Below are 144,179 nucleotides of genomic sequence, written 5' to 3'. Positions count from 1 at the left end.
TGAGGATTTTAGTAGGTCTAGCTCGGGCAGTCCGAAGGCAGATAGGTAACACAGTACTCGGTGGGTGCAATAGACGCCCACTTGAGAAAATTACTGCCTTCAAAGTTTTGTCTGTTTGGTGCAGCACCAAGCAGGGAAAGCTTTTTCTTTAAAAGACAGGTTCGACTATTGTACTGCGACCGACTAAGAGTACAAGACACATACGTTTTTTTATATATACATTCATATTGTGTCAATATATATATTTTTTTGTTTTTGATTTTAAATCAACCTAAACTGTGCTTGATTGGGTAGTGACTACACTATCTTTTAAATTGACTGATAACATCATATTGTGCTAGTTTCCAGATCTTTGGACCGATAATCGGCTAGTGTGAATAAATTTTATACAAACTGTACTCTGACAACATACAGGGATTCGTGGTCACTATTTAATAGATTCTGGTGAAATTTATTGTGTTGTGTCATTATTTTTGTTAATAAAACTATAAGGTCTCTAGCAATTGAGTCAAGAGTAGGCATAGGAAAGTGACAAATAAAGAATGAGTTTAGACAAGTCGAGGATACCAAAACGAGGTAATAGCTCTAGGAAATTCATACCTGAAAAGCAAAGAAAAACGATGACCGATCCTTTTGTGGATTGGATCAAGCGATCCCGGTCTGACAAAAGGGGGACGGTTTCAGGCAGAATGGTTGAAACGAGAAGTCAGAAGACCTCAGAAGAGCGAAGAGAACTATTAGAAGTGGAGGTCAATACGGACCATACCATGAACGACAACCAGGGAGTAAATGGACTGGAAGGGAGAGGCAGAAGGCTGGCGAGTGAATCTACTCCGGTAGAACAAGGCCATGATTTTGCCACTTCCACCGGGACGTTGGATCGAGAGGAGATGTCGGAACTGTCCGACATCTCAACTGAAGTAACGGCAACTAGAAGATCTCCGACAGACAACACTATGATGGCAAGCGGAACTGGAAAACAAACAACCTCATCATCGTTCTCAGAAAGAATGAAGAACACCTTCGGAAACATCTTTCCATTCAGCATGGGAGGAGGAGCAGGAAACGATGGGGAGTCCCAGGATGAAGAGGATGAAGAGGAGCAAGGGGACTTTGGATCTCAAGTCAGTCTCAATAGTTCGATCCAGGAGAGTGAGGCACACGTCGGAAGAGAGACTGGAACCATGGATAAATTTGGTGTAGTGACAACGATAAGCAAAGAGGCAAACACGCCGGGCCAGTCGAAGGACTTCACGATTAGGACAAGTTCGGAGCCACAACCTGAAGAGAGTAGAACCAGAGGGCTTGGCAACGCGTTAGCGGATCCTGAAATAGATAATGATAAAACGTCAAGACAGAGAGTCAAGGCCCGGATCTCTACCAGCACGAAGCTACCTGGGACCGACAGAGTTACACCACCACTAGTAACGCCACTGGTGGATAACGGGGCAGCACTAGAGGAAGCTTTAAACAACATAGTGGACAGTTTAGGAGAACAAAACGAGCAAATGTCAATAAGGATGAGTGAACTAGAAAGAGCAGTTCACATTGAGAGAGAAAGGCTGCGGGAAGAAATAAACCGCAACAGACAAGAAGTTGACAGGAGCGAAAAACGCTTGAAAGAGAGAACGGATGAACATATGACGAGGAACTTGTCGCGAATGACAAGAGAGGCGGAACAGAGGGAGTTACGCTTAAGAGCCGACATGGAGAAGTTAAGAATACAGCAAGAGCAGTCTCTTGGGTCTCTTGACATAAAGATAGACGCGATGATGGAGAGGCGAACGCAGGCTATCATGGATAGGTTGGACGGGCTACTAAGCAGCAAGAGTGGACCAAAAGAAGGAGAGCCGAACTCGGGAGGTCCCAGCAGGGAACCGAGGGTGAACTTCAATGAACATCAAAGGAGGAAGACAAATGGATCCACTAGAGGCAGGGGCAGTTCATCAGGCTATGCCAAAAGGGGTAATACAGCATGGGGCCCGAACAGTAGAGCGAGTTCAGCGGGGAACAGACAAACCTCGAACGAACGACCAACGCAAAGCACACATGCGACTGGGAGAAGCGATTCTGGCAACATGGGGCATACAAGCCCGAGGAGGAGTCACATGGGCCAAGCGGGAAACGCTCAAGGTGATTCGGATTGCAGGGATGCACCGCACACAGAGCCTTCGACAAGGTGTGAGGACACTCAAGCGGGACTCTCAAGGGATGCTACGGCAATTGCCACAGCATTTGAACCCCTGAACAGGTCTTTGGAGACATTCCTGACGCGGTTATCTAGAACCAATGAACGCAGTGAAAAGTCCAGAAGAGTCTTTAAGAAACCAAGATGCTACAAAGACGAATCTGATGGCTGTATTGATACCTGGATAGAGGTAATGAAGCTGAATTTCGAGGAAGAAGACTTGTCTGAGAGACAGGAATGCAGCGCGCTCACCAGCAACTTAGAAGGGACAGCCCTGAACTGTGTCATGGCCAAGAAACAGTATCAACGTGACACTGCTGAGAAAATCTTCGAAATCTTATTAAACCGTTTCGGATCAGGGGTGCAGGGGCACCAGGCTATGATGCGCTTCGAGAAACGGAGGCAACGAGAAGATGAAACAATAGACAAGTTTCTCGATGATTTGGAAATGCTGAGAAGACGCAGCCAACCGGATGAGTCAAACCGAAGGATGAACCTGGCCGTAGCCTCAAAATTCATCGATGGTGTGAAAAATGATGAACTTCGTACGATGCTAGCAACGCATTACACACCACTATCAACTAATGCGCCAACACCGGAGGAGTTGAGGCTCAAATCAAAAGAGTATCTTTTGTTGAAACCTCCTTCGAGATCTGGATATTACAAGAACAATTATGGCAATTTTAACAACGGACCAGCTAACCAAGGGAACAATTGGTACAAACCGAGGGATGATATGGACAAGAGACGTTCTTGTGCTAATTGCAGTTCAACAGACCATCATGTGTCAGCATGCCCAGCTTACAAACAAGGCATGAAAGCAATAGGCTTTAGCCTCGAGGACGAAGATGCGTCAGAGTTGGATCATGAGGATTTCATGAGAGGAGTAATTGCGAAATTTGGCCCGAGGTGTTTCTTTTGCAACTTGGAAGGTCATTTTAAATCAGATTGTCCGCAATTCTGGGATGCAGTGGCAGACATCAAGCATCCAAGGCATGAAGAAGCTTTGTCAGGAGTGAAAGCAAGCAAGGCTCGACTCTTGAGCGAAGCAGAGGCACGCAGGAAGGACGAACCTCAAATGCTGGCGGCAAAGAAAATGCAAGCGGTAACAGAAGAAGCACGTGAACCGGAACCAGCAACTGCGGCCGATGACTTCAAGATCGATTATAAGGCAGCCGCAAAGGATGCTCTAAATAGAGTACAGCAGGAATTGGTGACGAAAGAGATCGAACAAAAAGTGAAACTTGAACTGGAAAATGAAAAGCTTCAGGAGCAACTGAATACCTTCGAGGCAACGGAGTTCGAGGAGACGAAAACACCAAGCAGTTTAGATATGAAACTTAAAGTGATCTCCGGTAAGAGGTTCGGCATGGCGCCGCAAGGAAAGAAGATACAGTCGATAATCTCAGTGGCTGGACACCAGGTAATAAGAAATTTGAGTGAACCATCAGAGTTCACTTTAATGCATTTGGACACATATGCAGATTATCTGAGGCAGGTGGAGCCACGCACTGAGTCGAGAGCTGTGCGAGCACTACTAACGACGGGTGGCCCTCGCATGAAGAAACTTCATGGACGCTACTTGGAGGTCTATGGGCCGTATCAAATAATGCTGAACGTGGATGGAATCAGCATCTACACCAGGACTTACATAACAACAGATGATGACCAAATGGGGCAGATCTATTTGGGTGAAGAGGAACTCAAAGTCCGCAGGATAGGCCATGACGCCATGATGGAACAAGACGCGGTACATATTGGATATGAAGCAGATGTGACAGCACACCTGCTTGACACCAACGGAACAAAAATCGGAGTCACAGGGCTTCTGGACACAGGCGCGGTGGTGAGTGTGATGCCGATAAAAACCTGGGAGAGAGTGGGCTTCACGCGGGAAGACTTGATTCCTACGAATCTCCGACTAGCCGCTGCAAATCGAGGAGCTATCTACGTAGCCGGAAGAACACCGGTGACGGTCCTTCACATGGGAGGACGGAACCTTTGGATGAGCTTCTTGGTGGTAGAGAATCTGGACGACGCCGACCAATTCATCTTGGGCAGAGATTTTGTCAGGAACTTTGACGTGATGATTGACTTGAACAACGGTCTAATACGGATTAGAAACCCGGACCGAAAGTATGTTAAGAGACCAATTAATAGGATAATAACAGATGAAAATAAGGTACCAGTTTTTTTGGATAGAAAAGTAAAGTTACAACCAGGACAAGCTGTAGTAGCAATTTTTAGAATGAGAAATTTAAATTCGTTAAGTGATAGCAAACAGGTTTGCTTAGTACCGAATCCAAATAGTCAGAGTTCGGTGATTTTAGGCCGGAGCTTCTCGGTAACGCGAAACGGACTGTGTGTCAGTGTGTTGTTGAACACACTGGACACCACGGTTTCAATCCAGCGTGGAAAGAAGCTTGGTTACGCATTGCCGATGAGGACCGACTATGAAGAGACACAAAACTTGAAGAAATATAGTGTGAAAGACTGTCCTTATCATGCAAATAAAGATAAAATCTTAAAGAGAATTAATGAATTAAAATCTATTCGTAAATTGTTTTCAATGAAATCCGAAACGGACGACGGCTTATCAAGCTGCTCGAATTTTCCGGAACGCCCCTCGTCATATGAACTAGATTCTGACAAACCGGTTTTGCCAGAAATAGAACATTTAAAAGGAAAAATAGGTGAGGGAGATTTTGAAAAATTGCGGGACCTCCTAGATCGGAACGCCGAAGTATTTTCAAAACATAAGGCGGACATCGGTTGCTGTAATTTCGTCGAACACGAAATCGAACTAGAAGAGGGCGCCGTTCCCCATAAGGAAGGCGCAAGGCGAATGACGCCACATAAATCGGAAGCGTGCCGAGCGGAAATAGAAATGTTGCTTGAATACGACATGATAGAACCCTCGAAATCACCATGGGCTTGCGGAGTAGTAATGGCGAAAAAGAAAGGGGGGCAGCTTAGATTTTGTTGCGACTTTCGTTACTTGAACGCGGTAACGATTAAAGATGCGTACCCGATACCACGAATAGACGAGAGCCTATCCAAACTTGGTGATGCAAAGTTCTTCACCACATTGGACTTGGGTTCTGCCTTCTGGCAGGTTCCTCTGCGAAAGAAGGACAGGGAGAAAACCGGATTCGCGTGCGAATTGGGGTTGTACCAGTGGAAGAGGATGCCCTTCGGCTTGTGCAATGCAACAGCAACCTTTCAAAGGCTGATGGCTCAGGCTTTGACAGGAGTGACCAAAAAGTACGGGAATCTCTTGATGTGCTACGTGGATGACGTAGTCATAGCGACACCAACCCTGGAGGATCACATTGATCGACTCGATGAGGTCTTCGGATGTATGAAAAGAGCAGGCTTGAAATGCAAACCATCGAAATGTGAAATCCTTAGGGATTCGATCAAGTACCTGGGAAGAATGGTGGACCGGCATGGTGTGAGGCCAGATCCAGAAGCAGTAGAGGCTGTGCTGACATGGAAAGCTCCTAGAACGGACACACAGCTCATGAGCTTCCTAGGGTTTGCCAATTACTACCGAGAATTCATAAAAGGATACGCGGACAAGGTGTACCCGATGCAGAAGCTGATGCGCAACAAAGGGAAAAAGTTCGAATGGAACGATGAGGCACAAGTTGCTTTCGAGAACATAAAGCGGGAACTGTGCGAAGCGCCAGTGCTGGGCATGCCTACAGAAAAGGGCATGTATGTTCTTGACACAGACGCATCGGTGGTGGCCATCTCAGGAATATTGCATCAAGAGCAAGAATGGAACGGAAGAACAGTCCTCCGTCCCATTGCATACGGCAGCAAGGTCTTGAGTGACACAGAGATGAAATATGGCGCACCGAAAGCAGAAATGTTTGCAGTAGTCACCTTCGTGGAAAAGTACCGTGCATACTTGGGGAGCGCTCCCTTCAAGTTACGCGTGGACAACAGAGCGTTATCCTGGTTGAAGACCTACTCGATGGATCAGAGTTATATTGGTAGATGGATAGTCAGATTAGATGGCTACCATATGATAATCGAACATAGGATGCGTGATAAACATCAGAATGCTGACAGTCTCAGCAAGAAAACTGAGTTCTATGAAAGATTGGAGCAGAAGCAGGCCAATCAGGCGGAAGTAAAGGAGGGATTCTCGTTTCTGGACAAAGAAACTTATGAAGCGCTTCCCTTAACGAGATGGTTGGATAAGTCTGGACATCCAATTCCAGGGCATCCTGAGTTACCTGTAGAGAAAGCAGCTGAGATAAAGATCCTGTCCAAGGAGGATCCAGTCCCCTTAGATTTGTTGCTGCGCTCGAACCTGGTCCAGCAAGAACTCTCTCGCATGAATATAAACAGCCTCTCATTATTGGATAAAACGGTGCAAGTCACACCACAAGTAATGCGGATGCTGGGTGGATTGTTAGAAAGAGAAGTGACCAGAGATGACCCCGAGTGGACAGCAGCAGTGGCATCGCTAACAGTCAGTGAGAAAGTGAAGATCATGCCGTCCAGACAACAGCACGAAGAGAACAAGAGGGATTGTAGGACAATAGTTCAGCAACTAGTATCCTCAATACCCCAAGAGATTTTAACCAGTACTTCTTACGGACAGAAAGGACGGGAGAGCGGCAAGCGAAAGAAAACCGTCACCTTTGTAGACCGGGATAAAGAGGGTGGAGTTGTAAAACAAAATCTGCTGCAAGACTATTTGTCCGGGGAGAAGGATAAGGAGAAAAACCAGCGATCACAAGATCAACACCCGGGACAAGGAAATTTGTCCGGGGAGTCCGAGATAGACGAGAAAATTCCTGATGAGAAACAGGACCTAGAGAACAAAGTTTTGTCTGGGGAGTTCAGATGGATGCGAAGGAAATACGGACATGATCTGGAGGAGCGTGCAGTCTCCAGCACAACACCTTCGACGGATGATAAGTCAGAAAGCTCGAGAATGAACACCTATTCAGACAGGGATTCGACCTCGGGATCAGAACTGTCAGAACTGGCGATACACACGCTACTAGTGGAAACTCGGGCGAGAAACCTGGACAGAGAGGTGTACCAGGATCCTGACAGTGATCGCTACCTAATACCAAGCGAAAGAGTCTTTGACAACGCAGCGGATGACTTAGAAACGATAGCGGTATCGAAACGTTCGATAAGCCTGTTGCCGCAGAAAGAGGTAGTCAGGACTGATCTTCAGCCGTTTCAACAAGAAACACAACCGTTGGCGAAGATTTGGTGCGTTAAGATGGAAGAAGACACACATCAGCCCAACGAGCTGAACAGTCAGATGAGAGTCATGAAGACGTACTTGAAGGCGAGATACAGACTCTCGGACCTTCTAAGGGCGCAGAGAAATGATCGCATGACAAGCAACCTAAAAAGGTGGATAGAAAACGGTGCACCTGACAAAGGTGACCTGGAAGAAGACATCTATAGGATCCTGAGACAATACTTCATGCAGAAGGAGGGGAGATTATATCTGAACAAGGACGGGATCGTGGCTTGCAGGAGAAGAGAAGAAGACAAGGTCTTATACAAATATAACGCGATAGTGTTGCCGCAACTCTATCAGACAGAACTATTATTCAGGTCGCATGATCAGATGGGCCATCAAGGGATCGACAAAGTGTATCAGAGGATCCTGAAGCGCTTTGAGTGGCCTGGGATGAAAAAGGCATGCGAGAAATGGGTGACAGCATGTCTGTCATGCCAACAGGTCAAGGATCCTAGGAAGTTGCGATTTCCTTTACAATCAATTGAGTCGTCTGAATTCAACGAGGTGGTGCAGATAGATCACCAGAAGATATGCATGACAGACAGCGGTTACAACCAAGTCTTGGTCATGATAGATCACTTCACGAAGTATGCAGAGGCCGTGCCCTGCATAACTGCCTCGGCGGAAGAGACATGCGACCACCTGATCAATACGTGGATAGCAAGACACGGATGTCCAATGACGTTTCAATCGGACAATGGAACGGCTTTCGTAGGCGAGCTTACGAAAGAGCTTATGAGACGGTCACAAGTCGCTCAGGCTCACTCCACGACATACCACCCTCAGACGAATGGCTTAGTAGAAAGACAGAATAGGACGTTAGTGTCGATGCTGAGGGTATATTGTTCCAGGTACATGACCGATTGGGACAGATACCTTCCACAGGTGATGGGAGCTTATAATAGCACGCAACACTCCACCACTGGAGTCAGTCCACACATGATGCTGACGGGACACGAGAAGTCTTTACCTTTGACATTCTTCTACCCAGAGTATGAGGGAAAGAAAACATCCCCACAGGTCTACGTGAGGGATGTGATCAGACGCCAACAGGAGTTGAACGACTTGTGTAGACGAAACACTCAGCAGGCACAGGCAAGGCAGAGAAAAAGATTCGACAAGAAAGCAGCTGGTGCAAAGGCTTACTCGGTGGGAGACTACGTATGGGTATTTCAGAACGTTATACCACCGAAAGGGACAAAAAAGCTTCTGAAGAAGTGGAGGGGACCCTTCATGATTACAGAGGTGCACCAAGAGGGACGCTTTTATAGACTGAGTACTGGCCGAGCCGCCCACTACGAGAACATCAAGCCACACAATCCATCGACAGAAGACTGGTGTATACCTGCAGACATGGAAGAAGGGGATTATCTAATGATGGATCCTGCTTGTGAGGTCAATGAAAAAGGCACCAGGGAGAAGAACGATGGAAACGAAGTCGTAGAGGAAGGTACGGATACACCATTGGACCTGGATCCAAACGAACAGATCGAAGCGGACGATGAAACCTTGCCCTACGCAGAGGAAGATTGGCAGGATTCCGAACAGACAGAGGTTCCCAAGAACATGGAACCAGATCTTCCGTTCACGATGCAGACTCGTCAGAAAGACGGGACGAGACTAAGAAAGAAATACAATCCTTACGGTGACGACTTTGTAGTGGATAGGATAGATCTAAAGAAAATAGTGGAGGAAGTAGTGGGTTTAGAGGAAATAACAGTGTCACAGGACATTGACATAGTCGATGATCACAACGATGAGTGGGTTGACGACTGGTCGAAACCCGAGGTGGAGTTCGACGATGAGCAACAGCAGTCAAATGAACAAGACCTGACGAACCTGCGTGTCTTAGAGTGGCTGAACGAAATGACATCAGACCCTGAAAAGACCAGCGTTACGATTCAAGACGTAGATCGCGAAAGCGCGAAATACATTAAGACCGAACGAGATGATCCTTCCTGGGCTGCCCAGGAAGGACAACTTCTCATTCCAGCTTCTAATCTTGACTTAATACCCGGTATGCGATCGACGGGGACGCCGATGGATATTTTTGTCCGGGGAGTGGGGGTAGGACTTACCCACACTGAAAACTTGATAATAAAAAAATTGAGAATAGCAAGAGAAACAGGAAACTTAGAAGCAGAAACAGGTGAAGAACCTAAGAAACCTGACATAGGCAGGGTAGTTGAGTCATATTTTAATTTACCAAATGAATATTCTAGTAACATAATACTAACAGACAGTGATTTCATACTCACAAACAGAACATGTGCGGTAGCTATCACCGCAGACATGAGTTTTAGGACGGCGCTAGCGGCAGATTTTAAGAGGGAATATAAAAACGTGGAATTCCTTTGGAAGCAAAGACCAGGGATAGGGGGCGTAGCAGCCTTACCCCCGGCGGTGTCGCAGATACCGGGAAAGTACTTATGCTTCTTGGTAACGAGGGCGACAGAGAAGCAGCACGTGGACCCAGAAAACCTAGTCTTGTCTTTGACGAGGCTGAGGGACTTCCTTGTGGAAATGGACGTGAAGGAGCTTTCGCTTCCAGTGTACGATCCAAATAGAGGAAGACTGCATCCTCGGGAATTGTACGCGCTTGTACACGTGATATTCTCTGATACGAGCATACAAGTGTATCTACATAAGAAATATTACTTAAGTATAGGCTGAGTGATGTGCGAGAGGGTGTTAGGCCAAAGACCAAGCTGCATGTAATATGTGATATGTGTGTTATGTTACGTTATGTTATGTTATGTGTTAGGTTATTAAGATCATGGGCAAGTAGGGGTTAGTGACCATGAAAAACTAAAAGACGATCTTGGGAATAGATCCAAAGTTTGGACTGTCCAATCTTAGGTCGAATTCCAAAATTTTAGAGACCAATTGATTTTAATAAATTTTAGGATAAATATCTTTTTATCTGAACTGTCTTTAAGCAAATTTTAACGATGTATGTTAAGGTGAAATTGACAAGTGTGACATTCGTGATTTCTTTTCTAGATCCTGATTGATCATTTAATTGCTCACTTGAGTCAAAACTTGAAATCGAAATCAAATCAAACTTGGAAAGAACAGTATGGACAATTTCAACCTGGATGAATTGATGGACCTGGCAGAGGCATATGTAGGACCGATGGTAGATGCGATCTATCGTCGGCTGATCGAACGAGACTTCGCTCTGGAGGACCCAGAGGTGGTCATGTTGCTGACCGCCCTGATTAACATCTTGGGGCACGACAACCGTGGGGACCGCCCCACGGAAGTCCTGTTGATGGCAGCATATGGAGAAAGAGGAGTACTAGACCGCCCGAACATGAGAGTGATGAGGTGGAGAAACGGGGCTCTCTCAGGGAGTGACTTGGCGAATGAGCCTGGGTTGGGAAGTTCTAGGACTTACCAACCAGGTGAGATGCCAATGCCCTCCAAGCCCAAACCTGGGCTGACGAGGATGCATCGGGAGATGAACAGCGAGGCGACCTCGTCTGGTTCACCACTGAGAGCAGCTGTGCCACCAAAAGGGGCGAAAGTAACACAGAAGGTTCAGACGAACCAAACCATACAAGATCTGGACGAGATGAACGATCAGTTGAGAAGTACGAAGAAGGAGTTAAACGATATGACGAAGACCATGCTGGCGATGGAGGAAGACCGGGACATGTGGAGAAAGTTGTTTGAAGACTGCAACAAAAAGCAGGGTCAAGAGATCGAACGCTTAAGGCAGGAATACAAAGAGCGATCGGAGCAGGTGGCGTTGACGACGTCCATTGAGAAAGTGATACCTGCAAGGGATATTCCTCGTGGGCAGTCCCCGATGGAGCTCTTGACACCTCGAGAAATGAGTCAAACAACGGAGACACGGCTTCCAGCAGAGACGAACCGAGTAACAATCCCGGATCCTAGTGACACCTTGGGTGATCCCGTCGTAGAACAGACAGTGAGAAAACTGATAGAGACCGCTGGACGATTGGTCGCTAACAAGAATGCACCAGGTTCCGGGGTGACTGCACCCTATGGAACGATTGACGATACGGGCAGAGTACAACTCTCCCAGACAATAATCAGACAAGGGATAAGTGACGTGACGCCACTCAGGGGGAGTTCGAAGATCACAGAGAGAAAAGTAAGGAAGATGCCAGCGAAGAAAGTGTCTCGTGTAATGGACGTGCAGAAGAATAATCAATTAAAGTATAATTTCACGGGAGTTCCGGAGACAGATCCGAGAGCCTGCTTCAATCGAGCTACCTGGAGCCCGGCTGTGAACCTGCAGCAACCACCACTCGGGACATCTCACCTGATATTGGGAGACAGCTTAGTCAGAGTGCTGTCGAATTTGAGGACCTCGTGGGTCACCACGGTGATGGCCTTTGGAGGCGCGACGATTGCCCAATTATATCGCATGGTGGAGCTGATGAATCCAGGGAAGATACCCAATGTGATGATCTTAGTTGGGACGAATGACATCTCCAGAGGATCAGATGAGCAGGAAGCACTGTGGGAAGCAATGATGGTGTGTTTGTTTACTACTCTCTGGCAGAAGTTCAGTTGCGCGGTACTGACCGTTTGCACTGTGCCAATGAACACAAGAAGCCTGACAGTATCAGGAAGAAGGCACAACGAGGGAGTCATGAGATGGAACAACATCTTGAGAAACCTAGCAAATAGAAATGCCGGAAGAATGATCCTCATGGACATTGAACATGAATTGAGAGCCATGGATCAAGCCAGACTGACCACAGATGGCATCCACTTCGACAGTGTCGAAGGACAAGCTTGGTTGAATCGAGTCTTCCAAGAACGGTTGGATGAGCTGGAAGCAGAACTCTTTGACACAGGAGTGCTGAAGGAAGAGGGAACGGTGAGTGATACGGTGATCACCACCTTTGTGCCTCCTAACCTGGAAACACGCTTGGGTACGGTCCCAGCCGCCATAAATTACCGGCAACAAAGCTCCAGTGAACCAGGTCGAAGAACAGATGTACAGGATCGGTTGGGAGAGGCACCGATGAGGAGAACAATTCATCCTAGGAGAAGGATAGGACCTGTCAATCAACCAATCGAAGAAGTAGCCGGCACATCTAGATCGGACACTAGATCGGAGACGACGAGTACCAGTCGAGAGGAAAGACCGAGCAGAGGCTCATTGATGTGGTCGCGATCCATACCGTCTCCTTGGCATATATACAAAGAAGAACTAATGAAGCTGGACCTACAGAGAGTGAGCTTCATCGAAGATGCAAGGAGGATGCTGAATGGAGCGACGCTATCCGTCAGCAGATTGTACTCGATAACCGGCGTAGACTGGTTGATAGCCGCTAGCATAAATTTCAGCTCCACGACGGCCTTGAGATTTGCCGACTTGGAGGGACTGCCCTCCAACAACACAATAGGACCTGTGAATGCAAGACCGTTGCAAGATGTGAGATTGAACCATGATGAGAGGAATCGTGAAGAAAGGCCAGGAAGATTCCTGACGGCGAGAGCGCCGATTGGACAACACGTAAAGATATTTAGGCAATTGACGACACCACCTGGTCATGTGAAGGAGAGAGTGTACCCAAAACTAGTGAACCAAGAGGGTGATGCCCAGAGATATGGCGGATTGACAGCGATAAAGAAAGATGAGACCATCTTCGCCGCCTACGACAAAGCAGAGATGAGAAAGGCCAAAATCATGGTAGTAGCGAATTCAGAGTTCGTGTACACCTCCAAGTCTTTGTTTTGGCCGGACGTCATAATGCTGGCCGCAGTTGACCTAGACCTATTGCAATCAGTGTCATTGGCTATAGGGGTACAGAGGCAGACAGAGATGAACCCGATAACGATTGTGTTTGCTGGCATCAATGACCATCTACACAGTAGAGGTTTTCTGAGCAGGCTCAGAGATCCTGCAACAGCAGAAAACGCAGTATGGCCCGCGATAAAAGACATCCTGGAGTCAATGGGTGAAGTGGTAGACGCGACAAAGGAGGGATCATTCAACAAAGTGACATTGAGAGTAGTATTTGCGTTGTCTCCGGGATATGCATATCTCCCGGATGGACTGAAATTTGTGTATGCAATGGTAGCCTTACTTTCGGAGGGAAAATATGATGTGATCATATCAGCCCCGAATCGCATGATAGAAATGGAGAACCTGAGGCCACTTAAGGCTGAACTGCCGGCAGTATGGTCAGATATCTCAAACGCGATGAGAGGGTTCAAGGACCACGCGTTACACATGTTGGTGTTGGACGGAGTGCTGGGGTTGGAACTGTCCAACTTCAGTCGGCAACTCAAACTGAAACCAGGAATAGATGACGACCATCGAGTGATCACGGCGATGTCCAACGACTTGTGGTTCCGAGCAATGGAAGTGGCGAGTGAAGACACGAGAAGAAAGAATTCACTGGAGACGAGAGCTCATCTGGAAGCGATGGTGCTGAGAACCAAGCCGGAAGCAAACCAGTGGCTACACCTGAATCCGAGAGTAGCGGCATTGGGTGCAGATGCTTTTCAACAGGGCCCAGTAATGATCACTAAGATATACGCCTACTTGTTGAAGGAGGTGAACCTGGCGGAAAATGCCGGAGAAAAGACAGCTGAGTTCGTGAACAGAATGTGTCAGATTACTCTGGAAACCTTCTGGACCCAGGAAGTGAAAGGACAGGAGGGATTTGAAAGGACAGACAGCATGCTAGAAGGGTTGGGAGCCGGATGGACCGCGTCCTTCTTGGCAAAAGTCTACCCGAAAGTCTCGCACTACTTGATAAAGGAATTCCTCCAAGCGGTAGTGAAAGTATCGATAGTGGAATTAATAGCCCTGTTTGTGACATTTGGAGCGGAGAATTTCGTGAAAGGACCGGTGATACTGCTTACGGATGGAATACAGAACCTGCGACTAGATGGACTTCTGACATTGATCGCAATAACCCACGGAAACTTGGGAGGACTGATGAAACTGGCACGTTGTCCAGAGCAGATGAAAGAGAGAGTGAGGAATCTGGATATGAAGAAATCCACAGACTCGTGGAACAAAATAAGAGACCTGAGACACACTCTTATCCAGTATCTCTTGCAGCAAAATCGCTTTGGAACCGGAGAAGACGAGACAATTGAAAGAGAGGAAGATGTTAGACGACATGTTGGAGGCATGCCGCTGTTAACAGATTTGAGCTTAGCTATGAGAATCGATCCCTTGGCGCTGATCAGAGGAGTCACGGAGTTCGTGACGGTGATCTATGGACCCGCAGTCACCTTTGCGTTCCCTGACGTTAAAGTGGAAGCATATAGGAGGTCGGTGTTGCACCTGAACCTCATATCGGCAGTGGACGGTAGTACACTGAACTGGTGTGAGCAGCACGCATTGCGAGAGCTCATGAGTGAAGATCTGTTATTTGCGAAAATATCGGAGCCAGAGATGACAGTCATCAATTTTGACGATCACTTCTGTGACCGCATGGGAGAAGTAGAAAGAGGGCACATCGAGGTGTTTCCAAAGCTTTGGAATCTGAGGCCCTATGACAAAACGAATGGCGAAATGACCAGAGTGCCTCGTCTCACAGCAGCGTATCACAAGGTGAGAGAAGAGACGAAGGACTGGGGCGATTACAAGAAGCTACCCGAAGCAATCCCTGAATTCCCTCTGATAAGAAGGATGTTGCTCGGAGCAGTCTCCGTAGTACAAACTCCTAGGTTGAGAGCATTCGAAACCAATGAAAGGAGAGTAGGGAATTTCTCGGCGACGATGGATCCATACTTCGTGGGGAGAAATGCCGCCGTGTTACAGTACACACGATTTGCGTACACGGATCAAGCGACGAGAAGGCGAATAAGCAACGCTGCTACTCCCAAGCCTGAAGGATTTGATGAGGAATGGAGGGGACTAGGCTTAACTCCAATGAGGATGAGAGGCAGGACTGAATTGCCTGAAGCCTCAGTAATCCTGACCAGTGTGAGAAAAGAGATGAAAGCTGCGGGAGTATTGCAGACGAGAATTTTCCTAGCACCCTTCGGCTGCGAAGAAATCAAAGTGGTCCATGGAGAAGAGGAAGATAAATCAGCCGGTACATTGCTCATACCGAGATTCCAGGAAGAAGCTGACAATGACAAACAAGGACCATCGAACTCGAATAGGGACAAGTCAGAAGGAGATGACGGACAGGGTGGAAACCGTCAGACTGAAGAACCTATGCAACAAGATCAAGCTGGTGGGGAGGACGACAGGGCATCGACAGGAGGAACATCCAGCCTGGATTTCAATATCTTCAGTGATCTTGAGAATAATGCAGACACGTTGGAAACGACTGAGCCAGCGGATGAAGGCATCTCGACACTGGAACCTCCGTCAGCCTTTGAGGAGATGAAACGGAATTTGCCGGAGAGCAGCTCTCCTGGCAATACAAGAAATAACGATCAGAGAATCCTCATGGAATCACCTCGGAGGAGAAGAATAGAGGCGTCAGCCAGAGTACCTTTCTTGGGAACGCTACCCGAAGAAGAATGGGAAGTACATCACCGAGACCACGAGAGTAGGACGGGATGTAAGCTGGACAGAGTGGCGTTCATGGAAGAAGTCTGGACTGTGATTCAGAGCTATGGGACCCAGTCCATTCTCAAAACAGGTCTCAATCAACCCTTGATGAGAGAAGTACTTGACAAGCTTGATGAGTGTGAAGGGAGACTGAGTGAGTTATTGATCGGCTCAGCCACTGATGAGAGTGAAGCGAATTCTCCCATCAAGATGACACCGCAGGACAATGAAGGAGAGGTGGTGTACCTGTCAAGGACCAGGAGAGGAACGATGCGATCGAAAATGGTGATTGATAAAATCAATGCGATGAAAATGAAGTTAGGCAGCAGAGTGATGCCGAGGAGGATTGGAAAGACGAAAGTGGATTCGGAAATATCGATGAAAGCTGGTAACTCAGCGAAAAGAAAACGAGTCGAGGAAGTCATGGATTTGGGGCAAGGTGATTATCAATTGTCTGGCACAGATAGAATATTAACTGATATAGCGATGGTGCCACCCATTCTCATGGCGGGGATAAAGTCAACCGGTTATAAATCCAAAAGGAGTGACCGCACTCTGACTGGAGCAACTTTAGAAATGGAAATACTCAGTCAATGTGGAGAGAGTAAAATGAGGGACTTCAAACCATCTCCCATGAATCATGGAAAAGGGAGTGTTGCAGGACAACTGACACCAGTGGAATACAACCGACTAACAGTGTCGGAGACAGTGTCGATAGATGAACCCACCGGTGGATACATGGAGATGTTGGAATACCGGAACTCGGCTAGAGGGTATGTAGTGGCCCTGGAAGACGAAAAAGCCATGGAGGGTTATCTGGAAATGATGTTGCAAGGCACCACCCTCAAGCAGAAGGCGTATGGAACTTTGGCGTCGTCTGACGTAGAGGCGGAGACGATCGAGCAGTTAGTGAGCCTTCCATGGAAAGCAGTAGTATTGAGGTATTTCGAAGAAGAAATGAGGACTACGCCAAGAATACATGCTCTCGTGGCAGTACCTTACGTAAGGACGGAATTACAACTCAGGCTCGCCTGGTGCATGATGGGACTGACTCGCGAAGAATATGATTCAGAAGAAAGGAAGAGATCAAAGGAGGAAAAAGTTTTCCTTATGACGAATCTGAGGGATCTGATAGTCCAGGAGGGAGCAGCAGTAGCGTGTGCAAAGCTGAGAGACGCTCTCTGTTTCATTCGATTCCTGATAGAGCAGATCTCAGTACCTGCATTAAGCACTTGTGTTAAAATGTTGAAGGAAGGCGATGAGCGAACGAAAGCCATGTTCTTACTAGCAATGCTGGATATGCAGCAAAGTAAACCGATGAGGGTGAACATGAAAGAACCTGAAGAATTGGAACCCATGAAAAAGATAGACGAGATCAGGAGATTCTCAAACAAGGAGTTGAGGCTCACTAAAGAATCTATGGGAGCATTGCCGAAATCCAGTGAATACTGTGGACCGATCAAGAAGAAGTCATATAGCTATGTATCCGGGATCATAGGGATAGCGTACAATTCTTTCCTGAGTGAAGACATACGCGATTGCTTCTTTGATTATGAGCAGGCGGTGTTACTAAGATTCTGGACGTCCAGGATTGTAACGATTAAAAGCGTTAACAATCCACAGGCCAAATTGGGATTGGTCTTGGAAGAAGAGGTGACTGCACCTTCAGTACCAAAATCCGACAAGAGAGTGGAATTTGGTTTGGGATTCTCAGATGAATTACTGAGAACGAGCTTGATGGCAGTGTGGGAATTGATGAAGCCATCGTGGTGTCCTAGTCCCAACGCTGACTCAATATTACGGGCGACACAGGACATACAGAGGGAACTGAATGCGGACTGTAACCTGCGTGACCTCAACATCATATATAATGTGATGATAACAGCCTCTAAGAGCAACGGAGAAGATAGAGTGGAGTTGCCTGGCTGGGGACCAGAAGACTGGGTCAAACCTGGTAGCTGTCTGGCGGAAGTCTGTGGACTAGAGGGTCACGTTTGTGGAAGTCTAGACTGTGTGAAAACCCTGGAGAAACAACACAAGCAGTTGACGGTATTGTTTGGAAATGTAGTGATGAAGGCAAGAACGGAAACGGAACTGATAGCAGATTGCCATGGAGGAACCGATGTGAATCTGGTGACAGCACTAGGATTCTACAGCATGTTTGGTTCTTTAGAGTCACTATTGAATCTAGAACAGAAACATGAGATGGTCACAGCCATCAGCGTAGAAGTATTCCCAGGAGTTCTGCAGACTGAGCAGAAGTATATAGGAAAATGGAGGGAAGCAATCGAAACGGAGATGAACATCAGACACAGCGAAACTTATTGTAGACCATCAGGAGCACGATATTTGGTGGGTTCAATGTTGGCTCCAATGTGCAAGAGCAAGTATCCTGTACATTTCGTAGCTGTGGATGTGAAGAGTACAAGAACGATTGTGGATCAAGCCTTTTCAGTGCCGAAGTGCGTGAGGTTGGCAAGAATGTCTGAAAAGTCTTACGAGTTACTGTGTAAGATTTTCTCAGCAGTTCCAGAAAGAACCAAAGAGGAGTTGGAGTCAATACTAGGAAAGAAGTTCATGGGATATGTGAGCGGGAACTTCAGTGACTTTGAAAAACAGAAACAGAGAGGATCAACTGTCACAGATTACAATGCAGTAGATGAGAATGATGAGATCCACCGAGTGATGATGGAAGTGGAGCCATTGCTGGAAGCTTCGGGAAAACGGAATTGGAGGAGCATCATGTTGACACATGACGAGTTTCCTTGCCACTGCTTGCTGCAGACCTGGTGGTATCCCAAGCGTAGTAATCTGGTGTTGATCTGGGACTCTGGAGAGCTGCTCTCCATGGGTTTACCAGATTCATCACAGCCCATAACAATAGTGATAGTGGGAGTTATGATGGCGATACGATGGCTGGAAGCTCATGTGAGAGAAAATAATAGACAGGAGGCACCGACGAGAGAACAATTGCAGAAATTAGATTGTCTAAAAGATTTAGATCTTTTTGAGACAATGTGCAAAGTTCTAAACATTCCGATGGAAGTGAAGAAGATATGGGCAAGAAAACGATTGATGCCATGGTTCAGAGCTAACATGACTGCATGGTTGTACGAGTATGCGAAAAAGCATATGTCGAAACATGGCAGAGTGTACAGTGAATATCAGCTGGACATTGGGGCAGGAGCTTTCAAGCGAGCTTTCGTGACCCATCGGAATGCAGTGACCACCGCTGTGAAAAGAATTTCCAGGACGAGCGAGCGTAGTGGAAATGAGAAGGCAGAGATGCTGAAAGAAGATTTGGAGAGAAACGTGACGTTGTGTCTCCACAACAGCTTCTGTAGAAACAGAGAATCAAACGTGGATCCCCTACCTTGCTGTAAACAGAGGGTGGAAGAGCAGAAGTGTTGGAGGACGGCTTCCAACAGCGTCAGGATAGTCAATGACGTGCTACAAGACACGGAAACCGAGAGTGCGGAGTCAGTGTCACAGGAGGAGGAAATGGAGCATTGACGAATGGTCGAGAAAACAAGAGGCAGCAAGAAAGAAAATTAGAAGAATTTAGAAGTTTTAGAACTTCTAAACGACGAAAAAAGAAGAGAACAAAGGGATGATGAAGAAAAGTTAAAACTCAGAATTGTTTTATGTGTGTGAAAAACTCAAGTGAGAAACCAAGCAACCAAGTTGTAATTGAAAACTGAAACATTTAAGTTGAGTTTGGAAATTGTTGCATTTATAAATTTGCATTTTGGTTTTAGTTGAAGTGGCTTTAGAGACACTCACTTATTATTTATTTAGAAAGGCTTGAGGGAAGAGTAAATTTAAATATTCCAGCCTGCATGATTGTTTTTAATCACTTAGGAAGACTGATAACTTTGTGGTGACATGAAAAACTTGAGTAACTTCTTGAGGAGGGAGGTTGTTGCATTGCTCTTTCTAACCACGAGGTCTCTTGGTTTTAATATTCAGGACAATAAACAAGCAAGATTTCCGAAGGGAAGGAGCATAGTAGGATAATTTTAGCTTGTTGGTTGGCAGGACTGTCCTGCAAGCCAACACCTTTTAAATCTAGGAGAAAAAGTTTCAATCGGGATATTGACACTGGAAGTCAGAAAATATGTTTTATCTTAAGTCATATCCTCAATGTGCAGATTAATGAAAGAATTTGAAGGCTATAGTGATGTAGTATGATGCCATTTATATTCTGCAGTGAGTCGATGTGACGTAGCTAAAAGTAATTTCGTGCATTTTGTAAATTCTGTTCGATGACACTGTAACCATTTAGAACATTGCGCGATTCAATGAGGACATTGACCGGACTGTCCGGGGAGTATGTGACATTCGACCAGAATGGCCAAAATGCAGTCTCTGCAGAATTCAGGATTTTAGCAGTGAACCTTCCGAATTGGCGATTTAGAACGGATAAGGACGTTATTTGAATGATTGGCCAAACGGTGAAGGCTAGAAGATTCTGGAATTCTAAATTTTAAATTTTCGAAGTGATGACGTAACATTTCTGAGAAATGTTAAAACGGCCATTTTGGCTAAAATAGCAGAAAGAAACAGAACAACTTTATCTGCGATTACGAACAGTACGAAAATCGAGACTAAAAAACAACAACGAACTACCGAACAGCAGAGGACGTTCCGAGTTGCAACTATTGTGCTGTTACAATAGTTGCAAGGCCGTTGCGAACAGCGGTGAAGGGTAAAAACCAGCCCTCCGAGTTAGCGTGAACCTGAGGTTAAGGAGCTTGATTCGCCGGATTCAAGAATCCGGAAGGGTCTCGGGACGGGAACTTTTATGAACTTGTATTGAATTTTAGCATCCTGTCATGTCCTGACTTGAATTTAACTGATATTTTGATTAGTTTTGACAAGGATGAGGTGCTAGGAGTTGGGGGGAAAGGGTTGATCCATCTTCGATGGAGATGATGATTTTTATCTACTGAACAAAAACAATAGTAATATGATAAGTAGCAGCCCTGTTTTTAGGAGTGACCTCGTGGTCTGGGGATACAGAGACCCAGCCATGAGCTCACTAATTTTGCATGTAATTCAGTTAATTTGAGCGTTCTGGTCGAAGCCGGAGAACAGTAACGTTTTTGTCAGCCTGATGTAAGAAAGACCACCGAAAAGTACTGGCTTGGTAGAGACGGTGAAAAACATGCAAAGCTCTGTTTAGACGCTAGCCAGTCGTCTTAAGACTTAGTTTTGTTATCCGTCGATATGTATCTTCCGGGCGAATGTTACAGACCTTCTGATTACTTTTTGTAAAAAAAAATTTAAATCTACCCTCCTCGAATACAGCACAGATAGAATTGTCTATGTTGTATGTATTTTTAAGTTTTTTGCACCACCTAAAGCAGAGGATTGCACTCCTCAAAAGTACAAAACTTATTTTTGTTCTTATAGTTAATTGTGTCCGAGTATGATTCGTTCTGTTTTTCGCTTAGTTTCTCTGCTAGTTTCTGGACGGTTTTTGTAGAGCCCGGTGCTGCTCCTCCGGTACACGCAAAAATTAGTGGAACAAAGCTGCTGTGTTCCACATCCGGAATTCTTTGTTGGTATTTTAATGTTTTGATACTCTCATTGTTTTATTATATTGTGAATAAACATATAATCATGAAAAGTTGTGTAACTTACACTTGCTTAATATTATTATTTATCATTTTGCTTATTAAAGTTTTCCTTTTTTTTCAGATTTTAAGCGTTATTGTCTATACAGAAAAGTTCAATCCACTCTAATCTTGTTTGAAAACCTCGACTCGGGTTATATACTTAATCGGAAACGAGTCAAAATCCCCCAAAATTTGAGAATTATCAGAAGTTTAAACTGAATCAGGCTATACTAAATGGGTTATCTATTTCAGAGATGCGATTTCTGTTGGAAGCGATGCCTCATAAACACAACTTGCCTCAGGAAGATTGAATCGAAGTTAACATATGGTGCATCGATTGCTGCGGATTGCGATCAAAGCCTCCACCTGTTTGTAAAGAAACAGTATAATTGGAACAATTTGATATTGGTCTAGTGATTGAAAATGAATTGAAACAATGAGTTACTACAACCCATATAGATCATGATGAATTCTTAGAATCCGGTTTGTGTTCAATTTTGTTGATTTTAAAAATGGAATCTGATGTACCGTTGAAGCACATAAACCATTTAGCTTTAACAACTATGCTCCTTAATTGAATACGGTGTGACAGTCAGTCAAATTGAATTATCCCTGAGTTAACTGACAGGAACAGGTCTGTCTCAATTTAGCCCTCCAAGTAACTTAGTTCATTACAAACAAAATAGATTGCTCATTATTTTGAGTGCACATATGAATGTAAGCTCATCAATTGATTCAAAGTCAATAGAAAATTGACAAACTGGGGGCATATTTTTTTGCTGTTAGGCTGGGGAGACTATAATGGGAAAGACCTAAAAACCTTATGTTTGATTGATTTTGCAGAAATTAACCAATCCAATTGATGAAGCTTTTATAGTTAGTTTGCATTAAAGTTTGTTTTAAGTTACTTTGAGTTTCTTATTAGTTTTAATATGTTTAAATGAAATTGAAGTTTTGTTTTATTTTCAGATGTTCAATTGAAAGTGAAGTTTTGTTTTATTTTGATATGTTCAATTGAAATTGAAGTTTTGTTTTTTTCATCAAAATTAACAGATCAAGCTCAACATGTGGTTACTTCTATAGGTCTCTAAAAGTCAATAGATATTCTCAGTATATACGGAATTTTCAACCAAAAAGACCTGGCGTTCTCAGATCTGTCCAGCATCCAGCATTAGTCACAATTTATCGTTCGATTTTAAAGCTCTGTCAGAACAGAATACATCCTTGTAAAGCCCAAATTCTTTCACACTATTTTAAACAGTCAATAAAGAGGGACGTTCCTTGCTCTTTTTTTTGTTTGTTTTCCACGGAAAATCAGCTATTACAAAGAATCATCGGAAAGTGTCTAGTGATAGATCATTTTAAAGCCGTCTCAGTCTTTATTCGAACGACATTAATTATTTTGAAAAAATTTCCGTGTCGAAAAAACCCCTTTTGAAATTTTTGATTTTTGGTCCGGTTTCGAGCAAATAAGGTGAATGAGGAGGCTTAAACTAGCTTATTTATGCTTGATTTAAGCCTCGAAATTTTGAATTTACTCAGTTATAGTTAGTTTTTGATTTTTTTTGAATATGTTCTAGAACAAAATCTTTTTTTTTGTATTTTCTGAAACGATTCTCAGGGAAAGCCCCCCTGCAATCTAAACTTACCTGGGAAACTAAATTCGCAACCGATGACCGGAACAAAGCCGATCTTTTCAATGGATTTTTTGCTTCCGTGTTTAATCCAATTACAACAGAAAATCCTGAACCACCTGGTGACCAACAACCCAGTATATTTCTGAATGATTTGAACTTTGATGTAAAAAAAGTTGAAACACTTTTGTCGAAATGCCCTGATTCACATTCTCAGTCTTCCGATGGCCTTCCATCCTGCCTGTATCACAACGCCTCAGCAGTATTAGCCCCTTTTGCTTACATTCTTTTCTCCTTTGTTCTATCCTCTTGTGTGTGGCCCACTACATGGAAATGCAGTTACATAACACCTATCTTCAAAGATGGCTCTCGGTCTCTTATTTCCAATTATCGCCCCATTAGCATTCTACCTCGGCTCTCTCTCATTCTGGAGCGACTAATTTTCAACTTTCTTTATCCTAGAATAAAGTCGCAGTTGGCCAAGCAACAACACGGCTTCCGAAAACATCGATCCACGGTTACTCAACTACTAGCCTATCTTGACAATATCTGCAATCAACTTGAGAACAATAAGAAGCCCTCCGCGGTATACTTCGATTTTCAAAAAGCATTCGACAAAGTGCCTCATGTCGTTTTATTGCACAAACTGAAAAAATGGGCCTCGACCCAAGTTTCATTGAACTCATCCGGAGTTACCTCGCTGACAGAACTCAATGTGTGAACATTAACGGGATTCTCTCTTACATTGCTTCGGTTACTAGTGGTGTTCCTCAAGAGAGCGTCCTAGGTCCGTTGTTATTCATTATATTCATTAATGACCTCCCATACTACTGTAAATACTCCGACTGTTTTCTGTTTGCCGATGATAGCAAAATGATTTCGACAGAATCACCCATAGCAAAGAATCTACAACACGATATTGATAATTTCCTCGCTTGGTCTATCGAGAACTCAATGACTTTTCACCCAGACAAGTGTAAAACGATGTTATTCGGAAAAACTGACGACACATATCAACTCACAATTGGAAATCATCAGATATCGACCGTCTCCTGCATCAAAGACATTGGTGTATGGGTGGCCGATGACCTGTCGTGGAGACCGCATATTGAAAAAAGCGCTTCTCAAACCTGGTTCCCAGACTTTACCAGTATCCGCAAGCTAGAAGCGCTCCAATGTAGAGCGCTCAGATGGAGTACACGCAACTACACAGCTCCTTACAACATTCTACTCCGTGTGACAAATATGTTGCCTATTTCTCTCATCCACCAACTCAATGATCTCACCCTTTTCAACAAACTTCTCAACGACAAATTAGATATTGATTTGTTCCACTTTGTCTCTTATGCACCGGAAATGACCGGTCACCGATCCTCCGATACAGTTATGTTTGAGATCCGACGCAATAGGAAACGACGAACTGGGGAGTCCTTCTTTAATCGTGTGGGGAAACTTGCAAATCATTTTCTCGCCCATCCTAGCCTTGGAATCGACATTTATGATAGTCCCGCTACCCTCAGGAGAAACATTAAAACATTTCTATTCAATATCACAGCGAATGCATACTCAATGCAAAAATCGTGCTCTTGGTTTATTAAATGTAATTGTTCTACTTGTACGTCTTGATTTTGTTATTACATTTCTTTATACCTTCATGGAAGGAATTTAAGTCTTTCTGTTGTTGTTGCAAGACATGGTCGGAACATTCTCTGCAGTAATTGGCTTCCCTTGTTTTCTTAGTAATTTAGTCACGGTAAGAATCATCTAAAGATTTGTCATATACAATTTACCTTTTTGACACTTGCTAGCTAAACTAACACGCAAATAAATGTCTTGCTGAGGTCTTGCTGATTTATTTTTTTTTTAGGAAAAAAGGTCTTGCTGATTTTTTTTGTTTTTTTTAGGAAAAACTTCTACAATTTTGATGCACTTTGGTATAATGTACTTTTTGAGTTCAATTGAAATTCATCTGCTGCGGTTGATCCAGCTTTTTTTTCTAGTTTTCTCTTCTGAACCAGAATGAATTTGTGAATAAAAAGGATGTTTTAATAAATGAACTGTTTTCAATTTCTCTGTAATAAATTTAAGGTTTTCTGTTTGTTGTATAACTTTGAACAAAATCGTTGAATATATTACATTGTTCCGTTTGCAAAAAGGTTCCGATAGTAAATTGGAACTGCATCTTCTTGTGGGTTTTCTAACAGTTTCAAAGCTAAACATATCGCTTAAAAAAGGTTCTGAATATGATTTGTTCACAGATTCAAGTGAACATTTGCTCACATACAATATTTGATATGAACAGTTAATATTTTTTGTTTTCCTTAAATGTCTTGACAGTGATCCAGCCTTTTTCTGAAATATTTAAAATCTGAATTTTTTTTAAAATAAAAATTGAGTTCAATGAGTAAGTACAGAATCCATAAATAAAATTCCCATTTTTTTTATTTGGTCTAACGTTGTTGAAGTAGAAGTCTAATAGTTTCAGTCTCGGAACACAATGTCTTTGTTTCGATACAAGACCACATTTGTTTCTAATTGTTAACAATTAATTGTTAATTGAATTGTCACATGTTAACATACTCAATGTGACTAACAAACGAAAACTAATAATCAACAAAGAACTTGCAAACAGGTTTAGTATTCATTTTGAAAGCTTTTAATCAAAAATTACTGAGAATGCACAATATTTTACCCTCATTTGGTCATGAATATAAAGCCAATTTGTTTGCTTATAACACATTGTTCAATTTCTCTGAGTCTGATTATAAATCGTCGAGTGCAACCTATGATTGTTAAATTTGCATCATTAGTAGTGAGGATTGTCTCTGCCGACTTGCATGAAAAAGGAAGATCATTGCTCTAATTGAGAACTAAAAAATGGCCAAGGATTGACCCTTGCGGAAATCACATGCTATTTGATTCCAATCAAACTAACTCCATTAATTTCTACCCGCTGTAAGCGGCTGCCAAGGTAAGTTTTAAACCAAATCAGCAAGTACTGTGAAGCCCAATTTTCTCCAATTTGTGTTTTAAATATCGTAATTAACTGGTATCAAAAGCTTTTTAAATCCAAGAAAAAGTTGTTATTTTCATATGAAGGTGATAAATGTATTCGTTCAGTTCTCTCTGTCAAAGCAACAAATTTACTATGTTTATTGCAGCGAACAAAAGATTTTGAATGTAAAAGCGAGAACTTCAAGATAAGAATACATGCGGTTTATGTTGGTCGTACATATATTTAACTCCACAAACAATAAGAGATATGTTTGTAATTTTTTTCATCCGTTTGAGCTTTCTCTATGGAGAGTGAAGATTTTTGCTCCACGGAGCGCCTTAGGAAAGACGCCCTTAAAGATACGTTGATGGTGAAACACAGATTCAGGGCAAGAGTTGTTGAAGTCTTAACAATTATGTTACTTATGTAGTCGTCGTTGCATGCCGAATACCCCTTGTCCAAACTGTTAATAATTTTGAAAATTTTCTGTAGTTTTTGTTTCCCTGAGATACATTGAGACTGGAACTTTTCGCTATATCTATATCAGTGGGTTTTTTACATTCATTGACGCACGACTGTAAGTTTGGCGTTTTGATGGTTTTTGATAATTCTGCCTGTAATGCCTTTCATCAGCTTATTAGTTTGTCTTGAGTCTCCGGTGTAGTTTCGAAATTTAATCTAGTAGTACTGTCTCTTAGATTGTTTAACTTCTTCTCCAAACTGTGCTCAAACTCTTGGACTGATTTGTTTGAAAAAGTAATTTATGCTGTGAGGTGTTCCATTTATCCGCTGCATTCATTTTATATTTTAATGAGTCTTGGTCAGTCAAAATGGCCAGGTTTTTACATGGGTTGTTGTGTATCTAGGCTGTTCAAATTCGTTAGGAAAACTTTCAATTGATCTCTTGAAAAAACAGAACGCAGCATCTGAGTCTTGCATTTTAAACAGTTATTTTTCTTTTACTAGTTTCAAAACATCATCAACGTTTTCAAGAAACTGGATTTTTTTGGGATTTCTGAAAAAAGAGTGTATCCCGAATTGTGAGCTTATTTTTGCAGTCATAGCTTCCTATTTTCCATTCTAAAGTGATAGGAAATTGATCAGATCTGTTTTCATAGTTCAGTACTTTGAAATAGGCGATGGTAAGTTTTGATTGAATTGATCCAAACAAGTTGCGTGCGTGTGTTCTGTAATACGAGTTGTTTCAGTACTAAAAAAAATCAAAATCTTTGATGATTACTGATATGCTGTTCAAGTATTTATGAACAAGTAGATTGTCCTTTGTAGTATCTATGTCAAAATCGCCACTTAGGGTGAATTGCCGGTTCAGAGCCTTATTGTCATCCAAAAGTATTTCCAATTTTTTTGACAATAAATTTGTTAGCTTTGGGTGTATTGTATATAACTCCAACTGGGAAATTGATTTCATGTCTTTTTTTATTTCACAGCCAGCATACCTTCCTCCAAAGGCATTTCGATGTGGTTAAGTACACAGCAGGTTTTTATTGTTTGGAGCATTGCACCTCCATCATGAGGGTTTATATTTTTGACGTGAAATTGGCTTTAACTACTGATTAACCAACTATCAGTTTTGTCTTTTTCTGTTAAAGTAAGACATTATATCGGGCAGAGACTCAACACTAAGTTCAAGTGCTTACAATTGTTTGTTTGAATAATCTACTGCTATCATGAAAAATAATTGTTTTAGATGATTTAGTGGAAGTTAAGCACAACGGAAGTAGCACCACTTCAGCAGCTAAATTTAGGTGTCTTTGTTTTCGCTGAAATTAGGAAGATAAGGATTGATGTTTGAACTGTTTGCTACTTTTTCAAGTTGTTGTGTGTCAGTCCAAACACTTTTTGGCCCAGTTGATTCGTAGGTCGTTTTGTTGTAAGCTCTTTCACAACTACGTGTAGAAGCGCTTTTTACTTCCCATTATTTTCAGTTAACTGGTTAAAAGGATAAACTTCCTGGACTGGAGATAAAATAAGCTTTCGTGTTTTCATAGTATGCAATTTAGTTGTATCGGATTGCGAGTCAAGAGAGGAGGGCCAATTGGGGTTTCCCGTGTATTGAGTTCCGAGGAGGTAATATTAAGTTGCATTTGGACGGAACTTTTTTCCAGCAAAATCTTCAAGTTCCTCGACTGAATATACTGTAATAGCTTCTTGTTCCACTAGGTTCTGGTTAAACCAATGCACGTCTTGCTCTCGTGTGAAAGTTATGACGTCTATTTGTAAAGTTCGTCAAAACATCAGAGGAAATACGTTCAATTACAAACCCCACCAGTCATTCATCTGAAGTATAAACACAGACAATAACATATTCCCCATATTTAAATACATCACCAAAAGAACTAAAAGCATGGCAACGGTAACGGCTTGCGAAGTAAATACATTATCAGCATCATTATGGCAACCATGGCGTGTAATAATTCGCTTCAGAGGGGAGGCGTAGGCGTGCGTTTGCTTCTTCCGTAAATGCTTCTTGTAGGACCGCTGGCTTGTATGTACGCTGGCTTCTCATGCAAGTAGCGAATAAGATCATCAGCAGCGTGGTTCGATATCTTGGTAAGGCAATCTGCTAGCTGTTCGTTAGTGGGAACCCATTGTAGTCGGGAAATAACGCCAGACTCCACCATGGTGCGTAAATATGCAATTTCTACACGCAGACGTTTGTCGTGTTGAACTTTGGTGGAAAATACGTTGTCAACCAATGAACGATTATCAGTTGAACAGACTATTGGGACCGAAATTCCCATTACTTCTTTCAGAATTTGTTGACACAGATAAGCAGCATCATCAGCGTCAACGCAGGCAATGGTCTCTCCACAAATTGTGCTTCTGACAATACGTCTGAGCTTCTGAGACTGCCAATTCAGAAGACACGGTCTTGAACCAGGGGTTTCAAGCAACACTAAATGCCCAGACTGTGTTCCACCACAAGGCAAATTATTGAGCGACGCATCACTATACACTCGAATAGACCAATGAGCAACATCAGCGGGCTTCTCGAAGATTAGACGGCCTTTATCAAGAGAAAAACGCAGTTTCCGAATAAGCTTATTGATAAGCATAAAGTGACCCCTGATGCGTTCCTTATCTTGGGCAAGAAGGCGGCTTAAAGAAAAGGCAATATCAGGTCGCGCTTGACTTGCCACCCATATTAACTTTCCTAATGCCGATCGGAGATTACTGCGGTCCTTCTGGTCAATTGTGTCATCGGATTTAGGAACGGTAACTTCCTCAAGTTGTAAGACATACTCAGCAAGATCCAAAATAATGCGATTATCATCTTGTGTGACTTTGAATCCTAGATGCTGGAACGGTGCCGATTCTTGGCTGCGGATCTCAAAAACCCTCTCCAAGTAGCAAATCACTTTCTCCTTAAATGCTCGAGTACCGGCCCACCATATGTCGTCAACATGGGTAGCTAGATAGAATAAGCAGGAATCCATACTAGAACTGAAGCAGCCAGTGGCTAAAATTGCAGATTTCATTTTCTCAAACCAATGTCTAGCAGCATCCTTCAGTCCATACGCGCACTTTAACAGCTTCCACAGCACACCATGCTGTTTTTCGGCTTCAGGGGGCGGTTTGACAAAAACATCCCGTCTCAGCGCTTCACCCTGTAGAAATGCAGTTCGAATATCCATCGAATGGCACATCCAGGACTTTGCAGCGCATATTGACACGGCAATACGAAATGTATCACGTGACACTGTTGGCGAATCCTTAATCAGGGTTTCGAAATCGGGATCCTCAAAACCTCGTACAACCAGTCTGGCCTTTTTTCGATCAGGCTTTACTGTCAGTACCCACCTACAAGTGATATACGCCTGCCCGACATCTTGGACTTCTGTGTAAACCTCGTTTTTCACCCAACTTCGCAATTCGTCAACTTTTGCGCCCTGGAACTCATCTGGAACGGACAGTAAAACAGTCTCTCGATCACTTTGAATAGAAACATCATCCAACTTAGATATATCCACACAATCTTCATTACCGACACAGCTGTCTGGACTCTCGTAAACAATGTTCCACCAATTCTTGTGGATTCCAGATGCTTTTCCGCCTCGTCCCTTTATGACCGCGGTTACTTTTTCTCCTTCGTAGCCATGTTGCCGACTCGTAAAATGAAGAATTCTTCCTGTTGCCGCTTTAGTAACACCTGTGGCCGATTTGGCGATATCAAGAACACCTTCATGGGCGTTGTCAGTCAATTCAGCAGCAGTTTCCTTTTTCGAATCCTGTATACCTGCCACTTCATGAGGACCATCATCTTCGTCTTCTGAACATGATGCACCTGGAGTCAACGCCTCGTCGGCTGATTGTGGTGTCTCGTGTGCTACCTTAACTTTAACGTGTTCTATTGTAGTCCTGTGGTCTTCTGACAAGTCAGAGGGTCTCACTACTACTCGATCGTTCTGTACATGACGAAGCCTTGTTCTGTGGACTTTAACCACAGCTCCCCCATGTCTGACAAAAACAACGGCGCCATCTTGACCAATGATAACCCCAGGAGCCTTCCATTTATCACTCTCCCGCTTGTAGAAAACCTTCTCGCCAGTAGAAAACGGTCCCACGTCGTGCCGCAACTGCTTCTGTAAAGCCAGTTTGATCCTTGTACTACAATCTGCTTCTGTAAACAACTTCCTTGCTTCGTGTAGTGTCTTGAGGTCGATCCGAGCAACCATGTAAAGTTCACACAGACAATAACACTATTTGCCTCGTGTCAACTCTTAGCACTGACTGTCTCACGGAGCCAAATCTTCCGTTGTCAATATAGGATGATCGGCACGATTAACAATCCTTTAAGCCAACTGCGTCGGCGCCAGATATCACGATCTGCGTTCATGGGTAAAAAAATGATTTATATGGTGCGTGAAGGCGTGGTCGTAGTGGGTGGCAAGCTGCATCATTTGACGGATTGGTCATAAGCAGACGCTGGGATAGAAGGTCTTTAATACTCATCTGTGGCTCGCCATTCATTTCAAAGATAATTTTAACGAGTACTTTCGAGTTTGATAACTCTTTCTCCCATCTCGTATTCAACTCGTGTTGTAAATTGTTTGATTTTCCGTTCTTGTAAGAATTTGATTTTCCGTTAATGTTTTAATTTTTATTTTTCGTTTTATCATAATTGTATCGATTATGGATAGCATCAGTTTCTTCATTGTTCCAGATCTTCATCTCTAATATACTATTTTTGTGAGCAACGTTTCTCAATACTATCCTTCAGATTAACGTCAAAGTCAAAGTTCGCTACTTGCATTTCAATTTTCCGAAATTCTTTAATAAGCTTATCACAACAATTAGGCTAATTCGACTGAAATTATGTCTCCTTAGTAGCTTTTTTTGTTTTTAAGAAAGCGCTAAAAACCCCAGCGTTTTGTTTTTGCTAGTAATACTAAGGTTTTACGGCTAAATATATATGTATCCCCTTATTATAAGCCTGTTCGCTCGCTTATCTTGCTCGAAATCAGACTAAAAATCAAAGTTTTCCACTAAGTTTCTCTCGAATTTGAGAAAACTTGCTGGAGCGTTTTTAATGTTGTTCGAATCGCGACCTAAAGAACCTTAATATGATGTATGACTGGACCCATGCCGAAAATTACAAGTCGTGCCTGACTTCGCGTGGAACAAATTAAAAAACACTTAAGCACGAAGAAAAAATTCCTCCCGATTTCAGTTGTCGGAACGAGAAAGTAAATCTTCAAAAATGTATTTCTTTTTGGAATTCGGGAGCTTTTTAGCAGCTTTCTTGCATCTCAATACATTTGTTCGTTTTCTCTTTGAAAAATTGGATGCGTGCTGGATACTAAAACTGAATTGTAGAACGTTTTTTTGGTAAGTTATGTGAATTCATTTAATATATAAGTTAATTTGAGATGTTCTTAAATTGTGACAATTGTCTGATCTGCGAAGAAATACTTAATTTTTGCGAGACAAAGTTGTGAAAAAAGGTGTTCTCAGTGTAAAAACTATACCTTAAACTTTTTCCGATTTAGTTTTAAAGTTTCAAGCAGAGGTGGAGATATAAAAATAAAATGAGCTCAGAGAAATTAAAATGCAGTTATAATGCAGTCTCATAGTTATAATATGTTAATGAAAGATCAATTGCATAAAGGTTAGGCAATGCTTATAACCAGATGCATATTTAGGGGAGCGAGCATCCCCGGGATTTTGAACCCATCTTCACACAAAGGGTCACCTTGTAGTCTGGCACTATCTAACCAGTTTAACTGTTGGACTAACGAAGTTTTTTCTAAGGCCTCTGGCGACAAAATGTTTCGAGGAATAGATCTTTATGAGGAGTAGCGTGAAGTAAAGCGTTGTTTGAAAATCTGCTCTTCTCGAAAATCAGAGATTGTCCTTGCTTTCAACAGTTAATACATGACTTGACGGAAATGCCATGATTTCATCTCCGCAGTTTTCTTATCATCATCTGAAGAAGTTACAAACATGAGCTTGAATAAAGTACTCCTGCTTTTTTTAATAGCCCCCGGTCCTGCTCAGTGCAGGATCAACCGCGGGGGAAGGACATGTCAACAATTTCGCCGCAGCCGTTCCCACGTTAAGAGGCGGATGACACCGGGACCCCTCCAACCGTGACTCGTGCTTAGTACTTCTGACGAAAAAGGACATCATAATAATTAAAATTTTGCATAAACGCTTTGAATATAGCGCACAAGGTGAGTTGAAAACAATTTGTTGATGATGCAAAATGATGGATGTTTTTGAAAAAAAAAAATGGTCGGCTAAGTTCAACTAAAAATTGTGACGAAGGCTCAGACTTATTAAATAAACATCATTGGACGGGTTGAACTGAACGACTGCGTCTTTTCAAGGTAAGCACGCTGAAATAATCATTAAAGTGGAATAGAGTTGCAAGCTGTACTTGTTGTTTCTTAAAATGGGTGCAGAGCGAAGTTACCAAAAAAAAAGGAAAGTTTCTTCGTCAGAAACCACTCTTTGTTGGACACAGAATGACATGAATATAATTTGCAAAACTTTACCAGGAGCATCGACAAACTAAATGTAGGCAATTAATGCTGAAGACAAAGTAAATGCTGCGCTAACTATTACTGTTTTCCACGATAAAATGTGCCAAGTTTTGGCGAGTAATTGGGTTTACTTTTTTTGTCTGCCGAAGTGCCAACCAGAATTCTGGAATTTTCAGGTTGTAAAAAATAACTACATATATTACTTAGTGCTCTGTGAAAGACCCGAAACAGTTTCAAGGCATCATTCGATTTTTTTTTCGGTATCATGGGAAGTGTGAACATCATTATATGGAGATCTTCGGGTTGAAATTTTTTGTCTGGCTTACAGTTTAAAACAGTCATTGCTGAATCGTCTCAATTTTATTTTCTGGGTACATTTCTTTATGGAGTTTGTCTGTGTTTAAGAGCGATGAACGTAGTTAAAATAAACAAAAAACCAAGACTCTTAGAGAGGTTTTGGTGATCTTAAGTTTGTTTTTATCTCTGGATAAGTCTTGAAACTTAATCACGCTAAATTTAGATTTGCGGTTTGAATTTTGATTTCTTTTTAAATTCATGTTTCCTTTGTTAAACGGAAGGCAAACTTCACTACCGAACAGCAAAAGTTATACGGTCACGAGAAACAAGATCGACTTCTTATTTCAAAAATCTAGTGTTATTTTCAGATTTTTTAGCGGAATAAAAGCATCCTAGCCTGTTGATCCAGTTTTTTTTTTCAGATTGATTCAAGTTCATCGGAACAGTGTCAATGAAACAAATTTCTGGATATTAAAAGAGCTTTAACGGCATATATCTTTTTTATTTTCGCAAGTTGAATTTTTTTAGAAAAGTCATTTTTTTTGTGTTTCCCTGCGTTCATAATTACCCTTGTGATAAGCAAGGGTATTGTAATCGGGTACAAGACTTTTTTCCGGCGAATAACTTTGTTCACAGAATAGTCAAAATTAGCTATTGTGATTTTAGTTTCAGTTCATAATGAATTCAATTTTCTTTATGTCTGTCACACTTGGTCTAGGGGTAACGAAAACGCCTGGGACGGCAATGGTTGTAAGCTCGAATGTGACATGGCCTGTTTTGTCAAAGGAAATTTTCTTTCAAAAAATTGTTGTCTTATTATTTGTCTGCTTATCGTATAATAGTTTTTTTTTGCTGTACGCAAATTACATTGTAGTTGCTTTTCGAGTTTTTATTTACTTTAGTTTGTAGTTTCTTGATCTCGTAGTTTTCTTTTTTAGGAATTCTTTTTTCTAAAAAACACTTTTTCTGCCCAAATCCTTTCGGCTCGTAATCTTTAGTATAAATGGCCTTATTTTGAGTCGTTTGTGGGAAAACTTATTTTATAATCTCACTGGATAGAACGAATTGCTAAAATCTTAAGAAAAAATGTTGTTCAAGTTTTTCATGACATCATTTTTTTCCGGTTTTTTTCGTTTGTTTTTCCTTTGTTTTCGGCTTGATAGATTTCGCCCATATTATATCTGCTTAATGGACTGTATTATATCTGCTTAACATATTGCGTTTTTAGGCGAGCTAAAAAAAATTGAGTGTGCGTGTGCGTGTTTTGAGTGTAATAGGGACTTAATAATTTTTTATCAGCCTTAAATTTTGAATTTTTTTTCGGCTTTGATATTTTAATCTTCTTTTTTTTAGGCGTAACAGGTTTCAACCTATTTTATATTGGCTTGATGGCCTCATATTGTTTAATTTGACGAGTAAATAAAGTTTGTGTGTGTGTTTTCAGTGAAGGGAATCGTTAGTTTTTTATAAGTCTTAAGTCAAGTTGATTTTTTTTGTGTGTGTGTTTTCAGTGAAGGGAATCGTTAGTTTTTTATAAGTCTTAAGTCATGTTGATTTTTTTTCGACTTAAAGGGTTTCTGCTAAGGTATTTTCGGCTTTTTTACCGCTTGGTAAATTTTCTTTCGATGCGAATTTCACATTCTGTTGTCTTGACGTTTTTTTGTTCCAAATTTAGTCTGATTCATTTTAATGGATCTGGTTTTTTCGACATTTTCTAATTTTTTCCCGGCGAGACAATTACAGGTTAAGTCTGAGATTCGTTCGCGCTAAGTAGGTTGTTCAAATTTAGGTCCGATCTTTTGAACAATTTTTATTCTGGACATTGGAAATTGGTAGGAACTTTGTATTCGTGTGTTTTAGTTTTTTTTTTCAAGCAAAATCAGGTACCACAAACGATCTTCGGACTGGGTTGAGCGATATATCATATTAAAGCCCTTTCAGTTGTTATTCGAACCACATTAAACAAATTATAAAACATTCCTGTGCCGAGAAGTCTATTGTGACAAGTTAGTCGGCTTAGTTCCCGTAGGTCGATTGTTCAGCTTTATTCCAAATTGCTGTAACCCACATGCTTGAGACGACAAAGCCCGGGAATTAAATTCCAGTTAAGACTTGTTTTTTTCCAAAGAGAAAATTTTGGCTAAGTTAGCTTATCGTCTGTGTTCTTATTTTTGTCTGCTTAGTTCCACAGAACGGTCTTTTTTGAAAACTTGGCTTCTGCATAGCATTCCCAAAGCTCTTTGTTGAGTTTCTAATGGTGCAGGCAATTTTGTTCCGGTTGTTTTGAGCTCTTAAGACATTTTTTGTGTGAAAATCAATTTTTTGATTTTTTTTCCGTTTGATTTTCATAACATTCATATTTCTATCGCAAGTGGTGCGAAGGTCAGTTTTGCCTCTGTGTAGCATTTCTGTATCGTTTTATTTCATTTTTATAACAATTTCATGATATTAATAATATGACTATGAGAAAATGATTTAATATCTTCCACAGCTACATTTTTGCTTGTTTACGCTAGCGATAAGCAAGCGTTATCAAACTTTATTAAAGACTCTTTTTTTCGGGTTAACAATTAGTTTAGCAGAATCAGTTGAATCACTTGTTTTTACTTCTCTTCTTATCTTCTCTTCGCTTTTCTTCTGTTTTTCTCTTAGCATGTTCCAGGTTGCTTCCTTCTTGCCCTGGAGATAAAAAAAGTTGCCTTTGTACCCTAAGGTTTGGGGTTCGAGTCGTGGCCGGATCTTGTTTTTTTCTGTATCAAGGGAATTAGAAAAAAAAATTCCGCGAAAATGAATTGTAGGTTTTTCGTTTGTTCGCTCATGTTTTGTCGGCTAAATTGCCCCAACGGATTTTGATTGTGCTGTAGACAATAATCCTTGTAGTTGCAAAAGCTGTTGCAAATGTTGTTCATTCCAACTTCAAGGGGGGCTTGAACGATTTCAAAAAAAAAGTTTCATAAAATTGTTTTTTTTTTCGGTTCAGTTGGTGTCTGCTCAAAGATGGTCGGCTTAGTTGCCACATCACTGTTTTTTTTTCTTGCTGTAAGCAACTTTTATTGTAGTTACAAGTGCAAGTGCTGTTCATTCTAGTTTCATGGGGGCTTGAAAGATTTTTAAAAAAAAATCATTTTTTATTGGTTCAAGTGGTTTCAGCTCAATGATTGTTGGCTTACTTGCCACATCACTGATTTTTCGTATACTTTAAACAACTTTCATTGTAGTAGCAAGTGCAATTGTTGTCCATTGTTGTTTAAGGTAGAACTTTAGATTTTTTATAAAATCGTATTTTTTTGGCTCAACTTGTGTCTATTCAAAGATTGTCGGCTTTGTTTCTTTTCGTAAAATGTTTGTTCATTGTTCTTGATTTAAAATTCAAGTGTCTGGCATGTTTGCCTGGAATGATCTTCTATCGAGACATATGAAAGTTTATATGACCTAAATTTTCTTCAAGAACTTTCATTTTCGGCTTTTTATCTTTTTATTTTATGTTAGTGTTGTATTGCAAGTGGTGCGAAGCTCCGCTTCGCCTCTGTGTCATAAAACTCATTTTTTTTGTTCATAAAACTGTAACAGTTGGCCATACTCTTGCATATTTGGGTTCGAAAGAATTGTCGGCTTATTTTTTATCTGTTTATGTTTTGTTATGTTATGCCTTGGAGCGCCTGAATTTTCTTCCTTTGTTTTTTTTTCCCTTAAAAATTTTATGCTGCCGAAATGTGTTAGGCTTTTGATTTATCGGCATAGTCACCTTATTTGAGTCGTTTCTAGGAAAACATAATTTATTATGCTCACCTCTGGATCGCACAAATTTTTCAGACATGAATTGATTTTTTTCCCGGCCTATTGATTTCGTACCAATTTGTGTCGGCTTACTGGTGTTTTTTTCCTAACTTTTTTCGTAGATTATTTAATCATTTTTTTCTTAATTTTCTAGAAGGTAATTATAGTTCATGGTTTCCTAGTTTTTAAACACGCCAAAATTTTCTGTTAGAATTTTTTTTTTTTGAAGTTTGAAAAAAATATGCATTAGATTTAAAGTTTTTTTGATGCAAGGTTTCTTATTTTTAATCTAGCATTGCGTGGAATTAGTTTTAGCTTCAATTTATTGTTGTGTTATAAGATTGAGTATTTTTATTTTAAGTTGATTCAAGTTGATGCCATATCCTATTTTCTTCATATGTCAAAATTTTTCGAAAAACAAGTTTAGAAGTTTCCAACAGTTTTGTTTTCTTTATTCTTTTGCGATGTTGTTTTGACTGTTTTGTCAACGAAAATATATGGCGAGTGTCACACGATATTCAGGAGCGTGTTTTTTCCCAGCTGAAACTTTTGAAAAAAATAATAAAATGATTTCATGTTTTTATTGCCTTTAAGGGCGTTTTTGTCCTTTTTATTGTCTGTTTTATTATCTAAGCTTCGCCTCTCTGTGTAAAAATTTCTTTGCCATAATAAATTGAAATTGTTAAAGCAAACTAAATTTGAAAATATTAGGAAATATTAGAAAATTTTAGAAGATTTTTGAACATAAAACAACAAACGTTTTGTATTATTTGTTATTGGCTGAGATGCCGCCTAATAATTTTGATTTATCTAGTCAATTTTAAAACTTGGTATGTCAATGGTAACCAGGGGCACAACAGTGGTTCTCCATCAAGAGCTGAAGAGCTCGTATGCTGATCCTTCCTCTCGTGAATGAATCGTCTTAATTAATTGAAAACTGGTCTGACCAAGTGCAATAAATCCTTGGTCGCCAAAATTTTCTCTTTTTTTTCTATTTTTTATCCAAGTGCTGAGAAGTATTTTAAAAAAGCTCACTATTTGTATTCAGCAACTTATATGGATTGTTCAAAATGCTTGACTAGTTGATCCAATGCACATTCGATCAGCTTTTACAAAATTGTTAAGATTTGAAATTTACACCTCGATGAATTTCCAGGTTGCATATGTAAATCATGTCAGATAAACAAATAATGCTCTTATACGTGCACAACGTCTTCTCTGCAATAAAAAAAAAGATAACTCAAGCGGACAAAACAGATTAAAATAGCGATTCCTCAAATGCCACAACTGACAACATTTTGCAATTTCCGGCTATTTAAGACTACTTATAAATGAGCCTCTATAACCTGAAAATTTTATGTGCATGGAGTTGATAAGGATTAAAAAGTTCTGATTGAAAAAACTAAAACAGGAACTATGGCCCCTTTTTTGGGGGTGTTAAGCAACCCACATGAAGAAATTGACCCGAGGACCAAGAAAAGCTTTCTTTGAAACGCCTTCACGACAACCCATTTTTTTCCGATCAGCTATAAAAATTATTCTGAAGGCGCCGTCGTTGTGGTTTTTTGTACAAATGTTTAGTTGGGATGCGCCCAAAAACATGATTTCTGAACACAACATTCATGAAACTGCCTGAAACCGCTTTTTTGGTGTGTTCTATCTAATTAAAAATTTCTCCCTCTCGCGGAAAATTCTCTCCATCTTTAATTGATGTGAAATCTAATTTTTTACCAATTGAAACGAAAAAATTAATAATAGTTCAATTAATTTTTTTAACTTATTCTTGAGATCTGCGTTGTTTTTAAACTAGTTAATTGGTTTTTAGAAGATTTTCAATTTTTTGAAAGTCATGAAAAAAAAAGTTCAAAATTTTGAAGTTCATCATTTGTTTTTTTTTCAAATGGCATCTTGTCTTAACACCATATGGTATTATTTATTAAATCTTCAAAAAAATTTTAAAAATTTTAGTTTTAACTCATAACTGGCACAGTATTTAATAAATTTCAACTTCAGATCAAACTAAAAAGTTATTAATCCAAATAAAAGGCGGAAAAATAATAAAAACTAGTTAATTAAATTTAATGTCAAAAGACAATATGCGACCATGTTTGTAAACAAAGATGAGTAAAAAGTTGGGAACCATTTTCCAACTATTCTCAGTTGTTATCAGTTGATAATAAATTTGTGAATTTTTCCCAGTTTGATTCAAATTTTTGAAAGTAATAAAATTCAGAAAGTGAACTGAAAGTAGCATTAGTGTTTTACTAATGTTTCAGTTTAGCCTAAGTCCCGAAAGGGCAAACCACCGGAAACCCAGTGTGCCAATGATAGCAGCGGTGCTACTGCTATGGAGGTGAGTTTTGTAATAATTATATAATAATTACGCAATCGTTGTGTAATAATAATTGTGTAATCACTCTCAATGAGTAACTATGGACGTGTAATTTTAAAAACGAAAATTTGGCGAAATGTATGAAATAAATGTTCAAATAAAAAATCAAAAAATTGTGCGGAACCTCAATAGGAGCAAGCATAAAAATTGCTTTCGAAAAATTACTGGTCTGAACAATAAATGCTTGATTGTTTTTCAGACTATCTCAATAGATCGATCTTTCATCATGCACCTCCTATGTGATATGTTTTAAAATAGTCAATATTTCGTGTCAATTTAGTCAAATTTTTAGTCAGTTTAGTCAAATTTTTACTCTTCTAAATCAATTAAGTGTTAATATTTTCAAACTGAATAAGTTATAAATGTTTGATGCTGTTTCAGTGCTATCTCAGTAGACCTGTCTTCGTCTACCTTCTGTGAGAGGTATGAAATGGGGGACTTGACTGCCTCTATGTTGCCTCTTCTGGGACTGCAAATGGAGGATGTCTTCTTGACTAACTCTTCCACAGGCGATGAAGTGTTCTGTGTGAAGGACCTGCCCAATGACTACTTCCCGGTTAGAATTCGCATAAATAATTAAAACAATTAATTAATTTGTACAATTTTTTTTTTATAAAAAGTGAGATTCTTTAAAAATATATCTGTCCAACGACTGTTTTCCGGTTAGAATTCGGATAAATAATTAAAACAGTTAATTAATTTGTACAATTTTTTTAAAATAAAAAGTGAGATTCTTTAAAAAAAATATCTGTCTAACGACTGCTTTCCGGTTAGTATTCGGATAAATAGATTAAATCTGTAATATTATAATAAAAATTTGCAAATAAGACCCCAATAATTTTAAAGTTAAGAAATTTTACAAACCAATTGAAATCAATTTGCGAGAACGCCGTAGAACTTAACAATTAAATTAGTTTTGACCATTTTATTTTAAAAAAAGTTATGGATTTCCTTGAGAAATATTTGCCCAATTACTTCTCAATTAGTCATTGGCTAAATAAAAAAAGAAAACTTGTTATTTTCTTAAAAACATTTAAAGGTCTGCCCATTAGCTGCTTCAAATTTTTTGGAAATTAAATTGCGATTCAATTTTTTTTCGAAAAAAATGGTTCAGAAATCAAAATCACAGATATTTGGAAAATGTAGGGATATGTTTAGTAATTTTTTTAAGGTCTTGATAGTAGCTGAATTTGTATAATTTTAGTTTTGCGCAAATTTTAAGGGTGTAATTAAAAATGAATAAAACATATTTAAATACATGAGTGATACGCTTTTTTTAAGTCTATAATTGTCTCAGTTAGAAAGAAAGAAAGAAGAAAGAAAGAAAGAAAGAAAGAAAAAAAGAATTTATTTCTCCTAAGTTAGGCCTAAAAATTTAGAACTGAAAATTGGAGTTTTCAAGTCCTCAAAGTGGCGGTTGATCAAAGTATGAAAAGTTTGTTGTTCATTTAGGTTCCGATGGAATACGCAGAGAAGATGTACCTGGTAGAGCATGATCCCAATCTGAGAAAGTGCAAATACCAAGGGTGAGTCATTAGTTGAGTCATAAATTTCAAAAGAGTGAGTCATAAGTGGATTAGTTTGTCATTCACTCTGAAGACTGTTGATGAATTTTGGCTAGAAAGAAATTCGATTGAAATACATCGATGATACATCGATTTAAACTTTTCTGGAACTGCCATGATAATTTTGACATCTATTTAATTTTTCCGGAGTCTTTTTTCTACATGTTTGTTTAAAGAAAATCTGTTTTTAACCAGTTTGCTTTAACTTATTTTTAAAATGTATTTTTCTTGATTTTGTTATGCTAATTTTTTCGCTTTTTTTGAGAAGTTCGGTGTAGTTAACAAACTTCTCATGATTTCTGCCAACTTCCAGTTCCTTCATAGCATTATTTCATGTGTTCTTGCCCTGACTGTAAACCGCAGGGATCTTTCTATCTTATTTTGAAACTAATAGATTGTTTTTTTTATTTCTTTTTATTTGCAGCGAGCTTCCGGACAGTCGCTACTTGATCGCCCAGTTCAAGGCGGACGAGTCTATTCCAGAGAAGTGTTGCCAGGGATACCAGGGAGATGACTGCAGCGATGGTACGTACCTCAAAACTCCTTATCTTTTAAGATTGCTTAGTCATTCAATCAAATGGCTATATTTGGTTCCTTTGGTTTAAGTCAAGCTGGCTCTTCCCCCCATCTGCAAGTTTTACAAGTAAAGTTATTGTCCACATTGTCCGATTGTTATGAAAATTGACATTTAGACTAATAAGGCCATGGCAAACATAATTGGTCTGCATAATCAACTTTGTAAAACAACTCTTTATACCAAAAAATTGATGCTGGTGTGAGGTGGAGAAAAAAGAAAAAGAGCCATCAAGTTTATTAAGATTATAATTCCGCGAATCAATGAATTTTGCCACGAATTTTTTTCATTGATTTTTGTGATTGTATATTCAATGATTTTTCAATGATTGTTATGATCTTTAATTTTATTGTCAACTCCACAAGAACGTTCCCTTTTGGAAAATGTTCTTAATACGATTTATTCTTCGTTTTAAAAATCACAATCTTTCACAGATAATATTCCTAACAATTATGCTGCGAATACACAACTGATTGTTTTTAACGATTTTATTAATAATCAGTTTTTGACATAAAATCCACTATTTGCGCTAGAATAATGAGATGAAATTTTGTAGAAAATGGCTCAGGTAAATATCCAGCGACGAATGTTTAACATCAATCAATCATCAGAGTATTTTGGGATTCATTGGAATCAAAAGGGTCTCGAATCATAATCTGATCGATTGAAAAATATCTTTCTAATCCAACTTTTTCTGATTTTTTAAAAACTTATAATAAATAGAATAGCCAATCAGAAACGATTCATGCAGAAATTCAAGTTAATAGTTTTAGTCAATCAAGATTTAAATCTATAGGCTGTCTTATTTTGAAGTTTCTCTGTTTATGTTCAATGGAGTTCAAATATCATTTCAGCTTTTTAAAGGGAGATCGTCATATTGCTACCCAGAATTGTATAATTAGTTTTACAGGCAATAAAACACTTTTGACTTTTACTCCAAGAGAAGTTTAAAATGCTTGAGAAATGACGGAGTCGACATAATATTTTAAGCAACATTTCTTGCACTGTTGGTCTTCATTGCTGTTAAACAATCTTCATAATTGCGTTCATGAGAATCAAGACATTTTATACGTATAAAAGGGAACATGCGACTACTGGGTTCTTTTCAGTCTATTTTTCTACAGATATGGAAAAACCTTGATTAGCGCAAAGGACTTATCTATTTCTAGTGCAAAATATAAGCGAAGCGGAACAAGCTTTTGATATTTTGGTTCCATAGTTTCTAGTTGTCTTTTGTATTCACTTATAGTGCTGTGGAATTCTTGAAATTAAACTATAAAACCATTTTTTTTTCTTTTCAATTTTTTGACTTAATTGACTTTATGATGATTATTATTGGAGAAATAAATCTTTCTTCTTAGTTAGTCGTTGTTTATTTCTTGTTTGTTTGTGTAGAGATCATAGACTATGAGAAGCCAGGACTTCCAGGAAGTGTGAGCAGTGTGAAGTGGAATGAGAAGGAGTACAAGAAGTTCATGCTCGACTCCGGACTCATCGACAAGAAATACAATCGTGAGTCAACAGTCAAACAAACACATTAAAAAATATAATAGTTTTTCTAATTATAGAGTTCAAACAAACACTAAAAGCATAATAGTTTTTCTAATTATAGAGTTTTGGGCCGAAATGTCATTCGTGTATGTTCTTGAAATAGACAATGAAAGTTCTTCTTGAAGTTCTTTTGGAACTTCAAGAAGCGAAGTGAATATTTGAAAAATTCTGTGATTTTGTTCAAATATTCTCTAGAACAGAACATTTTCACTCTTTCTTGACTATTTCGGGGGGAAAATGTTCAATTGAAAATTAAACGAACGTTCATATCTTATCGTGCCGAGAAAAATACTCAAATATGTTGAAGTAAAATTATAATGATTATTAAATCTTTTAAAACCAAACTGTTGATATCTGTTTTTAACTCTGATATTTTCAAACTAACAATATTTCAAGAAAACTTGCCCTTTTAAAAAACTTGCTAACATTTCATAAAGACCCTAACATTAAATTATGAAAAAATTGTCCTTTTATAATTAATTTTCGCAACTCATAGTTAATTAATGTTCTTTTCGCAGCCAATCTGAAAGAAGACTACTTTTATGTTTTTTTTACAGCTAGTGTTGGACGTTCATAATAACTAACTGCTCTTTTTTGCAGCCACTCTCTCTGAGGATAGACAAGTGTGCTCTTGTGAGTCCTACTCGCCCTTCAACGTCAGATCCTTCGACGGACACATCTTCGCCTTCCAACCCAGAGAGAACAGCTACCTAATGTCCCAGTTCAACAGAGAGGATGGCACCCCCTTCTTCGAATTCGTCACTGCATTCATGCTGAGCCAGGGCAAGATCAAGAAGGTACGTTGAGTAGAATAAAAATGAAGGTTATTATAAAGATATAATAAAAAGACACCAGTGTAATTACACGAGCAAACTTTAGTGAGCGTTAGTGTTTTATTACGATTAGTCTTTTTTTTTACTTACCTAAGTCGCAAATATGGTGCCAATTTTGAGGCATCTTTACGGTTTCTTAATAGCATGCGCTTTGACATTCGAATAGTAATAAGATAACACAGTTAATGCATTTTATCAATTGAACCGAAAAAAGCTATTGGTTTCGAACAACATAACAATAATAAAAACTCGATTTGAGAAATTTTCTAATTCAATATATCACGCAATTTTCGAAATGCATATTTTATATATAATGTTGCTTTATGCTTTCCAATTTATTACATGCAAAGTTAGTGTGCATTCAGTTTCTTATATTCCAAACTATTAATTGCAAAATTGTGTCTATTTGTATTTGGTGCCACTCTTGCTGCATCGTAATGGCAATTTGTTAGCATATGTAGCTGCTTTATTTGTGACTAGTGTTTGCCTGTTGTTAAGAGTTCGTACCCGAGAGAGTAGACGTTAGACTCCAATTCTCGAGGTCGCAGGTTCGAAGACCATACGTAGCAAAGTTTTACTACTTCGAGGCTTATTTCCATCTTTTCTTATTTCACTTTATATAGCTGCTTTTTTGTCGTATTCTCGCTAGTTTTTGCGAAGTTCAGCTTTGCCTTTGTATAAATACATAAAATATAACATCATGTAAGTGTTGTGCTGAAATTCTCCGATAAATGTTTATTTTTCTTTCAATGCGATTAGATAAATTTTTTCGACGATTAGCTTCTAAAATTCAATTTCATTTTAAATCAAATTCCTATCTTTGTCTTCGGGTTAATAAATTGCAGGTTTCAACCGAATTTCAATTGAAAACCTGAATAGCCAGTTGCTGTGCAAGTACCACAGAATTTTCCGACCATTTTTTGACCATATATTCTGAGTGACTTTTTTATGCGTGGGTGATAAAAAGTTTGAACGAAAGCCTAAAACTACAACATATTCAACCCTCTTCGTAAAATTGGCAAAATGGACAACAGTTTTAGTCGGAGAATGATTAGAAAAGAAAAAAAATCTTAAAAATTTTGAAATGTTTTTTTTTGCAGGTTTTTTGGTTCGCTCGAAGTAACAGTAAAAAATTGAAAAACTCTAATTGGAAACTGGAAATAATTGGAAATTTTGAAAACTTTTCAATGTCGCATGAACCAGGGAGGGATGAAAGGGTTTTAATTTGATATATCACTCAACCCAGTCCTCTGATTGTTTGTGGCAAATGTTTTTGCTCGCTTGATTCACAAAAACAAAAAAGAAACAACCGAATATAAAGTTCATCTCCATTTTCAACGGTGGGAACACTAAGATTTAAATTAAATACAAATGGTTACAACACAAAACGACACATTTAAAATTTCTTGAGTTTAATGAAGCGTTTCCTTAACCCTTCGGTGTGTTGTGTGTTTTAGAAGCTGGTGTTCCGAGCACATATCAGTGACACGAAGAGGTATGAGTTTGAGTTCATGGACGGAGTGGTGAGACAACGAGACCTCATGAACAGCTCAGCCCAGTACGAGGACATCAGTGTAAGTACACACAACCCCCTCCCCCCGACTGCCTACATTTGGAGTAAAAGATTTGGGCATAAAAGACTTTTTTTGGAAGGTGAAGATTTTGGACTTGAATCTCTTCCGAGCTCTCACTCTAGTTAAACATCCTAAATAAAAATTTTATGAGGACATCAGTGTAAGTACCAAGGCCGGCTCTTTTCCACACCCCTCCCCCCTCCTGCCACTGTTCACAAGTAAATTGATCCTTAATTCAAAGTATAATTTGGTGTCTCTCTTTCTAGCTGGACAGAAGTGAGTACATAGATTCCAACATCCGACTCAACAAGGAGAGCAGTGAATTCTGGGTGCTCTATCTCAAGCCACATGTCAGACTCTACTGGAACGGAAAGACCTCTTGGAGTCTGAGAGTGAGTCAGAGTTACTTCAAAACATGCATCATGTGAACTGTTCGCACCGATTCCTATGGTACTACCTAGTAAAAGAAATTGTCACCCATATAAGGAACTAAATCAGCGATTAAAGGTATACTAATTTGGTACCTTGTAACGATTTTCCCAACTTTTGCAATGGGTGCGAGAAAAAGTTTACAAGAACCTAAAACAAAAAAAAATTAACGTTGTCGCCCGGAAGTTTTGGTGCGTTCCTGGGCTGGCCTTCTTAAAGTTTCATGCACCCCCTTTCCGGTAAGCTTTCACCCCGATTTTGAAAATTCACCTCATGGAAACTCAAACATGTAAGACCCGCTCCTGCTTTCATGATTCCCGCAATTGTCCATGTTCATATGTCACTGTAATGAATTTCAATTATAACTTGAAATTCTTCAAGAACTGTTTTTTTTCTCAGTTTAGTTTTTTTTAATTTTGTCATGTCTTCACAAAGACTGGCTTGATACCTTGAAGAAAATTTGGATTTCAAGTAATTCACGGTTAGTAATCAGTTGTGTGAATGATAGTTGTCTCCTTTTGCAGCTGGATTGTGAAGAGTACGAGGGTGGCACTTTTGGAATGTGTGGCAACAACGACTACGACCCCCTCAATGACAACAAAGAGATCGGCTACGAGGAGAGCAAGGCTGGACACAAGACTGCCGACGGACTGGCCAACTACTGGCTAGAGTTCATGAAGGAAACTCCGAGAGAGGTAAGGCTTTTAACATGGTTTAATAGTAATGTTTTTGCCTCAAACTAACTTTTCATCTGAATATATAAAATTATAAGCAGCTTACTGGCTGTTTTTCATGTAGGAAACGCAACAATAGAAGTACGAAAAAGTAACACGGCACTGTTTGTTTCGTGTGTCGTTTTCAAATTATGTTTTGTTTTAAGCAATTACAGCTCTAACTACAATATGAATTGAAATATAAATTTTCATTAAATAAAGTTACGGAATACTTGTTTCTTTTCCTTGTCTGGCGAACTAATTAATTTTGAATTGCGTGTGTTGTAACAGTACCTTGTGACCTACCGTGACCCCGACTATCCCTGCATCAGGACAGAACAGGGGGAGGAGTCTTTCTGGAGACAGGCAGTCAGTGCTTGTGCCCCCCTCGAGACTGGCATCTACAGGAACTGCTCAGCAAAAACCGACACCGTAAGTTTATTTGGACACAAACTTCAATTTCAGTTCTTCTAGAACATTCCATTTTTCTTTCGAGTATTGCTTCACGCGAAGACTTGAAAATGAGGGGCTTAAATAATTTAATCCCAATTTGGATTTGTTTTTTTTTCGGCTTATGAATTCATGTTGAAGCAAGCAAGCAGTCTCAGCAACTTCAGCTGGAGTGAAAATAATTATTCAGTCTGCTTCGCTTTTGGACGTCTTTTTTCCTTACATTCTTCCATAAAACTCGACAAAGTCTAGACTAATTATAATCTGTTCTTTGCTGTTCTCCATAACATTCTAGAATTTTCTGAACTAGTTCATTCTATCAAGTTCTTTTCTGTTCTGCACAGGTGGACGTGAAAGAGTACATGAAGATGTGTATGGCCACTTACTGTCTCACCACAGACGTTGACAGAGCAGAGGAAGTGTGTCAGATATTCGAGGCATATCACACTGTCTGTGTGTCCAACACACTCTGTAACCAGGAGATCGAATCCAACGGATGTCGTAAGTTTTTTCTTTATTCATAGGTCAGTAGTTCGATTCCCATTAGGCGCTTTTATTGGAACACATTCAAAAAGCATATTAACTGGCTATTTCAAGGCCCTATGTACAACACAATCTACAATCAAGAGACCGAATCCAATGGGTTTCGTAAGTTTGGTCATTAATCGGATCGGAATTATAGGTGCTGTGATCAAATCCCACATGAAACTTTGCTATTTTTTGAGGTATAATACTGCACAAAATATGTGTGTTCATTTCATTTTGCAATCTCTAGATCGAATCCATAGGATGAAATAAGGCGCATGTATGCTTTACTCGAAGTGATCTCATTAATTATTTCATTGTGGCTTAAGAGTTTAGTAATCGAATCCTGTTTGCGATGAGTCTTTACACTGAGGAGAATAAATCCAACGAAGGTAGTATGTAATTTTGCTGCTACCAGTTATACACTTGGGGATATCCATCCCGGCTGGGACCATTTTTCTGATAAATTGCAAAAGATTTTTATAAGTCTTTGCAGCCTGAAACTTTCTGTATATCCTGTATCGTGGTGAAAAGGGAAATCGTATTAAACGGACTTGGTGAGTTTTTTTCTTGATTTAGAGGCATACGATTAAGGTTCGATTCCCGCTAGGAATTTTCTCGGATTCCCGAGTGTCAGCTGTTTTCGAAGCTTCGTTTGGTTGATATTAAATTTACATAATATTGTTGAATGACTGTTGCATACTTGTGTTTCAGCCCACCACTGTGCCCGCAGAAATGAGATGTACACTTCGATCGGCCCCGGAGTTCAACAAATGTGTGGACAGCTGCCAAGTGCATACATTACTGCGCTCAAGTCTGTCGGTGAGTTCTTTAATCACTTGTAAAGTAACAATTTTATTTTAAATTATGGTGAACATCTTGAAATACATGAATCTGAATTACGATGGGATCCTCTCTTTAACGACCTCGGTTTGAATTTCAATTAATTGATTTTCATAATTGAAATGTCTGTTGATTTTATATTTGTAGGTCATTCCATGACAAAATTTCAATTTACCAGTTTTTTAAATTTTTAAAATTTTGATTGGATGAAATATTTTGTCGTTTTTCACGTTCATTTTCAAATTTTCACCATTTTAAAATTTTTTTCACACTCTTGTAAATTTTTTCACACTGTTGTAAATTTTTTCACACTGTTGTAAATTTATTCACACTCTTTTTCTGCCCCCAGATGACGAAGACCGTGTTCCCGGGTGCTACTGTGCACAGGGGTTCGTGAGATCCAACCAGCCCCCCTACGACTGTGTCAAGAGTGAGGATTGCGTGTGTCTGTATGATGACAAGACATACATGGTCGACGAGTACATCACCAAGGACTGTCAGAGATGGTACAATTGATACTATATATTTTCTCAAAAAAAATCTAAAATAGTAGTTATTATAAAGTATTATTCTCTTAATTAACAGAGCGAGAAATCATTTTAAAATTTAACCAAGGACTGTTAGAGATAGTAAGACGATAAATACTAATTTTTTTTCTTCAAAAAAGCTCATCTTTTGTAATTAAAAAGTAATCATCTTAAAGTTAAATCAAGGACTGGCAGAGTACCAGTAACGCGCTTTAGTTCAAGTGTTAACATGCATCAATGAAGTCATTTTCCGAGAAAATGCAAACTTGGATGTTTTTCTTCAACTTGCCGAACTTTAGAACGACTGTCGGAAATGACATGAGTTTGACAATTGTTCAATTTTAATCAATGAGAGCTTCTTTGTTATTTTTAACTTCAGGCATAAAACTGAATCAGAGTTTCAAGGTGATATGTTGTTATAATCCATTGCTTGATACCAATCATAGCTTTCCTTCGTGCATATCTCCTTTGTTATTTCTCACTTTTGTTCAAATCGATGAATGCTCTTTTTATATATTTTCATATATATTTTTAATTAATTTAGCAATTTTTATGATTCAGTTTAAATCCATAACTATGGTAGCGTTCCTAGTAATTTTCAAAGGTAGACAGAGCATAGCAGCTGATCTCATTATCTACCTTTCTAACGGTTTCGTACCATCAGTATTTTGTTGTTATGTAATTTATACTCTTGGATAAATTAATTCTTCTCCTTTTTTGTCAAAATTATTTCAAAGTTCGTTTGTTCATACCTTCTTCTTCTTTTCCCTCTGCAGTTTGTGTAAAGAGTATGGAATTTGGGAGTGTGAAGAGTACCCGTGTGAGAAGACCTGTTCTGTAGTTGGACACCCAAACTACGCCACCTTCGACGGATACTATTTCCAGGTAAACTTACTGAATGGTTAATTTAACTGAATGGTTAATTGACTGGTTAATTAACTGAATGGTTAATTAACTTAGGTTAGATATTTTGTATTAGTTAGATATCAGAAAATTTTGTTAGATATCTGTGAATTACATTATGAGAGTTTTTCTAAATTTAGTTTAGCAAAACGTTGCGATTCGTTTTCCTGGTTCTTTCTTTTTTTTTTTAGCTCGACAGAATTATCTGAGTTGTCACAATTATCACTATCAAAATTATATTGAAAACTAATTCAGATATTTCCTTGTCATATCGAGAGATATATGTTCTATAAATATTTTTCAAAATCTTTTTAAATCGACTTGCAAAACAATCTATTTAATTGCACATCATTTTAAATTTCTTGAAAATTGTCCCATGAATATGACCACTATTTTAAACCGTATCTTTTCCCTCTCCAAACTTGATAAATAACATCTGAATATTATAATTAGAAATATATTTTGGTGCTTTTTGACATCTTGTTTCTCTTGTGCAGTACCCCTCCACATGTGATGTTGTGCTGATCGACGACAGCGAGTCCGAGGGATTCCGACTCTGGGCGACTACTGAGAAGAACGAGTACTGTGGCCAACACGACTCATTCGGATGCTACAAAGGAGGTCAGTTTGCTCAGTCGCTCAAATTGGGTTGAATAGTTTTACAAAATCAATTCACACTATCAAATAATACAGCTTGTATAAAAAATTTTCGGAAAAAAAATTATCTCAGAAGAAGTGTTGCCAAGTTCTATCATGCAGTTATTGTAAAAAATGCATGAAAAAGTTTCATCGTGATAAACATAATCCAAGTTCGATCCAACTTTTAGACTAGAATTGTTCTTAGGTTTGTTATGAGGAACGTTTCAGTATTTAGTTTGCAATAAAGCCATTTGAAGCTGAAATTAGAATCGAGCTGATAATAATTTTTCTGTCATAATTTTTCGATTTCGATTGTATCAAAAAATATTTTCGACATCGATTCTGTTTTGCTTCCAGGTCGTCTTGTGTTGGACTACACTTCTAAGACTCCCAAAGTGATCTCCTTCGACAGGAGTGGAGTGATGCTGGATGGGTACAAACTGTCCTCCGTGGGAAAGAACTCTAGAATGTAAGAGCTAAAAATATACTTAGTTTGCTTTTAAGGCCTGCTGCATTTTGACCTATTTATTGAAAGATTTAGAAGAAAACTAAGAATTTCCATGAATTATGAATTTGTTTAAACCTGCAGGCTTTCAGTTTTAATATATTTATGAAAAGATGTCGAAAAATCAGAAACAAACAAAGAGTCGGAAACATAAATTTGACTTTTCTGCAAACGTTTCACTACCCTTAAGAAATCAAGGCGTTTTATTTTGAGCCCAAATGGGAGCTGTGAGTCATCCACGTCATCCAAATAAAATTAAATTTTGAATTCGCTCAAAAATTTGAATCTTCATCTAAAAAATTGAAAATTCAGCTGCTCCATCATGAAGTTGATTTTTTTCGTGACGTTAAGAAAATATTTTGATTGTGCCAATTTTGGTAGCAGAATGTTTATTTTTGATAGACATAATTTTTCAAAATTTGAAATTCCTTAAAGCAACACTGAAGCAATGAGTATTTTAGTAATGATGTCATGGCAGCCAGTATTTTTTGTATATTTTCAAGAGAAAGCGAGCAATAAAGTGTCTAAACCAACACCGAAGCATTAGTCAAATCAAAAGATACACAGAAGATTGAGCATGCTATGAAGTTCAAGAACAACAAGCGTCAGTTTTTGGTCGACGTTTTTAAGCACGAGTTTTGAAAGTCATGTTTTGAAGTTGAAAATAGTCTCAAACAATGCTGAAGGTATGCGTGTGTGTAGGATCATGTCTTCGGCAGCTAACCCGGCCTGCAGCAGTGTGGAGTTGAACAGTCCCACGGAGCAGTGGCTGAGGATCCTCATCTTCTGCGAGGGCAGGGGAGTCATCAGGATCATGTACAACTGGATGAATTACATCTACATCAAGGCCGGATCTGGATTCGAAAACTCAGGGGTAAAATATTCACTTTTTCATTACTTGAAGGGAATGGCAAACATCTGTAAACTTGAGAAATTGATAATATTTTTTCGCTTTTTCCAAGTTTTTTTACTCTAAAAACTGTGAATAGAGTGTTGTGTACTTGCTGTTTTGTTGTCTTTTTGCCCTTGTGTTTGCCTTTTTTCTGTTATGATAGAGTTGATATCTTTTTTCCAGTTTTTCATTCGGTTATTTACAACGTAGCGTGTTTTATATTTTTCATCTCTTTCAGTTCATCGGATTCTGCGGTACCTTCAATGGAAACAGACACGACGAGTTCACAGGGAAGAGTTCTATGCTTCTGTCAGATGCACACGCCATGGGAGTTGAGTTCTCGAACACCAAACCACCCATCTCAGACGAGTGCAAGAACCTCCCAGGCTCCATGGCGCCCATGTTCTGCGACCGAGATGCATTGTAAGTGGGTTGAAATTGGGTAAACTGAGGCCGAAGTTAGAATTTTAGGGATGAATTTTTTTTTAATTGAGTTGTTACTTTGCTTAGTTCGAGATTAAATAGTATGAAGCGAGTTGAGTTCTAGCTGAGTGAAGCTGTGCGTTGAACCCAAAAAAAGAAATAGTTTAAAAATTTACAAACATCATTTTTTAAATGGTGTTTACTCTTGCGATACGCAAGGGTATTGCAATCGGGAATTAGGCTTTTTTTCCCGTAAACAACTTTGTCCGTCGGACTCTCTGGACTCGTGGTACCTTGGTTCATAATGAATTAAATTTTCTTAGTGTCGACTGCATACTTAGCTTGGAGGTAACGAATACGCCTGGGAAGGCAAAGGTCCCGGGTTCGAACTGACTAGAACGTTAAATATTCCGGTTCAAACATTAAATATTCCGGTTCAAAAAAAAATCGGCCTATGATTTGTCTGCTTATGTTTTGTCGGCTTAGTTGCCAGATCTAAGAATCTTTTTTTTTGCCGTAAACAATTTTCACTGTTGTTGCTTCAAATGTTTTAGCATTTTAAAAATCCCACCGAATCGAAATTTGTTTTTATTACTGGTTGTTATTTTAGCAACCCGATTTGTAACTTTTTTTTCTTCATTTTTTGTCTTTATTATCGGGTTAATAAGTTTCGGCTTAATTTATATCAACTTAGTGGCCTCTTATTGCGTCGTTCGGGATCGAAAAAAGTTTGTGTGCTCTTAGGGGAAAAGGGACATAAAATTTTTTTATTACTTAGGAATTTATTTGAATTTTTTCGGCATGAAAGGTTTCTGCTCAGGTATTTTCGGCTTTGTTACCGCATGGTAATTATATATTCAAATTCAACCAACCATGCGGCGCATCTGGCGTAGAGGTGACACAGCTACCTCAAACCGCTTTTTTATTGACAAAAACGATTTTTTGATTTTTTTTTTCAAATTTTTCCCGTGTATTTAATCAAATTTGTATCGCAAGTAGTGCGAAGCTCTGCTTCGCCTCTGTGTAATAATTTGCATCTTACAATAGCTCATCAATATTAGCTCCATGAACCCATTGTTGAATGCAACTCATAAGGAGGTGTATATGTTTCTGTTATATTCAATCAGAGCTTCGCTTGACATGTACTTGACCTCGCTGTTTTAGGGACGACGGGACTTCTCTGGTTGACCACTGCAACGTGTTCTCAGACACCGGAGATGAGATCTTCTCTTGCCTCAACAACTACATGAACACTGACAGCGACAGAGACTTCGGATACTTCAAGACCATGTGCTCAAGGTAACTTCCAGTTCGATTCCCGCACCCTTCGCGTTTTCAAAGATTTTTTCTCAAAGTTAAAAAGCGTATAACTGTAATTGAAGTTCAATCAAATGGTATCATGATTATTTTTTACGCGAATCTGGCGCAAAATTAAGATTGAAACACGAATGGATACAAAATACCAAGTAATACTGATTTTTAGTTAATGGAACTTGTATGTCCGACATTTATGGTTTCAAATATTAAGTACCCATTGTACTCATCCATTGTACTTATCTAGTTCTAGTTTAATTTACATGTTGAGAAAAAATTCACCAGAATTGTTATCAATTGTTATTAAGAATTTTTATCAATGTAAATGTTGAGAAAAATTCATCAACTGTTAGAAACTAATTGATCTTATTTTTCAGCAACGCAGCCTGCAACTACGACTCTGAGGCGCCGGATGACTACCAGAAGATGACCTTCTGTACTGCTCTGGACGCCTATGTACAGCAGGCCCTGGATAAGGCCATGCTGTCTGGAGAGAGCTGTGGTCTTCTGGAAAAGGATGGAGCAGACTGGAGAAGTAACTTCGCCATGTACAAGAAGTACTGCTGTAAGTCCATTTTTAGATTGATTTTTTTTCCTAAAAAAGATGTTTTTTTTTCTAGCTGCGGATTTAAAAAAATTTAAAATGAGATTTTAGCGCTCTTAAACTTTCCTATTGCCAATTCCATTTGAATTTTAAAGACAACTGGAAAATTTTTGAAAAATGGGGGAAAAATTCTGCAATTTTGAAATTTGTAGAATAATTTGAATTTTTTGAACTATTTCCCCCATATTGCCAAAGGGAATGAATGTTTTTACATGTTTAACGGTTGAATTAGTGCTTAATAGGGGTATTAATTAACTCTGTACTAGGCGCCATAGGGGTGAATAGTTAACAAGATAATTGCAATAACTTTTGCTCTGTGCACTAAGTGTTCACTCTTTGCAGCACCCTCGTGTTCGCACGGTGAGCTGAAGTTCAAGCAGGTGATCAACACTTGCCAGAGTGTGACGTGCAAAGAAGTGAGCAAGTACGGGGGACTGAATCTGACTGCTTCCAGATGTAGCCAGGACCATCTGCCAGGTGAGCGAATCATCTTTGACTCTTTTATTCGTGTATCTGCAATCCAAGCGTTAGTACCGGATTTGAATCTACTTAACAATCTCCCCCTTTCTTGAAAAAGGGGAGGTTGTTAAGCAGATCTTCAGTTTTTAGTCATTTCATGCACAATTGATATCAACACTGTCCAATCGAATTCAAAAGTTATTGATTTGGTTTAGTAACCGATTCAAAACTTTTTGGTTGTGATGAAAAAAAGCCTAAAATAGTTTTGCAGATGTGTTACGGCTCTTATCTTGCTCAAATTTTTTTTTCATCCTCAAGACTGAGATTGTGACTTTTCTTTTTTATCACGATTACATAATTTAACTCTTATCTATGCAATATTACATAACCTGATCAGTGCAATATTACATAACCCTCTATTATAGGGTGTGAGTGTGACTCGAAGGATATGGTGTTGGACGAGGAGGAGAGGAGTTGTGTGATGCCTGATCAGTGCAAGTGTATCTTCGATGGAAAGACATACGACAAAGGAGTCGTCATCTCCCCCTATGGAGTGCAGCACCTGTGAGTCTCCAAAATAAATTAAATTAGGTTCAACTATGGCTAGTTAAATTGGCCGGGTGAAACTAGTCAAGTTGAATTTTGGTTTTATGCTGTAAATGAGATTTGTAGAAAAAAAATCATTGAAAGTTTCCCTGAAATTCAACGTGGAATACAACAAAGTGAGTCATTCAATTACAAGCCTAATTAATTACTACTCATGGCTGCTAATTTTGTTCTTCACATGCCAAAAACATTCTTCATACAAAAACATGTAATCTCCAAAATAAATATAACTCAGTTAAACTGGTTAAGTTAGTTATAGCTTAATGCTATAAAATAAATCGCGTCCAGACAATTCGGTCAAAGACAATTCAGCCGATTTGAAGTTCAGACAATTCAGCCAAAAGTATGCAGGCAATTCAGCCAATAATAGTGACCGCCGCAAGGAAATGTTTAATGATTTTCTGAAAATCAGCAACTCCTCAATGAATTGAAGTGTATCGAAAGAGTTTGAGCTAGCCATATGGCCATACTTGATATAGTTTTTGATATTAATATTTTTGCTTATTTATTGATCAGTGCCGTTGTTTATTTTGGGTTGTTGTTTGTTATTCCAGGAAATGCGGAGAGGGTGTTTGGAAGATCCTGGACGCTTGTCCCGATATGAGTTCCAAGGAGGCCAAAAGTTTCTGCCGAGACGGATTCATTTACAGACAAAGTAAGCAGAAAATATTCAATAAGAATTTCTTGAATTGATGTTTTGATACCTTTTTTGAGGAAACCACACAAAATTCAAGGCTTTTTTTATTGTTGTTGAGTAAAAAAACTTGTGAATAAATAATGGCTCAGTATTAACAAGACTGATGATTTATACCAAGAAAAGGAATGTTTCTTTTAAGATGATTAGCTTTAAGCAGTTAACTTTTGAAAATCAGCCAAGTTTACGCACAAGGTGGACCTCCCTTAGTTTTATAAATTCCTTAAAGAAATTCAAGAAACATTGACTAAATTGTCATCTAAATCGTGTGAAGATCTCGATTCTGAAAAAAAAACTGAAAACATTATTGCACATTTGTTTGTTCAGATTTGCACATTTGTTTGTTTGTTCAGACTACAGCAGATGCCAGGAGACGTGTGATGACGTCAGATACGGAAACTTCCACGAGTTGGCTGGGGACGACATGTGTGGTGAGATTGCATGTGGGTGTGTGTGTCCAGCTGACAAAGTCCTCTCCGATGACGGGCAGTCGTGTGTTCCGAGGAGCCAGTGTCCCTGCAAGGACAACGAGGGAAATCTGTTCCAGATCGGAGAATTCTTGACAAGGTTTTTAATCTTTAACTAAAATGATTTGTATAATTTTATCAATTATTTGAAACATTTTTTATGAGAGTTTTAAGAGGAAAATTGGAGGCAGACTAGTATTTTAAAGCTTTCAGAGAGGTTATAACTGCTTGCAGCTTGTTCTAACTCTCAGAAAACTTTTAAAAAACTAATCTGCCTTCAATTTTCCTCCTAAAATTATCTGACAACAAAAAAGTATTTCACATAATTGATTAAAAAAGTATGCAGATGAGATTAATTTTTCAAGCAGTGCTAGCAGGCTGCTCGGGTAAAAAAAGGAAGAATTAAGTTATAAAACAAACAATCACGACTGTCAAAAATGTACGTGACATCCCTCCATATTGCTCTTATATGCGCTTCATAGGAAATTGAAGCAACTCAGGCAAACAATTTCACCATTTTTCGCAATAATATCTTTAATTTCACCTGATTTGAAGTGTTAGTATTTGACTGTAGATTCCAATTACGAGTATACATAAAGCTGTGTCGAGTCGAGAAAAACCATTTTTGTGTCTATAAAAATTTTGGTCTCGTAATGATACATCATTGATTATTTTCTCAGGGGATGCAAATCATGTGAGTGCCAGAGCTCTCGCTGGATCTGCAACGAAGACAACTGTCCCAAGAGTTGCCAGGCATGGGGAGATCCACATTACATCACCTTCGACGGGGTCAAGTACAACTTCCAGGGCAGCTGCAAGTACTCTTTGATGCAGTTGTTCGACTCACACGATAACGACAAACTCATCGTCCATATTACGGTAAGCAAAACAAAACGTGAAAAAAATGTTACTGTTTGAAAAAAATAAGTTTTTAATGTTTTTCTTAACTTTTTTTCAACAAAAGCAATTCACAGAAACATTTATAAATTTGCAGACTGTTAAAATTAATCTCTAATAAAGTGGTTTGATTCTACTTGTAATGGTAAACTGATGAAATTAGGTGATGGCGGTAAATTGGGAAAAAATAAAGATTCAATTGATTTGTCGGCAATTGAAAAATGATCATTTTCTGGCAATTAAGCTTAACGCTTTATTATTAACTCAATATCGTTTTTTCTAGTTCATTTTATTTTTGAAGGTTTTAAGATTTTAAAGATTTGCTTTTGTAGAAAAAAACTCCCGATGATTATAGATTTACGCTTGAATTTGTTAATTATTGACTTGCTTTGTTATTAAGTTTGTCTTCACTACCAAACAAGCAAAAATAAGATTTCTATTGTAAATCGATGTTTTTTAGGCCGAAAACCAACCCTGTGGAACAACAGCCGCAACATGCACCAAAGACGTGGAGATTGCATTCGGATACGGAGCAGAAACAGACACAATCTTCCTCCAACGAGAGGTATAAAAATTTCTTTAATTTAACATCAATACCAGCCAAAAAAAAACGTTGCTATTTTCTCTGCGACGTTGCTATTTATTTTTAGGTAAATTGTTTTTGAAAAATCAACAATAAAAAATATTGGGAATTTTTTTACCAGATGAGCTCAGTAATTTACATCGTTTGATGGCGAGCATTTTAAAACTGTGATCATCATCATAATGAGATTAATAAGCGGAAGAGTTGTACTTAAATTTTATATTTCGAGACCATAGGGCTATTAAGAACAATGTATATTAGGCTGAACACTTGAGCTGACCCTGAAACAATCTATTCATATAAAAGAAAAAATACAAAATGACCCCCTATCATATGATACCTTTCATAAATTGAGAAAAAAAATCTATTTTATTATCTTGAAAAATTGGTTAATCAAGAGAAAAAAACGTGCAATTATATTGAAAGTTTGTAACGATTTTCCTCTGTAGCTTAAAAAGATGACCCAATTATACCATGCTCATTATTTAAAAGTTGTTGTTCCGATTTTCGAAAACTTGTGATGGACGATAGAGGGTAGTCGGAACATTCAGGATTTTGTCCTGATATACGAGCAGTCTTGTTACTAGTCGTAATATTGATTTTATCTTAGGCTTCCCCCTTCGTGAATGACGAGGAGGCAGTGCTGGTGAGTAAACAGTACCCCATGTTGGATGGCAGAGGGTTCTTCTACCTCAGCAGAAGCGACGAGAGACATGTCGAGATTGAGTTGCAGTTCGACAGCGACCTTCACATTCAAATCAGATGGGACGGACGTAAGTGGCTGTGATATCTCCTAAAACCACGACTAAAACTAAACTATAATAAGCTTGAATTATAATCGTAAAGTAAATAGGGTACATAGAAGTATCAATTGAATTAATGAGCAAATATGAGCGGACAATAACATAGACACGATTGGCAGGTGTCTGACTTCATAGAGATAAAAGTTACACATTGATCAATTTTAATATGAAGTTCAAGCTTTTAACCTTTAAGTACTTGAAGGACATTTCACTTTCACCAAAGTGGCTTTAATTGAGTGATCTGATCACAATGATCTGGTTTCGGACTCCGCTAATTTACACCACTGATTGTTAAAATGGTAATTTTGAGGCAAAGAACGAAAATTTCTGATTGAAGGAAACATTTTAAGGGTAATATTCTGGTCTTGTGTTCTGGTTTTGTAAAAAAATAGTGGTCTTGTTTTTGAGAAAAATTGAAAATTCAAATTTTCTCGATAAGATCTGTTTTTTTTTTCAACTGTTTTTTTTTGTGTGTTTCAGGAACGAGTGTGAGCATTGATATTTCTCCCAGGTTTTCTCACCACAACACCTCCAGTCAGTTCCACTACAGTGGTCTCTGCGGAAACTTCAACGGAAAAGAGGTAATAAAATATACTCTTTAACGCCCAAATTCGGGGGAGTTCCCTATTACGCGAAGAACTGAATGCGCGAAAGTTTTGTTGATCAATCAGAAGCTTTTAATTGGTTAGCTGATTTCTAAATTGGATGACCCTGAACATGGAACAATATGAGGGATGAACTAAAATGATGATTTTTGATGATGTTTTTCATCCATTTTTTTTCACTTCTTGTTTTACTTAAATGAATTCCTTCTTTTCCCTTCTTAAATATAAATAAAATGTATTCACTTTTTCTCTTGGCAATCATGTGAAATCATTTCATTCGCACTTTCAGGTGGACGACTACACCAAGTCTGATGGTAGTCTGGACACTGATGTGGCTCTCTTTGCTGGCTCTTGGGCCCTGGAAGGATGCAGTCCCGAAGAAGCCGTAGAAGACGATGGAACCAGCGTGAGTCCAATTTTCTTCTAAGTGAAGCATTCAAGATCAATTAATGGAGATCAAGGTTTATCAATAGTCCGGGAAAACATTTACCCGTTCTATCGAAATCAAGATAAAATTTTTTATTTCATTAACCCAAGAATCAATTTTTGGGTATCGCAAAATTTTTAGTAACCAATTAAACAAATTGATTGAAAACATATAATTAAATTGTTCGTTTTTTTTCAAAATTTCTAATTAATCTGGCAAAAAATGTTCGGATAAAATGCCAACATAAGACGGCAGCGTATTTTTTCTTGTAGTTTAATTTAGTTTCTGTAACTTCAATTATTATTTTTTCTTTATACTGAACTATTTGATGTGTTTCAGAAGCACCCCGAGCGACAATCGTGGTCGGAGAAAGTGTGTAATGACTTCGTCTACGGAGACGTCCTCAAGGATTGCAGAGCAGCCATGACAGCTCAAGAGGTACTTTTTTTGCGTTTAACTCTATTTTTTTTCAAGATCTTGATTTTTGGTACTGCAAGCAAGAATGCCATGTTTTGCCGAATGCTCAAATGCCTATCATGTATATTTTTTTGAAGCATTTGCAAAAAAAATTACAGGGCTCCGAGATTTTGGCTTAGCCGGAAAATTAAGTGTATTTGGACCAAATTAAAATTTTCCTCACACCACCAATCTGCTTGGGGGGTAGGATGCAAACGTGGTTCTGAGTTGCAGTTTTTAGCCAATCAGAATTGAGCTTTTTTCGCGCAGCGATTGGCCATCTCAATGCAAATTTCAAATGCTGGGTAGAGGATGTTTAATTAGAGCAGCCATGAGCCATGGCCGAGTGGGAGTAAGGCGTGCGTCTCTCAACAAGGGGGTCGTGTGTTCGAATCCCACTTCAATCACGGTATGAGGGGTCCCAGTGTCATTTGCCTCCTTAAGATGGGATGGCTAGTGCAAAATGGACGAAACCCCTCCTCCCTAAGGATCGTCCGTCATTGATTAGGACCGGTAGCTAAAAATGATGTAAATTTGATCTGTGAATTTTTCGTTCAGGTCATTGACAAGTTCCTTGAACCCTGTATGACTGACACGACAAACTGCGACACTGGTGGTGACTGTGAGTGCAAATGTACTCAATTCGAACACATGATTGACACGTGTGAGAAACTACTCAAACCCAAGCAGCCATTTGACTGGAGGGACAACAACCACTGTCGTGAGTTTTCTTTTTTTTAAGTAAAAAGTTAAGTTTTATTGGATAAATATGCAAAATTGCAGTGATTCAGTATATATTTTGTTTTGATTGGAAAAATAATAACCTTTGACTTGAGTTTTTTTCCGTTTGGAAAAGAAAAGTGTTTGTGTCTTGAAATCAACAAGGTAAGTTTTGAATGAACAATTTGGATGCAAAACACGTTGAGAAAAATTGTTTCCATCGTTTGAAACTTTTTCGTGTACTTCAGATGATAAAAATGTTTACCAAAATAAAACAAAATCTTTTTTTTAGAATAGCGAATTAGTAGAATGTCTTTCATAATAAGTATCAGATATTACCATGTCCAATAAAACTCAAATCAAGCTAATCTGATTGTTTATGTAATTTGAGCGTTTTCTTTCAGCCATCATGTGCAAGGCGCCCGAGACATACACAGTGTGTGGCCCATCGGTGAGGCCGACCTGTCGTGACCCGAACCCCGTTCCACCTCCAGGCACCTCTGACCAGTGCAGTGAAATGTGCGCATGCGAAGTGGGATTTCTATACGACGAAGGTAAGACTCATTTATATAAGTTATAACTGTTTATAATCAACTGAACTTCTACCATTAAAAACTCATTGTCTCATGCTATGAAGATCATTAAGCATATAATGAAGATCCATGTAAGTAGATTTAAAACGTGTACGGCGAAAGTAAGACTCAATTTTATAACGAGTTGAAATATTTAAAAGAAAGAAAATGTTTTTTTTTTCGTATATTGTACATTTATTCGGCAAAATTTTAAATTCGTAATGAGCTAGAAATCATCATTATCATTATTGTCAGCATTATCATATTTAATTTAACAATTTTGGTTAGTATTGGTTTTTAAGAGAAAATGTATTTTTATATAACAATTTCAAATTTGAATAGATTGTTTGGCCTTAATAGGTTTTCAGCGAACTCGGTCGTCGTTGAATAATCTAATTTTTCCCTCTGTTCTTCAGACGACCACGAGTGTAAACCCCCATCGGAGTGCTCGTGTTACGAGAAGATGTCCGACTACGATGTGGACAACTTCGTCCCGTTTGGACACAAGTTCCTACACAACTGCATGGAATAGTTAGTCTCATGAAGCTACAATTCCTTTCCAGTTTCCCACTCCCCTCGTAAAATTACAACATAAAGTTGCTTAAAAATAGTTCATACGTTTAAAAAAACTCATTTTTAATTTGCCTCTTGCGAAATATAAATTCAGAAAAAATCAATGATACGACCCGATATCTTTTTCTGAATCACAAAAGCTGTTATCAATAGGAGTTATACAGAGTCATTAACTACTTGAAAACTTTTATATAGGTCTCGGTGATATTTTTTTCTTTTTTTCTTTTTTTCAGGAAAAGTTTTTGTTCAGGCTCAAATTTACTTTTTGGCGGTTTGATTTTTTTGATTTAATTTTAAGTTCACTTCCTTTCCTTTGTTAAAAGGAAGGCAAACTCCACTATAGTACAAAAAAGTGTAAAGGTCACGAAAAAACTGATCGACTTCTCGTTTCGATAGAGGAATTTAATTTTCGCAATAAAAGTTTTTTCTATGGATCCAGTTTTCTCAAATTGACTTGATTTTAACAAAAAAAATGTCAATCAGAAATAGTGCTTCCAATTTCAAAGAGCTTAAAGGGCATCTATTTTCTCTTGAAAATTCGAAAGTTGAGATTTTTTCGACAAATATGTCAATATGCTTCCTTGCGTTCATGACTCTTTTCCAACTGTCTGTTGGCTTTGTTTTAGAATAGAAGTGTTGTGATTCTGAATTTCTCTAAACGTTTGAAATAAGAAATTGTATCTTTTTCAGGAATTTTACTCTTTTAAAACATACCCATTTGAAAACAGTTGTCCGTCCTTATAAAATGGATCTAGGATTTACAAAAAAACTGATTTTCGGGAAATTATCGAATACTCTTTCGACCTTCTCTTAAGGTCGGACGAACTGCTTCCCGCAAGATGTTGTTTTCGACTGCTTTTATGCTTTTTTAAATCATGAAACATTCTTAAGTTGTGTTATTTTTCTGCAGTGAGTGCACGAATGGCAGCTTAACGAAGACTATGGTTCCCGGCTGTCAGATCGAGTGTGAAGCCCCTCAGTTCCTGTGCAAGGGATGGGACTTCGAGATCTGTGCCCCTGGGAAGACCAAGTGCGACGGCATCTGCGACTACCCTCCCGGATGTTGCGACGAGTGGAACTGCAGTGAGTTTCATTTTTTGTAGTTTTGTTATTTCAGCTTAGATGATTTCGAAAATATACTGAATTAAAATTGAGTTTTAAAATGTTTATTTTTTGTTATTATGAAGCGGTAGGTCCCATGCATTCATTATTCATTATTGAGGCAATTTTCAGGCATATGATTACGAAGTAGCTTTGTGTTTCACCGCACAAATAAGATTGATTATTAAGGTTATATCATTTTTTGTAGAAGAAAAAACGGTACAATTTTATCAGAAAAACTGCATGGGTAGCAAATAATTTTTTTTCGACAAAAAATTGATAAAAACTTTTTGTTGATACTCCATGAGTTTTCCTTTCTTTTGCGTAAATATTTTACTGCAGTTTTTGACAAAGTTGTCATGTATTTCAGCTTTTGTGGAGCCAGTGTGTCAAGGTGACTACCATTGCGATCTCAACTCCACTTGTTACGACGAAGACAGGTAACAGCACCATTCGTTGAATCCCTCTAGTTTTCATCATAGAATTTTGATAGCGGTTGTTTATTTATCATTTTAAATCGCATAAAAGTCTAGTTGAAAATAATAAAGTGAAGGTTTTTTCTTGTTTTTTATTTTAAGAAAATCTTTCAAGTTTTTTTTCGAAAAAAGTGTGACTCATTTTTTCAAATTGAACATGTTTTTTCAATGTTTTTCGATGTTTTTTAATGAAAAGGGCTTCTAATAACGTAGCTGAATTAATGCTGTTTTTTAACAGACATTCGCTGCGCTTAACTAACTCACGCAAACTGATTTTTTTAAAAATATATATTAAGATGCACCTAGTCGTTTACAGTGTGTGCGATAAAAGTCCCGACTGTGATGACTAATTTTTCTGCAAATCGCAATTAATATGAAATTAACGATCCTTTCCTAACAAACTTAATTTATCTCGTTTCTAGTATCTGTGATGGAATCCCAGACTGCGATGATCTGTCGGACGAGCAGGACTGTGGCTGCAACTGTGACTCAGACGAAGGTATGGCCCTATGTCCCCAGGGAGACATAACTGTGAATGGGATGCCAGAGTGCATCTGCTACAACCTCACTCTAGACGTGTGTGACAAGACATGCGACTGTCTCGACTGCTCCGACGAATAGTAAGTTTATTTGTTCCATAATTTTTATTATAGTTGAAACATTTGGAACAAGTAGAATTGTGGCCGTTTATCAAAAATAAGTTGTTTTGTGGATTGTCTCGACATTGACTCCAATAAAAAGTTGAGATTGTTCATCTAATAATATTAAGAAGACTATTCACTTCTGATAATTTCTATAAAAAGGCAAATCAGCGAAAAATTATGCTTCGAGACGGGAATAGTGAGATGTTTATCAAATCAAAAGTAAAGAAGAATTTCATAATTCAAATAGGAGTTTTTTTAAACTAATTGTAATCAAAGCGAGAAATTCCAAAATTATTTTTAAAAGGATTAGAGTTTTGGCTCAGCTGCTGGTTCTAACTTGAACCTGACAGTTTCAATTATAACGAAAGCCATTTTCCATTCATTCGATTCTTTTTTCGCTTTCAGCAACTGTTTCAAATGTGAAGTGAACAAATTCAAGTGTAACGACACCAACCACTGTGTGCCGGACGAGAAAGTGTGTGATGGGTGGATGGACTGTTTCGACGGCAGCGACGAAGAGGGATGCGTCACCACACCCGCCCAAATCAAGCACAGGTACACACAGTCTGATAATTAATTGGAAGTTGTACCATTTGCCCAACTAGCTTCAAATATATGAAATTTGGCTATTTCCATTGAATTGAAGCTGTGATTTATATCACAGATTTTTGGGACAAAGGTTTGCTATGAAGTAAATTTAAAACACCTGAAAACTTGTACATCATGGATTTTTAAAAATCAAATATTGAAAATTTTTGAGATTGATTCCACTCTAAAATAGAGACCAAAATGATTTTCGAGTTCCTAAGTGTGTAAAAAGTATCAAATGGGTACCTTTGGCGCTGACGGGACCTTTCGGATTTTTTGTGGGCGGGGGGATTCATGATCTTTCTCGAATAAAACAGTGAGAAAAATTTGTTCTTTTTCCGCTTTTTTTGAAGTTCGAGCCATGTTAGAAAATTATGTGATACAGGTGGGGGTAGGTGTTGATGATGGAGTGACTGCTCACCAGCAATTCTTTTTAAGTATTTTGAATGTTCACCAGGTGTGAGAAGGAGGATCTGGAGGAGTTTGTGTTCGACGAGGGAACAGACGTGGTCGCTATTTCTGACTTGGTAGATGCAGCTGACGAAGGAATAGAAACAGTCCAATACTCTCTCGTACTGCCACAGGTAATACAAAATAATACAGAAAACATTAGAGTAAAATACGATAAAGTACATTTAATTTCAAATTAAATATCTTTTTCCTAATTGAGAAATGATTACAAATGATTACGCCTGAGATTGGCAAGCGTTATCAAATCGGAATGTTTGAATTATGAAAATGTAAATATGCTTCAGTGCTTCCATGAATCTAACTAAAAAACGCGCATAAAATTCAGAAGCCTCAAAATTTTCCTAACTCCAAAAACCGTGGTATTGCTCCTTTTGAGCTTAATATTCAAGAAGTTTTAAAAACTGGAAAAACTCTGTCTAATTCAGGAAGTTGAGGGTGAACTGACACAAGTGGACGAGGTTACCCTGGACTCCAAAGTGGGACTCCTCCGATTCACAGTGGGAGTGGCAGAGGAAGAGCTCGGATTCGGATTCTTCTACATCCAGATCGACCCAACATCACCTGACCAGCAGATCACGTTCACACCCAGTCCTGCAAATGCTACTGTAAGTTTCGAGATACCTCATCAGTATAAGGTTATCGGTTATCCTGACACTCTTAAACACTTTCTCTTAAAAATTGCGAATTGTATATTCTGGTCTTTGTTGAAGTTTTTCGAAAAAAATATGTAGTTCATCAATAAAAAACAAGTCAATAGTTGTATAAAAATTTTTTTAATGGCATAATAGTTTTTTAAATTAATGCTGCGTAAAATTTTGTCTGTACGAAAGTAAATGTGCATTTTGTCTATCCTCTCCTTACTCTTTGCACTTGTATTATAAATTTTTGAGTATGTAAAATACCTGATTTTGGAGAGTTTGCTATATAACTCATCTCAATTTTTACCCTCTTCAGGAATTGACCCCTTTAATTTTGTAAGTTTGATCTGTTTTTTTTCTTTTTAGGAGTTCACCTCCGACAAGCCCTTCATCTACTCTGACATTGGACCTCCACTAGAGACCACTGAGTTGCTCATCACTGTCAAAGTTCCCATGCTTCTGTCAGCTTCTGATGACAGTGAGGAGGAAGCTGCCACAATTGTAGTCAGTGGATGCTCAAAGGGTCAGTTTAAAATAGGGTCCCTATCTCATTGTTTATTATGGGCTCGCTCTTTTTTGTATTGACCTAGTGAACGTATTGGAAAGGCTTGGTGAAGACATAACATGGATCTCAATTTTCAAAAAAACTTGTTAATTTTTCCAAAAATGTGTGATAGCAATATTTTGAATTTTGTGTATCTACTTTCAAATTTAAAAAAAATTGTTTATTTCCTACCTGTTCTGTCTAATTTTTTGATAAATGATTTCTGTTTCAGTGCCTACAACAACCACAGCTGCCACCACCCCAACAACAGTAGCCCCATGTGCCGAGGGCAACCTGACCCCAATGACACTTGCAGACACCTCTGTCTCCTTCACAGACGGATCCGAGCCCTCTTCTGTCGGAGTTTCCAACAGTGACGATGGTAGTGAGGACAAAGTGGTGGATGCTTTCGGAGTAGATTTGAGTGTGGCTGAAAGTGTCGCTATCAAGTTGGAAGATCCCGTAAGTGGATTCAATAATAGTATTAATGACTAATGTAAAATATTATTTTATGAAGAAAAAGATTATATTAATTCAATAACAGTATTAATGAGTAATGTAAAATATTATTTTTTGAAGAAAAATGATACTATTGATTTTAACTGTTTTTTTTTGAAGAAAACAAAGCCAAAACTTTGAACTTAGACGCTTTTTACTCATTACTCCATTAGCGTAACATCAAGTTATAAACAAAAAATGTTATCATGATTTTAACTTTTATTGACTCTTGATGAATAGCTTCACGCATTTTTTTCTGCAATAGAAATTTCTTAAAGGTTATTAGAGTTGAAAGATTAAAGTAACACCTGTGCATATTCTAGACTGAGTTGGCGCAGCTGCTGATCCAGACAAATGACACTGTGAAGTTCTCTGTTGTGGTGAAGACATCTGGCGAGGATTTCTTCGAAGTGACCGAGGATGGTCTCGAGGCACTCCCAGAGGACTTCGACTCACTCGACGTAAGGGATAATTTGAAAGGGGGGCTCTCTCTTGCAAAAGGGGGATATTCGTTACTAAATTTAAAATTCTCATATGCTTAACCGTTGATTTATTTATTTATGGGGGATATTCGTTACTAGGTACCCGAGGGGGAATATAGTTATATAGTTAAAGAGATCCAACGTAAGCTGCAGCAACTCATTTATTCGGTTTTCCAATGAATTACTTGAAGCCATTGAGACTAATATAAAATTTCATGTTTTGAAGTTTTTTTATTTTTGTTTCGAACTTTTTTTGAACTCACTGAATCCTTTTTCCGATTTATTTTTCTTAATCCTTCAACTTATAATGAAACTTGGAAAAATCTGTGTAAAGTGGGTAATCTAGAAATGATAAGGAAACTTAGAACAACTTCTTAATCCATTTTTTTTAAATTACACATCCAACATCGACAGACGAGATAATTCATAATAGCATAACAAAAGTGGTCTCGTATCTGCCTATTTGAAAAGTTGTCCTTATAACTCTATTTTTTTTTCCAGTTAGAAAGTGCTTCCTCTATTAGAATTGCATGGATATGAAAAGTATTTGAACAAAAAAGAGATAATTAAAACGTTAGGTTGAACTTGGTCATTTCAGCTGAACACGGAGCTGTTCGAAAGTGCTACTTCTAATGACACTGCAATCATCGACTTGTCCGACTATTTCCCCATCGACGAACTGACCGATGTGGTCGAAGTGATCCTCTTCCTAGATGACACTGAGGAAAAAGTTGTGTTGGTTGAGTCCATTGAGGTCATCGGTTGTGCATATGGAACAACTACTAGTGAGTTTTAAGATATTTTTGTTTCAACCACGGAGAGTGGAGGAACTTTGTATTTGGGTGTGTTTCAATTTTTTATTTACTTTTTTTCATTTAAAATCAGGTACCCCAAATACATCGGAATGGATCAAATCATGTTATATTGAAGCCGTTTCAGACGTGATTCAAATTACATTCAAAAAAGTTTTCTTAATGTGCTGGTAAAAAGCGGTTTGATTTTTTTTGGATTTCGAGCGAGTAAGCAGTCTAACAATAGGACGATATATTTGATTAACGTCGTGCAAAAATTAATTTTAATCATTTTCTTGGGTAACGTTTTTTTTCAAATTTAAAAATATTTTCTGCATTTTTTTTAGTTTTCTTTTTTGTTTTTCAATTGATTTTTCTGTCAAATAAGCTGAATATTCCATTAATATCTAAAATGCCTAAGTTCTAGGCTTTTGTTCAAAGTTTCATATCACACCACGAACAAAAAACGACAGGGTTTGGAAAACGACAAGATTTTTTTCTCTTGTTTTTTTTTTCTGTTACTATGGTCGGTGACTTTCTGTGGTAATTGCGCAGCAACCAGTTTTGTTTGTTTTTGTTTATTGGGTTTTTGATCTGTCATGTTATCACAATTGTCAAGAATTTTTTTCGAATTCATTGTAGAAACTTTCGAAACATTATGTATGAAATATGTATTAAATCCATAATATATTACAACTTAATTTAAAAAATATATATATTAGTTTTAAGTAGTTGAAAGGGTAAAATTTGCTTAAATAACTATACGAATTGATTTTTAGCTTGTTTTTCAGGAATAAGTTTTAAATTATGTTCATTCCAAATTTGATCTTTTGCAATTTGAATTTTGATTTGTTGTGAAACTCAGTTGACAATCATTTGCTAAAAGGAAAACAAAATACGTTCTTCAGTTAAGAAAATGGAAATGACACAAAAAAGGGAAACGACTTCTAATCTCAAAACTGAATTTTAATTTCTGGAATAAAAACTTCACCGAATAATCCAGTTTTCTCAAACTGGGTTGATATGATTTACACAAGCAAAGCTTGTGTTATAGTATGAACTCTTTTTTTCCAACCTAAGTCGCAAATATTGTTGAGGCGCAAATATTGTTGAGACAAAATAAGCTCATTTTGAAAGTGTTCAATTTGATCAAAAACCAGCTGTTAAGTACAGCCAATGCGAAGGATATGAACACAGGCTATTATATTACAAATAACATTTTAGCTTCAAGGTATCATGGATCTCTAGAGTAGAGCTAGGGAAGGATACCCCCAACAAAATAAGAGGGTACAAACCTGGGCAGGGTCGGATCTTTTTAAGGAACTTTTTCGTATAGTAGCTGAAATGCGTCCGCTCTATAAATTGAGGCATGTTACGTGGTCAATTTCTTTTTTTTTCAAATTGACTGGAACTGCTAATGCGTCATAATTGGCCTGCGTCTCTTAGCAATTATTTAGACTCTTTATTGGCGTGCGTCACTTAAGAAATTTTGTAGTCTCAAAGTTTTACTCATTCAGTTTTTCCCGCTAGCGTTATCGGTCATATTTTTGCTTGTGTTTGCGAAGTGTAACTTCGCCTCTGTGTAAAAGAGTTCCAATGAGAGCTCTAAGGCCATCAATTTTTGATTTTGAAGTTCGACAGTTGAACTTTTCTAAATAAAAAATATCTCCGTAATTTTGTTTGGTTTCCTTGCGTTCATTGATACTTTTCCATCGGTCTATTGGTTGTTTTATATGCCACAATTACAATGTGTCGTACTTCCAAATAATTTGTGAATCTAAACTGTATCTAAAGTTATAAACTGCATCTGTAATTGCAGCCCCCACCAGTGGTTCGACAACTTCTTCAACCCCTCCCCCCGCAACGTGTGAGCACGGAGAGCCAGAGCCAGAGGACAGTCTGGGCAACGAGGAGAGCATTGTTGAGACAGACATTCTGACCGAAAGCACAGAGTACCTGTTTTTGGTAAGGCTATTTATTTTCATAAATATTTATAAGATGTTTTTGGTAATTTTCACATATTAAATGAAAGTCTAAAATATGTGATTTGACATTGAAAAAGAATTTGAAAAGACAAAACGGGGTAGCTTTTGAACTGAAATTGTATACGGCATACTTATAATCTTTAGATATAGACCAAGGAAAGATTTTTTGAATTATATTGAACGCTTGATTTCACGTGATGATTTTTTTGTTCGCCAGGATGACAACTTGGACCTAGCTGGACTTGAGATTCTGACTGGAGGATCATCTGACAAGACATTCACAGTGAAAGTGGAGTTGACAGACAAAGATGGAAACCCAGTCTCGCCTACCACAACCGGAAGAGACATCGACACTTTGGTCAGTCTTGCTTTTATAGTGGAGACAAAATTAAAATAACAGTAAAAATGAGACATGTTTTTATAGAAGCATCCCCGATTTCGAAGTGCCACCTAGTTATTTATATATACATCTTTATATATATTTAAATCACTCCTAAAATCACGGTCCCAAATCAACCCAAAAATCGACACAAGCAGCGGATCCCCCCTTTTACCCACTACGGTTAAAGAAATGACATATTTTGCACTTCAATCGACAAAAAATGATTGAGATTATATGTGCTAATGGGTAGTACCAAGACACGATGTGTTTGGATAAAGAATAACGGAAACTTTTGTTGACCTCAGATGAAGCGCTTGATCTTTTTCTTTCGTATATTTTCTGTAAGCTGAAAAGATTCAAGAATTCATGATGGGCCTCGAAATACAAACCTCTTGGTTGACAGGCGGATGCAGTAGCCACTAGATCTTAGCTTAAGTGAATGCAATTAAGCATGTTTGTTTTTGTTTATTTTTAGGAACTGACAGTAGGAGAGACTTTCCTGGTTGAGTTTGTGGCGGTTGTTGAAGTGGCAGTGATCGAAGTTGTCTTGGTCAGTGTGGATCCCCCAGAGGAACTGGAATCCACCAAGGGTCTGGACATCAGAATCACTCCATACATCTGCAAAAGTGAGACTTCCTCCATTATTACGTTTTGTTTGAGACAAAATAAGAGAGTAGATTTGCTGTAATGATTAATATATGTTTTTTCGTCTAAATGGTAAATTTACTCAAATATACTCTCGAGAGCTAATGTGAGGTAGTTAAATCGTTACCGATAGAGGTTGATTTTTAGTACAACCTCCAATAATGCCTCCAATATTTGGTCATTTTCAATCAAAACAATGTTTTCGAACATCGTGATTTTATTTTTAATTTAATTTCAAATGGCCTATTCATTGTTTTTGTGGATTTTTAACATCTTTTTCTGCAAAAGGAGGAAGATTCTTTGCTAGATACAGAATTTTTTCTATGGTTAACCGTTAAATTAGTCATTTATAAGGGGGGACATTCGTTACTAGGTACCTGAGGGGGAGTGGGGTATAGTTAAAGAGATCCATTTTTGTTTATTTTGTATGTCTGTTTCAGAGCCCCCAGTTTGTGAAGAGGATACTACTAAGCTGGTGGGTCTCGCCAAGAGGGGGGCATTCAGTGACTCCTCGGAAGAAGAGTCTGGCTTCGAAGTGTTCAATCTAGGGGTGAGTGGAAAACAATCACCGAAACTACAACAAAAATGAAATAATTACATAAACCAAAATTTTCCATTTCGCGTGCGTTTATCTTTTTACATTGTAGTAACAATGTGTTCTTTTAAGTTTAAATTCATTTGGAAACTTGCCAATTTTTCTAGCCGTTTTTTGAAAGTTGATAAAACTTGAATTTTGACATGAAGGCCTTCAGCACAATTGATCTGTTGTCATCGAGAAGTTGTTATCTAAAACTAAGTAAGTTGAATATTTATCTTTTTTGATATAGAATGTAAATGTCACTTCGAAAAATTTGCCGATTTATTGACAAAATTTAAAAAACTTTGTTTTTTATATCCGATTGCAAAAACGAATATAACCAAAAAAAAGATTTTTTAAAAACATCTTTTTCTGTTTGTTTGTATTACCGAGGAGCCTATATTCAGATTATGCAAGTGTACCCTCTCAAAAGCGAGCGAGTTCTAAAAGGGGTGAAAAAATAAACGCAACTATGATAATGATAAATAAGATAATTATATTATGATGACGATGGTGATGATGATGATTATGATAATGACTATTGCCCATTTTCAGGACGACTTCCGTCCGCTGGTCGGTCTGGACGTGAAAGTAGAAGGCGATTCCAGCAGTTTGTTTGTGGTCAAGTTCGAATTGTTTGACGAGGAGGGAAATGAAGTGATCCCTGATGTTCTGTACCACGACATCACTGAAGTGGTCAGTTAAACATTAACAATTAGTTATTATTTTGTACTTAAATTAGTTATAACGAACAATGTCATAAATGGAAATGCACTACACCATAGGTCCCACGTAAGATTTTTATTGGAGATGAACAACTGAATTCCGGGAATGTCAGCGGAAACATGAATTTTGGATTGCCTTTTACAAGCTTCTGTAGAAATCAAGTTTTTTCATTGATAAATTGATACATACGTATTGAAGTCCTGTAAGGCTGGCTCGTAAGGCAGTGTTTAGTGAACTCAATTAAAGTTCACTAGGAATCTGAATTTGGGTCCGGAAGTCCCGCTTTCCGGTGGTGAACCCGACGCGCTGTGCAAACAGCCGCAAATATCACCCCCCCCCATCACCAACCCTAAAGGGGAGTGCGAAAAGCAGGAATGGGTATGTGTGAAAAGCTGCAGTGCTTGATTTGTAAAGAAAGTTGATAGTGGTTGTGATGTTTCAGAAACTGTCCAGCCCCTTGGATATCTCGTTCGAGTTCTCCGAGGAGGTGGATGTGTCCAAAGTAGAAGTGGTGTTAGTCAGTGTCCAGCCTGCCCCATCTGAAGAAGGCGGAGTAGTGGAGGTGGGAGAAGAACAGACAATAATTGTCAAGGTCACACCTGTCAAGTGCACGTCAGGTGAGCACTACTGTATTACAAATGAGTATAGCTAGATATTATAGTTAGTAATGATTATAATTAACTAATTAGATATAGTTAGACAGGTTATAGTCTGAAAGATAAAGCGTAATATCTATAAGAGCAATCTGACTAAACTAAAAGTATTTTTTCTGATGTTGGTGCGTAAGTAAGAAGTTTCAGAATTTCAAGATTTTTTTTTTCAAGTTGAAACTAATTTATTAAGTGTCAATAAACGTAGTGAAGACACTAACATTTGTCCATAGGTCGTGTTGTTTTTCTCGCTTTTTTTTCTTAAAGAAGTCTGCTTTTCGATTTTCAATTTCTCTCAGATCCAATTAAATTCATTCGAAAAAGGGAAGCAAGTTACGCTTTTGAATAACAAACTTTCACATGGAGTGAAAAGTTGTGAATGACTTCTTTTTCCAAATTGGATTGTCATTTTCAGAATTACCAGCCGAATGAAAACATTATCTATTATTCCAGTATTCCTAAATAGGATTAGTTTTCTCCAAAAAGTAACAGTCAATAAATATTCTGGAAAATCAAATAGTTTAAACGTGATATCTATTTTTTGAAACTTTTTTTGTTTGTTTTTAATTTGTTTAAAATTTTTTCAAACAAGTTAAAGTCAATTTTTTTTCAGTTTTCTTGAGTTCATTGGATTTTTTTCAACTTTGTGTTTGTTACACCAACCGAGCTCATTAGTGTTTTTGTTGCGTCCATTTCGAGTTTAAATAAAGAAACAGCTTTGAAAGGAAATTTTGCAAAAAATATAGTAGTTATCGAAAAATATTCTATGAAAAACTATATTGATAAAGAAGTAAATTAAATTATGTTTTCAGATGATTTGCCGAAGGTTTTGAAATGATTGATGGGAAAGTTTTGACAAGCCAACAAGCTGTTATAGACGGGTAGTTAACTAATAATGTGGAAGGGTGCCGGAAAGTATTAACTTGGGTCGTTTTTGATTTTAGAAACAACGACAATTGCCACAACTTCGTCTTATGGTAAGTAAAGTATTTAAGTTCAATATTTCATACCAAAAAGTATCTCTTCTCGTACTACATGAGTCATGCATCTTGCTTGAAAATTAAGCATAGATCAATTCGAATTAAAGATAGTTAATGAAAGAGTGATAAAGGAAACAAAAAATGAAAATTCTTCGCCAAATTCTGAAATAGGATTAGAATTGATAAGAAATATTCATTTAGGCACAACAATAACACCATGTCCAATCGATATGTCAACGCTTCCGCCACCAAACAAAAAAACAACGACTACACCTGCGCCCCCAAGCCCAACCACTTCAACTACAAGTGCCCTTCCTCCTGCCACAACATCAGGCGCTGTCGCGACAACAGGCGAAGTCCCTGTTTCAACAACCACAGGACCAGTTGCGACAACAACCGGTTTGGCTCCTGCTCCGACAACGACAGCAGCTTTCTTGACAACGTCAGGTGCTGCTCCTGCTCCGACAACCACTGGCGCTGCTCCTGCTCCGACAACCACAGGCGCTGCTCCTTCTCCAACAACTGGCATATTTCCACCTCCGACTTCTTCGGAGGCAGTTCCTGCTCCGACAACTACAGGCGCTCCTCCAGCTCCATCAACAACAGGTGCTACTCCAGCTCCGACAACCACAGGCGCTGCTCCTGCTCCGACAAGCACTGGCGCTGCTCCTGCTCCGACAACCACAGGCGCTGCTCCTACTCCAACAACAGGCATATTTCCGCCTCCAACTTCTTCGGAGGCAGTTCCTGCTCCGACAACTACAGGCGCTCCTTCCGCTCCATCAACAACAGGTGCTACTCCAGCTACAGCAGCAACACCAGCTGCTCCAGCCACGGCTGCAACACCAGGAGCACCTGCAACTCCAGCAGCACCTGCGACAGCGGCAACTCCAGCAGCACCGGCAACACCAGCAGCTCCAGCCACGGCTGCAACACCAGCAGCTCCTGCAACTCCAGTAGCTCCAGCAACAGCGGCAACCCCAGCAGCACCTGCAACAGTGGCAACACCTGTAGCTCCTGAAACTCCAGCAGCACCGGCTACACCAGCACCTCCAGTCACAGCGGCAACACCAGCCACACCTGGCGCGCCAGCAACAGCGGCAACACCAGCAGCTCCTGCTACTCCAGCAGCACCTGCAACAGCGGCAACTCCAGCAGCACCAGCCACGGCTGCAACACCAGCAGCTCCTGGAACTCCAGCAGCACCTGCTACAGCGGCAACTCCAGCAGCACCGGCAACACCGGCAGCTCCAGTCACAGCGGCAACACCAGCCACACCTGGCGCGCCAGCAACAGCGGCAACACCAGCAGCTCCTGCAACAGCGGCAACACCAGCAGCTCCTGCAACAGCGGCAACTCCAGCAGCACCAGCCACGGCGGCAACACCAGCAGCACCTGCAACAGTGGCAACACCTGTAGCACCAGCTACACCAGGTGCACCGGCAACACCAGCAGCTCCAGCCACTGCGGGAACCCCAGCAGCACCAGCCACACCTGGCGCCCCAGCAACACCAGCAGCTCCTGAAACTCCAGCAGCACCTGCAACAGCGGCAACTCCAGCAGCACCTGCCACAGCGGCAACACCAGCAGCTCCAGCCACGGTGGGAACCCCAGTAGCACCAGCCACACCTGGCGCGCCAGCAACAGTTGCTACACCAGCAGCTCCAGCAACAGCGGGAACACCAGCAGCACCTGCAACAGCGGCAACTCCAGCAGCGCCAGCAACAGCAGGAACACCTGTAGCACCAGCTACACCAGCAGCGCCTGCAACTCCAGCAGCACCTGCAACAGCGGCAACTCCAGCAGCACCAGCCACAGTGGCAACACCAGCAGCACCGGCAACACCAGCAGCTCCAGTCACAGCGGCAACACCAGCAGCACCAGCCACACCTGGAGCGCCAGCAACACCAGCAGCTCCTGCAACAGCGGCAACTCCAGCAGCACCAGCCACGGCTGCAACACCAGCAGCTCCTGGAACTCCAGCAGCACCTGCTACAGTGGCAACTCCAGCAACACCGGCAGCTCCAGTCACAGCGGCAACACCAGCCACACCTGGCGCGCCAGCAACAGCGGCAACACCAGCAGCTCCTGCAACAGCGGCAACTCCAGCAGCACCAGCCACGGCGGCAACTCCAGCAGCACCAGCCACGGCGGCAACACCAGCAGCACCTGCAACAGTGGCAACACCTGTAGCACCAGCTACACCAGGTGCACCGGCAACACCAGCAGCTCCAGCCACGGCGGGAACCCCAGCAGCACCAGCCACACCTGGCGCCCCAGCAACACCAGCAGCTCCTGAAACTCCAGCAGCACCTGCAACAGCGGCAACTCCAGCAGCACCTGCCACAGCGGCAACACCAGCAACACCAGCAGCTCCTGAAACTCCAGCAGCACCTGCAACAGCGGCAACTCCAGCAGCACCTGCCACAGCGGCAACACCAGCAGCTCCAGCCACGGTGGGAACCCCAGTGGCACCAGCCACACCTGGCGCGCCAGCAACAGTTGCTACACCAGCAGCTCCAGCAACAGCCGGAACACCAGCAGCACCTGCAACAGCGGCAACTCCAGCAGCGCCAGCAACAGCAGGAACACCAGCAACACCTGTAGCACCAGCTACACCAGCAGCGCCTGCAACTCCAGCAGCACCTGCAACAGCGGCAACTCCAGCAGCACCAGCCACAGTGGCAACACCAGCAGCACCTGCAACAGTGGCTACACCTGCAGCACCTGCAACGGCGGCAACTCCAGCAGCACCGGCAACACCAGCAGCTCCAGTCACAGCAGCAACCCCAGCAGCACCAGCCACACCTGGTGCGCCAGCAACAGCGGCCACACCAGCAGCACCTGCTACAGCGGCAACTCCAGCAGCACCGGCAACACCAGCAGCTCCAGTCACAGCGGCAACACCAGCAGCACCAGCCACACCTGGAGCGCCAGCAACAGCGGCAACGCCAGCAGCTCCTGCAACAGCGGCAACTCCAGCAGCACCAGCCACGGCGGCAACTCCAGCAGCACCAGCCACGGCGGCAACGCCAGCAGCACCTGCAACAGTGGCAACACCTGTAGCACCGGAAACACCAGCAGCTCCAGTCACAGCAGCAACACCAGCAGCACCAGCCACACCTGGTGCGCCAGCAACAGCGGCAACTCCAGCAGCACCGGCAACACCAGCAGCCCCAGTCACAGCGGCAACACCAGCCACACCTGGCGCGCCAGCAACAGCGGCAACACCAGCAGCTCCTGCAACAGCGGCAACGCCAGCAGCACCAGCCACAGCGGCAACTCCAGCAGCACCAGCCACGGCGGCAACACCAGCAGCACCTGCAACAGTGGCAACACCTGTAGCACCAGCTACCCCAGGTGCACCGGCAACACCAGCAGTTCCAGCCACGGCGGGAACCCCAGCAGCACCAGCCACACCTGGCACGCCAGCAACAGCGGCAACGCCAGCAGCTCCAGCCACGGCGGGAACCCCAGCAGCACCAGCCACACCTGGCACGCCTGCAACAGCGGCAACTCCAGCAGTACCTGCAACAGCTGCAACTCCAGCAGCACCAGCCACAGTGGCAACACCAGCAGCACCTGCAACAGTGGCTACACCAGCAGCACCTGCAACAGCGGCAACTCCAGCACCACCGGCAACTCCAGCAGCACCAGCCACGGCGGCAACTCCAGCAGCACCTGCAACAATGGCAACTCCAGCACCGCCGGCAACTCCAGTAGCACCAGCCACGGCGGCAACACCAGCAGCACCTGCAACAGTGGCTACACCAGCAGCACCTGCAACAGTGGCTACACCAGCAGCACCTGCAACAGTGGCTACACCAGCAGCACCTGCAACAGCGGCAACTCCAGCACCACCAGCAACTCCAGCAGCACCAGCCACGGCGGCAACACCAGCAGCACCTGCAACAGTCGCTACACCAGCAGCACCTGCAACAGTGGCAACTCCAGCAGCACCAGCCACGGCGGCAACACCAGCAGCACCTGCAACAGTCGCTACACCAGCAGCACCTGCAACAGTGGCAACTCCAGCAGCACCAGCCACGGCGGCAACACCAGCAGCACCTGCAACAGTGGCTACACCAGCAGCACCTGCAACAGTGGCTACACCAGCAGCACCTGCAACAGTGGCTACACCAGCAGCACCTGCAACAGTGGCAACTCCAGCACCAGCGGCAACTCCAGCAGCACCAGCCACGGCGGCAACACCAGCAGCACCTGCAACAGTGGCTACACCAGCAGCACCTGCAACAGTGGCTACACCAGCAGCACCTGCAACAGTGGCTACACCAGCAGCACCTGCAACAGCGGCAACTCCAGCATCACCGGCAACTCCAGCAGCACCAGCCACGGCGGCAACACCAGCAGCACCTGCAACAGTCGCTACACCAGCAGCACCTGCAACAGTGGCAACTCCAGCAGCACCCGCCACGGCGGCAACTCCAGCAGCACCTGCAACAGTGGCTACACCAGCAGCACCTGCAACAGCGGCAACTCCACCAGCACCAGCCACGGCGGCAACACCAGCAGCACCTGCAACAGTGGCTACACCAGCGGCACCTGCAACAGTGGCTACACCAGCGGCACCTGCAACAGTGGCTACACCAGCAGCACCTGCAACAGTGGCTACACCTGCAGCACCTGCAACAGCGGCAACTCCAGCAGCACCTGCAACAGTGGCAACTCCAGCACCACCGGCAACTCCAGCAGCACCAGCCACGGCGGCAACACCAGCAGCACCTGCAACAGTGGCTACACCAGCAGCACCTGCAACAGTGGCTACACCAGCAGCACCTGCAACAGTGGCTACACCAGCAGCACCTGCAACAGCGGCAACTCCAGCACCACCGGCAACTCCAGCAGCACCAGCCACGGCGGCAACACCAGCAGCACCTGCAACAGTCGCTACACCAGCAGCACCTGCAACAGTGGCAACTCCAGCAGCACCAGCCACGGCGGCAACACCAGCAGCACCTGCAACAGTGGCTACACCAGCAGCACCTGCAACAGTGGCTACACCAGCAGCACCTGCAACAGTGGCTACACCAGCAGCACCTGCAACAGTGGCTACACCAGCAGCACCTGCAACAGTGGCTACACCAGCAGCACCTGCAACAGTGGCAACTCCAGCACCACCGGCAACTCCAGCAGCACCAGCCACGGCGGCAACACCAGCAGCACCTGCAACAGTGGCTACACCAGCAGCACCTGCAACAGTGGCAACTCCAGCACCACCGGCAACTCCAGCAGCACCAGCCACGGCGGCAACACCAGCAGCACCTGCAACAGTCGCTACACCAGCAGCACCTGCAACAGTGGCAACTCCAGCAGCACCTGCAACAGCGGCAACTCCAGCACCACCGGCAACTCCAGCAGCACCAGCCACGGCGGCAACACCAGCAGCACCTGCAACAGTGGCAACTCCAGCACCACCGGCAACTCCAGCAGCACCAGCCACGGCGGCAACTCCAGCAGCACCTGCAACAGTGGCAACTCCAGCACCACCGGCAACTCCAGCAGCACCAGCCACGGCGGCAACACCAGCAGCACCTGCAACAGTCGCTACACCAGCAGCACCTGCAACAGTGGCAACTCCAGCAGCACCTGCAACAGCGGCAACTCCAGCAGCACCAGCCACGGCGGCAACACCAGCAGCACCTGCAACAGTCGCTACACCAGCAGCACCTGCAACAGTGGCAACTCCAGCAGCACCAGCCACGGCGGCAACACCAGCAGCACCTGCAACAGTGGCTACACCAGCAGCACCTGCAACAGTGGCTACACCAGCAGCACCTGCAACAGTGGCTACACCAGCAGCACCTGCAACAGTGGCTACACCAGCAGCACCTGCAACAGTGGCTACACCAGCAGCACCTGCAACAGTGGCAACTCCAGCACCACCGGCAACTCCAGCGGCACCAGCCACGGCGGCAACACCAGCAGCACCTGCAACAGTGGCTACACCAGCAGCACCTGCAACAGCGGCAACTCCAGCAGCACCTGCAACAGTGGCAACTCCAGCACCACCGGCAACTCCAGCAGCACCAGCCACGGCGGCAACACCAGCAGCACCTGCAACAGTGGCTACACCAGCAGCACCTGCAACAGTGGCTACACCAGCAGCACCTGCAACAGAGGCAACTCCAGCACCACCGGCAACTCCAGCAGCACCAGCCACGGTGGCGACACCAGCAGCACCGGCAACAGTCGCTACACCAGCAGCACCTGCAACAGTGGCAACTCCAGCACCACCGGCAACTCCAGCAGCACCAGCCACGGCGGCAACACCAGCAGCACCTGCAACAGTGGCTACACCAGCAGCACCTGCAACAGTGGCTACACCAGCAGCACCTGCAACAGTGGCTACACCAGCAGCACCTGCAACAGTGGCAACTCCAGCACCACCGGCAACTCCAGCAGCACCAGCCACGGCGGCAACACCAGCAGCACCTGCAACAGTGGCTACACCAGCAGCACCTGCAACAGCGGCAACTCCGGCAGCACCTGCAACAGTGGCTACACCAGCAGCACCTGCAACAGTGGCTACTCCAGCAGCGCCAGCAACAGCAGGAACACCAAGTGCACCCACGACAGGCGCTGTTCCTGCTTCGACTACGACAAGTGCTGCTCCTGAATGCGAAGATGGTTCTGAGCCGAAAGAGTTCATTACAAAGTACAGTTATGATGTAAGTCGATCTTCCGTTTTTTGCAGACTTTTGCTTCTCTAAGGTTGACGTTTGCAAAAATACTTGAGTAAAAAGCTTCCTCACTTTATTTTTCTGATTTTTAATAACAAGAATGATTTTAGTCAATTTTATTGAAGTTGATTCCGTTTTGCTTAAATAGTTTTGTCAAAGCGGAGTTTTGTTTGCAGATTTTTTTTAGCATCTGTAATGTTGTAGAAAGCATAAAAATTCAGGGCAATTTCTTGTATTAATGAATTAAAGCTTAAATTATTGTTATTTTTTCTATAAACAATTTTTTTCTATAATCGGCACTGTAATAAATTTTTGATTACTTTAATTTTCTCTCGTTCGAGGGCTAAAGAAATGTCTTAATTTGATTGAAAAAAAAACATTAAAAAAATGTTGTGAACGTTTAAAACTGTTTTAAAATATGTGTAAATTCAAAATGTTGAATACTTTTGACGATTCGTCCAATGCTCTTAAATTGAAGGCAAATTTTGATATTTTTGTCCTTATCTGTGTGATCGAATCTCATAAACGGAAAAACTCGGGGCAAAGGTAAGTTTAAAGCTAAGGTCAGCCAAATATATATTCATAACACCTGTTATTTCAAGTGTTCTTAGCAAGTTGTGAATGTTAATAAATCGAGGCAAAAGGATGCATATAAAGCAAAAGGAGGCAGAAAATATATTAAAAACATCAATAAAACATTGAAAAAGAACGAAACACTGTTTTAAACTGTTTCAAACACCCTTGTTTTAAAACATCGCCACCCTGGTTAGGCACGGTTACATAATTGATTTTTTTTTCGGACTAGTATGTGTATTGGGTATTTTTACCATAGGTTCCGCCAAAAACGAAGATGACTAAGTTTAAAAAGGTTTCTGACGAGGTTTCGTGCTATTGTTATTTAATTTCGGGTTTGGGGACTAGTTATTATCAAAGGTTTCCAGACGGGAGAGCTTTGTCAATACCTCTAATTGCTGTACGTTCTCAGAAACTGTTCATGTTGGGTGACATGTGTTTTTGTAAAAATGATACGGGTTGTATGAGACCTATTACACCAACAAACTTTTCAATTGTTTACCAAATATATTCGAGTGTGCATGCTAACGAAACTTGATAGAGCATGAAAAGTTTGAAAAATCCTCATTTTTCGTATAATTTAATTTTTCATTTGGAGTTTTTTTACTATACTGAAAATTAGATGGAAAACTTCGTACACTGAATTCATTAATTTGTATTTTTAAGTGCTTGCGATGCGAAATTGTCAGCTCAACGTGGTTTCTGCTTTTAATTTAATCTATGAAAATTGAAAGTCGGAAAGAATGAAATTAGTTGACTTTATTCAAATTTTTTAGTGTTTTATCAGATGACTTTTGGCAACGTTTGTAAGGCCCTCTATTTTGATATGAGAGCTATTGATATTTTTTGATGGTCAAATGTCATTTTTTTGGAAAGTAAAATGCTTCATCTTATTTTGTTTTAAAATATAAAAGAATAATTTACGATGCTGTCTTTGTCCGACCTTTTAATTTGGTGCGAATAGCTTTCTTTTCTGGCGTTTCTTGTTCTCCGTTTTATTGTTCCGACAACTGAAATTATGGAGGAAATTCGGGTGTTTCAAAGTCTTCAGCTGTTTGAATTTTTTCAAACTTTTTTCCACGCAAAATCAAGTACATCAAATGAAATTTTTTTTGTCTAATTGTTCTAGCATTAGACTTAATTCGAGCGAGTTGAGCGAGTGAGCAGTCTTATAACAGGAGCAAAAGGTTTTGTTACAACAAAAACCGGTTGAAATTTTCAATTTTTCGTCTAATTTCGACCGAATAGAGTGACGATAACTTGTTAAAATTGTTGTTTAAAATAGTGGTAGTAATATTGTTTAAAAAACTAGAAACATTTTCGACTTTTTCTTTGTAATTTTTCATTTTTTTGTTCTTTTTTTTGAAAACTTCTGTTGTCAATTATGCCTTATTTAATAATTTGTTACGCGTGTGTATAGTTTTATCATCACACCACGTACAAAAAACGACACTAATTTGAAGAACTTAATAATTTGAAGAACTTTTATTTGTAGTTTTTTTGAATATGGTCGGGACGATTTGTGCTACTTGCACAAAAATCGACTATCCTAGTTTTATTTAGTTTTTTATTTATGCGTTTTGTTCTGTTTCTTTTTGTTTATTGTTAATCAATTGTTCATTTAGGAGGTTCAAGTGATGATAGTTTTGCTCATGTTGAATGTAGGTTTGTTGTTTATCAGAACTTGTATTTATTGTTTTTTTTATTCAGGACGCTCAAGTGATCATGGAAATGCAGATGAGTGTGGCTGCCCTGTCTGAGGGATCCCAGATGTCGATTGAGTTCACAGACGGAAACGGAGACCAGTTCTCCTTGAAGAATTACGGGACGTCCTCAGAGCCCCTGACCGAGATGTTCGAACCAGTACCAGCCACTGAGGTGAGAAAAAGATAAGAAAAATGGTTTTAAAAATGGCGAGGAAACATAGCGTAAAAAAGGTGAAGAAAAATTGTTTAAAGGAGGGCAAAAAAATAGCTCAACATGGAAAAATACATTAGTTTAATAATTAATGCATTCCTTTTCATAGCTACGATACTGATTTATTGCCCGGCCAGCGAATTTAAGGTCTGATAATAATCCAGCTTTCTGGTCAAATTCATTGTCCCAATCATTACAAAATTCGAACAGCAATACCGCGGACCTTTTTTTTGCATTTGAGAGCAAAAACGAACAATCAAAAAGAGCAATGCGAATTTTTTTATCAGTGGAAATATAGATTTTTTGATCGTAACAGGTGTAGCTATGATCAGTATTTTCTTAATTCACTGTGACTTTTTTTTCTACAGTTCTACAATGTCAAGAACTTTTTCCTAGGACTTTATTTTTATTTCACAGGGAGATCTGTGGTTTAACTTGGAGACAGAGGGAGACTACAGTCTGAAGTTCAATGACTTCCAGGGCTCTCTTGAGATCGAGATTGCATCTATCACTTTCAAAATCAAGGGATGTGAAGAAGGCGCTTTGAACGTCGACTTCTTGGCATGTCTCTGTAAGTCACACATTTTTTGTAACAATCAGTTGTTGAGTGCTTTTCGGTTTTAATCGGCTACAAACAACAAGACTGCTTGTATCAGAGTGAATCTCTGAATGTTCCGACTGCCTTACAACGTCTATCGATTAGTTTAACGAAATGGTATTTGAAATAGTTTAAATGTTTATGGAAATAGTGTTAAGTACAAAGTGATAGTTTTCGCTTATAATAACCATAAAGTTAGGACAAATAGCAGTCGCTTTGGAAGGATTTCATAGCGGGATTATTTCGCCGCTTACGCTTTATAGAACAAAATATATCGCGCGTTAATTTCCCAAACTGACTGTAATGAAACCCCCATAACTTCATGAAAAACGATCACAGGTGAAATATCGTTTTTTTTTCAGCTCAGGACACCAATACAATTCAGATGTTATAAAATTCAGCAAGAAATATGACTAGTTAAAAAATTTGTCTGACGAAAAAAAAACCACCAGAGCACAAATAAACCGTCACTTCCTTCGAAAGGCAGAGCTAAAAAATAGATATTGTTTTTCCAAATTGCTCTATAATGACACCAGAATAGCATGTAACCTTACGGTGTCCATTCGAAGCGGCCCTACAAATTTCTTACATCTTTCATACACCAGTTTCTAAATATGCTCGAGCTATAAAAGAATTTATTTACTGTTCCGATTTTCGAAAAAAAAGTGGATTATTTATGCTTGGGGTGATTTTTTATTCCTTCATTTTTCGAATTTTAAACTATGCATTTTTGACGGTAAGTTTTCAAATCATCTGAAAAATATTTTGTTGTCTGTAGATCAAATTTTAAAAAAGTTTTCACCTGTGATCGATTTTTGGAGAGTTATGGGGGTTTGAAATAGTTTTTTTTGCCTATTTGCATATATTGCATTTTTTTAACAGGCGTAAACTGCGGATTAATGCGTTCTATTTTGAATTATAGAATTGAGGCAAATAATTTGATCTGATTATTAGTATAAATGACGCTAAATACATCTGTTTGTAGCTTACTTAAGTAATTTTTTTACTTGGCCTGAAAATGCAGTCGAAACATGCAGGGCTTCACCCTAGTATACGAGCAGTCTTGTTGTTAATAAACATCTTGCCCAAAAAAAACCGTCGACGTTTTGTACTCCGAGGATGTAATTTGAAGCATTAAATTGCGTACATGTTCGCTTTGCCGCGCATGTCTGTACTCTCGTGTCGAGATAAAATATCTGTGATCATTTTTATAGATCAGAGGTTTTGCTTTTTCGGTTTTTTAAGGCTTGCTGGTACGCTTCACTATTTTTCTTTTAGGCTTGCTGGCACGCTTTACTGTTTTTCTCAAGTACATTGTATAAAAATTACCGTTCACAACATAATTGTTTCGATTTTCTACTTGAAGAAAGTTGCAATAAAAAGAATGACATTTTTAAAAAATGAGTCGTAGTTAATGTGTTATTTTTCTATTGTGACGTTGTCTTTTTTTATCATTGCATTTGTTTGAAAGCTTTTCATAATTTAGCGAATTTACTTTATTCAATAACTAAAAATGAGTATGGTCGCTGATTTTTGAACCATTGACAAGGAAAAGATAGAACAGCTACAGTGAAATGCATGGCCTACAGTGAGTAGAGTCGGGAGCAGATAAAACAAAAGTAACCGGTTGCTGTGCAAGTAGCACAGAATGTTCCGACCACATTCATAAAAACAGCAAAAAGAGTTTTTCTTTCTTTCTTCAAATTGGTGTCATTTTGTTTGTAGTCAGTTTCTTAATCGACAAGGGTGGTTTTCAGAAGATATATGTTGTTTGTAGCCTCAACCACAACTGAGTTCTCTACCTCGACTGAGACTTCAACTGAGAAAGTGTGTACTGAAGATGACGTCCCTCTGGAAGAGGCCTACACAGTCGAACAGTGAGTAGAGTACATTGGTTGGTTATTGATGTCATTGGTCTTTTCCAAAATGCCCCCCCCCCCCACACACACACACACATACACACCTAGTTGCATAAAAATTATAAACGCCCCCTCACAAATGTAGTTACACTGTGATTTTACTAAAATGGCTAATCCATTCAAATAGTAATCCATTCAAATAGGCTAGGCTTTAACTAGAAAATTAAAATACGCTGCCAATGATTATTAAACAGGCCATTTAGACAAGTGATACCCTTTACCTTTGGTCAGGGGGTCGAATCCCTGAGCGGCGTCTGCACCCTCTTTCCCCTAAAATTCGCGCCTGAAAATAGATAAAAAGGCTCAAAAATGTGCAATTTTGATAGTCTTTGGTGCGATTGAATCAAGTGTAATAACATTTTTATCATGTGCGGTGCGGAAGTTCTTAGCACCGTTTGCTTTTTTCTTTATTATTTCTTACATAACAATGCCATATTTTAAACGATAATTGTCATAGTTTCAATGAACAGAGAGATAAGTTGAGTGGTTCATCTATGATAAGACAAAATTGAATTGAAAAAATATAATTTTTTGTTTGATAAGGTACTGTTTACTGATTTTGGAATTATTTAGTATATTTTTTTTGTCATAATAAGCTGTATTTTGGTAGCCAGATCGAACATTTGATGATTTTCCGCATTAAAAATTCAGTATTTTGACGCGATATTGAGTTTGCCTTTTCTAGATTCGATACAAACTGAGCTACATTAAACAATAATAGCTATAATGATCTGACTATCTTATTAAATAAAAGTAGATAGTTTTTGTTTATCCAAAAATGAACCATCGATTGTTTATCCAGAGGTTTCCCATCGAACACAAAGGTGGATCTGGCCCAGAATGATGACTCCACGATCGTCGAGGCTTCAGAAGTACCCAGCAATGTATCCGTTATTGCACTGGTGCTCTCTGAATCTGTGAGTGAATATTTCGTTTTGGCTTGAATTTTAATTCTCATTTTTATTCAAATTTATCCAAAAAAAAAGAACAGAAAAAACTCTTTCTAACAAATTTTTTTTTCTGTTCAAGTTAGATTCGAAATACTTTTTTTTCTATTCCGCTCTACGTAGTTTTGAATCATTCGAAGCGTTAAAATTGGAGCACAAATTTCAAAACAGAGTAATATTTTGATAGTCCTTGGAAACTAAATTAAATTTTTCAACGGTGTTTTAAAGTTTGATTTGTTGAAATATTTGAATGTTAGTAGTGCGTAATCAGATTAATTGTGTGAATTCACTACCTTTTTATTGTTGTTTGTGTTTCGTAATAAATTTAATTAGTTGAATTAATGTATTTAATCAGACGACTGTGACCAAAGTGGTTCTGGAGACAGACGAGACAGTGTCCTTCACAGTGGTCGTGGAAGACTCCGAAGGAACCAAGTCATATGTGACCGAAGACGGATCAACCACAAACGACACCGAAGTAATTGTAACAAAAATCAAACGTCGTTTTATTGGAAAAATTAACATAGAATTTAATGCGTTTGAATAGAAAAAAAAACAGGTAAAAATATGAAAAATGGTTTCCGCAATCATTGTCAACAGACTATAAACGCAATTAGATAAATGAACAAGCTTTTTCAGAAAATTTGGACTGTTTTTTGAAACCAATATTACCTTTTCGTTCAGAAAACTTTGTCTTCATGGTTTTTTAAGAGAGCTCGGATATTCAATTTGGTCCTTAAACAAGAAAAAGTTCATCAAGTTCAACAAGAAAAAGTTCATCCTCACCCCAACGCTCGAGGAAAACCTAGATCCGCTTCTGCCATCATTGTTGACTTTGTTTTTGAATTAACTGAAATTTATTGTTTTTTCTCGCCGACTGGTGTTGAAATATACAAACAAATAAAGTTTAACCTTTCTTTTTGTATTAAGAGATCATTTTATCCAAGAGGGAAAGGACCAACATACGAGCTGTACAGCTCATCACGGCGAACCGCTGTTGTGCCCCTGCTTAAGAACTACATGCAATTTTTTTGGTTACTTTTCTGGGCTGGGTAATGTTGCCTCACCCTCAAGCAAGGAGCACGGATCGTGGTGGGCCTCGAACATCCGACCTTTCGATTGAGTGGCGGAGATGTAACCACTTCACTACTGTTTGACCTATATCTCAAATGACCTTTAATGAACTCTGTTATGTTGTTCTAGGCAACCGATACCACTCTCACCGCAACTGCAGACACAATCACAATCATCTCATTGCTCGTTGATGACGTCACCAAAGTGTTGATTGTTCCCGATGACGCAACAGAGGCATTCTCACTGGACAGTCTCAAAGTGGTCGGCTGTGTGAAGGAAACTTCCACGACTAGTGTCGCACCTTCAACTACCACTCGTACGCATACAAACTAAGTGCACAGTAGAATGTAGAGACTTGCAAAAAGTTGGAGCAGACAGAATATATTAAAAAGAATCAATTTATTTTTTTCTAAATGCCCTCAAATTTGAACTTTCAGATGTATTTGAAGCCTATATTTTGTCTGGAAAAACCATATTTGCATCAAAAATGTATCTGAATTGTTTTTTTTTGAATAATTTTGTCTGATCCAACTTTTTGCAAAATTCTCACATGTACCAAAGATTTAATAATTCGAAGCTTATTTTAGATTTTTCGTATTTCATTTAAAATTGAATGTTTTTGTCGTTTTCTGGCTAGTGTTTGCGAAACACCGCTTCAACCCTGTGTTGAAACCTTTAAAGTAGAAAAAACTGAATTTTCCAAACAAAAAATGTCAGGATTTTTTTCTTATTTTAGCGGGTTTCTTATTTTTAGCGGGTGAGCCCTGTTCTGACATCATGGAGGAGCCATACACAGTAGAAGGAGTATTCAGTTGCGACATTGAAAACCCACACATTGTCAACATCGACTTGGGATCAGACGCCGAGGTATAATTTCAAGTTGAAGCGAACTAAAACATTATTGTTACTCTGGTACACCTTGAATCTGAGACGCAGGCGGTTGTGCTTTCGAATCCCACTCTCTTCTAAATTTTTTTCTCAACTCTTCCATTTTTTATCACGATTACACAATGAAAAAGTGAATTAATGTGTTTATAATTAAGTAGTTAACCAACAATGTTCCTCTCTTCAGACTTCGAAGTTGGCTGACCTGACAGTGTACGACAGTTCCAACACTGACTTCACGTTTAACCTCTTCTACTCCCTGGTGGGAGATGAGTCATCCACAATCTACTCTGTCTCTTCAGCTGGAGAGGAAGTAGTGGCTGTTGTGGACGGAAACTTGGTGTCCGGATTGGTAAGTTCATTTAGCTCAATAATAATCATAATCATAATAAGTTATTAATAATATTAGTTAACAATATAGTTCAATTTAATATTTTTTGGAAAGTGATATTTTAGTTGTTTGTTTTTGTCAAACTGCAATAAATGAAATTTGGTCATTTTTAAGATCGAAATGTATCGAGACCAAAAGTTTGTTCAACGCTAAAACTCGCACAAAGTTTCAAAAAATTTATATTAATCTATAATTAAACAAAAATTATTTCTCTTTCTTGCTTTCTTTTCTTTGCTTCTTTCTTTCTTTCTTTCTTTCTTTTCTTGACTTCTTTATTTCTTTCGTTTTTTCTTTCGTTTTTTCTTTTTTCTTTCTTTCTTTCAAAAACTTCAATGGTGAAATTGAATTGAAATTGTTGAATTGTTTGTTGCAGAAAGTGTTCCCAGTCAGCAGTGGAGAGGGAAGCGTCACTCTACCCACCACTTCTGAGGTGTCCTCGATGGAGATCAAGTTGAACCCTCTTGACCTTGAGGAGAGCAGACTGGACTGCGTGGACATCCTCGAAAACATCACTGCCGAACTCACTCTCTGCAAACGTAAAAATCTATTTAATTATCAATAAATTTAATTGCCAATAAAGAATTTTTTCAGTCTCTTGGATTGGATGAAAAAATTGGTAAGTTTTGGAAACAACATTTTCAAAAATTATCTGAGATTGATCGCTGCTAATTTTTATGTCATTCATCATGTATGATGTGAAATTTTTTACCTTCATGATTAGAAAACTAAATGTTTTTTTTGGTAAGATCTGAATATTATTTTTTTAAAAGTTTTTTAGTGAAGTTACTCGAGGCAAACTTAAGAACGGTGATGATTTATGTTTATAATTTATATCATCAATATATACACTTTGAAGTAGAGATTGTCTGCAAATGATTAAATAATCCATGAATACCGCCCCTATGTCCAATTATGAGTGATTTATCCGAAATCACCTATTTTTTCTAATAACTCTCAATGTAACTTCAAAAACTGTATAAATCTGACCAGAAACTGTTTTCTTTGCAGATGTGGAGACAACAACTGCCCCCGAGGAATCCACTGTGCCTACGACGACAGCAGCTCCTGTACCTACAACCACAACACAGCCACAAGGTGAGAAGAATGGTACACTTTTAAGCAAACATAAACAAACACAGTTTTTAATTTCTACTCAATCCTTTTTTGCTGTCCACGTTGAGCTGGTAAACTAGATCTACTTAAGGTTTTCTAAATGTTTGCTAGATTTTATTAATACTTGCTAAAACAACATAGTTCCGACTTTCGTAACGAAAGTAACGGAATATTTGTGCTCGAGGTGGGTTTTTTCTTCAGACAAATTTCAACTTATTATCTAGCCATTTTTGACGGAGATTTTTTCTATCATTCGAAAACTATTGTTGTCCTGAGCTTAAATTTGAAAAGATGTTTCACCTGTAATCATTGTTTGTAAAGTTTTGGGGGTTTAAAGATTGCCATTTTGGCCAATTTGGGACAATTAACGCGCGATATATTTCGCGCTATTAACGCGTAAGCGGAGAATTACTCCGTCTTAGAAATCGTTCCAAATTGGTTCAAGGAAGCTTTATGCCATGATTGATTTGTTAATAGGAGCAAAATTTATCACTTTGTACTTTAATATGGCGTGTGGGGGATAATTTTTACAAAAAATCTCAAATTTTTGTTCAAAAAAAATCATTTTTTTATTACAATTAATTTTTTCATGTTATTAACTGCTCGATAGACCTTAAAAGGCAGTCGGAACATTCAGGGCTTGGCAGTCTTGCGTAGATATTGGAGCGAGTTAATTGCTTTTTAAAGTGCCAAATAAAATAGAGTAGGGAAAAGTTATCTAAGTATTTTGACAATTTGAAAATAATTTTTCCTACATTGTGTGCACTAATTTTGTTTTCTTCTTTCCAGCCAAAGTGTGTGAACACGAAGAGTTGGAGTCCCTGGAGCCTGCTTCTCTCACAGTGAACGAAGAGGAGACAGAGACCGCCTCTTTCGACAGTTCAGATCCAGAGGGCACTCTGGGGTCACCAGATGAACTCCCATCTCTGTCTGGAGAAGACGAGGTCACATTTCATTTTATCTTTTTTTCCGACTTAAATTTTTCTCTCCGTTTCTGTTTAGAAAAATACAACTGAGAGGTATCATTCATTTTATAGCAGATTTAAGACTTAAAGTTTTAATAATCATGAAGAGTGCTTGTTTTGTTGAGAAATTTGTCTTTACTGTGCTAAGTTTCTCAAGGAAATTTAATTGCCTGCTGTTAAAGTTGTTTTAATATTTTTTTCTCAACTTTGCAAAATCTTCTCAAATTTGCAGAATTTTTATTAGTCGAAATATAGATTTTTTTAAATTGTAAAAAGTTTTTTTTTTAGAATTGTAAAAATTGTTTTGTTTGTCCCTGCATGTGTGTTAACTTTGCAGGCGACCATTGAAGTCGTGCTTGACTCTGTGAACTTTGTGAACTCTGTCTCTGTCAATCTGCAGTCTGCCACTGGAGGCTCACTCCCAGAGGAGGTGTCCGTCAGAGTAATCGTCACGTGAGTTTAACAACCCTCAAGATGCAAAAAATAGATAATAATAATCATGATAATAGCAATAAAAAAGAGGATAGCTGGTTATTGTGCAAATAGCACAGAATGTTCCGACCATAGATAGTCTTTAGAAAACTACGGTTTAGAAAGTTTTTACCCAACCAAAATAGTGTAGTTTTTTCTGCTTGGTGTGTTAAAAAGATCTGACTTAAAAATATAATTTAGGTATATCAGACAGTCATAGTAATATAGGCAATTTGGACAAGAATTTTTGAAGAAAAATGACTAGACAAACTTCCCAAAAAGAAGCTAAAAAACTCCAAAAACTAGTTTTACATGCTTAAAATTAGATTTTATGGTCTTAAATTAGGCACAATTCAGCTTGTAAGCCTATACGTTTACGCCATATTAGTTCCAATTTGCACCAAAACTCAAAAATTTCAAAACCGGTTTTTCTTTTGGATATTTTTAATGTCGTTTGAATCACAACTGAAAGGACTTCAATAAGATATATCACTCAACCCAGTCCGATGATTATTTGTGGTACCTGATTTTGCGTTGAAAACAAGAAAAAAACTAAAACACACCCGAATACAAAGTTCCTCCCCATTTTCAACGGTCGGAACAATAATAATTGACGTTTCTTCGATTTGGAGAAGATCTATGAAAGTGGTGGAGCATGTCTAAGCATAGTCAGTTTCTTTTTTTAAAAAAAATTCAGGTTCGATTAGATGCTTATTAAGATGAGATGGTTTGATATTGAAGCACTTATTGTTCCTACCATTGAAAATGGGAAGGAAATTTATATTCGGAAGTGTTTTAGTTTTTTTTGTTTTTTGTTTTCCACGCAAAATCATTTACCACATTAATGATCGGACTGGGTTGAGTAATATATCTTATTAAAGTTTTTTCAGTCGTTATTCGAACGACATTTAAAAAATTTAAAATTTTTTCCATGGTATCGAGAAAGACTTGTTTGAAATTTTTGATTTTTGGTCTAATTTCGAGCTAACAAGATGACCGTATTTGCTTACAATAGCTTATTTAAGCTTAATTTTAGCCGTGAAAACTTAGTTTTATTTAATTAAAGATAGTTTCTGGTGTGTTTATTGCAATTTTGGGAATCAAAAACTTAAAAATTTTAAAAAACTTTACAAAAAAATTGAAAAATTTCTTAAATTTTTTCAAAAATTTTTAGAATTTTTTTTTCGTTTTTCTTGTCATTTTTCTTCAAAAACTGTTTTCCAATTAAGCTATTTTACTATGACTCTCAAATATGCCTAAATTATATTTTTTTGCTCACATTTTTTTATTACAACATGCAGAAAAAAATGGCACCAATTTATAAATAAGAAACTTTTTTTGTATTTTTTAAGACTGTGCTGGGAACATTTGGTGCTACTTGCACAGTAGCCGGCTATGCTTGTTCAGATGTGGAAATAGAGCAATTTTATGGCTTGTAAAGATTAGGCCAGCCTTGGATGATAATAATAATTGCAAGTTGCGCTGTTTTTTTTAAACCACTTGGGATTGTAGGTTAAATTTTGAAGCAAATTCTCTAATTAAAAAAAAAAATTCCCGTATTTTTATTTTCATCCACTGAGGTTCTGAGAATAGAGTTTGTTTGCAGTTTCGGCGAGAATGTCCAGGAGGCTGTTTTGGAGGTGCCAGAAGGCGAAGACGAAGTCAGTGATGTATCTTTCGAACCAGTGGACCTTGACGTGAGTTCTTATTATGATTCACTATCTATACTTCCCTCGGAGCTTGTAATCTATTTCAGGTCTTTTCTGCTGTACGGCCCAAAAAAAAATTTTCTGTCAATTTAAAAGGTAGGTTTTGCCGCTCAAATGTGATAAGTTAAATGTAATTCCAGAGGAATGAAATTTGTTTTGCATCATGAAAAACAGAAGCTTGATTAAGAATTTGGCATTTTTGACCGTATAACAGAAAAAAGGGGGTCATTTATTACTAGGTAGCAATTTTATCTTTGCTCAACCGTTGATATAGTTCTTTACAGGGGTATAAATTATTTATTAGGTATCATAGTGGCGGGGAATTGGTAGCAAAATTTCACAAATACTCTTCTTAATGAAAGTTTCGATTGCTTGTTATTGTCGATCAAAGCATATTTCATATAAGTCAAATGTATAAGTCAAGTTGGAGCTAGTTTATCACTGAAATAGGTGCATAAGTTGTCGTTTTCATTACTTGTTTCGTCTTTTTTTTTCAAGTTTTTGCATTTTTATGCAGACAAATCAGTGACACTACCAAGTCGATATCGGTGTAAAATCCCTACAATATACATAAATTCATCAAAAAGTTTTTCAAATGACGTTCGTTTAATCAAAATAAGCCAAAAAAAAATTTCAAATGATACTTGAATGCTTTTTATCTGTGTTATAAAAGTTATTTTTATGTTATTGTTTTATTTTAAAATGTATTTTTATGTTTTTAGACTGACAAATCAGTGGTGCTCCCAGTTGAGGATGACGGAACAGTGACAATCACTCTTGGACCCCTCTTTGTGGCCCTGGACGCAGTCACAGTCATTGTCTCCCCCTCTCCCTCCGACGAGGACGGAGTGTTCGAAGATGGACTGGTTGTAGCTGTTGACGTCAAGGGCTGTGGGGCTGACGTGTGTGAAGAGATCGACCTCTCAGGTTCAACTCTTCCCCTTTTAATCAAATAGCTTCAATGCTATTCAGAATTCCCTCATCTGAATGCTGGAATTTGTCAAGCTATCCAAATATACCATTGCTTATGCACTTTCCGAATAACCAAACACGCCAAAATGGGAAAACGGTCAATAAACATATTAGTAGTCTTTTAGTCTAAGTGATCCTAAAGTAGCCTTTTAATCTAGGATCACTTTCGAGGATTCTTTTTTCACGAGAAGTGGACAGATCTTTAAAAAATAAGTTTTTGCTGATGTTTTTTCAAACTGATCAAAATGATTTTTGAGCCTCTCCTTAAACATAGAAGAGTCCTTTTTTGATTGACTAAGCTGAAAAATTTTAATCGCCATGTTACTAACCTTGGTACCCTATGTGGGAGCTTAAAAATCGAAGAATTTAAATCACAAATTTTGAAAGACATGATAGCCAACTAGGCAAGTTTTTTGCAGTAACCATTAAGTATTCCTTGCTTAACATTTAAGAGTCATGAACGCAGTGAACTTTCTTATATAGATCTCGCTGATTTTGTTTACATTAGCGACCTTGCGAGCGTTAGTGTATTAGTACTAGCCTTTTTTTTAACCTAACTCGCAAAAAAGTTCATTAAAGTGTCCAATTATTTGGTGGAATTTTTGCTATGATCACGATCTGTAACATTGGAAATTTCTTAGTATCTGTTCTCTGCTTCGCCTCTATCTTCGGGAAAAAGTCAGCTTCGTCTTTATGTTCAAGCTCAAATTTACTTTTTGGCGGTTTGTCTTTAAATTTCTTTCTAAGTTCAATTCAATTTCTTTGTTAAACAGCAAAAGCTTAAAGGTCACGAAAAACGTGATCGACTTCTAGTTTCGAGAGTGGATTTTACTTTTCAGATTTCCCAGCGGAATGAAATTTAAAATTAATAATTATTTTATCAAAAAAAGTTTCAATTAAAGCACATGAAAGTAGCAAGTAATGTGATTGAATTTTTGTATTATTTGTTCTAATGTTTTAAATAGGTGCCAGTTCCGATACCTCTCTGGCGGATGACGACTCAATGAAGTCCGGCCTCAAAATCACCCTCATCACCAGAGACGGAGAAGATACACCTGTGCCAGAGGATCAGACCTCTGTTCCTCTGGACTCAAGCACCGCTGTAGTCAGTCTGGAAATCGGAGCCGTCGAGGATGCTGATTTGACAACTGTTGTCATGAACATGAAGTGAGTGATGTTGAACAAATTGGGAAACAATTTTCGTTACTGTAAATTTATTTTACTGCATTTTGGATTAGAAAATTAAGTCAACATTTCTTGTTTGAAAATTTTGAAAACTGATAAAAAGTTAAATAAATATCATTAACTACCAAAAATTATCAACGAGTGTATGAATGATTTTTTACTATGAGGTTTAGTTTTAAGTGATTCATGATAATTTTTAGGCGCTTTTGAAGCCTCAAAAATCTTTATTCAATAATGTCTGTTCCTTGCTTTGAATTGTCTTAAATCTGATACGCCTGAAAACAGGCTAGATGTTAGTCTTATGGCGCTTTCTTAAGTGACATTTTTGGAGAAAATTTCCTTATTTCCAAATCTCTTTTGTGTAATGACTTCACTTTCCGATTTAAAGTATTCTTTTTTCTCTGCAGTTTCGACGTGGACGACCCAGCCGTGGACAGCACCACTCTCTCCTTCTTCGTCATGACGCAGGTGGATGAGAACAGTGAGCTGTACTGTGTGTCCAAGGAGGACCCAGACAGCTACATGAGTCAGCTGGAACTGGTCAGTGGGGGAGAAGAGTTGTCCAGTGAGGCACTGAGCGACATGGAGGAACACTGCAAGGTCAGAATCGATAACGTCACGAGAGAGAAATAGTTTACTTTATTAGTAATTTTTCGTTGAATTTAATTCAAATTTTATTTTTGGTAAAAGATGTTGAAGGAGTCTTCAAGAAATGTATTTATTTATAAAATATTAAAGATTTGTATTAAATGTTTGTATTTTTTGCTGAATTTATTTCAAATTTTGTATTTGGTAAAAGATGTTGAAGGATACTTCAGGAAAGATGCAAAAAGTTTCACCAAACCTCCCAAAATGTTTGAAAAATTGATTTTGATGAAAATCAGATTTTGGAAATTTTCCCAAAACCGACAAAAGAATATTTTGCAAAAATTCTAACAATTTTAATTTTTAATATTCAATGTATTAAGTTTATTTGATTAAAGATTTATTTAAAAATCGCAATATTAATGTATTTTGATGAAAAGTTTATTTTTTTCTTATTTTTCAGGAATTCACTCTGAGTCTGAAGGACGATGACGACTTGCCAGTGATGTTCGAGACCATCCAACTGCCAGTACTCAACCCAGGTATGAACAAAGACATTTGCATTCGAAAATCACAAATTTCAAATGAGTGGTTAATTCTAAAATTTATTTGAATTTGAAATGTTTTGAAATAATCAAACCTAAAATGACCTATATCTGCTCATTGATATTTTTACAATGGCATGTTTTTCTCTTTGGTTTTTCTCTTTAATGTTGCTCTGTTTGCAATAATTCTTTTTGATAAATTAAAAAAGTCTTGAAACGTCTTTCTTTTGCTGTTTTAAATTGTTGAGCTTCAATTTCAGACACCCCTCTGTTCGAGAAGCTGTACGGCAAGGACCGAATTGTCAAACTTTTCATCACAATCGAAGGAGCTGCAGTCGTTGAAGTGGCGTTCGGAAGTTACGCTTGTGTGAAGACTACCGTTACAACCGAGGCCACAACAACCGCACCCGAAGAGACCACAGTCACCACCTCTGCCGCTCCAGGTAATTCATTACGTAACAATTATCTAATAGATAGAGAGTGTCATTTATTACGTAACAGTTATGTAACAGATAGAGAGTAGATTTCGCTTGTTATGAGGTAACAGTTGCGTAATCAGTAGTTAGGGCTTGAAATGAATTTATTGGCAGAGAAAACGAGTGTCAGCAAATGAGCATCAATTTTTTTTGTCTTCAAAGTGGTAATTTGTAAATGGCTTTCACCATTTTTCAGCAATCAAAACCCGCCCAATTCAAATGTTGGTCATGAAATTAATAGCCTCGACGTTTGAACTTGAACTTCGTTTAAATTTGAAGTCTGGATGTTTTTCAGAGAGTTCAACTGTTTCCACAACATCTGGACCTGTCTGTTCGCTCTCTGGAATTGGCGAGAACAAAGCGGAGACAGTGCCGATTGACTTGGATGCTGTCGAATACAACCAGAGGTAAATTGTTTAGTGCCATGTATATCCTGCTCGTACTGGCAACTCATTCTGTTGATGAAAGATTACGTTATCATCAGAGTGAACAATGAATAGTTATGAAAGTTTAAATCCGACACAAAAATGATTTTTTTTTACAAATATGACCAAAAACAGTTTAAATATAATTTTTAAAACAATTCATAAATATGAATTTTGTTTGTTCGAAATTTTGATGGAAGTTCCTCTTGAAGTCTTCTGTGGTAATGATGTTGGCTGGATCCGGTATAGCCAGATGTCACTTAAATTGTTGCTTTTCCTTTTACTCGTGTTCTTCTAATCCCCCTCCATTTTAGGTTCGGAGAAGGTGCTCTGGAGGAGCAGACTGTTGAGGAGAGTGACTCAGCCCCTGATGCAGTGACTGTGGCCACCACTAGAGCCATGGCACCCATCATTCTCCCACTCTCTGAAGAGGTGAGAATCATCCGAGAAACGTCCTCAGAAACATCCTTACTTCACAACCCCCCCCCCCCCCCCAAAAAAAAGTCACTCCCTACCTCTTACGACAATCACCCTTCTTAAAAAAAACTATCATTCTTTCCTATTTTAAATTAATTAAGATTCGATTTCCCTCACTGAGAAAAAACGAATATTTAGAGGAATTTTGTGTTGAAAAAATGACCCTAAGTTTTTTTCTTATCATTAATAGAACTTTCAGCGAAGTGTTTGGTGTCGGAAAAGTTTCCTGAATGCCCTCCTTCCCTTCAAATCGGCGCTTGGTTTCGGGGAAGAGGACGCTTATTTAGTTCAAAATAACAGTTAATTGTTTCAGATTAATACAAAGTTAATGATGATCTGTTGAACAATAAATCATAAACTCAAGCAAACTAGATATTTTTCAATATGAGAACATGCCAAAATTTTGGAGCTTTCACCCATTGAATTACTCGCGTTAAATTTGTTTCCTTTCGTGTGCAGATTGTGCCGATCAGTGTGTTGATTGTGAACGAGGAAAAGAGTGCGTCGTACCAGAATGAACTGCTGAGCTTCCAGCTGTTGTTTGTGGTGGATAGTGACAAGATTGTCTACTTCACTGACGACGGAAGCACCGAGGAGATCCCAGCCGACCAGGAGGAGAACATCGAGTCCATCGCCGTGAGTCAATTATAAGTAGTAATTATCAATGCGTAATTACTAATAAATCATTAATATCAGTTTAGTAATTTATTTAATTCAAGAAATCTCGCTTAACCAGGTTATAACCGCTCCTAACTGAATAATCCACCCCCCCCCCCCTAATTAACTGCTAATTAAAAATGATTAATTGTTATAACTTGTTAATTTTTTTCACATGTCTTCTTCTCTTAGATTGCAACTCCAGTGCTTGAGACATCCAATGCATTCGGTGCCTCTGTGATGACCTTTGACCTCTCTAGTCTGAGTGATGAGCAGTTGGAACTGGTCACTGAAGTGATCATCAAACCCATCAGTGTAGAGTCAGCAGAATCTCCATTGAGCATTAGCACAGTGCAGGTAAACAAACACTCGTATCAAATAGATTTCAGTTAAATTTAGGTAACTAGCCATGTAGATCTAAATCGAAAATAACACTTTAGTCAAGAGACTTAAAATCATGAAAGCAGTAGTATTAAATCAGATTATGTCCACTCACGGATCAGGGCATGCCTCAACAAGCTGAACATCTTTTTGTATGTCCTTGGGGATATTGAAATGTAAATCAAGTTATATATCTTGTTACAATTTTTCATATATCACCTAAATGAATTCAAATTCAAGTTCAGATCAGAATGCGAAGGAATGGTTTTAAAACATCTGTGAATCACTGAAACTAAGATAATAGAGATTTGACTGAACAAAAAATCTAATTTGTAGGTGACACATATGGTAGATTTTATTGATAAAAAATTATTTGATTTTTTCCAGAAATTTTGAAAAAATAATTTCAAAACTAAATTATCAAATGATGCTTTCTTCACCTGAAGCAGTGAATAAGAAAAAGTAGTTTTGTCTGAAGACAGAAAACTGATACTTTTATCTTTTAGCAGTTCTGGAACTATCTGAGCTATTTGAAATGTTAAATATCGATCAAATGTTAAAGTGTTTTAGTTAATTGGTAAAGAATAAAAAATTTAATTTGTAGCATTTTTTTCATACAGAATCATTTTTTCTCACGAAGTTTTTTCAAATGAAATTGAGATTATTCTGTTAACTTTGAATTTTGAATCAAAGGAAATTATCAAATTTTGCTCAATGTATTGCGTACCAACAATGAAAAACAAGCAATTTTTAGCAGAACTAAACAAATTATTTTTGGACATCAATTACAGCGTGGTCATCAATCGAACTACATTTTTTATCTTTCTCCTCGATAGGTATACGGATGCAAGAAAGAGAATGTGACGGTTGAGAAACTGTGCGACGGAAAAGACTTGGAACTCCTGGTCCCAACTGGAGTAGTCCAGTACAAGATCAACACCGACACCGACGCAGGTTAGTCAATTGCGTTTAAGTTTTTATTATTTTTAATTTTGTCCTTATTTTGACCTTCATTACGAGGCCAAACTGTGCATTCTATGCATTGTAACTGGGATCCGCAACAGGCCAAAATCAGACTTGTCGCGGAATCCGCAACATTGCTACTTTTTGGCATCCAGTCCACAGTTTGGCCTCGTAATGTTCTCAATTCTCATAGATAGCAAAAAAAAAACTTTATTGTTGTTACAAGTTTTTGATTTATTTCGAAAACTTGACACAACACCACTGCGTCAGATAAAAACGACTTTAGAGATAAATCTATCTGAGCAATCGTTTAAATTAAGCTGCTATTGTAGCATTGTAGGTAAATTAACTCTTTTAGAGTGTAAGCATAGGGTTAAAATATTTTAAAGCATGAGGCTATATCAATACGTTGGTTTCCTTCCATGTGAATAAATCGAGAGTAAATACACCAGCCGAAATTGCGCACCCGAAAAGCATTTAAACCAGCCGAAAAGTTATGTCATATAAATGAAATGTGCATGACTTTCGTAACTGTTACATAATAGTTACGTAACTCTTTCAAACAATAAGTTTTTTCTGAATTATACTTCAGCTGGTTTTTATACAACCGAATAATTCATGTTCGTTGTTTTCAGTGGAAGAGACCGACCTGGACCCCTCAGCTGTGCTTGACACTGTCAAACCAGAAGACAACCCCTCAGGAGCCGTGTTTGCATCCGAAGAGTCATCTGGTGACTCATTCGAGTACTCGTACAGTTTCGTGTTGACCAGCGGACAAGACGACACCGATGAATTCACACTGAACGAAGTGGGACTCAGATTGGTGCCTGGATCTGGCGAAGCGTGCTACCCCACAAAGGTAGAAAATCGGTCAAATTGTTGTGTAAATAATCGGCTATGAGTTGTGTAAATAATAATCGAGTCTGTTCTCTTCCTGAAAACGAATTTATTATAAATTTATGGGTTAAAATACTAATAATTGATTGTTTTCAGGCCAATAACTAAAAAACATAGTTATTATATAACTTACAACTTACTTCGGAATCGAAGAAAACATCGCTTGGCGCGTTTTCAAAAGACTCTGAGAAGACGGTATGGTGTTTATAGGGGACTTTTTGTGGATTTGGGGTTTCGAAAGAGATGCAAAATGGCTGACCTAAAAAGTTCATAATATCTACAAAATATTAATTAAGTATCGAAAATTTCCCATAGTAAATAATTGCTTTGAAGTCATGATCTCTGTGCAAGCTCTTTTGTTCAAAGTTAATGACATAATTTTTAACTTTTGCCTCTTATTTTCTCATATTACCATATGTTGAATAGATTTCTTATACGATTTTTGAACAAGTTAGCCCTCTTGGAAAATACCTTTTTTTAAGTCGCCTGAAAACAGATCTGTAGATCTAATGGCCATCTCCCAGGTAGTTTTAAATTTACTAAAGTGTCGTTCATAGTGAAATTTCGTATAATTCTTATAAGAAACGCTTCGTAGGCATAATTTTTATGATGATTATGAATATTATAATTATTTTGGTAATAATAATTCGAGACAGAATAATATTGCAGGTGAAACTTGTGTGGGTGGAGTCAGGCGGAAAGGGATTCGCACAGGGATTCGAGCAGACGACAGACAATGAAACCAGAATGGTCAACACAGACAGCAGACCTCTCTTCAACCCAACTAGAACCCAGAGTCCCGATGCGGTAAGACTCCCCCCCCCGCTCTTTCCTCTCCCTCCTACATTCACACTATTGCTTCAAGTGCCAAATTATTAACCAAAATCTTAAAAATTAATAGGACAATTACAGTTCAAAAAATCTTAAGAATTCACTATTACAATTCAAAAAAAATGCTTTATAAAATGACACGGATATGCTTATCAAAGACTGTTGGTGATTCAGTTGAAATTTTTTTGGGAGGGAATTTTCAATCACCAAGTAAATAAAAGTATTTTCACGAAGGAATTCATGGCAATTTTAATGACGATGGTTATAAGTTTAAACATTTTTTTCATAATTTTTATTAGAACTTCGACTTTCAAGAAATTGTACGGTTTCAAAAACAGTTCCAGAAATTTGTTACAAATATCAAAAGGAGCATATTTTTTCGACTTGAGGTATATGTTAAATGATGATTTCAAATTAACCATGGAATATTTCAAATGCAACTTTGTTGCTGAGAAACTAATTTGTATTCAATAAAAATTACTTATAACTAAATTGTTACTAATAAATACTGATCACTAAATTATTACCAATAACTAGTGATAATAATGACTAACTAACGAATCGCTGAACAATATCATGATTGTTTTTTGTTTTCAGGCGGATGCAGTTGAATATGACATCTCGTTTGCAGAGGGAAGTCTTTTCAAACTCGTGCCTCTCCAACCTCTCGAATATGTCGAGAGTGTAGAGGTCATCTTCACAGAGAGCTCATGCACTGAAGTCACAGACCCGTTAGTGCTCATAAACAAACATTTTCCGTGCCATTTGTGTTTTGAAAATTTGGATTTTGTTAACTACAACCCCCCCACTATGGTACCTTGTAGCGAATCCCCTCCTATTAGGAAAGAAGTGAACACATAAGCATATACACATTTTGGTCCACTGAACATAAAAACGAGTCACTGAAGTCCCAGACCGGTTAGTATTCATGAACAAACATTTTCCGCAAAAACAACTTAAATAATAATAACAAGGTTAGCCAGTTACTGTGCAAGTAGCACAGAATGTTCCGACCATAATCTTTAAAAACCTTTAAGAAAAAAAAGTTTTTTTTTAATATTAGGGTAGTTTTTTCTGCGTGGTGTGATAACAAGATCTGACGTAAAACTATAGTTTAGTCATATTCGACAGTCATAGTAATATAGACAAACAGAACAACAGATTTTTTTTAAAAAAAATAACCAAAAAAACAACAAAAATTCATAAAAAACTTTCAATTTTTCAATTTTTTTTGAAGAATTTTTTTTTGAATTTTTGAAGTTTTTGATTACCAAAATGGCATTAAAATCTCCAACAACTAACTTACTCGAGCAAATTAAGTTTGAGCATAAGTAAGCTATTGTAAAAGGCCTAAATAAAGCTTAAATGGTCGCTTTAAATGCCTAAGTGCTGGCTCACTTTATTAGCTCGAATTTAGACGAAAAATCAAAAATTTCAAACCTGTTCTCTCGAAACTGGGAAAAAGTTTTCCAATTTTTTAAAAAATTTATTTTGAATTACGACTTAAAGAGCTTCAATATGATATATCACTCAAGCAGTCCGATGGCTATTTCTGGTACTTGATTTTGCGTGGAAAACAAGAAAAAAACTAAAACACCGGAATACAAAATTCCTCCACATTTACAATGGTCGGAACAATAATTTGTTTGCAATTTAGTGTCCAACAAAATATTTCGATTATGGGCAACAATAATTTTTTTCATACACAGTTACAGCCAATAAGTGAAGACACCGAACCGTTAGTAAGCGTGAAACGAAAATAAAATACAGATTTTTTTTATCTAATGGATTGCGGTTTTTGTTCTTTTTTTTGGTTCAAGAGCTTTTTTGGTACAAGAGCTTTTTTTTGGTACAAGAGTCACCGACCTGTAAGTAATCTTATAATTTTTTTGGTATAAGAGTCACTGACCTGCAAGTAATCTTAAATAAAAAAGTAATTAAAATTTCTTCTTTCACGTTTTGTCGCCGCTTTTTGTTTACAATTTTTTATTGGAACGATCCACTGACCCCTTAGTGCGCCAAAAATGCGAAAGATCATCCGTTTTTCCAACCGAAGGCACGAGTTTTAGTGTAAACCTGATTGGTTAATAAAATAGCTTATCTAGTTTTTTGCGGTTTATAAAGCGCATTAAAAATTATTACGCATTAAGCGTTATCAAATCAGAGCGTAGACTTTTCTCTGGTTAACAACTAGTTTAACAAAATAAGTTGAATCACTTGACAGTGCTCTTCACCTGACATGATTTTCCGCTTACATGCTCAATTTCATGAAAATTCAAGTTTAACTACTGGCTGGATACTAGTGACTACAGTGTTCTTACATAATATTTTTTTTGCACATAAACGTATGACCCTCGGAATAATCAAATTTTTGGTTTTGACCGTTTTTCTGAATCTTTTGAGTTTTCCCGAAAACCAAACTCTCCAATATAACATTATGGACTCAATGAATTTAAGGGGTAGTGGGAAGCGCCCGTGCATTAGCTGCCACTCAAGAATTATTTAACAGAAAAAGTTATCGCCCTCGGAATAGTGAAATTTTTGATTTTATGACCGTTTTTTTAAACTTTGAATATTCTCGAAAACTAGCTTGTTTTATTTCAGATTTTGTTTAAGCGACCACGCCCAATTTTTTTCTGATATGAAAAGGGTTGGCCATCGGAAAAGTCAAAATGTTGATTTTTGGACCGTTTTTTTAAAAAATGTTTTTAACTTTTCTCGAGAACTTCCCTCCCAAATCTGAGATTTTGGGTTGAATCGAAATCACAAGCTGCGTGAATCACTTCCGCATAAACGGCTACGCCCTATTTTTTCACACATAAAGCTATGATTATCGGAAATGTGACATTTATCTCAAAATTTTTGATTTGTTGACCCTTTTTTTACTACTTATCTTGTTAACTAGCATGCCAAATCTGATAACATACGTTTAATCGACAAAACAGTTTGTTAAGAGCTTACTTTTATAGTTTGATACGCTCAGTTTTTCTGAGAAACAGTTGTGGCTTTCAAACAAATGAAAGTTTTAAACTTAGACCGTTTTTTGAGTTTACTCGAAAATTACCGCGCCAATTCTTAGGTTAAGTGTTCAATCGAGAAATCTGATTATGGGATTTTTCTCTATTTTACGAGCCACGGTCTGCTTGTAATGGGAAATATTACCGGTTTTTGGAAAGTTTAATTTTTGATTTTGACAGTTTTCTAAAAACTTCTTGAATTTTCCTAAAAACCAGAAATGGTTGCGCCAATTTTTCCTACAGAAGCGTCTTTCTCCTATTTTTTGTACGAGAAAGGTCAGGGCTTCAAAAATTGCAAAAGTCAAAAATTTTGAGCCAGAGGTGTATTTCATCGAGACTTTTTTTGGTTCACCTTGTTTTTTTTTCAACTTTTTTTTTCTACTTTTTTTATGATTGTTGTGCATCGCGAGTCGTGCGAAGCTCGGCTTCGCTTTTGTGTTATAAATTGTTTCGGCTATAGGTCTTATTTATCATCATCAATCATCATCGTCATCATCCTTATTTGAGTTTGTTTATCACACCCTTCATTGGATTCAGAGGTGTAGAACTTATTTATTAACTTTTTTTTCAAAAAATCTTAAAAAAAAACTTCAAAGAACCCACTGGGAAATCGTCATTAGAAAAAGCATGCCCGATTTCAATCGATTTCGTTCTTTTCTACCTGATATTGAATGTTTGCGTGGAATGATTTTTCCTTTTGGAAATGTATATCGATTCTCTTGGTATTTTTTTAATATTTCGAGCAGTTCCTGCATCCCATAATCGAATGTGTTTTTTTTCACGGATTAAATTTTTTGAGGAACATATGCTCTGATACTCTTGATTGTTTAAAATAGCTCGTTAATTTCATCTTTTTTGTCGTTCTCAATTACGACAAATGTTTAGAACACATATTTCTCAATCTGATGCTCCTTGAAACAGGTTTTTGCAAATTTAAAGCTAAAATACTTTCAATGGAATTTTGTTTTCGATTTTTCACAGTATTCTTTTTATGCGTTTTGCTTTTGATTGCTTATTTTATATTAAGGTCATTCGTGGAACACGGCAAGTGCAAATGATATCGTCCGTTTAGCTCAACTTGGCTATAGCTCAAGTTTGAATCCAGTCTAGTTTATAGTTTAGTTTAGGTGTATTGTGTATAGTTTAATGTTTTCGGAAATAAAAAACAACGTATGATACTTATAATCTTTAAAGTAGTATAAAAACAAAATTTTGGAGTTGTAAAAAATCAGCGTGGAAGTAACTCAGTGACTACTATGCCGTAATTTTATTTTTGGAAATCTTAATAAGTTGACCAGTTTCTTAGAAACTGCGAGTTTTTTTGCTTGAATCCAAATCTTGTATCCTATATATTAAATGGAAGTCGGAATTTGCTCTGGACTCATTGTTTGATATTACAGTCTTTTAATTTTGTCGAGCGCAATGCTTAAAAAAGTTCTCTAAGCTCAACGCTTAAGAGAAAGCCAAGGCTGTTCTAGAATTCAAAATTTCATCGCTTCAATAGCTGGCCTGAATAACAACTTTTTTCCTAAGCAGTCCAAGCGATGAAAACTACTTCGAAATATATCAAAAGTTTCATTTTTTTTAATATCATGCTTAGACAAAACTACTTCTTTGCGACAATTTTTTTCGCTTTGATAGCTTGCTTAGAAAAACTTGAATCTTCGGAAAACCGATTCGTTCTATGACTTAACTTGATTTTTTTTCACGTTTCATCACTTCAATAGCTTTCCTGAAGTACTATGCTTTATTGCGGTGCAACCACAGCTCTGAAAATAACTTCAAATTTCTTAAATTACTGGAACATCGAAAAACCTGAACTTTTCGCCAACCAATTCTCCCTTTGAAATAATCTGCAAAATTGCTGATTGCTTGCTTAGAAAAAAGTGTTTGCGAAACGATTCGGTCTGAAATAATTTGATATGTTCGAAAATTCCAACACTTCATTTTTTCTCGACTTTTAAAGTCTTGCGAAGCAACTCAGTTATGAAAACATCTTCGATTTTTTAAGGTTCCATTTCTTTAAGAGCTTGCTCGAAAAAGCTTGCTTTGTTCACGAATCGAATCGTTTCATGAAAAAACTGAATTTTTTTGTTGCAGTACTTGAAAACCTTGCTTAGAAAAACTTGAAATTTTTGCTAACTTAATTCATCGCTTTGATAGCTTGCTTTAAACTCGGACTTTGCAGATTTTGCTGGATCCGCTAATTTTGAAATATTCGAAACTTCATCTCTTGGATAGCTTGCTTTGAAAAACTTAAATATTTTGCAAACCTATTTGTTCTGAAATAACTTGAAATTTTGAAAGTTTCAGCTCTTCAATTGTTTGCTTCAACCTAATGATTTTTGCGAAGTAATCCAAGCTACGAAAACCACTTCGTTTTGTTTCATTTTTTTATTGCTTAAAAAGCTTTCTTGGAAAACTTCTTTCGTTTTCGTGTGGATTCGTTCCATTAAAAGTTTGAGAACCGAATCACGCAATGAACTTTTGTTTTTTTTTTGCAAACAGATTCATACAAGGAAATATATTCAAATTTTTTTGTAATTACCGCTTTAGTTACTCGCTGAAAAAAATTTTTGAATCGACTCATGGTATAGTTCATCGCTTGCTTTAATTTTACCAGTTTCATACAAAATTTCTATGCAAATCAATTCACTACGAGGTAACTTGAATGGCTTGCTCAGAAATCCTAACTTTTGCCTATCGGTCTAAGGTATGAAGTAACATAAAAACGTTCAAAACTTATCAACTGAATTTGAAATTGGTTTCAAGCTGAAATATCTTGAACTTCTTCAAAGTTACAAAGATGGAACGAACAACTTGCTTCGATAAACTTTCAAACAATGATTTACAATATAGAATTATTCAAGTTTCATTGCTTTAATAGGTTGCTGCTTGCTCAATACGAACAACGCTTTGCGGGTCGATTGATTAACGGAGACGGACTTGCTAGTATTAAATGATAGTCCTAATGCGCTATGGACGTAACGTTTTATTTTTTTCTACGGAGCACAACGTATGTTTAACAAGGCGGCGTAGATCAGAACGTTTAAGAATCATTCAGAGCAACTATCGAGCTCAGTCTTTGAAAGACGTTTAGGTAAGAACTTTCTAGAATTTTCAATCATTCTAAAGTTTGAAATATTCTAGAAAGTCTTTTTTTTCAGCAAAATGAACTCAGTTCAATTGGAAGGCTAGATATTACTTGCCCATTTTTTGTCCCAATTTTGCGATTACAGATTGATTTCAGTCTTGAATGAATCAACTTCAGCAGCAACCTTGATGCTTAGAAAAGCCGATTTTTAGCTATTGGTTCGTACTGTGAAATAATTTGAAACATTTCCAGGTTTTATAGGTAAAATAGTTTGTTTGGAAAAAATTAAACATTAAATTGATTTCGTCTGTAAACTAACTTGAATTACATCAAAGTTTCGTAGCTTTGATAGTTTGCTCAGAAAAAATAAAGCTTTTCGCGATCGGATTCAGTCTAAAAAAATTTTAAATAATTAAAAAATCTCTTAGCATGACCTAACAATTTAGTATTTTGTCAACCGATTCAGCCAACTTGAATTATTTCAAAGTTCAACTTTTTTGCAAACCAATGCGGTCTGTGAATTAACTTGAAATATTTCATAGGTTGAATAGCTTTCTTACAAAAACTTTTTTCTTTTCGCAAACCAATTCAGCGTACAAAATAAATTTTAAAAATGTCATAGCTGGAACACAGTGCTGATTTAAATTTAAAATATCCCGACAAAACACTAAAAATTTGAAAATTAAATTGCGTTTTTTGTTTCAAATTGAATTGATTTTACCCAAAAAAAGATGAACAAAAGCTTGGTTAGAACTCTTGCTTAATTGCTTAAATATTATGGTGTTTTTTACCCCCAAAATTGTTGTCTTTTGGCTGTTTTAGTCAATCAAAACTACGAAAAAAAATGCCGAGTCAATTAGTGACAAAGTTGTACCAGAATAAGCCTCTTATAGAACCCAACAAAGTTTAAAAAGCATACCAACCAAGAAACATATAAATCCTTTTTTAAACATTAAAATGTTTATCTTGATATAAAAAACACCACTACTTTTTCTTCAAAAGTTCTGCCTAAATCTAAATACTTACCAACAATACCCGTCTGTAAGTTTGTAGCGATGTATAAAAAGTCATTTTGATATAACGAAGTGAACCAATTTACTTTTAAGTAGCTTTAAATATTTAAACGCTTAAACGTTTTCCCATCCGAATGGCTTCAAATATTAACTTGAAATATTTCAAGGTTTTGTAGGTAGAACAACATGCTGAGAAAAAAAATCGCAATCCGATTCGCTATATGAAATAACTTGAAACATTTCAAAGTTTCATAGCTTGCTCAGAAAAACTTCAACTTTTCGCGAACTGATTCGTTCTTTAACATTTAATTTTTTTCCAAATAGATTTCAGATTTAAATTAAACTCAAATTGTTTGGAATGTTTTTGCTTGAGTAGCTTGATCAGAAAAACATTAGTTTTTGCGATTCGATTGGCTAATAGAAACGGGCTTGCTTGTTACGAATGAACTATAATGATGTGATACAGCACCACTCTAGACTCGCGACTATCTTTTTAGGAATGCTATTTGCACAGAAAAAATCAGGCGTGGATCAAAAATTCATCCCATTTTATGAAGTTATCAGAGCAATAAAACGCAGACACAATTTAGACCACTGAGTTGTAGATAAAAAATAGCGATTTTTATCTGTAACATTTTTTAACGACAGTTTGAAAGGCTACTCTAGATTAACCAAATATCGTAACGCTTTGATAGTAAGTTTCCAAATGAGTATGACCAGGAAAGTAAAAAACTTAAGTCTTTTGAGTTCGAATTGAAGATATGATTTATATCAATATATAAAACCAAGAATAGCCAGTTGCTGCGCGGAAAGCATTTAAAAAAAAAACAAAAAAATTTTTTTTTTGCAAAACTGTCGTTTTTTGTGCGAGGCGAATGAGACTAAAAATTTTAATATTGATAAGGCATAATTGACAGCATTTATTATCAAAAAACGAAAAATCCTATCTTTTTTTTCTTTAAAAAGACCTACTTGACCGCCTTAGTTGCTTGAAATTTTTTTAATAACCAAATTTTTCGAACGAGTTTTTGTCTATTCTGAGAAAAGTGTTGTCGACGGAAAGAAGTTTCATATAATATATCACTTTTTGTGGCACCTAAATCTGAGTGGAAAAAAGTAGAAATTTTATTGAACCACGTGTAGACATTGTTCTTATTGTTCCTCTCCATTTGTTGTAGGCATTTGCCGTGTAAGTAGCGTTAATCGTTTTAACTTCAGTAACCCAAAAAAAATTTTAGAAATCCGAAACACGACAGATATTTTTGATAGAAAATGCTGGTTGCCTGATACTATGCCATGCAAGTGTTATTTGTAGATTTCCAAATTGCTTGAAAAATTTTGTGCTTAGTAGCTTTTGTATGAAACTTTCATAAAAAGGTTATACTAACCTATCTTGAATTTTACGTATTTTGTGAATATTTTTACCGTTTTGTGAGTTGAGAGAAACGATTGGTGAAATCAACTTCAAGAGTTTGAGAATAATCTGTAAATATTACGAGTTCAAACTATTCTCAGCCTGCACACACGAAAAAGGCTTAAAATTAGTTGCTTCGTTTCTTTTTTTTACACTAGGGAGCGTTAGTGCATTAAAAAGAACCTTCTTTTTTTTCTAAGCTAACTAGCAAATAAAAGTTTATTAATTGGTGGCAAAGTGTTCATTATTTTGTGGTATTTCAGCCATAATCACGGTCTGTAGCATTGTGAATTTCATAGCATCTGTTATCTCCTTTTTTAGGCTAGTGTTTGTGATTAATTAAGCGTCTGTGGCTGAGTGGTTAGTGCGTTAGACTTATTTTCTCTAGGTCGCAGTAAGTCGCCGATCGAATCTGAGACCTAGCCGAAGTTTTATTAAATCGAGGCTTATTTCTACCTCTTCTTTTTGCTTTTTATAGAACTGATTTTTGTCGAGTGTCCGCTAGTGTTTGCGAAAGACAACTTCGTCTCTGTGTAAAAGGAAGGCAAACTTTTCTATTGAACTGCAAAAATAAAAGGTCGGAAATTGAATTTAATCATCAGGTTTCCCAGTGATATCAAATTTCAACCTATTGATCCAGTTTTTTCAAATTAGGTTAATCAATATTTTAGAACGTCGCATTTTAAATCAGTCCATACAATACGTCTTTATCAACTTCAGTTGATTATAAATTGCTCAAAAGACTGTTTTAGAGCCTTTCTAAATACCGACTTTAAAATTGAGTCTTAAAGCTGAAATGAAAAGCTTAGAGTTAAGCGATAGTTTTCGATTATTTAGGTAGTTCAAGTAGTTTCAGCCAATCTCGAATAAAAATATCGGGATCAAAAACTAATTAAACCTAGAACCGTCATACATTAAGGGGGAAATTTTGTTCTGAAAATGGTCAAAAAAAAGATTTCTTCGCCCAAATGATTGAAACTAGATAGGTGCGTTCTGAGCATAATTTAGATAACTTACCTCGTTATAGAGACTATAGAATCTCACATTGTTTTGATTTAGTAAGTTGAAGCCAACAAAAAACAGCTCATTTAGTGAAAAAAATTAGCATGCCAGCTTATGCCTCTTTTGCAGTTCCCCGACATGCGAATTTTTACAAAAAAAAAGTTTGCTTACCTTGTGCGATTGTTATGAGAATTGACCTGCAAGCTTATTAGGCCACGACAAACAGATTTAATTTTATACTTTACCTTGTAAAACCACTTTTTACAAAATTTTAATTGATGGCCAGGATAGGTGTGTTTTTATGTTTTATGGGGGAAGGGGTTAAGAAAAAAATCCCACACTTTTGCTGCACTGCATGTATGCATTTATTTTAACAAGAGTTACTAACGTTGCACAAAATAAGTATTTAAGTCGTGTATATCAATTGGTATTTGATTATTATATAAAAGTCAATAAAAGAAAAAATCTGCTTCTGTATCAGAGCAGAGCCCTGAATGTTCCGACTGACCTTTAAAGGTCTCAAACAGCTCGGTTATATAAGATTTTGATAAACTATAAAATTGAATGTTTGTTTTTGTCCCCTAACAGCTAACAAAACTTTTTTGTGTCTTTTCACTTACGAGAGGAAATTTAGTTACAATCGGGAACTAGAAATTTTTGAGCGCAAGTTCACGCTGATTGGTGAATTTCTTGAACGATTTTATAAAACTACTTAGTTCATAGTAGGTAGTAATTAATTTTTCAAAATAAGCTGACTGAATAAATTTATACTTTTTTCGGATTAAATTTCGTTTTTCCTGTTTTTTGCAGTTAAATTTCAACTACGTTAACTATTACGGTTTTTTTGGCTTCAGGTTCAAAGAATGGATTTTTTTTCTGATTCGGACAGTTTTTCGACAATTTTTCTTTTCAAAGTAGTTTGTAAATCTATCCAAAGTAGTTGTGTGATTTGTAAATCTATCACGTATGGTTTTGAATGATTTTTTTTTGATGAGATGGTTGCGGCTTAGGTTATATTGGCATACACACCTCATGCAAAATTCAGAGGGCAAAATAATGCTTCACCCGAGTTGAGTTCACATTGAAAATTCGTAATGAAAAGGTGAAAAAAAGTATCAATCGCCATTGATGAAATATCGATGTTCATTCATTATCACAATAGCAAATTTTATCGATAGATTATAGCTAATTTGCCTAAATTTCAGCCATGTAACAGCGATTAAAAAACCCTATCACAATGAGCAAAATAACCGATTTACCGATTTAGCAAAAAAACCCTAAATTATACATGAATCAGCGTAATCAACGGTGGGACTTCAACCCGAGTAACTCATGATTTGATAAGCTTTGCCGAAAAGCTATTTTTCTAATGACCTTAATTTTTTTCTGCTTAACGGGGGTCGACCCAAGTGTTCTCGACTTAGTTGCTTTTCGGCAATTGGTTAACGCTGTTTACGACCAACCTTCGAGTCGAACGTATGAAACTTTTGTAGATGTTGTTTTTGTTGTATTTTATCAAAAAGTTTACCTAAAAAAATTCATATTTTTGTTGCTTTTTCTACGCACTTTCTTGTAATGGAATTTTTGTTGGCTGTTTTGTAATTTTTGCGACGCTCCGCTTCTCCTCTGTGTAAAATTCGAGTTGCATAGTGAATTAATGACCGAATAGTTTGCCTCAAACCAAATTGGAACGATTTTGAAGCGGGAAAATTTACCACGCTTTATTAATTGTTCCGACTTTCGATACGAAAGTAACGGAATATTTGTGCTCTGGGTGGGTTTTTTTTCTTCAGACAAATTTCACTTTTTAACTAGCCATTTTTGACGGAATTTTTTTATCCTTCGAAAGGTATTGCTGTCCTGAGCTCAAATTTGAAAAGATTTTTCACCTGTGATCATTTTTCGTAAAGTGTGACGGGGGTTTAAAGATAGCCACTTTGGCCAGTTTAGGGACAATTAAGGCGCGAAATATTTCGCGCTATTAACTCGTAAGCGAGATTTATTCCGTCTTAGAAATCGTTCCAAAATTGAAATGGTTCAAGGAAGCTTATATGCCATAATTGATTTGTTACAAGGAGCGAAATCTATCCTTTTGTACTTTATATGGCGTGTGGGGGGATGGTTTTCATTAAAAAAATTCAAATTTTAGAATTTTTTTTTCATTTTGTTTCATTTAATTTTTCAATGTTATTACTGCTCCATAAACCTTAAAAGGCAGTCGGAACATTCAGGGCTTCGCCCTGATACGAGCAGTCTTGTTCTTCAGCAGTATTTTCAAAATCAAACCGCGCATTAAAAGTCTAGTACATCGTTTCAATCGCCGAAATTGTTTTGGAGTAAAAAAACAATCCCAAACATGAATTCCGAATTGTCTTCAAAATTCGAAAAGAAATTAGTGGTCAGTGGCTGGGTTGTTGAACGAAGTGGCTAAACGCACTCTAGAAAAAGCCAACTCTGAAAAATGCGCTATTATCTTTGAGCTATTAATTTTTGGAATGAATTTTTACCGGTTTTATAAGAGTGATCCTGTAACAGTTATTGTTTTTTAAAAGAAAAATTTTTAATATTGTTCGCGGTTGTTGTTTTTCTGGCTGTTCGATTTTTCTGACTGATCGCCAAAAATTGGTGACGGCACGAAAATCGGAATTTTAAATCTACTTTAAAAAACATTTCATCTCAGTTTTTAATAGGTTTTACCAGGGATCTAGAATTTTCTCGAGAGAAAGATTCAAAAAACATAAAAATTTTTTTTTGGCCTATTCTAACAAAGGTTTTTGCGACGGAGTCAAGTTTTTTTTGAAAAAAGTCAAAATAACGTTTTTTGGACCTTTTTAAAAAATGTTTTGACCCAAAAGTGTGGGAAGAAGCGATCGAAACGCTGGGGCACATGGGGTCGAAACTTAGTAAGGGTGGAATCTCCGCCCCTGGAATGCATCAAAAGTTTTTTTTTCGTTTTCTTGATTCCGTTAGATTTTTCCAACTGTCAATGGGCGATATTCAAAGCTTTACTGTTTCTTCATTGATGTAAGTGGTGCATTGCTTCATTTCTTTGTAATTTTTGCACAGAAGCCAGTTGTCAAAAGTTGCAATCTCGTTGCACGGATGCTCAAAGTCTGGTGCAAGTACAAAGACACCTGAGGTTACATTAACGACCCTGAAAGAAGTAACACAAAAGACAACTACAGCTGTACCGACTACATCCGGACCTACATCTGGACCAACCACTTCGGGACCCACATCTGGACCTACATCCGGACCCACATCTGGACCTACACCCGGACCTACATCTGGACCAACCACATCAGGACCCACTACAACAGGACCAGTCACATCAGGACCCACATCTGGACCTACAACCGGACCCACATCTGGTCCTACACCCGGACCTACATCTGGACCTACACCCGGACCTACATCTGGACCTACATCCGGACCTACATCTGGACCAACCACATCAGGACCCACTACAACAGGACCAGTCACATCAGGACCCACATCTGGACCTACATCCGGACCCACATCTGGACCTACACCCGGACCCACCACATCTGGACCCACATCTGGACCTACACCCGGACCAACATCTGGACCAACCACATCAGGACCCACTACATCAGGACCAGTCACATCAGGACCCACATCTGGACCTACACCCGGTCCTACATCTGGACCAACCACATCAGGACCCACTACATCAGGACCCACTACATCAGGACCTACACCCGGACCTACATCTGGACCAACCACATCAGGACCCACTACATCCGGACCAGTCACATCTGGACCTACACCTGGACCCACATCTGGACCTACACCCGGACCTACATCTGGACCAACCACATCAGGACCCACTACAACAGGACCAGTCACATCTGGACCTACGCCCGGACCTACATCTGGACCAACCACATCAGGACCCACTACATCAGGACCAGTCACATCAGGACCCACATCTGGACCTACACCCGGACCTACATCTGGACCAACCACATCAGGACCTACTACATCAGGACCAGTCACATCTGGACCTACGCCCGGACCTACATCTGGACCAACCACATCTGGACCAACACCCGGACCTACATCTGGACCTACACCCGGACCTACATCTGGACCAACCACATCAGGACCCACTACTTCAGGACCAGTCACATCAGGACCCACATCTGGACCTACACCCGGACCTACATCTGGACCAACCACATCAGGACCCACTACATCCGGACTAGTCACATCAGGACCCACATCTGGACCAACCACATCTGGGCCTACACCCGGACCTACATCTGGACCAACCACATCTGGACCTACACCAGGACCTACATCTGGACCTACACCCGGACCTACATCTGGACCAACCACATCAGGACCCACTACATCAGGACCAGTCACATCAGGACCCACATCTGGACCTACGCCCGGACCTACATCTGGACCAACCACATCAGGACCCACTACATCAGGACCAGTCACATCTGGACCTACACCCGGACCTACATCTGGACCAACCACATCAGGACCCACTACATCAGGACCCACATCTGGACCTACACCCGGACCTACATCTGAACCAACCACATCTGGACCTAGACCCGGACCTACATCTGGACCTACATCTGGACCTACACCCGGACCTACATCTGGACCAACCACATCAGGACCAACTACATCAGGACCAGTCACATCAGGACCTACACCCGGACCTACGTCTGGACCAACCACATCAGGACCCACTACATCGGGACCAGTCACATCAGGACCCACATCTGGACCTACACCCGGACCTACATCTGGACCAACCACATCTGGACCTACACCCGGACCTACATCTGGACCCACATCTGGACCTACACCCGGACCTACATCTGGACCTACACCCGGACCTACATCTGGACCAACCACATCAGGACCAGTCACATCAGGACCCACATCTGGACCTACGCCCGGACCTACATCTGGACCAACCACATCAGGACCCACTACTTCAGGACCAGTCACATCAGGACCCACATCTGGACCTACACCCGGACCTACATCTGGACCCACATCTGGACCTACATCTGGACCTACACCCGGACCTACATCTGGACCAACCACATCAGGACCAGTCACATCAGGACCCACATCTGGACCTACGCCCGGACCTACATCTGGACCAACCACATCAGGACCCACTACTTCAGGACCAGTCACATCAGGACCCACATCTGGACCTACACCCGGACCTACATCTGGACCCTCATCTGGACCTACACCCGGACCTACATCTGGACCTACACCCGGACCTACATCTGGACCAACCACATCAGGACCCACTACATCAGGACCAGTCACATCAGGACCCACATCTGGACCTACGCCCGGACCTACATCTGGACCAACCACATCAGGACCCACTACATCAGGACCAGTCACATCAGGACCCACATCTGGACCTACACCCGGACCTACATCTGGACCAACCACATCAGGACCCACTACATCAGGACCCACTACATCAGGACCCACATCTGGACCTACACCCGGACCTACATCTGAACCAACCACATCTGGACATAGACCCGGACCTACATCTGGACCTACATCTGGACCTACACCCGGACCTACATCTGGACCAACCACATCAGGACCAACTACATCAGGACCAGTCACATCAGGACCCACATCTGGACCTACACCCGGACCTACGTCTGGACCAACCACATCAGGACCCACTACATCGGGACCAGTCACATCAGGACCCACATCTGGACCTACACCCGGACCTACATCTGGACCGACCACATCTGGACCTACACCCGGACCTACATCTGGACCCACATCTGGACCTACACCCGGACCTACATCTGGACCTACACCCGGACCTACATCTGGACCAACCACATCAGGACCAGTCACATCAGGACCCACATCTGGACCTACGCCCGGACCTACATCTGGACCAACCACATCAGGACCCACTACTTCAGGACCAGTCACATCAGGACCCACATCTGGACCTACACCCGGACCTACATCTGGACCCACATCTGGACCTACACCCGGACCTACATCTGGACCTACACCCGGACCTACATCTGGACCTACACCCGGACCTACATCTGGACCAACCACATCAGGACCCACTACATCAGGACCCACTACATCAGGACCCACATCTGGACCTACACCCGGACCTACATCTGAACCAACCACATCTGGACCTAGACCCGGACCTACATCTGGACCTACATCTGGACCTACACCCGGACCTACATCTGGACCAACCACATCAGGACCAACTACATCAGGACCAGTCACATCAGGACCCACATCTGGACCTACACCCGGACCTACGTCTGGACCAACCACATCAGGACCCACTACATCGGGACCAGTCACGTCAGGACCCACATCTGGACCTACACCCGGACCTACATCTGGACCAACCACATCTGGACCTACACCCGGACCTACATCTGGACCCACATCTGGACCTACACCCGGACCTACATCTGGACCTACATCTGGACCAACCACATCAGGACCAGTCACATCAGGACCCACATCTGGACCTACGCCCGGACCTACATCTGGACCAACCACATCAGGACCCACTACTTCAGGACCAGTCACATCAGGACCCACATCTGGACCTACACCCGGACCTACATCTGGACCCACATCTGGACCTACACCCGGACCTACATCTGGACCTACACCCGGACCTACATCTGGACCAACCACATCAGGACCAGTCACATCAGGACCCACATCTGGACCTACGCCCGGACCTACATCTGGACCAACCACATCAGGACCCACTACTTCAGGACCAGTCACATCAGGACCCACATCTGGACCTACACCCGGACCTACATCTGGACCCACATCTGGACCTACACCCGGACCTACATCTGGACCTACACCCGGACCTACATCTGGACCTACACCCGGACCTACATCTGGACCTACATCTGGACCAACCACATCAGGACCCACTACATCAGGACCAGTCACATCAGGACCCACATCTGGACCTACGCCCGGACCTACATCTGGACCAACCACATCAGGACCCACTACATCAAGACCAGTCACATCAGGACCCACATCTGGACCTACGCCCGGACCTACATCTGGACCAACCACATCTGGACCTACACCAGGACCTACACCCGGACGTACATCTGGACCAACCACATCAGGACCAGTCACATCTGGACCTACATCTGGACCAACCACATCAGGAACCACTACATCAGGACCAGTCACATCTGGACCTACGCCCGGACCTACATCTGGACCAACCACATCTGGACCTACACCCGGACCTACATCTGGACCAACCACATCAGGACCCACTACATCAGGACCAGTCACATCAGGACCTACGCCTGGACCTACATCTGCTCCAACCACATCAGGACCCACTACATCAGGACCAGTCACATCTGGACCTACATCTGGACCAACCACATCAGGACCCACTACATCCGGACCAGTCACATCAGGACCCACATCTGGACCTACACCCGGACCTACATCTGGAGCGACCACATCTGGACCTACACCCGGACCTACATCTGGACCTACACCCGGACCTACATCTGGACCAACCACATCAGGACCAACTACATCAGGACCAGTCACATCTGGACCTACACCCGGACCTACATCTGGACCAACCACATCTGGACCTACACCCGGACCTACATCTGGACCTACACCCGGACCGACATCTGGACCAACCACATCAGGACCCACTACATCAGGACCAGTCACATCAGGACCCACATCTGGACCTACACCCGGACCTACATCTGGACCAACCACATCTAGACCTACACCCGGACCTACATCTGGACCCACATCTGGACCTACAACCGGACCTACATCTGGACCAACCACATCAGGACCCACTACATCAGGACCAGTCACATCAGGACCCACATCTGGACCTACACCCGGACCTACATCTGGACCAACCACATCAGGACCAGTCACATCAGGACCCACATCTGGACCTACACCCGGACCTACATCTGGACCAACCACATCAGGACCCACTACATCCGGACCAGTCACATCAGGACCCACATCTGGACCTACACCCGGACCTACATCTGGACCAACCACATCTGGACCTACACCCGGACCTACATCTGGACCAACCACATCAGGTCCCACTACATCCGGACCAGTCACATCAGGACCCACATCTGGACCTACACCCGGACCTACATCTGGAGCAACCGCATCTGGACCTACACCCGGACCTACATCTGGACCTACACCCGGACCTACATCTGGACCAACCACATCAGGACCAACTACATCTGGACCTACACCCGGACCTACCTCTGGACCCACATCTGGACCTACACCCGGACCTACATCTGGACCTACACCCGGACCTACATCTGGACCAACCACATCAGGAACCACTACATCAGGACCAGTCACATCAGGACCCACATCTGGACCTACACCCGGACCTACATCTGGACCTACACCCGGACCTACATCTGGACCTACACCCGGACCTACATCTGGACCTACACCCGGACCTACATCTGGACCAACCACATCAGGACCCACTACATCAGGACCAGTCACATCAGGACCCACATCTGGACCTACACCCGGACCTACATCTGGACCTACACCCGGACCTACATCTGGACCCACATCTGGACCTACACCCGGACCTACATCTGGACCAACCACATCAGGACCCACTACATCAGGACCAGTCACATCAGGACCCACATCTGGACCTACACCGGGACCTACATCTGGACCAACCACATCAGGACCCACTACATCCGGACCCGTCACATCAGGACCCACATCTGGACCTACACCCGGACCTACACCCGGACCTACATCTGGACCTACACCCGGACCTACATCTGGACCTACACCCGGACCTACATCTGGACCAACAACATCTGGACCAACAACATCAGGACCCACTACATCAGGACCAGTCACATCAGGACCCACATCTGGACCTACACCCGGACCCACATCTGGACCAACCACATCTGGACCTACACCCGGACCTACATCTGGACCCACATCTGGACCTACACCCGGACCTACATCTGGACCTACACCCGGACCTACATCTGGACCCACATCTGGACCTACACCCGGACCTACATCTGGACCTACACCCGGACCTACATCTGGACCTACACCCGGACCTACATCTGGACCTACACCCGGACCTACATCTGGACCTACACCCGGACCTACATCAGGACCTACACCCGGACCTACGTCTGGACCAACCACATCAGGACCCACTACATCGGGACCAGTCACATCAGGACCCACATCTGGACCTACACCCGGACCTACATCTGGACCTACATCTGGACCTACACCCGGACCTACATCTGGACCCACATCTGGACCTACACCCGGACCTACATCTGGACCAACCACATCAGGACCCACATCTGGACCTACGCCCGGACCTACATCTGGACCAACCACATCAGGACCCACTACATCAGGACCAGTCACATCAGGACCCACATCTGGACCTACGCCCGGACCTACGTCTGGACCAACCACATCAGGACCAGTCACATCAGGACCCACATCTGGACCTACACCCGGACCCACATCTGGACCAACCACATCTGGACCTACACCCGGACCTACATCTGGACCCACATCTGGACCTACACCCGGACCTACATCTGGACCTACACCCGGACCTACATCTGGACCCACATCTGGACCTACACCCGGACCTACATCTGGACCTACACCCGAACCTACATCTGGACCTACATCTGGACCTACACCCGGACCTACATCTGGACCTACACCCGGACCTACATCTGGACCTACATCTGGACCTACACCCGGACCTACATCAGGACCTACGTCTGGACCAACCACATCAGGACCCACTACATCGGGACCAGTCACATCAGGACCCACATCTGGACCTACACCCGGACCTACATCTGGACCTACATCTGGACCTACATCTGGACCTACATCTGGACCTACACCCGGACCTACATCAGGACCTACGTCTGGACCAACCACATCAGGACCCACTACATCGGGACCAGTCACATCAGGACCCACATCTGGACCTACACCCGGACCTACATCTGGACCTACATCTGGACCTACACCCGGACCTACATCTGGACCAACCACATCAGGACCCACATATGGACCTACGCCCGGACCTACATCTGGACCAACCACATCAGGACCCACTACATCAGGACCAGTCACATCAGGACCCACATCTGGACCTACGCCCGGACCTACGTCTGGACCAACCACATCAGGACCAGTCACATCAGGACCCACATCTGGACCTACGCCCGGACCTACATCTGGACCAACCACATCAGGACCCACTACATCAGGACCAGTCACATCAGGACCCACATCTGGACCTACGCCCGGGCCTACATCTGGACCAACCACACCCGGACCTACACCCGGATCTACATCTGGACCAACCACATCAGGACCCACTACATCAGGACCAGTCACATCAGGACCCACATCTGGACCTACACCCGGACCTACATCTGGACCAACCACATCAGGACCTACTACATCAGGACCAGTCACATCTGGACCTACGCCCGGACCTACATCTGGACCAACACCCGGACCTACATCTGGACCTACGCCCGGACCTACATCAGGACCAACCTCATCAGGACCCACTACATCAGGACCCACATCTGGACCTACACCCGGACCTACATCTGGACCAACCACATCAGGACCCACTACATCCGGACCAGTCACATCAGGACCCACATCTGGACCTACACCCGGACCTACATCTGGACCTACACCCGGACCTACATCTGGACCTACACCCGGACCTACATCTGGACCTACACCCGGACCTACATCTGGACCTACACCCGGACCTACATCTGGACCTACACCCGGACCTACATCTGGACCAACCACATCAGGACCCACTACATCAGGACCAGTCACATCAGGACCCACATCTGGACCTACGCCCGGACCTACATCTGGACCAACCACATCAGGGCCCACTACATCAGGACCAGTCACATCAGGAACCACATCTGGACCTACGCCCGGACCTACATCTGGACCAACCACACCCGGACCTACACCCGGATCTACATCTGGACCAACCACATCAGGACCCACTACATCAGGACCAGTCACATCAGGACCCACATCTGGACCTACACCCGGACCTACATCTGGACCAACCACATCAGGACCTACTACATCAGGACCAGTCACATCTGGACCTACGCCCGGACCTACATCTGGACCAACCACATCTGGACCAACACCCGGACCTACATCTGGACCTACACCCGGACCTACATCTGGACCAACCACATCAAGACCCACTACATCAGGACCAGTCACATCTCGACCTACGCCCGGACCTACATCTGGACCAACCACATCAGGACCCACTACATCAGGACCAGTCACATCAGGACCCACATCTGCACCTACGCCCGGACCTACATCTGGACCAACCACATCTGGACCTACACCCGGACCTACATCTGGACCTACACCCGGACCTACATCTGGACCTACACCCGGGCCCACTACATCAGGACCAGTCACATCTGGACCTACCACCTCTGTCCCAACTACATCTGGACCTTCAGTTCCTCCGACAACTTCTGGACCTTCAGTTCCTCCAACCACATCTGGACCGTCAGTTCCTCCAACCACCTCTGGACCTTCAGTTCCTCCAACCACGTCTGGACCATCAGTTCCGCCAACCACTTCTGGACCTTCTGTTCCTCCAACCACTTCTGGACCTTCTGTTCCTCCAACCACATCTGGACCTTCAGTTCCTCCAACCACATCTGGACCTTCAGTTCCTCCAACCACATCTGGACCTACAGTTCCTCCAACCACATCTGGACCTTCAGTTCCTCCAACTACATCTGGGCCTTCAGTTCCTCCAACCACATCTGGACCTTCAGTTCCTCCAACCACATCTGGACCTTCAGTTCCTCCAACCACATCTGGACCTTCAGTTCCTCCAACCACATCTGGACCTTCAGTTCCTCCAACCACATCTGGACCTACAGTTCCTCCAACCACATCTGGACCTCCAGTTCCTCCAACCACATCTGGACCTTCAGTTCCTCCAACCACATCTGGACCTTCAGCTCCTCCAACCACATCTGGACCTTCAGTTCCTCCAACTACTTCTGGACCTTCAGTTCCTCCAACCACCTCTGGACCTTCATTCCCTCCAACCACCTCTGGACCTTCAGTTCCTCCAACCACCTCTGGACCTTCAGTTCCTCCAACCACCTCTGGACCGTCATTCCCTCCAACCACCTCTGGACCTTCATTCCCTCCAACCACCTCTGGACCTTCATTCCCTCCAACCACCTCTGGACCTTCATTCCCTCCAACTACCTCTGGACCTTCATTCCCTCCAACCACCTCTGGACCTTCAGTTCCTCCAACCACCACTGCTGCTCCTATAACAAAGCCTGCATCTAAAATTACCACTACCGTTTTCTCATCAACGACCTCTGCGGTAAATTTTCCTAAATTTTATAGTGTTCCGATAAACAAAAAAGTGTTAACTGCAGTTCTCCTCCTAATCATTTGAAAATATCAATGGTTACATGGTCACAGCTGAGCAAAAGCTAACTGATTGTTTAGAAGACCCAGGGATCATGTACCCCGCTTAACTAATTTTTTCGTGCTAATATGACAAGAAATTTATATTTTTTTTATCTTATCATGATTTTATTTCTAAAATAAAGTGATGAAATTGTTTTAACAGCCTACGGGTGAGTCATTTTTCAACGATAAAGCATGCAAGATTTTGAACCTTGTAACGAACTCCCGCCCCCTTTAGCAAAAGGGGAATAGTTATAATGATCGCACATGTGGAATATTGGTTGTGGATAATTAGACTTGCCGAAGGCAAGTGTACAAATATACGTGAACGGAGGAAAATATCATAAGAAAGGCTGATATCTAATCTTATATTTTAAATGAAAGCCGAAATGCGCTATGAAGGCAATGTTTAACTGAACGCAATATTTTAGTTTTCTCAATTGCAACGTTATAAAATTCGTTATGCTTAACGTTTAAGAGAAGGCCAGGAATGTTCTCGAACTGTCAAATTTTCTTAAGTCTGGAATTTTCTAGAATTATTTTTGAAAAAAAAATCCATTCTTTACACAAGATGAACTCAGTTCATTTACAAGGCTAGACAGTGCCTGTCCATTTTTCCGATGCTAGAAATACTAGCTGTTTGCAAACCGATTTGCGCTATGAAATGTTTTGAAATATATCAAAGTTCCATCGCTTGCATAGCTTGCTTAAAAAGTTGAAATATTTCAATTTATCTCATAGACCGAATCTTTTCGCAAAAGCTTTCGTTTTTAAGCAAAAAAACTTGCAAACATTTTGTAAGCAAGCTTTTCGCAAACCGATATGACCTTCGAAATAACTTGAAATATTTAAAAGTTCCCGAGCTTTAATAGCTCGCTTAGATAAACTTAAGTTTTTCGCTAAACGATTCGGTCAACGAAGTAATCTGAAATAATTTGAAATTTCATAGCTTTAAAAGCTTGCTTAGAAAAACTTCATTTTTTCCGCGAGTTGATTCGCTCTATGAAAAAACCTGAAATAATTCAATATTTCATCGCTTGAATAGCTTCCATAGAAAAACCTTAAGTTTTGCCATCTGATTTGCTTCTTGAAGCATTTTGAAATATTTTAAAGTTTCATAGCTTGAATAGCTTGCGTAGAAAACTTCATTTGTCGGGAAACGATTCGTTCTATGACAGGTTTACGATATTGCGCAACTTGAAATTATTCAAAGTTTCGTTGCTTGGATAGCTTGATCAGAACAACGACTAATATTCTAGCCTTTTGATTTTTGGAGGCGGGCTTGCTGGTGTAGGTCTAAATCTGTGTAAATCATCTGCAGAGCTAAAACTTAACTTTAATGATTAAAAATGCTAGCAAAGAGCTTAGATTAGCTATGAAACATTTCTTTTTGACGCATTCCGCCCAAAATAACAAATGTCCAAAAAAACTTAATACTCGAATCTGATTTTTTCAAATTGAACACGCCATGAAAACAAAGTTTGAACAATGTGCCCATTACAAAACAGATCCGCTGTCAGCAAATTCGATTTGAACAAGTAACTTGGTCCTTCCTCTTAAATTTTTTTTCTATTGCAGAATTATTTGTTCTGTTTATCTCGAACAGGGGAGATGTGCGTTGATCATTTTTCATTAATTAAAACAGTTATGGAGCAAAACAAACACTGAGAATATGGCTTTGAGGTTTATTTGTGTCAATTATTGGCTAGCTTATTTCGGCTAAAACGGTTTCAATGCAGATACAATATCTGCATTCGTTAATTCTGCTTCAATTTTGTGAAATTATTTTCATAAACAGATTTCGATAGTTTAACATATTAGCAATCGAAATAACGTGAAATTACGCTTATTCGCGTATTCAAAAATCTATAGAATTTATTTCTCCTGAGCTAATTAAATAAGTTAAAAACTGCTAAGCTTGTGAAAATATTACATTTCGGTTATCTGATACATAGGCTTACTGACCTAACGCCTGATAATGGTTTCTTACGAAAAGAGCTTCGGTTGCGGTAATCCTTAAATGTTTCTCTTTCGTTTGCCTCTTTATAGGAAATCATTTTGCTCTCTGGTGAACAGACGGTAGAGAAAGTTTAGCTACTCATTATTTAAAATATTACACATTAACCATCATAACCATTTGTTCGTTTTTATCAATAGTTTTTAACAATTTTGTCACAAATAATCTGCTTTTAAGAATCGCTGAACGCATTTCAAACTCCTATATAGGCAAGTCGTGATGATTTTTTTCATTTTTTAAGAAAAATCATGAAAATTGTTCAGGTTTAATTTTGATTTTTCGCGATTTGACTTTTGATTTCTTTCTAAGTACAGTTCAATTCCTCTGTAAAAGAAAGGCAAACGCCACTATCGAATAGCAAAAGTGTACAGGTCAAGAAAACGTGATCGACTTCTAGTTTCAAAGTGGATCTTAACTTGCTGATTTTCTTGCGGAATAAAAATATACCCTACTGATATGCCTTTCTTAAATTGTGTTGATTTTATCAATGATCATTTTAATTAGGTTGGCTCACTTAAGATTTTGAATGCGCACTATGTTACCAGTTTTTTGTAACGCTTTGATCAGGTGGCCAATAAATCTGGCCCAGAAATCATTTTAAGTCGAATTGAGGCAAGGTTTTTGGGTGTAACATCAAATTACAATACGCACGGTTTTTAGGGCTCGATGTTGCGTGTTAAAAAAACTGCGTTTTATATTTTTCCTTAAAAATTTTTCTGATTTACCAAAAACTTTGAAGGGGCAGTTGGAAAACCCGCGTTTTTGCCCTTTTTGCATGTCTTCTCAATCCTTATTTATTTAGCGGAGAACATGAATCGCTGGCGTACAAAGCATGAATTTGTTGTTTTGATTTTCGAAAGAAACAACGGAATGTTTGTTCTCAGGGTGATTTTTTTCCAGTTGAGTTTTAATTTTTAACAAAGAATTTTGTCGGATTTTAAGTGAAGAATGATTTTCATTATAAAAATCAAAAAATCTTCCAATTTGATTTTCTTAAATTTTGTTTTGCTAAAATTATCCTAAACACATGAAAGGCAGTCAGGATGAGCGATTTTTCCCCTTATACGAGATTTTTTGTTAATAGCAACACGATTTTTGGTGCTATTCGGTGGCGCTGCGTTAGAAGACAAACTGTTCATCTGTTTCTTTGTCCAGTTTGTTTCAAGTTATCAAAAACATTCGGCCTGCCGAGTTGAGTTACTTCCAATGTGGTTTTCTCCGTTTTGTCCGTTGAATGAATTTGTGTTTTTTTTCTATGAAGAAACAAAAAATTGAGCCAGTCAAATATGAAGTTTAGAGAAAACGCATTTTATGTTTTTTTACTTGAAATAGTACGACCATAACTTCACAGATTGAAACAAAAACAAATTATTATTTTTAAATCTATGTTTGGTTATAATGGTTAGTTTGTACTGTTCGATCTAATGAGCAGCTCAATATTTAACTACTTGGATTCAGAAACTTTAAAAAGTTTGGAAGAAGTAGTCAATGGAGAAGCATCAGGTTGTCATTCGAATTGTATTTAATCAACTGATGAGAAAATATATTCAAATTAAATAACTTAAAAAACATTTTTGTTTCCGAGAAGAAAGCGTAATTTGTAAATTTGTTTTTGAAAGAATAAGGGAAGATAGTATTTCTCCTGAAAACCAATTTAACTTTGACATACTCGAGCGTTTTAAATCAAAGTTTTCTATCTAATGATTTAAATCATATTTAGGCACGCAAAGTTAAATCCCTTTTCGTTGACAAATGAGGCGTTTTTGTCATGGAAAAAAAACATTCCATGGAAAAAATATTTGTTTTGCAAATGAGGCGTTTTTGTTTAGAAAAAAAACCTTTCATTGACAAAAAAAATGTGTTGACAAATGAGGTGTTTATTTGCGAATGTTTGTTGACACAAAAGTGTTCTACAAGAGTGTGTTTTGGTGTAGTGTGCGAGACAATGGACCCCCCTCTGCCATGTGGAAAAGTGCAGTCTATTATCGCCCCCAAAGTGTGCAACTTGACTGGCCTGATTGTGGAAGAGAACGGACGGTGTGAAAAGACATGCACTCCAGACAATGTTCACGTGTGCGTGGAACCATGCATCGACGAAGAACTCACATGTGAGTGTTTTCTTTAAAGTTGATTAGAAACCTCAGAAAAAATCATCTTTTGAAAAATCATGTTTGGAAAAATCATGTTTGGAAAAATCATGTTTGGAAAAATGGATTGGAAAAATAACGTTCATCAATGTTTATATGTCTTTTTTTGTCAATTAGAGCAAAAAACTTAAGTTAGCTAGTGTGCATTGAAGCGCCAACCATTTTTTAGTATCAACAAATCATTGATGTTTAAGTGAGCGAATAACTAAAAAGTGTTTACTATGCATTGACAAAAGGCAAATATGTGAGTATTTTCTTAAAATTTGAATTGAAAACTCAGAAAATAATCACGTTTTGACGAAGTACTCGCTTAAAAATGTTTTTTATCCCAAAATTAGAAAAAAATTTTTAAAAATTTCTGTAATGATGCCAGTTGAAAACGTTTTAAAAATTCTTGCTTTCTTGCTGCTGATTTAACTATTTCAATTTTTTTATCAAAATTTTGCTTTTGCTCCTAGAGTTCTGATAAGTGAAAAGCTCAAAACATCCTTCGTTTTGAGCGTAAAATAACTCGTTTCACGCTGAAAAAATATATAAATTTATAGCATATTCTTCAGAATATAATCTTCAAAACACAAGCGGATTTCGCATTTTTACTCGGCTGATATTGAAAAAGGCGGGCAATTTTTTACTGTCTTCCGATTTTAGCATCGAATCTGACAAAAAATGAAAACAACTTACATTGCTGTTTTTTTTGTTTCCTTGACTGATTTCTAACATGCTTTTAGGCTCTGGCGACATGACGACTGATGGTTGTGCGAACAAGTGTGGAACTACATGTTCCACGTACCATGGAAACTGTGTCGAGCCAGTTGGAGACCAGTGCATGCCAGGTTAGTCCAAATTTCCAACCCCCCCCCCCCTCCTCCCCACCCTTCACATTTCGATTTTTTCAAGGAATATTTTTTACGTCAGACCAGTCGAGTCTGAATTTCCCCACTCATTTTGCGAAGATGAAATTTTTTATTTTGGTATGCTTTTTAAAATTGGATTACAATATGGCATTTATGGCCCAAACAACTGCCTTCTGTTGATGTAATTTCTTGTGAGCCGCAATTAAATGAATAAATGAAATTCAATTATCGGTATTCCGCGTCGTGGCTTTTCTCCCTCCCCCCCCCCCCCCCCCCCCCACAGTTTTTTTATAAAGCGGAGCGCAATATGATACTATAAAACCAATGTTTTTCCAACCTAAGTCGTGCTCTACTTTTGGTGGCACTTTTGCAGCTCTTGCATGCAGCGTTGGCAATTTAATAGCATATGCGCTGATGTTCGATTACTAATAGGTTAACATTTTTAGCCTTTTTAATTCATCAACCGATCAGAAAAAAAACTATTTGCTTCATACAACAGTATAATAATACAATTCCTTAGAAATTTTCGAAATTAATCTGTTTCGCGAAGTTTTTAAATTTCATAAACATGCACAATTTGGTTTCGTACGTTCCAATTTAAACAATCAAAGTTAGCTTGCTTGCCTTAAGCTTATTGCTTTCCAAATTATTACATGGTAAGTTTGTGTTTTTGTTCATTTTGAAGCTTTTTTTTCGTTTTCTCGCTTGTATTTACGAAAATGCAGCTTCGCATCTGTGTTGAAGACTGTTTTAAAGTTGTCATAATAAAATAATTTTGTTCATAACGAACTAAATTAACTGTTTTTAAAGCATTTTTTCTTCATAAATTTTATTTTAAAAATTAGCGTTCTGCGATAGTAGCATGCATAAGTGCTATCAAAATATTTACAATGTGGGGGAAAAGGAAAAGAGCCACTCTGTGAATTAAGGACAACTATATTTCCTTTCATGGAGGATACAAGTTATTGCATCTACAATATGCCGTTATTTGGGCCATAAAATCCACATCAATGGGCGATTTTCATATTCGAAGGACCGAATGCGCGAATTTTTCAACCAATCAAGGCTGTTTAAACTGTCCAAAACTGGCTTATTTTATTGCTTATTTTTCTCGAATTTATGAATAAATAATTCTGATTGGCTGACAGCATTTTCGTGCATTCGGTTTGCTGCACGGTAAGGACTCGTGGTCAACTTGGGCTCCAATTTGACAAATCGAAAAAGAAAATAGTATTTTAGAAGAAACTTGAACAAGAAATGCGGCCAATTGAAAAATATAACGTTTTTTGAAAAATTGCTATCCCGGTCTAATTCTCACGTGCATCAAAATTTCGGGAACAGTTGCTTACCCGTAATTATTTTTGCATTTGGCAAACTATCTTCTGTGGAATTCGGTCTAATTTTTAACATCTTATTTTTTCAATGAATGTTTGAAAAAAAAACATTTTTTTTCCGTTGTATTTGTTTCGATTAATTGCTACTTTACATTATATTCAAAGCTTAGTTTCTATATGTCTAATGGATGTGTAATTGCTCTTCTGTGTCTCGTCTGTAGGATGTGTGTGTTCCGGTGGCAAAGTATACGACGAAGGACAGGGCAAATGTGTGGAGCCCACTGCGTGCAGCTGCTCATTCAACTCCGAATTCGATCTATCCTCTCACCTTGAACTCATCACAGACATCAGAGGTATACCTTAAAGGCTCACAATTTAATGCGATATTTTGAGATTTTCTGCGTGAAGAACAAATTAATTGTTCTGAAAACATATGATGTTCAGCATCATATAGAAACTTCACGCGTTCAGCCATAGTAGCGTGCATTTTTATTGTGAAAATGGAAAGTTTTCAGGTTTTGTTGAAATAATCTGAAACTCTTTTGTCGAGAGGAAGGAAACTTCAAGTGCAAAGTATCTTAAAGTATACCATAAAATAGAAATATAGTTCAAGAATGCCCCCAAAGATATATTACAGATAATATATATTTTTTCTTGTGGGGTCGAACTTTTTGAGATTAGTTGTACCTTTTTTGTGTTAATTTTTTCTCCAAATGGTTTTTTAGGTGTATTTTCCCCATTGCAAAAATAGAGTTTTAAAAACATCGAAGCGGTTTTAAACAAATCCGTTTGAAAAGTTTCTGAAGTTAAGAATCACCAGTGTGATTTCATTAAAACCAGAATTTGAAATTGGCAATATTAGTTCAATCACCAGGAGTTGAACTAATATTGTCGCCTTAGTTATTTCATTGTTTTTTTGTTGTATTTTGTTATGTCATTTATAAATCTTGTATAAATTAGTTCTTCTTTCAGGCCAATGGTACTCGCTCACTACAGAGCAGGGTCCATTCCAGATTGACAACTGCCCCTTCATCAACCCACAATCCGAGTTCGCTGATGAAGCATGCTCTATGTAAGTCACTGTTAAGACATGATTTGATCTGCGCCAGAGAAAAAAATACATCTGAAAAATAATTATGAACATAATAATACGAAAAAAAGTTAGTATTACAAAAGTTTTTTTAAAAAAACATAAATGAGGTCATATATCAAGTCAACTGCTGAGAATACAATATCGGCAATTTCAATTAAAATTATCAAAAATTAAAAATGAGTAAAAATAAGAAAAAGCATAAATAAGATACTTTTTTCTCAAAAACTTCTTGGATTTTTGTACACTCCATTTAGCGAACAGCTTGAAGACACCACTCAATAGACAGCTAACTGGGCTTTTTGGCGTTTTTCCTGTATTGGATATCTTGGGTACATTTTGTAATTTTTGAACAAAGTCTTCATTCTTGAAAACAAGTTTGTTTTTATTATTACAGTTGAAATAGTGATTCTACTGTAAAATTCAATGACTCAAATGGCGTAGATGACACTTTGGTGATGTTTCAGGTCTTGTAATGGTGGTATTTTGGACATCAGATACACGTGTGTCCGTGGCGGTGGATGTGTTGTCGGAAACAAGCAATACGTAAGAAGCCATTCACACTAAATGTTCTTTTGTTCAAATTATGATCTTTCAACTGCCATAAGAATACATAAAACAAACGCAATAAGAATTCAAAATGCCAAAGTTGAAACTTGGATGCTATCTTGACAGAAACGAAATGACTGAAATTGGTTTTAAATTTCCTTATTTTCTGAAGTTGAATTTAGTGAAGTTTGCAATATGAAAGATTTTTGTCAGCAAACATCAGCTTATCGCTTAATAAAAAACCAGTTCCTCCGAAACTAGTTATTAACTATGGCAAATTGCTGTTATAACTTCCAGTGCTCTGCATAGAAATTATGCATTGACGTTTTCGAATTTTAAGTTTGTTTGAACGAAAGCGATTTTTAATTTGAAAAGTTTAGTTTTGCTTCACTGAATTTACCATTTTCACTAGAAAAAAATTGACCAATGAAAGCAGATTTTTTTCTAAGTAATCACTTTTTATGTTAATTAACTCATTCGGAGGTGAAGCTGTGTTTTTTGTGAACTGTAAGCTGATTCTTCAAGATGGTTATTTTTTCAAGTTTTTTTGCAGTTGTGGAACCCACATGCAAATGGCAAAATTTTTGTGTTGCTCCGAAAGCATGAAAATTGTCAAACCCAGAATATTTTTTGAAATACATTAACAAAATTTATTCATGTGTGTAGTGGATTGCGCTATCGCAGAAACTCATTTTGTTAGCGGAGTCCGCAAATGGTTGCAGAATTTGCTTTAATTTGTGGAATCCACTTACAAAATGCGAATTCCGCGACACAACCAATGTTCCGACAAGTTTTACGCTTCATTTATTTGCTTGCGCTTTCTGCCGCAATTTGTTATGTTATTTCCATTTACAATTTGCGCCATGTTTGAAGACTTTTCTCTGGACTTTTCCAGAGTCCTTTACGCAACAAACTGTGCGCTTATCCAGAACACAGTTTAAAGTCGTAACGATGCAATTTTTAAATCATTTGTTAACAGTCGATGAACGTAGTTCAGACTCTTATATATGTCATGGCCATGATGATTTCTTTTTTTCAGGAACAGTCTTGGAGTTTGTTCACGTTCAAATTTGATTTTTCGCTGTTTGATTTTTATATTGTCTTTTTTTTGTTTTCTTTTTGTCTTCTTATTGTCTTTGTTTTTTGTCTTAATTTTATTGTCCTGTTGTTGTTTTCTAGGATGTGAATGACAAGATCAACTCGAGTGCCACTGAGTGTTACGAGTACATCTGTGCCGATGAACAGGGAACTATCGAGTACAGAAACACGAAGAGGAACGTCACTTGCGATGTAAGCAATTACATATCCCCAATTATTACTTAGTCAATCAAAATAAGCTAAATAAAAAACTTCGAAATGGTAATTTTATATGGTAATTTTTTGTTCGGTTTTTGCTAATGTAATTTTGAAAAACTATCAATATACACTGGTTTCGGAGCTAAAAAGTTTTTTGATTTCGTATCACCCCAGTTGACTGTGTTTTAGACATAATCGACAACTGTTGCGTTCGAAAAACTAATAACAAACAAAACATGAAAAAAAACTTTTTGGCCGATGTTTTTTTTTTAATTTTGAAAATTGAAATTTTTAGCTGTTTTTTTTCGAGTTTTTGGAAAACAATTTTGAAATGTTCAAATCACACTTGAAAAGACTTCTATCTGATATATCGCTCAATCCCTTGCGATGATTATTTGTGGTACCTGATTTTGTTTGGAAACTAAAAAAGAAAATCTAAAACACTCCCGAAGACAAAGTTCCTCATAACTTTCAGTGATCGGAACAAAAATTTGAATTTACTTGAAGTAGATTTACAATGTGAATAGTTATGTAATAAGCATTCTGTTTTGTCGTCCAGGAGGGAGAGATTATGGACGAAAGTGACCCGTGTGAGCCAGTGTGTGTTAAGCGCAAGTGTCAGTATCCCAAGACTGATGTGAGAGAGATCAAATACGAACGAGGCAAGTTCAATTAAGTTCAATCAATCTTTGTTCAGTTCAAGCTTTATTAAATTCAATCTTTATTATGTACAATCTTTTTTAAGTTCAATATTCATAAAGTTTAATCTTTATTAAGTTCAATCGAACTGTTGAAGTGTCAATGAAAGTAGTGAAGAGTCTTATTATTAAGTTCAATTGCTGCTCTTTGATAGAGATCAGCCGCTGATTTTATAAATTTCCTTTCTCTAAAATATGCAAAAATATAAACGAAAATGACAAAAAAACACTGATGAAATTCCCATAAATTTTGACTTGATGATTCTTAAACATTTTGTGCGAACTATAAAGAGATTTTCGGCAGAATTGTATTTCTGAAATAATAAAACGAACCGTTTTTTAGCACATAAAGATCATTTGAAGAACAATCCTCCATAGTTTACCTAGAATAACATTTTTTTGCAAATACAATGTATAATACAAAGTATGGTCTATTTATAGCTTGTTTTTTTAGCGTTTTTTCACTTTCCAGTCTGGGATAAGTTTACAGTCAAAACATTACCACATTGAAAATTCAAAAGATATATTACATGTAAGTTAACAGTCAAAACAATACCATATTGAAAATTCAAAAGATATATTACATGTAATCATTTTAAAATTTTTTTTTTCAAGTTTTGTGAGTTGAAGAATAGACCATACCAGACTCCCAGAATTTCAACATCAACCTGTTTATCTTTCACACACGATGCTCTGTAGTCTTAAAATTAAATAAATATTTTTTGTTCTTGTTTTTTAGCAGGCCTATCAGATAACTAGAGAAACAATATTAATCTGTCAATATGGTCTCTGGTCGTAAAAGTGAAATATCGAAAGGTCGGATGTTGGAGGCCCACTCAGATCCAAGCTCGTTGCTTTAGGGTGAAGCAACTTTACCCAGCTCAGAAAAATAGCCAAAAAAGTTGCATGTAGTTCTTAAGCAGGGGCACAACAGCGATTCGACGTGATGAGCTGAACAGCTCGTATGTTGGTCCTTTCCCTCGCGGATAAATTTTATTCGACAAATATATTTTTTCTCTGTTTCAAGAGCAGACCTGCCATAATATAAGTCAAAGTAATGCCATGTTAAGGATATAAAGTATATTGGATTTAATAATTAAAATTAGCTTTTTCCTACCCGGGTTGACCAAAAATGCTAGTCATACAATTTTCATATAGGGAAAAATGCTAATCATACAGTTTACATGCAATTCCCTAAGTACAGAAAATTGCATGAAAGGTCTATGATTAGTATTTTTTCATATATGAAAATTGTATGACTAGCATTTTTCCATAAACGAAAAATATTGATTTTTTACTTTTTAAGTTCTCAAAATTTTTCGGTTGTTTTTGTAACCGAACACAAATGACTTTAACCTTGGATACTCAAACGTACTAACCAAAGGTTTGGCCGTCTCGCATTAGAAATGCAATGGACACAGCCGCCTGAAATGTCCTAATTCTGTCTCACACAAATAATATAACGAAAGTAACGAACTTCTAAATTTTAGAAAAAACATTCAAATATGATTATTTCTAAAATTTGAACTTTTTATTTACCAGACATTGATCAAGGCATACAAAAACATGTCATACAAAAGTTTTTCATACATGGCGTTTTTGACAAAAGTTATGAAGAGAAAAGGAAAAAAATCCAATATTAATATATCCAGGACTACGTTATACACACAAAAATTAAATTTCGCATGCAAAATTTTGTTCCTCAAAAATTGTTTGTTTGAGTACGACAATCAGTTTCCGGTTGAAAAAAAACAAAATAAATTTTTTTGGTGACAATTTCAAAAATACTCTGGAAAATTTTTGTCATCGCCATCAAAAAAATGCTAGTCATACATTTTCCATATATGAAAATTGTATGATTAGCATTTTTTTCGACAAAAAGTTTTTCTTTTTTATTTAGTACGATACACCGAATTTTATGCCAAAACAAGAGAAAAATTGTTCGAAAACTCAATGACACCATTTTAGCAAAGTGTATGAAATTTGTATGATTAGTATTTTTTCATAGACTTATTTTATGGAATTGTATGATTAGCATTTGCGGTCTATGGAGGTCAACCCGGGTAGACTACCAGAATATAAGAGCAACAATACTAGTATAAAGTATAATTTTGACTCCCATTATGTTGTCATTCTTCATAAAAATTAAACATTGTTTGTTTCTCTCTGTTTCCAGAGCAGACTTACCAGAACAGTACAGTGAACACAGTGTGCGTGTCTGACGGCGAGGTGGAATTCAGCTACTGCAGTGGAATGTGTGGAACTGGTGGATATTTCATGCCCAATGTCAACGACATCTCTCAAGGATTCATGTCCACTTGTGCTTGCTGCAGGCAAACAGTTCTTTTTTAAAATCCATTATTTAACTGAATTAACCGAGTTATCATTAATAAACAAAGGTTAAATTGATTCACGAAAGTGTGTCTTAGCAATTGAAAATGAACTGTTCGAGGTATTGCATGTACCTAAAAAAAGTCGACAAAATTTTTGAACATTTTTTGAAAAAACGACCCCCCCCCCCCACATCGAGAAAATCCTTGATTCGCCCCTGCATGTACACTTGAGCTTGCTATTGGCCAGTTTCTTAATTCTCGAAAAATTCTTCGGGTTAACAAGTTTGAATCAAGTCAATGTTTGACTCTAGACGCTAATGGACTTTTTTGTTTTTTTTTTCAAAAAAGTCCATTAGCGTCTAGATTCAAACATAGACTTGATGATTGCTAATCATTGTTGATGATTGCTAAAGTTAATGATTGCTAATAACTGTTTTTTCTACACACATCTTTTTGTATCTTTCGTCTCGGTTAACGGTTGTAAGTTTTCCTTTTTATTTGTTCCAGACCAGTGGCGACTTCGATGGTGCCTGTGACATTCGACTGCACCCACACGTACAATGTAGGTGGACTCACTACAGTACTGGAGAACAAGAAGACAGTCTCACTCCCACTCAGCATAGAGGGCGGATGCTCCTGCGATGCTTGTGACGGTAACAGCGACGATTTAGATTTATCTGAAAAGTTTTGATTCTTTTCAGACTATAAATAAGTCTAAAAATACATTTAGTATCTGAAAGCAGTTGTAAGTTTCGAAACAATTCAGAAGAATTTTAAAAAAATGTAATTCAGTAAAATTTACAACAAAATGTAATTCTAAATTCATCTTTTACAAATTTTAGAGCTCAATGATATAATCGTGCTTATTATCAAAACGAGTTTCATGAGTCAGTTTCATGATTTTATAATATTTTCTCTTTTATAATATTTTGTGTCAGTTTCATGATTTATTGTATATTATAATATATTTTTTATTAATTTGTATCCTTGCAGGTTCTGGCGGTACCCCATTCGACGTGTCTGACCTGATGTCCACTGAAATAGTACTTCGCCTATACAAACTGCAACAGGGACAGGACTCGGTCCCCATCACTTCCAATGTGGTAGACCAGTGCACTGTGATCGTGGATGACGCAGTCTACACTCCGGCTAATGGAGTGGTGGTGGTGCCTGGAAGTTCCTTCAACAAGGAAACCCAGATTGACTGTCCTAACTACGTTACATGGAGAAGTGAGTATTCCTAATGAAACTGGGACTCTTTTCCACCCCCCCCCCCCACCTTTCAAAATACCGAGTTTTATGTTTGTTTTACGTGTTATTACGGCTAAATATGTGATGTTACGCTGTAAAGTATGAACAACAAATCTGCTCACAGTTGTCGATTTGTTCACCACGTCAAATTTGATTGCATTATGACAACGTTAAATAGTCTTTCAAACTTAAATTTGAAGGGTGAACTAGAAAAGAGCCATACAAGGCATTTCATGCCAACTTTAACTAGGCATGAAAATTTTTACGTTTTGAGGATGCCCAAAACCTGCAAAAATAAGTAGTTGCTCCTTTCAAAGGAAGGGGGAGAGGGTAACCGCGATAATAACTAAATATTTGAAGCCCTAATTCTCCCTCTCGCTACTGATTTATTTCCCTCACGCTAATATTCCTTTTTGACGGAGTTACCATCTGTTTTTTTTTGGTAACGTATCATCTTCGTATTTCCCTATCAACTTGTTAATGTCATATAAATAATAAATTTATTTTCAGGACCATTGTGGATACATTCTGATAAGTTCAAATTTGTTGGAATGTAAATCTATATTTTTGTTTATCGCCAGTATGAAAGACGTCATAATTATATTGAACAATCTACAGAATTGTTTTAACTTACTAACTTTTTCTGTTTTCTCTTTCCAGACAAGTTCCCAGTGATTGACATCAACAGCAGGACTGCGACTGCCTACTTAATTAGAGACACGAATGTGGATGACAATGAGGCCTACGTTGAACTGTACTACAGTGGGTCTGCCTCGTTCCAACTCGGAATCCAGGGATCTTGTCAAGGATTCGACTCTGACGAGGTGAGCATGGAACAGAATACGCGCCGTTATAAAAATACCCAACTTTTGTCTGCTTTGTTACCGCTTGATCATTTTTGTAAATTATAATTTAGTACTTTGAAATTGTGTTTCTTGACATGTTTTGTTTTTCAAAATGAATTTCATTTAAGACAAAATTTTGGCTGATACAGTTTTTTTTTTTACTTTTTTTTTCAGTTTTGGATAACTGCCGTTTTGCTTTTATGTTATTTTTGTATTGTTGTTGTTTAGTTCTGCACCGGAACAGAGAATGGAGTGACGGAGTGCAGCAGTCTGTCTTACAGATGGTCTCCATACCACACAGCCTCCGACGCCTACTCAGTCCCGTCTGTGATCAAACTCACCCAACTGGACCTCCAGGGTGCAAACACCATCTTCGTCTACGTCACCCCCGACAACTCAAGTAACTGTCAAATTTACTCACTCAACTAAATCTATAAAATTACATAATGAAACAAACAGTTGAAACTGTATTTAACGCAAGCAAGTTTTAAAATATGAATATGATTTTTGTTTGGGAAGCGAAACCGAGCCGTTGATTCCTTTTGGAACCCTTAGCCTTCCTATGAAGCTCATAAGTGATACCGAAAGCTGAGAGCAACTCCAAAAGAAGAAAAAAAGAAAGATACAGGTGATTTCTGTGCAAAAAAGGATGTTTAAATCTGAAAGATTAGCATTATAGACAAATGCCGTCCATTTTTGTGCTAAAATGCCGCACTTTCACCTTTTTCAGAGTTTTTTTATTATTTTTTTCTTAGAATTTTTTCTTTTTTGTTTGTGATTGTTTAATTTCTGTATTGATTTTCTTGTTTTTTATTTAATTTTTTTCGTCTTTTTTTGTCTAGCCGGAACCATCAAAGACTACCAGATAGACAGTGCCCAACCCAGAGTAAACATCCAGAAGGGATCCGAACTGATACCAGTGGAACTATCTCTCTCAGATGACAAGCAGAACTGCAAACAATGGACAGTTGCGGCTATCAAAGCAGATGGAACAGTTGAAGTCATCAATAGCTGCAGTGGAAACTACATCGGACTCCTCAAGAGCAACTGCAGAGGGGGCCCATCAAATACCAAATAGAGACAAAAACACCACAAAGTTGACCCAAAAGACCTGAATTATCAACATCAACCTCCACAAAATGACTCGAAATTATCAAAAATTTAACAAAAAAAGAACAAATTTGGCTTCCAAAATCAGACCAAAGCCAAAAGGAGAAAAATGAACTCGTTTTAATGTCTAGATCAAAACTATTTTGCTTCAAATTTGAAAAAAGACCTGAAGCATTTATGATCTAGTTTCAGAATTGGTTGTGGGTTGAAAGCTTAATTCTGAATTTTGATTCCGGACGACAATGGATTAAAGTCGCGATACCCTCGACTCTAAAAAACGGGGAGATTCAAATGCATAATTGAAAAAACCAAATAAAAAGAAATAAATTAAATGTTGTTTTTAGCAAGATTAGAAAAAAGAACTCATTTCCTGGACGAGTAGCAAAGTATTTCTTTGCAGAGTAGAGTAGAAAAATTTTTCGAGACCATTTGTGTTTCAATAAACTTAGTTTATCACAGTATCCACGAGGAGAAAATTCTCATCCTTCATGATCCAAACTTTTCTTTTAACCACATTTTCTGAATGAGAGTCGTTTCAATCCGCCGGTCGTGTAAATTTCCTGTTTTTCTAAGCGATTTTTGAGTTTTGATGAAGTAAGTGAGGCTATAACAGTCGATGAGCAAAGTTCAGGCTCTCATATAAGTCATGATGAATTTTTCAGAAAATATCTTAAATATTATTCAGGCTCTAAATTACTTTTCCCCCGTTTGATTTTGAGTTCTTTTTAAGTTTAGATAATTTCTTTTGCTTATACAAGCAAGCTTTAGTGAGGAAAATTGGTGCGATTTTGGGGACATCCGTGCTTTTTTATAGCATGTGCTGTGATCATTTTAATTCATCAAACAAAACGAAAAAATGTTTTTTTTTATATACAACAGTGCAATAACAAAAATTCCATTTCAGACATTTCCTACTCAATATACCTGGAATTTTCTTGAACTGCATAATTTATGCATAATGTGGCTTCTTGCTTTCCGGTTTATTACATGAAAAGTTAGTGTGGATGCTTAGAAGCCACTGAGCGAGAATGTGTCCAATGGGGTAAATTGCTGTTGAAGGAAAAAACTTTTCGTTTTTGTTATCAACCACCATAAAAATTGTAGAGAAACCACTCGGCTCATGATGAGCTCACAAATTGCATGCAAAGTTTCAAGAATTTAACTTTTTAATTGATATTGAATCAAAAGTAAGCAAAAATGGCGCGTAGTACAAAAAGTAAAAACGCATTTTGCGGAAGAGAAACTAATGAATAGTAAGAATAGAAATCAAAAATTGTTTTTGAAATTCAAAGAGTTTGAAGCCATTTTTTTTCTAGGAAACTCGAATGTTCAGATTTTTCAAAAAACAAGCCAGTGGATTTTTTTCTGTTTACATTAGTTCCTTGACTCTTTTCCAACTGCCAGTTGCCTTGTTTTCCGTTTACTGCGTTCCTTGACTTTTTCCAGCTGTCTGTTGGCTGTGTCCATTTATGTAGGTAGCATGTTTTTTTTCATGTTTTCGTACAGCACTTTGACATTTTTTTTGGAGTTGAAATACAAATGGTTCTCACAAATGACTCTCAGAAAGCAATATGCGGTTGGCTCGGACTTTGATTCGAGTTTTTTTCAGTTTTAAAAAGCAAGTTTATTTCTAAAATCCAAGCTGAAAAAAACGTTTGTTCCCATGTTTTTCCACAATGGTTACTTTTTACACAATCAAAGCTTGAGTTACAGTATGAACTCTCTTTCTGCCAACTTAAGTCGCATATATTGTTGCGACGCAAATATTGTTTGGAAAAAATGGGTTCATTTTGATCAATAACCACCTATTAAGTACAGCCAATGCTAAGGATATTAACACAGATTATTATATTACAAATAGATTTTGGCTTCAAGGTAGCATTGATTTGTAGTGTAGAGATAGGGAAGGAAATGCTCAACAAAATAAGAGAGTTCGAGCCTGAGCAGGGTCGACTGTTTTTTAATGAGTTTTTTTATACTAGTTAAAATGCGTCCGCTCTATAAATTGAGGCATGTTAGTTGGTAAATTTCTTTTTTCAAATTGACTGGTACTGCTAATGCGTCATTAATGGCTTTCGTCACTTAGTAATTATGTAGACTCATATTTGGCGTGCGTCACTTACTTGAGAAATTTTAGATACTCATAGTTTTACTCAATCAGTTTTTCCCAGTAGCGTTATCGGTCATGTTTTTGCGTGTCTATGCAAAGTGTAACTTGGCCTCTGTGCTTACGCTGGCGCTCAGCAAGCATTATCAAATCCGAATAGTTCGGGTTAACATTTTGTTTAACAGAATCACTTGGTTTCTTGGTTCAAAAAGATGGAAATTTCTAAGTGTCTCTGGTACACTTAGTCTGGAGATAACGAATACGCTTGCGACGACAAAGGTCCTGAATTCGAATCTGACCAGCACCTGTTTCTTTTTTCAAACGGGAAATTTTCCTTTGTTTTGCTCGCTTAGTTGCCACATTGTAGAATTTGTTTTGCTGTATGGAGTTTTCATTGTAATTGCTTTTTCTTTTTTCATTTAATCTTGCAATTTAGTTCACCAACTTTAACTTAGTTTTTTTTTCCTTTTTTTGACCATTTTGCTCCAAAGTTTTTTGGCTGATTTTGGCTTACTTTTTATTGGCTCACTAATCTAATTTTGGGTCGATTCTAGGAACCATAAATTGTTTGCTTTTCTTCGGATCGCCCAAAACCTTAAAATTCTCAGAATAGAATTTTTACTTCAAATTTTTTCATAACAACAATTATCTTTTTTTTGTCGCTCGAAATTTGATTTTCAGTTTTCAGAAAATGACGTCACATTTTTTGAAGTTTGTTGATAATGATTTGTACAATTTTTTTTCCGTTTTCTTTGGTCTTAGTTTTTTCCTTTCCTTTCCTGTCTACTAGCTTGCAAGGCTATTTTTTTTGGTATCGTAGATGATGCGAAGCTTCGTTTCACCTCTGTGCCATAAGGTGTCAATTATGAAAAGTTTTTTTGATTCGAAAAGCTGTAAAGTAAAGTTGATCTTCGAGAAATTAAAACTGAAATTTGAAAACTTCAATGATGTTTTTTTCTGCTCCCTAAGTTCTTAGTAAATTTTTCTGTTTTTATCAGGCTAGATTTTGTCGTTTTTTGTTTTTAGGGTAGTGCAGTAGGGCAACAGGAGCGGGGTAAAAAAAATTGTAAGCAGCTAGGATTGAGATAAACTAATAAAGTAAAACAGGAGACTGAACGTTCAGAAAAACTTTTTGTTTTCTAAACGTTCAGTCTCTTGTTTTACTTTATTAATTCCTCCCAATCCTATTAGCATACACATGTTTACCCCACTTCTGTTGCCCTATTACTCTAAAAACTAAAAAACGGCAAAATCTAGCCTGATAAAAGTAGAAAAACTTATTAAGAACTTTAGGGAGCAGGAAATCAACATAAATTAATTTTTCAAATTTCATTTTTTAATTATCGAAGATCAATATTACTTTGCAGCTTTTTGAAAGATAAAATTTTTTCATAACTTACTGTTTTTGACACAGAGGTCGTCTCCTATTGCTTGCTTATGCCATATAACTTTTGAGTCATCGTTTTGTATTTCCGAAGGTATTTTGCTTCATATTTTCTTGACACTGCATGAAAACGCTGGTGCAAACAAATTTTGAGAAAAAGTTCAAAAAGTAGCTTTAAATGGTTGCTTAGTGTAAATATTAAAAGATTGCGGCATATTGTCAATATTAGGAAAGTGTAGAGATCACTATTATAAAAAAATGAAACCGCCCGATTTCCGTTGACATAGTCCATTAAGAATACTAATGCTATTACTTTGCCGATTACTATGCAAAATCGCAGAGTGATGCGACCATAGTCTTGAAAAATTCCAAAAGATGTTTCAAGTTCGTGTTTTTTTTCTGCCTGGTGCGATAAAAATATCTGAACGAAAAACTAGAAATTAGGCATAATCGGCAGTCATTATAAAATAAGCATGGTGGGCTAAAAAAAATTAACAAAAAAACGTTCAGTTATTTTATATTTTATTGCATTTTGTTTAGTTTTTGAAGTTTTTGATTCCAAGAGTTGGCTAAATTAAGTAAAAAGTTTCACGGCTTAAATTAAGCGTAAATAAACTACTGTAAGCGTGCTCGCTCGCTATTTTTGCTCGAATTTGGCTGAAAATTTAAGCAGGTATTTCTTTTTACTGGGGCAGTTTTTTGAGAAGTTCCAAGGTTGCTCGA

The 144,179-nt window shown here is 39.0% G+C and overlaps 5 protein-coding genes across 5 annotated transcripts; 3 read left to right on the top strand and 2 right to left on the bottom strand.

Annotated features, from left to right (window-relative positions):
- Nucleotides 1-39,480: 39,480 nt before the first annotated feature.
- On the top strand, nucleotides 39,481-75,816 carry LOC134855077 (uncharacterized; the record flags this gene model as incomplete). Its single annotated transcript, XM_063871457.1, has 51 exons — nucleotides 39,481-39,668; nucleotides 40,089-40,263; nucleotides 41,160-41,233; nucleotides 41,697-41,797; nucleotides 43,242-43,358; nucleotides 43,998-44,194; nucleotides 45,688-45,804; nucleotides 46,071-46,196; nucleotides 46,758-46,928; nucleotides 47,238-47,378; nucleotides 47,741-47,897; nucleotides 48,636-48,743; nucleotides 49,114-49,270; nucleotides 50,068-50,176; nucleotides 50,692-50,815; nucleotides 51,191-51,302; nucleotides 52,041-52,212; nucleotides 52,469-52,653; nucleotides 53,818-53,952; nucleotides 54,345-54,532; nucleotides 54,914-55,048; nucleotides 55,456-55,594; nucleotides 56,191-56,291; nucleotides 56,684-56,897; nucleotides 57,478-57,676; nucleotides 58,155-58,259; nucleotides 58,888-59,050; nucleotides 59,561-59,661; nucleotides 59,975-60,091; nucleotides 60,452-60,550; nucleotides 61,127-61,289; nucleotides 61,693-61,842; nucleotides 62,277-62,391; nucleotides 63,344-63,516; nucleotides 63,905-63,974; nucleotides 64,433-64,630; nucleotides 65,060-65,209; nucleotides 65,700-65,826; nucleotides 66,139-66,318; nucleotides 66,718-66,874; nucleotides 67,128-67,357; nucleotides 67,717-67,854; nucleotides 68,474-68,660; nucleotides 70,486-70,631; nucleotides 70,869-71,009; nucleotides 71,509-71,659; nucleotides 72,119-72,228; nucleotides 72,811-72,951; nucleotides 73,424-73,598; nucleotides 74,576-74,608; nucleotides 74,813-75,816. Coding segments are annotated over exons 1-51 (8,064 nt in total), but the record flags the coding sequence as incomplete, so codon positions are not given.
- Nucleotides 75,817-75,865: 49 nt separating this feature from the next.
- LOC134855076 (uncharacterized PE-PGRS family protein PE_PGRS54-like) lies at nucleotides 75,866-78,937 on the bottom strand. The gene is made up of 4 exons (XM_063871456.1): nucleotides 78,930-78,937; nucleotides 78,876-78,886; nucleotides 75,969-78,832; nucleotides 75,866-75,925 (listed from the first exon to the last, which is right to left on the bottom strand). The coding sequence occupies exons 1-4, from the start codon at nucleotides 78,935-78,937 to the stop codon at nucleotides 75,866-75,868; spliced, it is 2,943 nt and encodes a 980-aa protein (XP_063727526.1).
- A 115-nt stretch (nucleotides 78,938-79,052) lies between these two features.
- Nucleotides 79,053-117,584, top strand: LOC134855075 (mucin-5AC-like; the record flags this gene model as incomplete). Its single annotated transcript, XM_063871455.1, has 29 exons — nucleotides 79,053-81,102; nucleotides 81,155-81,300; nucleotides 83,596-83,763; nucleotides 84,220-84,373; nucleotides 86,178-86,277; nucleotides 87,122-87,236; nucleotides 87,622-87,744; nucleotides 88,470-88,656; nucleotides 89,095-89,207; nucleotides 89,413-89,577; nucleotides 89,990-90,152; nucleotides 90,625-90,711; nucleotides 91,519-91,673; nucleotides 92,032-92,147; nucleotides 93,772-93,862; nucleotides 94,597-94,801; nucleotides 95,812-96,013; nucleotides 96,439-96,631; nucleotides 97,080-97,158; nucleotides 97,422-97,604; nucleotides 97,933-98,044; nucleotides 98,377-98,494; nucleotides 98,999-99,175; nucleotides 99,389-99,553; nucleotides 100,414-100,531; nucleotides 101,176-101,399; nucleotides 102,107-102,244; nucleotides 102,866-102,999; nucleotides 114,875-117,584. Coding segments are annotated over 29 exons (8,691 nt in total), but the record flags the coding sequence as incomplete, so codon positions are not given.
- Nucleotides 117,585-117,589: 5 nt separating this feature from the next.
- On the bottom strand, nucleotides 117,590-124,710 carry LOC134855074 (collagen alpha-5(IV) chain-like; the record flags this gene model as incomplete). Its single annotated transcript, XM_063871454.1, has 3 exons — nucleotides 124,653-124,710; nucleotides 120,829-124,362; nucleotides 117,590-120,015 (listed from the first exon to the last, which is right to left on the bottom strand). Coding segments are annotated over exons 1-3 (6,018 nt in total), but the record flags the coding sequence as incomplete, so codon positions are not given.
- A 3,157-nt stretch (nucleotides 124,711-127,867) lies between these two features.
- On the top strand, nucleotides 127,868-140,282 carry LOC134855609 (uncharacterized). Its single transcript, XM_063872149.1, has 14 exons — nucleotides 127,868-127,961; nucleotides 128,393-128,566; nucleotides 129,334-129,438; nucleotides 131,015-131,146; nucleotides 131,766-131,865; nucleotides 132,351-132,429; nucleotides 133,612-133,722; nucleotides 134,288-134,390; nucleotides 136,603-136,759; nucleotides 137,267-137,412; nucleotides 137,753-137,989; nucleotides 138,671-138,834; nucleotides 139,084-139,255; nucleotides 139,698-140,282. Exons 1-14 carry the CDS (start codon nucleotides 127,883-127,885, stop codon nucleotides 139,931-139,933), a joined length of 1,995 nt encoding a protein of 664 aa, XP_063728219.1. The 5' UTR covers nucleotides 127,868-127,882; the 3' UTR covers nucleotides 139,934-140,282.
- Nucleotides 140,283-144,179: the final 3,897 nt, after the last annotated feature.

This window comes from Symsagittifera roscoffensis, chromosome 10, assembly GCF_963678635.1.
Source record: "Symsagittifera roscoffensis chromosome 10, txSymRosc1.1, whole genome shotgun sequence".
NCBI classification, from domain to species: domain Eukaryota; kingdom Metazoa; phylum Xenacoelomorpha; order Acoela; family Convolutidae; genus Symsagittifera; species Symsagittifera roscoffensis.
This window is presented reverse-complemented; position numbering and strand designations above follow the sequence as displayed.

Excerpts from the sequence above, each read along its gene's own strand:
- LOC134855076 (XM_063871456.1), bottom strand. Across the intron at positions 75,926-75,968 it reads CCGTGGCTGGTGCTGCTGGA|GAGCTGCTGGTGTTGCCGCT; the intron begins GTTGCCGCTGTT and ends CCGCTGTTGCAG.
- LOC134855609 (XM_063872149.1), top strand. The coding sequence starts at position 127,883 with ATGAGCAGCTCAATATTTAACTACTTGGATTCAGAAACTTTAAAAAGT. Across the intron at positions 134,391-136,602 it reads AGAGATCAAATACGAACGAG|AGCAGACTTACCAGAACAGT; the intron begins GCAAGTTCAATT and ends CTCTGTTTCCAG. Across the intron at positions 139,256-139,697 it reads CGTCACCCCCGACAACTCAA|CCGGAACCATCAAAGACTAC; the intron begins GTAACTGTCAAA and ends TTTTTTGTCTAG.